The sequence below is a fragment of the Gobius niger genome, assembly GCF_951799975.1.
Source record: "Gobius niger genome assembly, chromosome: 20".
NCBI classification, from domain to species: Eukaryota; Metazoa; Chordata; class Actinopteri; order Gobiiformes; family Gobiidae; genus Gobius; species Gobius niger.
The window spans coordinates 14,066,094-14,187,989 of NC_136871.1; the positions used below are offsets into that span (position 1 = coordinate 14,066,094).

Genomic DNA, 121,896 nt, shown 5'->3' on the forward strand with positions numbered 1-121,896 from the left:
ATCTTGTGATCCAGCAGGCCACAGCCTATTTAAGGATGACTTCTCATTCATAAAAAAAAACATTTTGCCTGACAAAGGCCACTGGCCAAACGTTGCATTAAATAAAGGAACACTGGTGTTGCAAGTATACAGTGTGAGAGATTTTTCCTGTTCTACTCAAGTAGCTAATGAAATCAAGTACTTTGACCACCACGGGGTCTCACTCATGCAGTGTTGACCGCTGACCACTAAAGGTTTGTGATCAGCGGTCACAAACCGGAGTGATTCGTTTTAATGATGAGAGTCTACCAGAAGTAACTCGATCAATCTTCTGCTTGTCCAGGCTGGATCTTGAACTCATATTCCCATGAATACAATAAAAGTAGATTAGACTTTGCAGCCGTCCTGAGTGTGGTGGCACCTGGAATTGTGCTCTTATTTACCGGGGAGTTGCTTCATCTCCCCCCCCACCATGACAGCTGAGACATATTTGAGTGGAGGTGACGCCAGTGGTTTGTAAAGAGGCGTGATGAATGTGCACAGCAGCCCACACTGAGGAGCAGACAACCGAGTGTGACTGGCATTTAGACAGGGAAAACAACACAGCTAAGTTATCTGGCTTGTCACTCACTTTATAGAAAACACAAAGGAACCCCAGGGTTCATTTTGGGGACAGTGAGGAATCCATTAGAAAGAGGTCACTTGGTCTTTCTTGGGGAAGTGTGCTGAATGTGTCACACTCTGCTCACACAGGGAGGGAGTACTCTGTCTGCATTCTGATTTGAGCCCAGACTGGCCTGATCGGGCGTCTGAGAAACTAAACAGCCCCCCCTGTTGGACATCAAAGAGATAGTGTGATCTCAGGGAGTGGAGCTCTGAACTGTGAACTCCAGTTTACATAACAGTTAGAAAGGTTTAGATTTGTATTTTTTTATTTGACAAGTATACTTGAACTTAAAAAAAAAAAGCAAAACAAAAAAGTATCAGTAGTTCAGATTAAGCTAAAAACAATAATTATAGTTAGCTCTAAGCAAGACATATTTTATAGTAGAGGCAATTTCAGTGCCGAAATGATTAGAGCAAGCACATCAGAAAGTGGGAGGCACTGTTTCTGCACTCTTGAGAGAGAGAGCTGGACTGACTGACCGATTACTCATATGTTAATGAAACAAAACACAACTCTTGTTTTTGGAAAATATAGGTCAGGAGTCCAGGATCTTTCATTGCTGAGGAACTTCAGACCTCAGGTAAAGATACAGGCCCATTGTTTAGGCTTTGGAATCAGTGCTTTTTTCTAATATACTGTAAGTCACAAAAACAAAAGCAGTTCCAATTGTTGTTTTACAAGCCGGATTATTCACCTGTGGGATTATTCACCTTACTGAGCCTTAATGGGTAGATTCAGTAATGGTATGTAAATTATACAATATAATTGAGCATTTACATGAGTTTTTGATCAATCAATCAAGGATGTTGTCTGAGCCTTTAAAGCCTTTTCCTGAGGAGATCTGGACACTTCTGACACTTATGTCATCTTCCATATCATGAGTTGGCATGCAAAGGCTCACACAAAAAGATTACTCTCATTTGTGATGTAATGCTGCTGTCCAGTCACATCTCACATCCTGTCTCTAAAGGCTGCTGATGACGCCTGAAACTGTGTAGAAGACTGTAGTTAAATTGGTTTGACACACCTGCTTTAGCTTTCAATATTATTCCAGATATATACATTTTTTTTTTTTACAATACACGCTCAGATCGCATCCTGGTCTGTTTTGAGGCTCGGGCAAATTTAAAATTCAATTGGAGTCAAGCTTTGTAAAATCCTTTATACCCGCCTATTTCCTTCACAAGAAATGGCAGGTCAAAGCGTGTACTGCAATTGCATCAGCGTCTAACTTTTGGGTATGGGTGAATTTCTCAACATAACGAACAAGAGACTGACAGAAACGTGCCAGTGGGTGATATGGATTCAGGGGTGTAATGTTTACCTCACTGCAAGTAATCTATCTATCTATAAGTCTATCTATCTATCTATAAGTAGAGTTTAGATTTCTGTTGTTCAACTTACTGCAAAATATGTACTTGTCTGAGAGGTCCATTACAACTGGTTCTATCAAATCCAATATGTAACACAATGAACCCCGAGGTGGTGCCGTACGCTCTCAACACAAGGATTAAAGAGGGCTTACTTTGTGCATGACAGAAAATATAACGGTAAATGTAACACAACAAAACACCTGGTGTTACCAGTTGAAGTACGAATGCAAGGTGATTTGTGCCTAATAAACCTGTGTAGTTACGGACCTTAGAAATATTGTAATTAAACTTTATAGCTCATACTATATTGAAAAATGCCTCTTATAGTCACAATAGGGAAAATATGTCTATCAGTCTTGAGTTGAAGGCCCGTTGAAGTAATAACAGGCTTACCATAAAAAGTGTAAAAAGTCATGTGTCCAAAGTTTATAAACCAAATGCCACATGACATTTTTTGAAGTGTAAACATTGAAAAGCGCTTGAACACAAAACGTAACAAAGTGGTGCGTGTCTGTTACAAAGGAGTGCGGTTCCATCTGATATTTTGTCCCAGCTCTATTGTAAATGCAGAATTATGACTGAATTGACAGGAAATTTACATAATCTAAAATGGAAATAGGGACTGTAAAATAAAACGAGAAATTGCCATCATGCACAAGTCACATTTTTCAGCCAAAAGATCCAGGAGTAACAGAAGAGACAACTGTACGAGACGACAAAAAACCCAACACTACCACACATAAAAATGTTAACATTTATTGCTGTTCCTGAATACCGCATTTAAAGCAAAAGCATTCAGAGTATACACAGAAATTATACAATTATATATGGTTTCACAAAGGCAGTGAACACATACTGTATTACAATCTACAAAATTCTACTTTACAGAAATTTAAAATTCTAAATATCAAAAGGTACAGCTGCAAAAACAGGTGTCGAACTGGAACCAGAAACAGCTCTCAAATGTCTGTCAGTGAACAACATGGTGACATCACGATACAAAGAAAGCGAAAGTCATCTTTGTACTTACAGCTGGTTTTGAAAACTACAAGACAAAATAACCCAACAGAACGAATTGTTGAAATTATTGTATAAATTATTGTGGTTTTTCTGCATCCAAAATAGAGATTTTGTTTTTTTCTTTACAAAGGACGCCTCGACAAGACAGCAGTCATAGTATTGTTAACTGGGGTTGGTAGTGTATAAGCAGTGTGTTAAATCTACAGCACTGTTCTACTAATACTTGGGTTGAACAACTGAAATGTGTTAGCTCAAAAGTAGTTCATAAATAAAGAGCGGCTGGTGGCTGGGTTCCAAGAGTGGGACTAAAACCCAGGTCAAAACAAATAACCAGAGCACCACTGCATTCTTCCGTCCAAACCACACTATTTAAACAAAAGAGGGAAAACATGGCCATACACCTCTTGGGGGGGGGGGGGGGAAACATGAGTAAAAACACATGGTAAGATTAATAAAAAATAATTCCAGTTTAAAAAAGAAATAAAAATCAAACGTCAAATGATAATGGATTGGTACGCCCATGTCAATGCTAGGTAGCCATTTTTGGAGGAGTGTCCGAGAGTGGGAGGAGGCGTTGTGTTTCCAAGTGCAGTTGTCCTCTGATCAGAGACAGTCAGGCTGGACCGCAGGACAAGCTGGTTTAGGGTCACTCATGGCGGCAGGTGGCCTTCAGTCTAGTCCTGCTCCATGGGCTCTTCAGTTGTCCCAGTGTTGGAGGTGGCGCTCTCCATGGCCGTGTCTGTGGGGGCTTCAGTGGTGCTGCTGGAGGGGGTGAGGGTCACGTCTTCTTCCCGGGCTGCCTCTGTGCTTTCCTCTATGCTACAGCTGCTCGCGCTGCTACTGCTGCTGCTGCTGCTGCTGCTGCTAACTGGGTCACTGCAGCTCTCCTCGCTGTCGCGGCTCGTCTCGGGGCTCTCCAGGACACCGGCGGGGGCCTGCTGCTCCGTTTGGTCCATGTCGCTGCCCTCGTCCTGGGAGCCGCATGGGACCTCCCGCTCAGCCGCATCTGCATCCTGCTCTGGACCCACCGTGCACGTGTCCGACTGAGTGCTGCTGGAGGGTTCTGGAAAAGGGAAGAGCACAAAGAAAAGAACAGCTATGTCAAAAGATGAATACTGTATATTGAGGTTGTCTATCCACAATCTGCCTCTGATTACAGGTATCTTTATAAGAATTCATAAACACTGGTTAAGAGCACCAGGCTGTTGCGTCTTCGAAGACATGCCCTGTTGCATTTTAATATGGAAAGATTAACAGATCGTTCCAAAGTAGCAAGAAGCATACGGAGACCACCTGTTGTCAGAGCCATTCTGGCCAGGGCCCGCTGTGCTTGCACCTGCTCCAGGGAAGCGTCAGTTCAATATAAACCAACTTAATTGGTGTGAAACACAACGCAAACTGAACAGTTGTCAGTTTTTCTTTGATCTCTGGTGAGATTTCTTCAGTATCAAACCTCAGAAAGCTGTGAACAGTTCTGTGGAATGATTTTTAGCTCCAATTTCCCGTAAAACACATTCGCACACGATTTTGATTCATGCCACAGAACTATTTACCATTACCAACATTTCCAAATACATCACAGAAGTTATTTGACATCTTGCGAGTGGCAAAGTCTAGACTGTGCTCAATATTCTGCACACAAATACTAATTATTTGGAGTTCACCGGAAGTGTCAAAGAGCACCGTGTATCTCTATAAAACTACATCAACAAGAACTATCAACTTAAAACAAACAAAATAAACTTAAATACACCAGAAAGTAAATATACAGTATATTAAATTCAGTAAGAATGGTAGCCTGGCCAGCCAGCCTCTCCTGCTTGCTGCTCAATAGAGGAATGTCTGGGTCTGCTCTTGGCCAATCATTAGCCACTATGTTTTATATCACTGATGGAAATTTGTATCACAGCCCTCAAATGCAGAAGACTCTCAAACTGCGTTTCATTCAAAATAAACATTTTAACTTCTCCCTCTAATATCATAGTTAAGTAGTTTGCCTGGTGATTTGGCAGAAGGTGCCAATTTTCAGTGCGATATTTCTTACATTTTATGTTTTCGCACACGATAAGCCGCCATGTTGGCCGGACCATGCGTTTCTCTGATTGTGTACTTTGTCAATCACATCCTTCAGAACGAACGGAGACAACACTGACCACCAGAAAGAAGAATTTAAAAGCCTATAGTCTAGCTGGCCAGGCTCTGAGAATGGTACCTTGGTCCTCTGTGGTGGCACTTGAGGCTTCTTTGTCTTTGTTGTGGTCTTCCTTTTCCTCATCGTCTTGAACCACAGCTTCAGCTTCCTTAGAGAGACATGAGCCATGTGACGGTCGCAATGCATCCAACTCCTCCTCTTCATCCTCCTCGTCATCATCCTCCTCTTCATCTTTGCTGAATTTCAATCTCTTAACTTCCTGTTGCTCTGACTCCATGTCCTCATCTATGTGCGGGTGTTTGGTCTTTACGGAGCCCCCGGGAGGTCCTTCCGACCCTGAAACATCACTGCACACAAGCAACAAGACTGGATAAGGCCACAGTGCTCAACAAAAAGAAAACAAGGGTTCAGGGCAGAGATCACTAACCCGCTTTCTGTCTCTTCTCCTTGCTCTATGAGGTCTTTATTGTCTGTGCTGTCTGGCAGACCATTAGCTGCTAGTGAATTGGCAAGAGACACCTTTGGTCGATTCAGTGGTCGGGGGGTTCCTGGACCATTTACTTTCCTGCAAGAATTGAAAAGACATTATATTCTTGTTCAGTGTACAAAATGAAAAATAATTACTTTCAAATCTATCTTTAGATAGATAAGAAAGTTAGTGCTACAAAGAACTAGTTATTATGAGCAGAGGTCATTCAATATGTTTTTCTAAGGCCAATGCCAATTATTGAAGATTTTGATTTGATTGCCAATTTTCAATGTCTATAATCCAGTGTATGAGGCTTCTAAGATGTAACAGTGTTGAACTGTTATGGCAGAAACTGCTACACCAGGGGCATAGATCCGATTTATTCAGGACATGTTTAGTAGGCACTTCAAAGGGAAAGACATTTGAAAGACAAAAATCTCTCCATCTGTTTATGGTTCCAAAATTATAAGCAAAAGCGTGCAACATAAAATGTACAAAATACGATTCTAAGTATCCGAGGTGTACAAACTTGTGATTTTCACCTCAATGTCTCTCAGCTCCTATGAAGCCGAGCAAGTTGTGGGGGGCTCATTGTAAGGCTCTATTGTAAAATACCCATGTTTCGGCCCAATATATTGGTCAACCTCTAGTTATTAGTAATTATGCTAAAATAATAATCTAGAAAAATAACGAGGAAATGTTAGCTCTCAGACCAACTGAAAGGTTAAACATATTTACTAATAAATCACTCTGTATAACAAAGCAATAATAGAAGCTGAAAGATGGTAGGTTTAAACACAACTCAAAAGATTTGGAGTATTAGATGTGGAATGTTTCAGCATTCACTAAGAGTAATTTAAAGATGAACAGTTTGTTCCCAACCTCTCTGTAAAAGCAGATGTGTTCCCAGGAAGCATTACTCCGTTCATTCGATTGACCGTGCCACAGCCATTTTTCCTGTAGCAATAAATCACTGTTACACACGGCACTTTATGTCAACACAATAAAGGCAGAAATACATTAACATGTCAAAAATATTGACACACTTACTCGGACGTTGGATGAATACAGCTTACTACCATTACGTTCTAAATGGACACAGGATTTCAAAATTGTGAAATAGTGAAGGTGGCACTATATTTAACAACTCTAGAGAATCATCTGAGTGCTTTACCTTTTCAACACCTCGAAGAAACTTGTCTGTTCCTGTGTAGTTTCTTTTGGGTTCTGTAAGTAACTCACACAAACGCTGGATCGTAAATGGAATTCTGCAATGAAGAGTAACGGTACAATTATGCATTTCAGTTTCTCACTTATACTGCTTAATTGTGGAATCAAATTTCATAATCACTCCATAGTGAATTTAGAAAGTTTAAGAGCATGTTTTGAAAAACACTCACCCATTGTATCCTGTCACAATTTTTAAAATTCTCTCCTTCATGTCTTCAAATGGAATTGACTCCACATTTGCATTGGCAGGGAGTCTCTGCTCAGGCGCCGATTCTCTGAAGTCATCCATTACCTTCTCCAATTTAAATAGGAAATAATTCTTGAATTGAGGCCACTGGACCCTAAAAATAAAGAAATGAAGGCTTGTAAAGTGACACTCTCAGGAACATGGTAATTACAAACACATTTTCAGTTTGTATGTAATGAACTTGAGATTGACAAGTGACAAATACTATTTCGAAGATAAAGTACAGATAGTACATGGTTGAGTGCACTTACATGGTCTCCCCTGTCTTGGCGATGTGGCATAGAAATTGTTCTAGGACAGGACATGGTTCCTTTTTTGACTTTTTATCAAAGTCTGGGGAGAAAATACAAACAAAGATTAGTCTCCAAATTACTCTAGATAGATTCTGAATCTTTAAACAGCCTTCTATGACTTCATTGACCAATTTAGTTATTATTCTTGATGTACGGCTTTGCACATGCAAAACAGTATTACAAGGGCAGCACACCAACTTCCAAATAATCTCAGCCGCTGACAACACAACCGGACAATTCGTGCTTTGGCTTCATATGGGTACAGGCTAACTCTGGATAGCACAAGTGTAGCTTCATTGCTAAGCTAAGCATTTGGAAACATTGTATTTATATAACCCGGCATACTTGAATTAAGAGACAATCGGCGACACCTTGCAAACAATACCCCGAAACCCGTTGCTACTGAGAAATTGCTGTCAAGCTGCAAATACGCAGACTGCCGCTCGTATTTGTTTTTTGTCGGGGCTAATATGTTGATCAAATGGCTAAGCATTTCCGTGAGACAGCCGAGTACACTAGCCTGTCTTGGCTATCTCTTAGCAAATTAAGCTAGCAATTCATATACCCCTTTTCACAATCACATCAAAGTAGTGGAAGTGAAGACGCATCACGTGATATTGATATACATTAATATTTAGAATGAAAACAGTAATGACCTCTGAGCGCCTCTTGAAGCGAATCAATTTCCATCACGTCGTTTCCCGGTGTCAATGTACTGATGTGAAAGGCAGACTAGCGGCTAACTGTTGCTGCGGCTAATGCTACACTCGCTCACTCAGAGGAGAGGGGGAGGGGAGGTTTTATACGGCGTCATGACGTCACTGCACGTACGCCGGCCGGCCGGCAAAGTGCAGTGCAGATCTGTGGTGCAGAGGGTCTAGTTGTATGTGGTCTTCATAGATGTAGTGGTTGGTACTACGGTGCCATGCCATTGGTCCAACAACCCGTTAGTCCGACGTGTCATAATTCTGAAAATGTATCCTTGAGCAGAATTGCCATTAGTCCGACATCTCTAACCGAGTTGTGTTGTGGATTAGAGCCATATACAACCATTGGTCTTAACCTTAAGGTCTGTGGACTCTTGAATCTAATTTTATTTTTCAACCCCTACTCAATGGGACATTTTCGGAATATTGAGACGTCGGACTAATGGGCCGACCCCAGTAGGCTACCACTAGTCTATCCGATCCATTCATTGTCATTGTTAAAAATAATAATAACAATACAAGTAATACATTTCCTTAAAGCCACACCGCATAGACTTTTACTCAATAAATAAAATTGTAATACAAGCATTTATTTTATGACAGATATTTTGATCAAATACCGAATGTTTAAACAAACGTGTGTTTTTGCTGTGAGCAGCTCACCTCTCCTGAGACATGACTGTGACTTTACCGTACGTCTCCAGCTCGTCTCCATGGAGATGTTGACTAAAGTCAGCAGAATTTCAGATTCTGAGGCTCTGGGCCTGATAAAGGTAGAAAAGCGCTATATAAGTCTAGGTTGTCATCCAAATCTATTCTTTGATAACCCACTGCAGTAATAGTATTTTCTGTGTTGAACTGGTCATTAGGAGCACGTGTAATGGCAACAGTATAGTCCAAAATGTTAGGCAGTGTGCCTTTAATGACTTCAATGACTTTAAACTCTTAGCATAAGCAGATTGTGTGATGTTGGATGATGTGAACCATCCAATTTAGTATACATTTATTTTAATAAATAAAAATCAAAAAATGCAGATGACCCTTAGTGCCACCTGAAGAAACCCACAAGTACCACAAGTGGTTCACATACCACAGTTTGAGGACTGCGCTGACCTAGAGTGAATACAGTTTAAATCTAGAGGATGACACAAGACTGAACAATGTAAAAGAAAATGTTAAAAGTCAAGGCTCACAAACTTTACATTGTGCATTGTTTTATTCAAAAATGAATTCACTTCAGTTTCATTCCAGTTTAAAGGAAATTTGATAATTCCACAAACATTTCATTTCACAGACAGAACTACTTCCCTCCAGTTTACAAATAGTTTATTTTACATAACATTATGACAGAGAGAATGTTCATAGGACACACACTCATCTGCTTGCACTGTTGGTTTCGGTTCACTTAAAAAGGCCAAGGGATCTCCTGTGAAACATTTGTCCCGGTGCAATTCTAAAAGTGCATTTTAACATTCAGTATGTTACAGACAAAATTACTGTCTGTGATGAGTTTAATAATAACACGTGGCATCTCACTAAGAACTTTAGATTGGCTTAATTACAGGTCTTCATTTACGCGGTAATTTTAAAATATCTTCATTCTGTAAGTGTGGCTTATGGACAAAAATAACTTTTAGATAGCATAGTATTGTTTCTTGTGTCTACAAAAATATCTCAAACATCATCTTGTTCATGAACAAACCCAGCTACTGAAGATCTGATGGATAACTATGGATAGTTTGATAACAACAGAAACATATTGTAAAAAGTAAAAGTATGACAACCAAGTTGAGTAAAAAAACAGATCTGCTTAAAGGTTCCGGGTTTGATTCCCGGACCGCGTGGGCCTTTCTGTGTGGGTCGTAGATGAAGGTTCTTCTGGAGTCTTCTGTAGTTGAAGTGGCCATCGCCCGTCCTACACTTCAACTGCAGAGTACAGAAGATGACTCAAGAACCTTCATCTGCGATAAACAACTCCTGTACGATTGAGAGCCTACACAGACATCTTTCTGTGTGGAGTTTGCCTGTTTCTCTCCCCGTGTCTGGATGGGTTTCCTTCAGGTACTCTGGTTTCCCCCATCAACCAGGTGAAGCAGGTGACTGACCATCAGCCTGGTTCCACATCTGGAGATGGGTCCCCGGCCGTTTGCAAGGATGGGTCAAACACAGAGGACACATTACCCCACAGGGTAATATCATATTCAACAACATAGTTCATTGTGTGCTAAAGCGGAAGAAATTTGCAATTAATATGTAATGTTCATAAAAAGAGTCAGATGATTATGGTCCTCATTAGGATTTTGTTATAGTAATTTGATTGCATTTATATTTAAATGTATGTGAAGCAATAATAAAAAATAAAATAAAATAAAAAACTATGCACTGATATGCATATAAAAACAAGAACAACACCATTTTGCACAAACAGCCTCAAATGATATTTCCCGTGTACCCACAGACCAATGTGTGTCTTAAAATGCTATCACACTGAGAGATGATTTCATCGACTCAAGGCTTCTTTGTTATTGATGCTCAGTATGATTAAGGATGAGATGCTACAAACAGTGGAGCCGAGATGTGTCTTTGCACTGAACATGAGTAAACATTCACATTCACTTTACAATAATTTGTTCACATCTAGATTAAGAAAATTCAAGGTAAACCTACCAAGCAGCATCACTGACCTGCACTGTATGCTGCTTAAAGGTTCATTTATTCATTCATACAATGTCTTTATATTTTAAAACCATTCCATTCAAATTCTTGCATTATTTTGAAGGCTCAACCAGAGGGCGCTAGTAAAGGATTTGGAAATGTCAACCCACAAGACAATCGTTACTGTTTTGAGGTAAAACATGGAGTCTCAGTCTCCAGAGCAGGGCTACTTGCGGGGTCGGGCGTGTCGAATCACTTTCTTCTCAAACACTGTCCTCATAGTCTTTTCTATCTGCTTCAGGAAAACTTGAGGGATTCGACCGCACAAAGTGTTGACTGTGTCTAGGAACTTGGTCTGAATGGGGTAAAACAAGGACTGGAACATGTTGTCCTCAAACGGAAACTGCAATATGAAAAAACATCAAGGTAAATCAGTGTGCAACATTCTATAGCCTTTCATGCTGAAACAATGTGAGAATCTACAATAAGTAAGTAAGTAAGTAAGTAAGTAAGTAAGTAAGTAAGTAAGTAAGTAAGTAAGTGCTTTATTTGTCATTGTACAATTGCACAACGAAATTGCCTTCAGGTGTTGGGTTAGTCCTGAGCCGCTGCGACTGAGCACACCGCACTGTGGGCCAACCTGACCAGCACGTTTTTGGAGGTAGGGGAAACCGGAGTACTTCAGTACTCCTCTGAAACAGTGCACTGCTTCCTGTTTCAGAGTGTGGTGTCCCGTATAACGTACAGGTGAAACATGGAATATATGAATAATGTGAAAAAGTTCATTTATTTCTGTAATACAACTTAAAATGTGAAATTATTATATGATATAGACTCATGACATGCAAAGTGACATATGTCAAGCCTTTATTTGTTATAATTTTGATGATTTTGGCTAACCTGGCTAACGCCAGACTGCTGTGTGCGCTCGAATCATTTCGAACTGCACAGCAGCCTAGGGACCATGGCCGAAATTTTCGCATTGGATTTGGGAACCAATCACAGAGCGAGGAGGGACGGCAAGATGATGACGAGCTATTTGATGTACGGAAGCTTGTAGTTTATTTACGGATTTAAAATAGCGACGCTATTTTTCGATCAAGCTTTAGGCCGTGTTCTAAAGCTCGAAAGTTTACAGCGGGTACCTCATATGTCATCGGATACGATGATACAATTGGCTGTGGCTACGTGCAGACGCATGATAGACATTCGTAGCGCCCAATAAACGGCTATGGACGATCGTAAACCACACCTCTCCTATGAGAAAATGAATTGGTGGTCCCCAGACTAAATATCACTTGTGATTTTAGTCTGGCGTTAGCCAGGCTAGATTTTGGCTCACAGCGTGTAAAAATCCCCAAATCAAAATCTCAGAATATTGTGACTATATTGTAGGCTCAAAGTGTCACCCTTTAATCAGCTAATTAATCCAAAACACCGGCAAAGGGTCCCTGAGACTTTGAATGGTCTCTCAGTCTGGTTCAGTAGAATTCACCATCATTGGGAAGACTGCTGAGAGCAAATTTTGCATCTCATTTGGAAACCAACCTCCCAGAGTCTGCACACAATCCAGTCCAGTGTGAAGTTCCCCTTGTCTGTGATGTTTTGGGGAGCCAAAACATCTGCTGGTGTTGGCCCACTGTGTTTATTAAGTCCAGAGTCAGCGTAACCGTCTACCAGGAGATTTTAGAGCATTCATGCTTCCTTCAACAGACAAGCTTTATGGAGATGCAGACTTCATTTTCCAGCAGGACTTGGCACCTGCCCACACTGCCTAAAATACCAAAACCTGGTTGGCCAGCAAACTTGCCAGACCTTAACCCCATAGTGAATCTATGGGGCATTGCCAAAAGAAAGATGAGAGACATGAGACCGAACAATACAGAGGAGCTGAAGGAGCTAATGAAGCATCCTGGTCTTCCATAACACCTCAGCAGTGTCACATGCTGATAGAATCCATGCCACAACGCATTAAGGCGGTAATTCAAGTACAAGGGGCCCAAACCAAGTATTAAAGGGGGGGTATTATGCAAAATCGACTTTTTCAAGCTTTACATCCTGTTATTATGTCATTCCCTCATTAAAAACATGCCTCCTCCCCACTGATGCCACAGACAGCGTGTGGAGGGGGCGTGTCGGAAAGGGTCAGAGGTTCTTAAAGAGACAGAGGCCTATTTCAAGACATTCACTACAGCCATTTTGAGAGAGCAATTTTATACAAGGCAGTTATTCTAATTTACTGCATTTACAGACCAACAGAAGGTTTCGTCATCATTGTAGTGTGCTATAGACTGGTGCTATGTGATTGAAAAAAGCATAATACCCCTCTTTAAGTACATATGCATGATTACAGTTTTTTTTCTCTGTTTAGAATATTACATGAAATCAATAAAAAAATATTTTAATCTTCTGAGATTTTGAATAGGTGGCGTTCACGATTTAGAATGTGATGATGTCATAGGGCCCGATCTTGTGTCTCAAAACGCAGACGATAGCGTGACATTTTGCGCTCAGTAGGAGCGCATTTTGTGATCTTGCCACTCCAGACTTAGTGCATTTAAGTGGGTGGAAACACACATTTCCTCCAACAAGATCGACTCCGCGTCCAGGAGAGTGGTTGTGTGGGGTGAACATGTGCTTTTGTTTTGCTTCGCGTTCACGCCAAGCGCGGGCCGATCCGCGCCACAGCGGACGCTGTAGCTTAAAGGTCCTATATCATGCAAAATCGACTTTTTAGAGCTTTTAGCCATGTTGTTATGCTATTTCCTTATCAAAAACACCCCCAGAGTGGTTTGTGGCTTCATTCACGCAGCTCTCCGCAATCCTCCTGAATCCTGCTCTCTGAGCAGCTGCGCCTCCCTCTCCTGGTGAACGACTGAGTGTTCAGTTGTGTCGTAACAGCGGAACGGAAGTGCTCGACGTCTGTAATGTAATGTCTTAATTCTATGCTTACGGACGGATTTTAATTTGTAAAACAGCTTTTTAATTATTTCTGTTGTAAGAGAGAAACAAAGAGAAAAAAAAAAGTGAAGGAAAAAAAAAAAAAAAAAAAAAAAGTTTGTGCCCGAGAGGTGCTTCCAGGTCAGCTGAGGCCAAAACAAACACCCATGAGCGTCTGAACAGATCAGTCATGTTTGCGCTGCAGCTGTGAAGATGGAGCTCGTTGCAACTTATTCTGGACATCTGTTCTTTATTCTTACCTAACGATAATGTCACGGATGGAGAAAAAGAAGCGCGTTTGGCTACGAGGGCGGGAGTTTATTCAACCTTTTTCAAGAAGAGGCCACTCTCTCAGAAGCTGTTTTTTTTTATCCGGGATTCAGCGACTATCACCAAAATGGTGTTTTTCTGTGACTGTCTCTTGATGGATGTTTGGTGAACCTTCGCCAGAACCAAAGTGGATTAACTTTTATAACCAACGCGAGTCCCATAATGTAAACAGCGATGGACCAGAGCGGTGAGTCAATCCAAACGCGGGTTAGCTTGTGTGTTAGCATATTAGCATGTGTGTTAGCCATTTATGAAGCTGTGTTGCAGATGACAACTCCGTATAACTGCATCGTGAAGTGACTTCACTTATTGCTGTTTATTTATATTACGGTAAAGTATGTGCGGAGAGAGGGGGCGGAGTTAACTGAATCGAAGCGTTGTGTCTTCCGGGTTTGAAAAATACCTCCAGAAAACACTTATATTTATCACAAAAATGAGTGCTCCATAATGGTAGTACAAGGCACAATATATCATATACATGCCTATACTTAACTTTGGAATGGCTAAAATAGCATGATATAGATCAGGGGTGGCCAACCAGTCAGAGACCAAGAGCCGAAATTTTCAACCTTGATCCTGTGAAGAGCCACAAAGGCACCGACCATTAGCGAGATCCCGGGGCGGTAGTTTATTGTGATTAAATAGAATGCGACCGTTTTATTTATATCACAATAAACTATAACTTTATGCCTGGCCTTTTTCTTTTCTTTTTTTTAATAGTTGTGTTAGATTGAATGGTTTTACTCCTCAACAAGATTGAAATACATGTATATTAAATGACATTGTGTGTGTCCTGCTCTAACTGAGACAGAATTAGATTATTATTATTTATTTTATTTTTTTTAATGATGGGGTGTATTTGTATGTGGGGCCCTGCCCACTGAGCCCCCTTCTCTGATTCGCCCCTGGCCTGTGCGCTCAGTGCCTGCAGCTTCGTCCTGACTGGACTGTGCAGAGAGAAGGAACTCTAGGCTGCATAAAGTTCATGAACTTTAACCAGCAGCCTCTGGAGGACGTCTGAGAGCCTGTTTTAAGTTGCATCTGCTACAGTTATAGCATGTGTGAAAGAAAAGTCATGACTTTGCGTATTTCCGCGTTGCAATGTCGCGCGTCGCATCATACGCTTCAAAAGAGCACCGCTTTTTTCCATTTCCTAATTTTGATCTGTTTCTGTGAATATGAGGCCAAATTACATCAAATAAAAAGTAGCTGATCAGAAACCTGAAAAGCACAGAAGCTAATCCTAGTGCCACGATCTGCCTGCCTGTTGTTTAACCTACATCCCGCTTTGAGTGAGGCTGCACATGCACCTTTTACGCGCCGCCTCGAAAAGGAGGGAGATACAGACTCTCATTCGTGTGTAGAGATGGAAACAGGGTCTGTAGGACGATGATTGGATTTTTGGTCAAAGACTGTTACAGTTTATGGGAAATATTTACCAATTATTTTGCAAAGAGCCGCATTGTATTAAACATATCCAATCATGCAAAGAGCCGCACTCTGATTGGCCAAGAGCCGCATGCGGCTCGAGAGCCGCGGGTTGGCCACCCCTGATATAGATCCTTTAAGAACGCCGCCACAAGATCTGGCCCATAATGTCAGATGGAGGGCAGGGCCAATACACCTCAATGGGAGAAATGCAGTTTTTGTAAGAAATCTCCAAAACGAAAACTGATAAATGTTTTTCCTCTTCAGTATTTGATCGTGATTGGATTCACAAACCCGTGATATTATTTTTATGTCTGAAAGTCCTTTCTATTGGACAAGATCACGGTCATGTTTTCTCATATTGTCATCACTTTTTGACGTTTTTCAGAGAAAATAATTGGACATTAGTTCATATGTGCTGACAGAGGAGATAATGAACTTTGTGACAGTTTTTGTTTCATGTGGATTCCTCTAGTAATGACTGAGGTATGAGCCGAAATACAAAGACATAAAAATATGCATTTTGTCAGTTACCACAGTTACCATAGTGACTGTCAGTTGCCCTCCACCTCAATTTTAAACTATAGGCTCTTTAGATTGTTGTGATGTCATGTGAACGCAACCTTTGGGTTTTTTGATGCTGCAAGCCATAATCATCAAAATTACAACAAATAAAGGCTTGACATATGTCACTTTGCATGTCATGAGTCTATATCAAATATTAGTTTCACATTTTAAGTTGTATCACAGAAATACATTTTCACGATATTCTATTTTTCCAAGTTTCACCTGTATATTTATATTTTTATTACAATTAATACACATCACATTGCTATCACTAAAGATGTAAGGGAATTCTGCATTTTCATGAGTCCTACTCAGCTAGTGTTTAAGAGGCTTATCTCAGCCATGCAGCGCTCTCTGTGATTGGATAAAACACGTTCTAATTTTACAAATTGACCTAGATGGGTAATAGGATGCCCTTTTTTCAATCTAATACTTGGTGTGTGCTGGTCTCATTAGATATTAGTTATATTGGTGATTTGCAAAAAGATTTAATGGCCAGGTGACAGCAACATTTCTTTCCAAAAAAAAAAGAACGTACTCTTTATGTGCAGTATTTTTGCATTTAGTCTTTTTCATGGCCACAACATTGCCAGTGCATCATTGGATTAGGAGCAGGCCTTTTTGTTTTGTTAAGAATCGCTTTCTCAACCTCTGATTCCCATTTGCAACAATATAATGTTGTCATGAACTAAACAGAGTTATGCTGCATTCATACTCACATCACGGATTGCATCGTAAACAACTTTGAAGGCCGGCTGCTTGTCGTCATGATACACTCCGCGGTTTCCATGCAGGATGGACACACCCTCCTCTTCAGCACCTTTGCAGTTGCTCCCATACATGCAGTGGTCAGGCCTGTAATTCCACTGGCAGGGAAAGATGTACAGACACTCTACCAAGGGAAAGAAAAACAACACAAACATGAAAGAATCCAGATGCATTTAATTTTCATTCAGCTTAGTCAAGGCAGTGACAGGGTTTGGACTTTTAAAATCAATTAACTTCAGAAAACGCTTAGTGATGTTCGTAATTGTTTTGAAATTGAGGTGACAAAAGTTAATTTTGTTTCAAGCCCATTACTAAAAAAGCAGAAATGAAGACTGGTTTATGTTGGCTGTCTAAAATAGGTCAGAATGCCTAACATTTTCCTCTCGAGATGGAAGAAAGCTCTAAGCCCTGTCATCAAAAACAAACACTCCACTTGACTGTGCTTTCAAGCAAACAGTGATGCTGCCAGCCCTGCAGATAGTTCTAAGCACTTAATATGCACATCTGGCCTGTGCAGCTGGCTGCTTTTCCAGTCTGCTGTTCGCCTACAGTCACTTTCATTTACCGCATTTTTTCATTAAAAAATGCATATATTTTCATCCAATAGGAGTGAGATATTCAGAATTGAGCACATTCCGGTTATTTATTTCCGAGTGCTTAAGTGTGGTTTTTAACTGTTTAATTATGATGCATTTTAATGAATAGGTGTTTTCCAGGCAACTGGTACTGGTTCCTTCCTCTCACTTGGAAAAATGCCTTGGAACGACATTGAACGTTTCTTTTGGTCACAGCTTTCAACATAACGTTATGTCGCATGTTTTTAATTAGATCTGGTTTGGAGAAACGTTCATAACGTTAGCATCGTATGAGCTAACTGTTGTAGCATTAGTCGTGTTGTTTACATACGACTTTATTCACCTGGAACGCTCTGAGGTCGTAAGCCGTAATTTTCAAGTGGGAAAGATACCTCTTACCAGTTGCCTGGAACGCACCATATGTATTTTTCATATTTGATTGTCGGTTAAACAAAATTACTGGTACGCTACTATAAAACAAAAACACGACTATAAAACAAAAACACTTAACACATTGAGTGCCGTGCTGTTTTTAGTTGTAGAGTGCCAACAATCCAGACCATTTTCTACATTATTTGTAGCACCACAGCATAATCTATGTTATAGCTATGGACACATGCTATGGCTCGTTTGAAAGCCAAGCTCTCTAAGCTTTCTGTAGGTGACAACAGATTAATTCTATGTGCCTCGGTTCCTGAGAAATCCAAAGCTAAACAGAGGCCAGTTTTGATCAAAATCACAGATTTTTTTCTAGATTCGGAGTTTAAAGGGGGTTTTATGCAACACTCTCCTTTCTGATTAACTCCTCTCTCCTCCTCTCTCCTCCTCTCTCCTCCTCTATCCTCCTCTATCCTCATCTCTCCTCCTCTCTCCTCCTCTATCCTCATCTCTCCTCCTCTCTCCTCCTCTCTCCTCCTCTCTCCTCCTCTCTCCTCCTCTCTCCTCCTCTATCCTCCTCTCTCCTCCTCTCTCCTCCTCTCTCCTCCTCTCTCCTCCTCTCTCCTCCTCTCTCCTCCTCTCTCCTCTCTGGACGGACACTTTTCGCCTCTGGGAAGAGGCAAATGCCTAAATATTTCCGTTTCAAGTCAATTTCAACGACAACATTGTTGACACGTTGCTGCAGATTTGCATTTAAACAGCCTGGTTCTCGGATTGAAGATTTAACCTGGATGTTTCTCAGCTGCCCTCGGATCAATTTAAACTCAATTCAATCAACTTTAAAATCTCAACTGTTTCGATCTTTCCATGGGAAGCCGCTCTGCTTTGTAAAACGCACTCCAGACAGCAAGAGAGAAGTGTCGGATGTACAGCTACGGAACACCACAACCCCTCAGACTAATAAAATAATAATAAATAATAAAAAAGAAACGCAATAATATAAATGAAAACGTTTTTGATCGTCATTTATTTCACTTCTGTTCATCACAGTGCCACCAGAATCACACATAAGGTGTATTAGAGTGTAGTTTCCTAATTTAAAAAAACCCGCAAAAACAAGCTTTTCTGTTTTTGGCACTCAATGTGTTAAAACTCAAAGTGTGCTTTTGAATATATTTTTTCTGTCTTCTTTCTATTTTCACATTCCACCCTCGAACAGATGGCCTTATAGGATTAAATGAGGGTGTACCTAGGTTGTAATGGAAAATGATGTTGAGGAGGTCCTGGTCGCCCCAGGTGATGTGGTTCTTGTACTTCTGGTAGAGTGGATGCAGAAGGTCCTCCCACGACAAGCCGCTGGGAATCATACTGTTCTGAAATACAAATAAAAATAATCATGTTCACTCACAGACAGCTCCAGCAAAGCCTTCTTTTTTCATAAACACATCATCAAAGCAGACCCAATTTACATTTTGCTCTCCCAGTCGCAAACGGCTGGCAGCATTAAGAGAGCAGCTAAATTGAGTTCTGAGGGCAGAGGTCTGCGCTTGCCAGTGTGGTAATCAGAGCACTTCAATCACAGCCCACTCGTAGCACTCAGCCGGAGACTCCAGCTCAAAGAAAAACTTAAACGACTGCTACTGATCAGGGTGAAGAAATGTGACAGAATTTAAGGCTTCTTTCTACATGGCATAACAAGGTATGGGTTGGTTCCATTGTCAGTGCAAATTGAGGGCGACGTGTCTAGAAATACATGGGTAAAGCTTTGGTCTGTCTAAACCACAGAACAAACTGACTTCAAAAGCAATTTAATTGGAACACCAAACTTAAAACCACTCACTCACTTTGTCCTAGGTCGGCAACCATTAATTTGATTAACTACTGGTAATTTATTAATGAAAGAAGAAGAAACATAATGAATCACTTTAGAAACATTTTACTTCATTTTCATACAACTACACACAGAGTTTCAGCACGTCATGAGCTGGGAAGTGACTTTTTCTTGACACCAAAAGTCATTTACTCACTGGTGAAAAGCTTCTTTAGTCAAACACCACAGAAAACAGTCACGGCATAGACCTCGGTAAACATTTCACACAAATCTCTGAACGATAATGCAGTTATTGTCTTACTTTGAACAATGTGCTGCGGATGCGAGTGAGGTTCATGAGCATCACTCCGGAGTTGACCCCTGTGACCCCGTAGAAAGGGTGACGCGCAAAGCGGCTGTACCACCCGATCTTGGGGACCTCGTGCTCCGGGGCCATGGCTGCGAGTTGGGAGCTGTTGAAGGCTTTGAAGAAACTCCAGATGTCGTCCATGGGCCGGAGGAACAGCACATCTGTGTCAACGTACAGCAGCGAGTCCACATCTTTCAGAATGACCTACGTGTGGAAAGAATGAAGAGAACACACGGAAAACTGTTAGTGTGCGACAGACCAAGTACCATGTTTATTTAGACCGATACAAACTGATTTGGTTGGACTCAGTTCTACTGGAATGATATTTTGTACTTTACTTAATTGTTATTATTTCTTTACATTGGATTCATTTCCTTGTCGCACTTGCCACGTACATACTGTACGGACTTTTGACTGAAGCTGAAAAAGTGGGTGAAATGTCCTGCACAAGCACCAAAACAGACTTCATTTCATTTGTCCCAATTTACCAAAATAAAGGCAAGATAAAAAAACAAGAATGTGAAACAACCATGACATTTATTACAACATGCTTCGAATTCTGTGGAGGAAAAAAAGACAAAGGCTGTAGTAATGAACTACAAACTGTATGACAGGAGAGTGAAGATAAGAATGATCTGTGGAAGGACATCTTAAAGATTCCGTTCCAGCTGCGACTGAAAACACTGACTCAGCTAAGAACAAAAAGATAAGTTCAAGATGAGATCATTACTTTCAGAGCAGACTGCTGGGTCAAGCTGTCGTGGAATAGCAGAGGGAGGGGGAGATAAAGAATGAGTTTACTCTTTTCAGCTACTTCAAATCTGCTACAACACTGCAACCAACACTAATATTAAAACTAGGATCACAGGAGAAAAGTCACTAATATACAGTTTATTTTGTATATAATCACAAACATTAGCCAGGTGAGCCAGAATGATGTTTCCATTGTAGTAAGTAAAGAGAAAGACTGTCTGGTACAACTTCACAAAGGTTTCAATCACAGTGCGGGAGGCAGGGTTTGCACAGCAAATGCAGCAGCACAGAACATGAAAATCCTCACATTCAACAAAGCTGTTGCATTGGGTTTATGTTTTGCTGCTGAGATTTTGATTTTGAAGGACAAGAGCTCAGCAACTGGTGACTCTGGTGGCATTTACTCTGGACGGTTAGAGCCAATATATGATTTTAATCAGAATCAGAATAGTTTTTATTGACATTGTTTGTAAACAGGTTCACAAACTAGGATGTTTTTCTCGGTGAAGATGTGAAATATTAAACATAAAAACATATAACTCATATAGCTTTAGGGCATGCATGAGGAATATTAAAATAAATAGATTTAAAAAATAATAATAACACAAAAAAATAACACAAAAAGAAATAGGACTGGAGTTTCTTTACTATATTACCGTAAATGTTTGCAGATGATGATCAACATTTTCAACGCCGTACAAACTTCAAAATGCGGCCCTCGATGGGAAAAGTCTGGACACCCCTGATCTAGTGGAAGCCTCAGAGGAGCTTCTTGGAAAGGGCTGGAGGGCCACTCCTAGCTCCAGAACAACTGGATGATGATGCCTGCTCTAAAAGCCCTCACACTTTTTCCACCCAGTGAAGATACTTCCTCTCATGTTGAGTCGGCTGATTGCTCTGAAAGAGGTCCGACTAACCAGCAGGTGATGGGCATTCCGATACCGTAGATTTCTCTTCTGAAAGAGGAATGCACTCCTTGCAAAATCACATGTGCTCCAACTCTGTTTGGTTAAGGATCACAAAAGATCGATTAAAATGTCAGAGTTTATATTGCTATGACCCTCCACTGCCCTTTGCAGCAAACACAGCTCTCCTCGTTTGTAAATATGTGAAATGTGCCATTGGCTTTGTAGCATGTTTGTATTACTTAGAGCAGGAGAATGGCCGTCTCAGTTTATCAGTGCATTGCTTGTAAAGGGCTTGATAACAAATATTATGCTCCCATTTAAACAGCGTCTGTACTTTCACTTTATGTACTACCTAATAAAGCAATTGCAGAGAATGAATATTGATTTGGTTGCAGCAAAGAGGCACCATGGACCCTTCGAGCTGCACTATGCTGATTACATGGTCAGTGAGTTGGCTGATATTTCAATGAACAGCAGCTTTAAAAGAAAAAGAAAAAAAAAAATCAATAAGCAGGCACGGCCTTTTACTTAATAGAATTAGTGGATTCGATCTCTGGAGATTTGTTAACTAAGCACTGCAGAGAAGGTGTGAAATCGTCAATAATTGCCCGAGTAATTATAAGCAGTAAAACAATAGTGTGAATAAAGAGATGACAAGTGAATTAATTGCATTTTGCATGAGCGTTGATACTGCCAGTGATCATCTGTGGGCTCTTACCGGTAAGAAAAGCCTTTGTGCAGCACATGGCTTGAACAGCTTCTTCCACTCCTCTGCGTCACCCACTGAGAAGGTGATGGGGTAGATGGTGTATTGGAACTTTGCAGCAACAGAGCGAGGCCACTGCTTTAGCTGTGAATCCAAAGGCAAACGGGTTACAATCAAAGCTGAAGAAATGAGATCCAGATGAGACAAATATATTTATATTCAGTATCTGCACAAAAAGTGACAGCAAGCCAGTCTGTATTCAGATTATTGGTCTTTTAATTTGAATACAAAACTCTCTCAGGACTAAGGCGGAATCATGTCAAAATCTATAGTAGTACATGTACCACTGATGGTACTTGGGCTTCTTCAGCTGGTCAGGAGGGCCAGCTCTGTTCTGGGCTGCCCCCTGGACCGCACGAGGGTATAATCCAAGCTCTCATTCATCATGGACAACACCTCTCACACACTATTTATGTCTTGGATTCTGTTCTAATTTTATAGCTACGGTATTTATATTCTTTGTTCCTTTTCTTATATATTTTTTTAAATCCACTGTACAATTTAATTACACATTTCTTGACGGCTGATGTAAACAAGTACATTTCTCCTTTGTGAGATCAATAAAGTTCTATCTTATCTGATCTTATCTTATGTCCTCATTCATTTTAATCTGAGATCATTTTATTTGTGATTATATAATTCATATCATTTAGGTGTTTTTTCGGTTTTAAGTCTAGGTCAAGTTTACTTACAAAGCACATTTAAAACTACCATTGCTGCTCAAGTGTTTTACACCAAGTTCATGCATAATTTATCCCAATTTGGGTCCATTCTAGATCCATTTTAGTCGGCCTGGCTCTTGTCTTGTCTTTCTTAAATGTTAGAACTTGCTTAGGCTATAATAGTCACATTAAACCTATTTTTAGACAAATTACAATAATGACATAAGATTAGTTTACTCGAAAGGTAACAGTGCAATTTCACAATAGACAAAGCCAGAAAAAGCCAAAAGGCTCCATGCTATGATGCAAAAAAACCAAAAGAAAAAAAGGCACTAAAATGCAAATACCTATGGCAATGCAATGTCTTTCTCTTTTTTTTCAAGCATCACCACTACACTACTTGCTGATGCTGTATTTCCACAGAGGCATGGAGTTGTATCTTTGTAGACTATCTAATCTGCAAAACAATATTGTATTTTCAGTGCTGTATTTACAAATGACGGACTATTGCACAGCAGATGTTTTTTTGCTCAAACAAAATGTCTGGCAACAGATAAAGATAATCCGTCTAAGCTGTGCTAAGTGACGAATAAAAACACAGAAAAAACAATGAAGTCATACTGTACAGTGTCATTTGCACAGCTGTTCCTTTTAATACAACCTCCTATTAACCTATAGGCTCTATCAGTTTGACAGTTGATCCCAAAAAGTAGCAATATGATGCATGTTGGAAGATATTTTGTGTAAAGAATATAATAGAAGATCCAAATCACAGCTTCAGCATTAAGAGAACGTCTCCTTGAAATGTACACAGCAAACAGTACAGCATGTTCCAGAGCAGCTGGAGTTCCTGGCTGCCACATGGGATCTTTCCACATATGGGAATCATTCACTTGTAAATTAGTGGTTTAAAAAGCATTTTCATGCAATACTGCAATAGTTTTAAAATACACATGCATGAAGGTGCTCCAACTTACATGTAGTCTGCCGAACGCTTTTAGCCTAAAACAGAATGCTCATTCTTTCATTTTTTGTAGACATGCCTAATAAACTGTAATAGCTGACAAATAGAGGAAGGAGGTACCACTTCTGTTAAGAAATAGGCAAAGAAACTCAGATGAAATGCCATTTGTTGGAGGTGGTTGACATTTTATAATGGAAGTTACATTTTCAGATTCCAGATGAACTTTTGGCAAGCATGTTAACTCACAGTCACATTTTGGATACAGTAACAGTTTAGCTCAAGGTAATGAGTACAAACTCTTATTGCATTTTTTCATTTTCAACCTGGAGTTGCCATAATGACTCTGATGATAATAATCGACTGCAAGTTATAGGAGTGGTGTAACTAATCAGAATGATAGCAGGCGCTGCTGCAGAGGTGACTTTGAAGTGGGGAGCGGTGCTGGGGCAAAGCAGGGTGTCTGAGTGATATATTACGCCCTGCTTCCAGATAAAAGGGTTATGTGTCTGTACTACCGGGAGTCACGGGGGGAGTTAAAACTGCTCTGATCTTGTCATCTACTACACAGCAAGGCAGAGCTGTTTAACATGCACTACACAAAATCTGAAATCACAGGAACTGAAAAGAACAGGCATCAGCCACTTGGGAAAACACTGCACGCCTGACAGGGGGAATCACTCACTCCAAAGCTTTACCAACTGACGGGATCTTACCCTCTCTTCAAACTGCGGGGCCAAGGGGTCTTCTGCAAATATGTGAAACGTGATCTTCTTCAGGCTGAAAAGGATGGCTGATTTAACCATGGTGAGGGTCTCGTCCAGACGATTCCCACAGGCCACCACAGCCAGGTGCATGCCCCCCTCCACTCTGCCCCGCTTGGCCGCAGGTCGCCCCACATTGTTCTGTTGTTTGCTAGAAATACCACAGAGACATAGAGGAGCAATGAAATGACATGCATATGTGGAATCAACAGGGTTTCTTCACTTTAAAGGGGAACACACATAGAACTATGAAACGAAAAGGAAGTAAATGTATGAACATTTTTCCTGCATTAATCCACACAAAGCCATTTTAAATGAGTGTCAGGCACTGTTTACTGCACTTTGATAATGGGAAATGGGAAATGGACTCAGCTTATTTAGCGATTATGCACTTTAATCAGAATGTAATTCATGAATGATACAATGCATTGCCTGAAGTAAGACGGGACTGCACACGATTAATCTCTCTTTGAATGGCTGCAATGAACAAATCATGCAATTATTTAGAAAGTACAATACAATTTGCAAACTAAAACGGCATTTTAGACCTATATGTTCTATAATACTTATTTTTACTTAAAGGAACAGGCCACCGTTTTTCCATACTGGGATATGTTCTTACCTGAGCTTAGACGTGGATGCATACCTGGATGTCTGTTTTTTGTGCGTGCCCTCAGTCATGCAAAAAGACCAAAGATGTTGTGTTAGCATTTGGCCTCTCCCAGCATAGTCCTATGGACCCAAACGGGGTGAAGTTAGAAGCGACCAAGCTCTTCCACAGGCATGCACAAAGACCAAACAGGTACGTATCAACTCGTCTAAGCTCAAGTGACCTGTTCCTTTAAAATCCAGCAAAGTAATACTTTTACTATTCAAATATGTAGATAACTTCTAAAATCCAATACTGCACCCCCAATAATAAGCACATTAACTCTAGGTTTTAGCAAGGTACAGGAGTATTCCAGTAGTTTGTATTGCTTTTAATGGGTCAAGGCCACGTGGGGTACACTGGGGCCTGTTGATCCGACAGTCTCCTTCATAATTCATCACCAACAAATCAGATGAGATGAAATTATCTTGTTTTGAAAGAACAAATTACCAGTAACCTTGGCCTTATTTCTCAAGAACACAAAACAAATTAGGCCTATTCCATTTAACAGGAACAGCATACCAAACAAAAATAGCGCAATTTTCCAACCCATACCTATCATACTATATGTATACGTATAATAATAAGTTGCCTGTGAACACAGAATACATGTATACTCAATGTGTACTCACTACACCTGAAATCAATGATGCACTGGTGAATAAGCTGATCACAGTTTCAGGGTTCAATGACTTCAAATTGGATTATTGCCTACCTTTCATTGCAATTAAATCAATAACAAACATTTGGGACATTAAATAAATAATACGTGTAGCGAGTTCCAGCGCGTCAGACCTGTCTGAGATGGTTTCAAGACATTGTGGGAACCATGCAGAGAGCATGGCTGTGAGATGGCCCTGATGACAGTTCTGTAAGAGCTTGCATTAACAGACCAACAGCACCAGCTGCCACAGCTGCAAATCCCCCATGACTCATCTCAGCCAGGGCAAGGTGAATGCCTCTTAACCAACAGACGTTTGCCACAAAATTGATTCCACCTGTTGTAGTCGCCAAACAAAAGACTACATGGTTATTGTAGTCTCCAAACAAGCACATGCTAATTTCCCATGCATAGCAAATTATGAATTTGAATAGGAAGTATATACAGCAATAAAAGAAGAAGTGGAATAAATAGGAGGAGGAGGAATATGAGAAGGTGGTGGGAGAGCAGGAGGTGGAGGTGGAGGAGAGGGAAAAGGAGTTGAGATGTGGGTTGGACAACTCAATATTTGACTATTTTTCATTTTTTCTTCTACAAAAGTCAAAGTGCATGTTTTGCAAGTATGACATTGTATTACATCATACCAAACACTAAGATTGATAAATCACAATAGCTACATGTATCATGCCCCAAAACATTTATGTAATATTTAATACAATTCAGTATGTTCCATATTACACAAGTGAACATGGCATGCCATTCTGCCACTGGGAAAATCTTGTCCAGGAAACCCAATGTCTCAGGCGTGCACATTGATTAACAACACTGTGAAGGCGAGATGCATGATGTTTACCACACTCCCACCTGTGACCAAATGCATCAATTCTCAAAGGCCGGCAGAAATTGAAACCCTTTCTCACACCTGTCAACAACACGTACTGGCTTGTCACTTCATGCCTGCTCCACACAAAGCTATTTCAATTTCTCTGACAATCCCAGTGGTCACGAGCATTAATCCTTCTTTCACCTCCTAAAAGGACGGAAATGATAACTCACAAGTGCCGACGTCTGAATACGAATGGTTCTTTATTTTGTAGTCTGGTTTTGAAGATGCAACATCAATGTATGACATGATGTTTTGTCAATTCAAAGTCAATATTAATGTAAATCCATACGCATTTTTTTTCACTCCCCCTGGAGAATATTATTCCCTGGAATGCACTCTTTGTCTGGTGTGCAGAGCCATTGTTTGGTTAAAACCCTCAGTCGGGTAACATTTGCACAATGGCAGATTTTGAAACTAAGGCCAACACCATTTCTTTTTCTGACACACAGAGCTGCTTCTTAAGAACATGCTCAAACCAACCACTGGAACAAACTAATGGAGCAAGAGAAAAATAAGCAAAATGTGAACAGATAAACTTTTGTTCAGAGGAAAACAATCGCTTGCAAATGTCAAACTGTTTTCATCTCTAGATTCAGAAAGTGGTTTAAGTGGTTTAAGTGATGACAATGTCAAAATGTCAGAACTGGAAAATGCAAAGTATGTCGTTTTAATCCCTGCCATAATGTACTGATGTGTTTTTGCACAAATGCTAAAATGCTTTACAAACAGCAAATACAATAATAATACTTTTTTTTTAAATGCATACAACATTTGTCACTAAACAGCTGCCCTAAACAATACTGTCTTGAGTGGCTTTGTGAACAAGTCCACAGAGAGAGACGGGAGCAGATCATTCCAGAGTCTGGGGGGCAGCAGCTTGAATGGACAGGTCCCCCCAGGTTTTAAAATGAGTCTTTAGGACCTTCAGGAGAGTCTGGCCTGAAGACCAAAGTGTGTAAACTGAAACAGCAACATAGCATCAGTGTAGCCCAATGGCGTGAATATGTGGCTGTGATGATGAGAATGTGATTATATGTGAGGAGCAAGAAAATCTAATTCTTAATGACAGGGCGGGACAGTAAATTGCATTTTAATCAAATCAAAATCACATTATTGCAATTAGCAAACGTCTCAACAAATGCATGAAACAGGATGGATGCATATAGCATTTGTGAGTATTGAGCTCAAAGACATTTTTGCTACTACATCCACCTCTGAAAAATGTAATGTGACATACAGGAGAGAGAGGAGTGAAAATTGACAGGTGGGCTGCAGTAGTGCTGTCTCCGAGCCCGGCCGGCACCCTGTTTTTTCTGCATGGCTGAAGGACAATAATGAATCACAGATTAGGATGAATGAGAAGGTGCAGAGAAATCTTGGGGGCTACGCTCCAAAGCCTGATGTGCTGTTGATCAGACATTGTCCCAGAAACCTCCAAACCCCCTTGAGAAATCATATTACACTCCATCATGCAACATAATGGCATAGCAATTTGCAAAAAATGTGTATTGTTTTCCTTAGTAATATTGCCTTTTTTTTTTTTTTTTTTTGTAACTGTGCATTACACGAAAGTCTGTTTGATCAAGGAGTGACAGTGACTCAATATGAAAACACTGCTACACAAATACAAAGACAAAATCATAAGCATGTGTTAGCTTTTTAATAGCACCTTTTGTTTTTGTAATAGAACTCTTATTTCTCTGCATAATTAAAACAGAAATAGCTCTGTCTTGCAAAAAGTGCTTGGCGTGTGTGTGTTGAAACTTGGCGACAGACACAGCAATGTGTCGGCATCTGGAAGCAGTCACAAAGCAGACAGAGAGAGGTGCTCAGAGCGAAAGTCCCTGAATTGATTTGTGGCAGCCAGAAAGAGAAGAGTTTTTGACTACAAAGCGACCCAGTCGTTTTAAATTATGCAGAAAAGAAAAAGCACTTTTAGAGATAATGTCAAAGGAAAATGAACATGTAAAGGCAGGAGTAAAGCAAAGGAAATACTGTCATCTTGTCACGTGCTGGACAAAAAGGAGACTTTACTTTTTTCAACGCAGTATTTTGTACCAGTTTTTCTATCTGCGTACTTTCAAGTGTGCAGATCAGATATCTGGAGGAACATAGGCCACTGGATCATTCTTTTGAAAATGTTATTTAATAAGAGACAATTATTAAGCACAGGCACAGTTGGTTGTCGTTGCAACGGCTTTCTATTAGAAACATGCACAGAATTACACAACTATTTGACAGTGAAGCATTAAGTAATAATTCTGTCCATGTTGATGTTGGAAAACTTAATCCCCCCATGTCATTTTTAGATCAACAGCAGCACGCAAACAACACCATTTAAAAATATGCTTGTAGAAAAAAAGACATGTCCTTTGGCAAAATGTGATTGCAGCTCATAAAGGAAATACCAACCTCATTATTCAAGTAATACTATTTGCTCATAGCTCGAAACCATATCTTCTGTTCAGCTCCAGAACACTTTTGGCAGCTCTTCCCCTTTCTAATCTTTGGCTTGACACCTCCTGCTTGGTAATAAAAAATTTTTTAAAAAAAGGCCTTGTATTTGATCCCACCTCATGTCTATGATTTTCCCTCCACAGCTTGTATATGACTCATTATGGACATATTTAAAAGCATAAAGACAATCAGTCTGACATGGAACAGTCACTGACGGAATCTACTCAAGGCAGCACTTTTCACAGCCAAGTTAAACCTCAACTTACTGCTCACAGGGAGAGTATTCTGTCATGATGCAGGGGGACATTTTTATGGCAAGACATAATGTCGCAGCACAAAAGTGACGGCTTATGGTGAGAAACGCTGCTTAACTCTATCTGAAATGACACAGCAAGGATTCGTCTCCACAGCTCTGCACATGTTGGCTTCAATGCGGCAGAACAAAGGCGATACAACAAGTTATGCACATGGGCGTAAAATGCACATGAATAATATTCAAACACATTTGAATATTCATGTGTTGAGGCAAAAAATATCCCATTTTAAAAAGAGTTTAAATTCAAAGTTTTACAAAGGAAAAAATAAAGAAAAAATGCTAAGAAATCATTTATTGAACGATAAGTCGACATAGTAAGTATCGTGACACTTGAACACATTATTTAGGGCCTCAGCTGTGGATTAAAATCAGCAAGAATGTAGCTAATCAAAGGCTTCCACATTGCATGGATTCCTAACACTAGCAGGTGTAAAAAATCTGCATACGGCTCACCCGAGAAACTTTGTTATGCTACGCACTGTTTTACTGCCACGGTACTGCTGATTTAAACGTGTTCTCATTATGTCATTGCCTGATTTGTATGATGAATGATTTTGCGTTTGGTCTTGTTTGTGTTTAGCGGTTTTCACCCGGGGAACAATGATTCACCGCAGGCTAATCAGTGAGGTATTAATTATACAACGTAGGATTGTGTGCGAGATGGATGAGAGTATGAGAATAGCCTTGTTCAGTTTAAGATAGATGTGCCTCATCTTCCGGCTGGTGTCAATACGCAGTTGGTTTAATTCATCCTTCAAATCTCTAATCTATGATGTGATGAGGACGTGCACTGCTAAAACATAGACTTCACGGAAGACCCAAGGATAACTTTATCATATAATGTTTAACAGAGACAAAAAAGGCAACAGTAACACCACATTTATTAACCAACACAATGCAAAGATTATATTGCTCGAGGGCTCTCTGATGATGAGCTCCTTTAAGGGATAAACACTCTGCCCATTACATATACGTAATGTTTGTTTATTTGCTTTTTTTTTTTTAGCAATATTGTACGTGCAAATGTGGCAGTAATCATGCTCTGTGTATCTGTCTGCTGAGCATCGTGCTTTTGAAACAGGTGTCATGCCCCAACTGTTGCCTTTGCAAGCTATTGTATCTGCCTGGTTTGGGAGGACAACTGGAACTCTTCTATTTTCGGATGCAGGAAGTAGAGTGATGTGTTGGGGGAAATGATAACATTAGGACAAATAAAGCGCGTTTGTCTTTTTCACAAGAAGCCCAGGCTTCTGCTCTGATTTGCTCATTTAACCACAAAAGAAAAAGACCAAAAAATAGCAAACATTTGACTGTAATTAGGACTAAACTGGAGCAAACCATAACTAACTTTTAACTAAAACAGGACAGGCCAAAGCTACATGATAAAGCACTAGATAAGTATTTACTCAAGGTTAATTCAGGACTAAACTAATGCCACATTAGCGGTAAGCAATGCTGAAAAGGGGCTAAATGTATGAACCATAACTACACTGGATGTAACTAAAGTTAAACAACAATAAAACATCCAATGGTATGATTTTAAGGCTAAAACCCTAACTGCTTTGTCAGGCAATTGATGATGTGCAATAGAGCCAAAGACAGCATCCTCATAGCAGTCTGTCTCTAAAGCATTTCCAATCCTTTCTTTCAGCCTCCCGTGACCCGTTCCACCCCATCTGCCTTATCAGCAGCGAGCACATGCGCTGGAGTGTAGTTTCTGGGAGGACGCAAAGGTCCCTTCTCTCCACGTAACGCCTTGATGGCTTTTATCTACCAAACACTGTCCCTAGCCTTTGGTCTAGAGTCGCCATAGAATACTTATTATGGGCAGCAAAAAAAGAGAGTCCGTATCTCAGTAGCCACATTGTAAAGCATTATTGGCATCCACTGAGAGCAGAGACCAAAAGGGAGTGTAGACAGGAATAAGAAAGCGTAATGAAATGAGCTCATCCTGGAACAAAAATAGCAAGGATGAGGTGATGGATGACAATACATTTGAATGCTTTGAGGTTTAATATACAAAACTAAAGCTGTGTTAACTCATCATTATTTAAAAAGCAATTATTAGATTCCCCAATATATTACATGCCTTTGTTGCAACATATGGCATAATACAAGCCTATTAGATTTAACACACATAAACATTCCATTTAAGGAGATTTTAAGGTATTCAAAAAAAATACAGAGAAAATGTGCCTGCTTTTTTTAAACAGTTAATGAACCCTTTCTTTCAACCTACACACTGGTTTGACAGTGTCCTTCCTGTAATCTGTTTTGTGGAAAAAGCGTAGGCCTTTACCATTTATTACCATTTATGTCAAGGTGCCCTTTATAAAACAGCAAGGCGATGAAACCAGATCAATAAGCCTCTCAGGGTCAGATAACTAGACGTTTTAGCATGATTTATGACTGTGCCATGCCACGTCCCAGATGACCAATCTTTGCAAATACTAGCACCTCCTAATCATAATCCCCTCAGCCATGCTCGTTTCTCACATTTCACTGGCTTTTAAACAGCTCCTGCTATTCAGTGATCACAATTTGAAGAGACGGGAAGTAGTCAAACAGAGAGAAGATAAGTAACGGAAGCATTGGCAGTAAATGCAAAGGAATGTCCTTGTACAAAACGCACTAATGAATCTCAGCAACTTGTTCTTGTTGGTGCGTTCGTGTGCGCGAGGGTGAAGTGCAGAGGACCGACGGCTCTCACCTCTTTGCCTTGGCCACTTTTCTGATCGCTCTCTCCTGTTTCCGTGGCTTGAGCGCTGGTTTATTTGCCGCAAACTTGACTCCTGCAACATCACGTCCGAGCGCAGATGGCGACGGGGAAGAGTTGAGCTTCTCCTGCTTCACGACCACAACTTGTTTCAACAGCAGGGGCTCGTCTCCAGCGCTGCCCCCTAAAAAGTACAAAAGTAAGAAAACTCCGAGGCACACGGCGAGCACAAGTACCCTGCAGTAGATCCGCATGGCGACGCCGACTTGTTGCGGCGCTCACGTCCATGATCCAGTTGACATTTTGTTTGCGCTCCCCGCTCCCCGCCTCGCTGTGCAGATGATGATGAAAAGCGGAGACGATTCTCACCGTCCACCGAGGACTACACACACAGAGGGGCGGGGCGAGTGCATAGGCCGTAATGTCCGTAGAAGAGCCGACTACTATGTTGCTACTATGTAATAAACGCGAATTTGCCGTGACACTTAACTGTTTCTCAAAAACACAAACAGAAACCCTGAATTTAACTAAATTAGGAAAAAATTAAACGAAACTTTTACACTTTCTTTAAGTTCTGTTCATTGTTTGTTTTTGGCTGAGTTTGCAAAAAATGTGGCGATCTCAGTCAGATGAAGACTTGCAGTAGCCCATGCCCTACTACCAATGCAGTACAGTTGCCAGGTTGTCTTCGCATAGTGCAAAACATCATGTGTATTTTGATTCCAGTAAGTAAAACAATGATTTTCCCATGCAACTTCTACACTGTATGATGATGATCATCATCATAATTTTTTATTATGATCAGGACAAGACGTTAGCTGAATATAACCGATTACTGAGGTCATTGCATAGACTTATTATTTGCTATTGATGAATTTTAATAACCCCTTTTTTTTGCTGCGCACTTTGTCTGTGTTTTACGGTAATGAAACATGGACGCTGCCTCACAGAGCCATAAGCATGGAGTTTGCAGCTCCTCACCCTGTTTTTCTCCGTGACCAGTGTGCTTGGCGTAAATATGTCCTTCCTTTTAAGTTTATGAACGTTTCCGTTGTTTGATGACCACATTTATTGCCGCTTGTGGAGAAACATAAGGCGAGGAAGACGTGCTGTCAATACCGTTAGCAAAATGCTACTGTAGCTGTCAACAACACCACGAGGAGGAAAACTACTCCACACTCACAAACGCTGCTGTTTTTTCTCTTCATTGGACGTGAGTAAAAATATCTCATTCAAAATCTACGAGAGAAAGGTGAACAGCGGTATATTTGTCATTTTGATCAGGGATGTAGCCGACCAGTACATAACTTTTCTTTTAACTTATACAACCCCAAACATAACCTCGAACATGTTTTTGCCATTCTGCAGAAATATCCTCTTGATCTCTGTATCAGGACTTATCAGACGTTTACACTGTGCAGGTCTCTGGTTGTGTCTGGGAATAATTGATAAATAGTAACATTCACAGAGGCGCCCACAAGGTGGCATGCTGTAGTAAGCACTGCTTACTGAGCGGAAGGGGATTCATTCATGCAGCGACACTGTCGTTCTCAATCTTTTCTCTTCGAGTACCTGACCTTGACCTTCCAAATACCACCAGGAAAAGGGTCCTAAATTTCGACTAAATTAGGAAACTATTTCTAAACCAGAGAAACACTAGGCTTAAATGGATTACTAAAGCATTAGTAAAATTATCATTAATTTAAAATGAACAAATTATAAAATCACTGATAATTCTGAGTACCACTTGAAGAAGTCCAAGTACAATTACCACCAGGGGCACGCTTACAGTTACAGTTTGAGAACCACTGCATTACCATGAATGTCATTACGCATACAGGTCTGGGGAACTTCTGTGACAATGATTACCCCTGCGTTTGAGTTGATCCAAGATCCTGAATACCTCACCATCAGTATCCGTGTACCTTATACCAGGACAGCAGAGTTTGACCTCTACATAGATGGAAATGATTTTAAGTTCTTCGCCAAACCGTATTTTTTGAGGTGAGTTTGACATCATCTGCCAGTGCCACACTTGTTTGGCCAAATAACAATGGACACTTTTTTCTCGGCAGGCTGAATCTTCCTGGAAGAATAGTGGAGGATGGGCGAGAAAAGGCCACATTTGACATTGACAAGGGTAAAGTCTGGTTATTCAGGGGATTCAAATGATTGCTTTTGGACATTTCTTTTGAAATTTGACAAGATTGTGCTATGGATCTTTCCCAATAACGCACAATATTTACTGCAAATTAAAATAACGGCACCTCTTCCCTCTTTCGATTAGCTGCCAAAATGTACTGTTAAACATCTGATTGACTGTTGACATTTTTGTTTGTGATCTTGACCCTAATTATTTTCTATTTAAATCTAAAAACGTGATGTTGATATTTGTTTGTGCTTTAGGTGTATTAAAAAGTAACCTTGACATTGATTAAGTTAATATATTAATTCATAATTATGGTGGGATGAAGGCTAAGAGGTCTGATTACGTACTTTAATTCACAGCCATCGATTGATCCCTGGGGTTTTGTTCGTTTGAACTTGAGTCTATCATTCAAGCTAAATTAACCCTCTGATCATGTTATTTCATCCAATTTTATGGGCCATTGGAGCCATCTGGCTTGTAATAATGATTACAGCCTACTGCCTGTAATGTCTGCCTTCAGTGACACTGGCAGGAAGCTTCTGCAGACTCTTCTTTAAGTGTATGACAAGCAGATGATGAGCATGATAGTTATTATTGGCATAGCACTTAGTGGTGGCTCTGTCAGTGTGTCTTTGACATTCTGTTGTTCCTAATCCTAATCAGTCGTAATGAAGTTATCTTTATGAAGATGTCCGCCTTATGGACTGTGACATCTCATTGTCGCCTGTCAGCTTGGCCTCTGTCAACGCTCTCTTTCTAAATAAGCTTGTACCATCTGCTAATAAAGCGCTACTAATGAGTGTCCTTGTTTCAGCTTATAATGAGCAATCATTAAGATGCTTCTTTCAGGCTGTCCCTTTTTAGAGGCTACCATCTTAAGCAATTACTCAGCTTTCATTGTAAACCGCTTCTTAAACACTGCCACATTTATGTTTTCATGAAGTCTTAAGAAAATATACCGTCAAATTATCACTGCAACCTAATTAGTTAGATTAGATCCTGGGTGCTATGGTTTACCCTACTTTGAAAAACATGCTGGCCAGGTTGGCCCACAGTGGCGGCGCAGCTCAGGGCTAACACCGGAACACAATTTTGTTGTATGGTTGTGCAATGACAAATATAGCACGCACTTGCTTACATGTATTACATTATCTACCTTTTTCCTACACAATAGTAAACTATGTGTCGTTGGTTCTAGGTCTCTTCACTCTCCGTGTTGCCAAGGAGACAGCCGGAGAGCATTTTGAAGGTCTTCATTTGCTGACGAGTCTACTGGCCCCAAAAGGATCCCAAACAGCAAAGCCATTGGTGGAGGAAGTGACTGACGGTAAGGAAAATTGTATTTATTTATTTTTACTTACATATACATTTTTGCTATTGGTCAGCGCTAATAGCTGCATAGCAGAGTGTGCATTTTAAAAAAGCAGGCTATAGATTGTAAATGCTGTTTATATTATAGTTAAAGACAGCAAATGTCTTTAGGTCCGTACAAAGAACTTAATATTTAAAATAATCAACTCGCTTATGTTTGATATTTTTGTGAGAGGAAGGTAATTACTTAGTGGACGGACATAATTGACTATCAATATGCTATTCTAATTCTTTTAACTCCTGAAAGCACTGTTATAATGTTGGAATTTAATGGCCATTTAACCTTATTGATTGAGAATGTACTGTAGAAATCCAGTGTGCAATGCTACATACATCTATGTGGAAAGCCTCACTATCCTTTATTTTTATACATCCACCGTTCTATGATAATACTAAAAATGTAACTCTTTTGTCTGTTGACTAAAAGATGAAGGTTCCAGTGCAGATGCAGAAGACAATGAGGGTGATGATGAGGATGAGGATGAAGAAGAGTTTGACTGGCAAATTGAGCAGCAGGTTTACCAGGAAACGTCTGAAGAGCAGCTGGAGCAAATGCACTCATATGGTTTTGGCAATCAGAGAGCAGGGGTGTTCACACGGCTCCAAGTATGGACATCTTTATACTGTATTGAGATTACACAAAAGGAAAGATTGACAACAAATATTCTAATTTCATGTTCACAATCAGGAGGAACTTACAGATGTGATTGACCTTAAAAACCCAGAGGGCACCACAGCTGCGGAGAGGAGACAGGCCCGTGTGGAGGCAGAGATGTTGGCGTTCTCTCCAGACCATTACCTGTGAGATTAACAGTGAAATGTTTGTTCTGTAAACTTTGCATGCAGCTGTCCACTCACTGTCCACTCCCTTCCGCTTTTCATTTCAGAGCGGATTTATTTGAGAACGATGAAATAAAAGGACTGTTAAAGTACAAACCCTGGTGGACTAAGCTGAAGTGCTCAACAGTCCAAGAAGAGGCTGGTGAGTCGTTTTTAATTTAAAGACAACATTACAGTTTTGATTTACTGTGTAGCGCCTTATGTTAATTTTTTTTGGCCAGAATTGTTCAGTTGATAATACAGTTATAACATTTGGCACAGGTTTTCTCTGCATGTAACATTGTAAGAAAAACACTTGAAACTCAATTTTGTGGCGTGGAAGAGGAGTCCAGTGGCGACCTGTGAGCTCTGACCTCCATGGTCAAGTGGGTTTATGCAGATCTGAAAAATACTGGTGTTTAAGCCGAATATTAACACTTTGAGCCCAATTTGGACATAACACTGAAGGGTGTACTCACTTTTTGTAGCACCAGTTTTGACATTAATGGCTGATGTATTTTGAGTGGACATTTAAATCACGCCGTTACACAAGCGGCACACTTTTACATTGTAGCAAAGTGTAATTTCTTCAGTGTTGCCCATGAAAAATTTCATGAAATATTGGCCAAAATGCTAGGGGTGTACTTACTTTTTGTGAAATACTGTGTCTCATTGTCTTCATTACAAGTCTATTATATTTTGGTCCAATGACCCATAAACCTGTATTTTAGTACCTGCTTCAGAGTTCAGATGATGAGTTCATGCACATACATGTTGTGAAAAGATCATGAAATCTGGTACAAAATAGACTGACATGATGTTGATAATTATTAAAAAGCTTTCTGAACATTGAATATTTTACCTTTGATTTATATGCTTGTTGAAAGAACAATTTGTCACAATAATGTACCTATAAATGGTTCCAAATGTGTTTTTCTAGACTTTGTGTCTGGTAGCCATTGACTTTGTTGAAATATCAATTCCCAGTGGATGCATTAGTCCTTTGTCCAGCCTCTTCAGAGGAAGGTCAGAGCTCAAAGTGTTGGCTACAGAGCAGCCTGCAGGGTACATCAACAGGAAAGACTGCACATGTCCAATAGACAATGAACAAGGTCTGAGCGGGCTTTTTGCTTTTTATTTTTTTCAGTGCATGTCTTAATTATTTGGTTGGTCATAGTAACATCAGCCTCTTTCCCTCTTGAGTGGCTACTAATAGTGGACAAGACCTCAGCATTGTGCTAGTAATCTAATCCCTCTGTGTTATGTCTCTAACAGGCTGTAGATTCCTACACTTCCAGTGCTTAAGCAGATGCGAGGCTCATATCCACAGCTTATGTTCGCATGTGGCTGCGGCAGACTCGAGAGGGGATTTAGATTAAACAGATAGCATTATCACAGGAGGAGCACGGCTGGCGGTGTTACCACCAGCGCACTGGTCTGATCACAGATGAGTGGCCATCAGTCAGCCTCTCGAAGGCCATTAGAGCTGATCCTGGGCACAGCATTAGGATTCCCCTGTAGCCACGACAACTCGCGCTCCGCTCATTCTGTATTCTGAGAGAGTGAGTGCTGCGTTTAGCAGCCCCGGCGCAGATAAATGGCCTGAATTAAACTTAATGGCTTGATTGACAGCTTGAGTAGCATTAGCCTCAGCTCAGTGTGAACCCTTGTCGGTCAGGGGATTTTAGTGGTGTGCAGCCAAATTTATTAAAACCAATTTTTATTGTTACACATTTCCAAATGTTAATGCTCTTTTCTTTATTTTTCATGTTTACGTGATTTGCAATGAGCTGAAGGTCTGATTGGTCATGACCACAAGCAAAGAAGAAACTAACCCGCGCCAGTGCTGATGTCACACAGCTGTCCATGATCCTTGTTATCACGACCTGATGGGTGCTCTCCCTTTACCTGCAGCACTTTGTTTTGACTAACTCAAGACGACTTTAGTTTCTGTGTGGCCTAATGACCTTTCAGATTTCATTCCATGTTAAGTAAATAAATGTATAGATGGCAAGATTACTGCACACTAATTGTTTTCCAAGCTAAAGATCATATTTCACAGTCACCGTAGCAGTCATTTGACAGAGCATGTTTACTTCCTGCCATTCAGCCATCTGGACCAGCAGAGAGAAGTGATGAGTCTAGCTGCCGCTCCAACTGGTAGATTTGGGTCAGAAATTAATTTCCATCAATTGAAAACCTTGTATGTTGCTGGAGTGAATTGGTTCCAGGCTGAAACGCATGACAATGGCAGTTTAAGCTCTCCACTGTGTGTCATTTTACTGCACATTGCTAGTTTAGTGACATTAACTATATTGGTTTCATTGATTTGAATGGGGAAAAAAGATGGCTTGCCAGTGAATCAATTGTGTTTCTAATGATATATAAATCATATTTCATCCTCTATAAACTTTTAAAAATGCAATTCCACATTAGCAAGCTCAAGTGAAGCTATGATTTGGATGATCATATTCAGAACCTTCTATTGGTAGATACCCCGACTACTTTTTTTCATCATCCGTGCTGGGACTTCAGTTCCCTTTGGTAAACATAGTGGGAGTTGTTGCTCTGCTTTTGTAATACAGCTTTGAGATAGCGGGTGTATTGTGCACACCTGTCTCTGCTCTTGCCAGCTGAGGAGTCCTGCTGCACCTGCACGGCTGGAGCACTCCTGTAGAGCAGCGGGGAGCTGCAGGCTAACATCGTTCCTCAGGAATCTCTTCCTCAGCACACCTCTAGTACAGTGTGAGGTTCATATTCACCCCAGCCTGTACACTGATGATTCACTGCCCGTCAGAGGTTCAGCACTGGGACTCCCCTCACGCAGAGAAAGAGATTGCTTCGAGCTGTTTTCCAAGCTCCTGCGAGGGGAGGAAAATCAGTTGAGCTACAAGCTCTTCCTAAAAACCCTCAGCCCTCTTTTCAATACTGAATGATGCAGAGAGATTAAATGGGATTGCAGTCAGTTTGTGTCGCACCATTAGGTTTGCCACAGATCCCCATTAGGCAGATGTCTCTGTCTGAACAGTTGCTCAATTTACAGTTTTGAATTCAAGAGATTGGCAGGTGATTCCAGATATGGTAATATGATTTGACTCGATAATATGAAACAATTCATCAATGATTTATGCCAGACTGTAATTTATTTTCTATAATGAGGCTATAACCATTGATAAAAGCTTATATTTTGAGGGAGTGAACATTGTGTGTTCTCTTAAGTAGCAGCTCTTTTCATTTGTGGACAGAGGGAGAGGAGCACAACTAGAGTATAAAGGAAGATCCTTGTAGACGTTTTGACTCTAGTGTAGAAATTAACTTGTTGCAGCAGCTCCTAAAAAACTGCAATCAAAGAAAGATGGTTTAAAGATATCTTATTTAGAAAAATAGTTGCTTTAAGCAAAATAATCATATAAAATCATATAATCATATAAAAACTAAATTAACATTGCAAAGCACAGTAGGACCTAGAAACAGACTACACTTTCAGTAAGTGGTGATAAAGTGACAATAATGGGGGACTTTGCACATGTACAAATTCATTTTCTCTGCAAATTGACAATAAAAACAGTTTTTTATCTTTATGTAGATTTTATTTGTTTTTCATAATTAGATTAGATTGTTCATTGTCAGCATAGATTTGGGTTTTCTTTGTGAATGTAGTATTTCATGGTATCTGAGCATTCTGCAAAGCGTTAACATGCAGCAGTTTTAAATCTGAATATCTGTGATTAATATAAAGCAAACTCCTGTAAAATAAGTCAATAATCAGATGTTTTGAAGTTGAATGTAATATAATACCAAATAGATTCCACTCATTTATTTATATCCATGGTATTGAATGTGTGCTGCTGTTCTTTTGCAGGTGTTTCATTCACAGATGAAGAGAAGGAGCAGATGAGGAAATTCAACAACCGCTCGTACCTGCTTGACAAACCCGCCCGTCATCAAGTATGGCTGAGCCTAGTGGACATCCTGCTGGCTTACTCCTATGAAGTGCGCTCCACCGAAGGAGAGCACAATGTGAGTGGTATCAGTGAAGAGGCAAGCCTTCCTGCGCTGCACTTAGCCCCGGATGACAAAGCCCTCTATCCCCAAATCCTTTAGTCTCCCCTTCTATTCCATTCAGAGCCTTAAGAGATTACAACAGATCCCACTGCTCAGTCCAGGCCTTTTTGTGTCACTCTGATAAAGTAACTGAACTAAAATGGTTTCCACTTTTTGTGCTTGAGAGCGTCGACCTTTCTTTTGAGAATGCCCTTCAGAAAATTCTCTAATTGCAAAAGGACACAAAACCTTCGAGTTAATTTTTCATTGGGTCAGCAATAGTTTTTGTTTCAACTATTCTACCTCTTTTGTGTGTCAAATGTGTTATGGAGGGATTTGCAAGGTGAAGCTACTAATGTGAAATCTAGATGTTGCTTACGTTGGACTGTTTTGCTTGCACGTCCTTTCATTAGGCAGTACTGTATCAACTAACCAATACTGTACCAAACATTCTGCAGAAATTTAGTTTGAAATATTTGTTATCGGAACAGCACAAGATCAGAGGACCTTTTAAAAGCCGCACAGCGTACAATTTTACCCAATAAATAACATTACAAAACAAGTACAGACAAATATGTGCCTTTGCTGTGAGTGGCTCAGCTCTCCTAAGGCATGACTGTAAACTTTACCAGAAGTGGGTACGTCTCCATGGAGACGTTGACTAAAGGCAACAGAATCTGACATTTAAACAGGTTATGTCCTCATCCAAATCCGTTCTTTGATTCCCCACTGCAAAAATAGCATTTTCTGTGTCAAGCTGGTCATTGGGAGCATGTAGGGCAGCTCGGAAGCGCAACAGTTGGCGCCTCCGCTTCACAGCTAGAAGGTTCCCGGTTCGATTCCCACCAGTACTGGGCCTTTCTGTGTGGAGTTTGCATGTTTTCCCCGTGTCTGCGCAGGTTTCCTCCGGGTACTCCGGTTTCCCCTACCACTAAAAACATGTGCAAGAGGTGAATCCTCCAGCCAGGTGATTCTGGCCATCAGCCTGGCTCCACTTCATGGAGATGGGTCCCGGGGGGCGGAACTGCCATCGACCACTGCTCCTTACGAGTTGCCCCAGTGGCATCAAAGGATGGGTTAAATGCAAAGGACAAATTTTCCTATGGGGACAATAAACAATGAAGTATACAAACAAACAAGCTAAAATTTACTGATGCCAACAGTATTGTCCAAAATGTTACTCAGTGTGCCTTTAACTCATTATAATAATGATGATTTGGAGCCACTGAGACAACTTTTCTAATGCTTTTGAATGAAGCACTATTTCCTTTTGGGATCTGAACCTTCTTTTGCTGATACTGTACTTCGTTTTAATTTGGACTACGCTTCAACTACATCTACTTGATTATATCCCCTCTTTTTGTGCATCGTCAGTGACTGTGATCATAATTTAGGTACATGTGTTTCCGTCTCTACAGGTGGAGTCACCATGGACCACCCGAAAACTAAGTGGGACTCTGTGCTGGCTCGAGGTAGGTGAATTTACTTAGTTTTACATTAGATAATCTCTTCAATATAGCACAATGTCTTGTTTTGGACTAGATATATATATAAAGTAAAGTATCTAAAGTCTCAGTTCAGTTTGTATTATATTACAGCACCACGCGGGGTCTTGATACACACAAACCATCGCATTCCAAAAGCACAGCACCCTTTTGCCAGCGTAGGGAGGTTTCTTCAGAGCATGAAGCCAGTTGCTGCCTGAGAAGATTTTCCACAAAAGCTTACTGCATTTAAACTCCTCCAGCGTGCCAGCTCCTTGCAGTCCATCACTCAACCCAGACCACACTTCCCATCACACCCCTCATCTTTCACTTTCTGCACTACAATAACTTCCCCCTTTTTCAGACTGGCGGCCTGTCGGTGTGTCGGACAGAAAGTCAAGAACACATCTTCATACAAGTTTTTCAACATTATTATTATTAAAAATATATGGCCTTTTGTCCTCCATAAAATTACATTTATAACATATTTTTAACCACATCCATGTTTCTTTTCTGCTAAAACTTGTGTAGTGCTTGCAGTTGACTATCATTGTGCGCTTTAGGATCATACGTATCTTTCCTGCTCTACCTCTCCTCCTTCTCCAATTCTTCGCTTCCTCCTCCCGTCTGCTGACTGTTTACTTGTCCTCAGTCGACTGCGCCGGTGTGGCTGCCCCCCCCCCCCAAAAGCCCTGCAGCAGCAGACTGTATACTCACTGCTGCTAAATAAGCCCTGGGGAGAACATGATCCCCGATGACACGCACTCGCGAGCCTGCGACACATCCTTAACAAGGCGCTAAGAAAGAGAAAATCTGTGCATCTGTCTCCAGGCGCCGTGTCCGTTAGCGCGGAGAAAGCGTGAGGCAGTGATTAAAGAGAGGCACCAATTAACAGGGCAGGCCTGTAGAGGTGTTTAAGAGTTGTGAGGGTATGTTTGCCAGCTCTATAAATGAGGAGTTGTTAGGAGTAATTAGCAGCCGCAATGCACACCAGTCCACTCAGTCAGACGTCTTGGATACACAATGTTTCATTCTGAGTTGAACATGCAGTATTCGTATCATGGTCCTCTTTGGCACAACCCCTGTCAGTATGCTACTCACTCTCTGAGAACTATTAATTAACCTTTTAACCCTTTGTTTCTCCAGTTTGCCTTCACCCAAATATAAAAGTTTAAAAAAATGGATAAAAATAGCAATGAAACCAAGGCTGAAAATGCAACAAAAATGTAACGGAATGAAAAAGCAACAGAAAATGACAAAAACATGACAAACTAGAACTGCGGAATAGCGCTGCTGCAGAAGTTACCATAAAAATCCTTGAAATTCTTGGAAATGCCTTGAAAGTTTAAAAAAAAAATCCCCATTTAGTTGTATTATAGTACCTTTGTTATGAAAATCCTCACTTAGTCGTATTATGGTACTTTTATTGTGAAAATCCTTATTTAGTTGTATTATATAGGTTAATCACGCAGCAACAATGTGACAACTGGGTTCAGGTGTGGGTTAAGAGGTCAAGAAGCTTTAAGGCAGATTTTAATTGGCCTCTAGGTTGTCCATCTGATAACGTTGATTAAAGACTAATTGTGCTCGTTGTAGAACGCTGTAAAGAAAATATTGGAAAGTATATATGTTAGGCCTGTTTATCCTGGGGGACCTTGAACTCCTTTCACTAAGCTAGGTGATGCTTGGCTGAAAAAGGATGGCAATCACTTGTTTCGTTTGGTTTCTTTATTTAATACAAGTAAACAAACAGATGACTGTATTGAGTATTGCTGTCACTTTCCAAATGCACAAAACAGATGAGATCATGTTAAATTGGCTGAATAAATACATTTGGCTCGGCATAAATAAGAGCTTGAACAATTTGTCCTTGTTTTTTTCAGACCTACAGTTCTCTGCCGGATGTCCTGATCTCATTTGGCCGTAGGGTTCTGTGCTTCCCCCTCTACAGACACTTTCATATGGTCTCTGCTGCCATCCTTGACACAGCGAAGATTCTCCAGTTGGGTAAGTGCACAGCAGCTCATCATGACAGCTCTCAGGCAGACGGCGCAGCCACATGTCACATTATCACACTAACCTTTGACCTCGGCTGTCAGGTCATGACCCCTCAGCGTTTGCCCTGTGTTTTACACCGGAAATCTCTTTATCTGCACAGAATTAAAATGCCCATTTTCGTGTAAAGGAAGCCTCTTAGTGAAGATTAATTTCACTCTGCTGTGAGAACATGATAGCTGCTAATTAGTGTTAATTGATTTTGTCCACCCTGTGCTTTTTCAGAGCGCCGCTTTTATATGGAAATACGCCTCCTGTGAGCGCAATGGGAAGTATTCACTCTGCCGGAGTGGAAGTGCTGCAATCAGATTAGGATGAGCTGACAGGGTTGTTTGACAGATCCCATGTTCACAGTGTTGTTTAGCATTCTAAAATACGAGCAGTCATATTTCTGAGGCTGCTGAGCTAAGGAGAGGCCTTGCGTTTTAGCCATCAGGGAGTAAAAGTGGATTAGGCAGGAACGTACCGCTGCCTTGCCTTTGGCGTCTCAAAGCCCAAAGTAATCTTTAAATCAAAAGCCTCAGCAGTGTAAACAGACTCCGGACGTGTGAGGTCTGTGAGGATTTTAAAACTATAGTAGACAGACAATTAGAGAGGCTTTAAAGTAGAGATTAGTCTTCCATGTCGCATTAAGTCGACGATGAGCTGATCTACACTGTATAGCATGGCCGGGACGATACAGTTTTGTCACGATCCGATACTTATTGAGATACAATAAGTAATTATATTAAGTGATACATTTACCTTAAAGGGACACTGTGTAACATTTTGGACTATACTGTTGCCATTAGTAAAAAAAACATGCTCCTAATGGCCACAGAAAATGCTATTTCTGCAGTGGGTAATCAAAGAATGGATTTGGATGAGAATTTCAATCTCAAATTCTACTGACCTAAGTCACATCCCCATGGAGACGAGCTGCAGATGTACCCACTCCCGATAAAGTTAGTCGTGTCTTAAGGAGCCGAGATGCTCACAGCAAAAGCACTTTTTATTAATTGGGTAAAATTCTACGCTGTGTAGCTTTAGGTGTGAAGAAAAAACAGTCATGTGTCCAAACTTTATCAAACAAATGCCATTAGATATTTGTTGAAGTGTGAAGATTGAAAAGTGCATGAACAAAACATAACAAACTATATACTAGAAAACAAAGAAGTGCTCCAAACACTTGATGCTTCAGAAAGTGCCAATATTTCATATCGCTGCAAAAACTATTGCAATCTGATCTGATCTTTTCAACTCCATCCTTAACTTTTCAAGAACATATTACTTTGTATGTTTAGCCTTTTCAGCACAGGGGTTTTGCATCCAGGTTATGTCATTGCTTTACTTTTCTTTACCTTCCTTTAATCTTTATATAAGGGTTAGTGTACTGTGCTTTTAAGCCCTTAAAGAAATGTGCACCAGATTATGGCTAAATAGATGCTTCCATAGCTCGTGGTAAGATAGTTTGTTTTTAAATCAATTTCTCCACATTGATGAGATACTGATCTAAAGGGCTCAGTCTATCAATTACACATCGTCTGCTCTACTTTTTATTCAAAGTTTCAATTCCCTCTGGCAATCTGTGCAAAAGCAGTTATCAGATTGGTGAACAGATAAATATTTGTTTGACTGAGCATTAGTTGTAGATGCTCATAAAGAAGTTGGGCAGTTCCCAAAAATGTGTAATGAACTACCGTAAATACCCCTTGCAGTGTAGCTTCCCAGTTTCTTTAAATATTATTTTGTCAGCTGCTCCGTTTTTGGCTGTCAATTTAAGTGTCTGCAGTAGCAGTCATTCTCAGGTGTTAGGAAAATAAACCAAGTAATGGCTACGGCACACAGGTTACGGCTGAGGAGGAAAAGTTATCCAGAGGTAAATATTTGAGGAGCTCTCTGACATGTGGCTACTATTGCCAAGGAGCACTTCTACCTGCCTCAGAGTGGCTTTGTGAGAAGAGCCAGCGGGCAGGAGCCTGAGGGATCTGCAGGATCAAAGTGTCTAACAGCTCCTCTGGGTCATACTGCTGTCCTCATCATGTCACTGACAGAGTGATATTACAAAGACGTACAAGCTTCTGCAAATAGTTTGGCTAACTCTCTGAATATGGGCTTCTGTGGAAGTTTATCTTAATGCGCACATAACCAGCACTATTACAGATAGTACTCATGCGAAGTACCTTGGGTTTGTGTGTGAATCTTAGTAACCTCTGTAGAACTGCAGCATTACTGTGCGATTACGGTCCACAAACCAAGTCCTGCTGGAAGTCCCCAGAGGCAGACCATATAAACACTGGGGTGATCGGGTCCTCTCAGACTACAGAACAAACTGCCCACCCCGTCACTGGCTTTACTTTGGCCTTTTTAATCAAAAAGACCTGCATACTCAGACATGCGGTGACGTTTTATTATGGATTATCTGATTGATTGTTTATTGTTTCTATTTACACTGACAAAGACTCTTCCTGGGGTCTAAGGTGCACATTTGACATTAAAACATCATAATAACTCAGGCAAACACTGCACAAAGCACTGTCTTGTCCATTTATCACAGAGAATTCTCTTTTCATCTGTTGAAAACCAATAGTGATACAAAGTACACTTTTTTATATTGCTGTTTTTTTCTTGGCTGGACAGTTCTGTGTCACATTTACTCTGATGCAAATGGTAAGCCATCATGCACATTTTATATCCCTACCGTTTAGATTTACAATGCAATGAAAATAAGTTCTTTTTATTTTCATTGCATTGAAAATAAAAAGAACTGGTTTCCTATTGTTCTCCATAGGAATCAAAAACGATTTATTACATGTTCAGGATTTTAAAGTGAACAAATTACTCTAAAGCAGATTAAAAACTGCTAGTAACGTGTTTTTCAGTCATCGTTAGCACATACTTTCTTTATGGTTTGAAGGGGCATCAAAGCAGTGATGTCATACCCTTTTCCAAAGCTCCTCGCTGGGAGGAGAGGGTGTCGTTAAAAAGTTATATGAGGTTAATCAGAGCATGGTCATGGGGTGACTTTAAGATGCAGCCTGTATAAACCCACTGCAGTGATAATAAAGCACACCAATTAAAACTGAACTAGTTGGAATATCGTATTGAGTACATTTTATTCACTCTTGCACTTATTTCATGCACCTCCTGTGTCAAGATGGCAAGAATAACTGCCAGAACATCATGGGGTGTATTTTTCCAATCATTTATTCTAGTTCAAAGGCGTTGTGAAAAGAAAAAACTGAATTTTTGTAAAATGAGTGAAGTTCAGCATTAGTTTCCAGTGTTTCTCTCTTGTGGGCCTGCACTTAAATGAGAACCAAATGTTTGTCTAAGGTTTTCCTCTCTGCAAGTGCCCTGTTTATTTGGATTGGGGCTGGAATTTCTCTGGACAATGCCAACCAGCGCTGGCACGATGGGAGTTTTTGTTTCTTCAACGCTGAATGTTTGTAGCTATTTATATTGTATTGTACATTGGCGATGTGCTCTGCAGTATGTGAGGGGAAAGTCATTTGTCAAAAGTACAAATGCTCTGTGTGTGGCTCCACATGTGTGATGTATTTGCAGCGTTGAAAAGCCAGTTAAAACACATTTCATCACTTGTCGCCAAAGTGTGAACGTCAACCATAGAACATGTCAACCAATACCAGGAGCCAAACAATTCTGAAGTCTCACTACGATCTTTTCTCCACAATTGCTTTTACAAATACACCATTTTCTTATTTATTGGCCAAATCATGTTTTTTGTTTTGTTTCAACATTCTGGCATTGAAATGCTCGTGCTCTTGTTCTCGCAGATGACTTGTATTTAAACCTGCGCCTCTTCAAAAATGATATGGATCAAATTACCGTGCGCCTCACTGGGATTTGCCTCTGATCCTCCACCTTGGCTTTTATGTATGGAACAATGAGCTCAAGGCTTTGGATGCGTGCTGTGTATGCCAGCAGCTGGAGTACATTGTCATCCTTAATACTGCTGCTCCAGTAACACTGTTTTTCCATTTGTCTGTGTCCCGTGCCCAGGGAGAGGCTGTGTCCTCAAATGCCTGCTCGATATCCACAGAGTCTTCAGAGAGAATGACCCGGCCTACATACTGAATGATCTGTACATCACAGACTACTGCATCTGGATCCAGAGAGTCAAGTAAGTTCATGCACACATGCAGGGCACACGCACTTCAACAGGCTTCTCACAACCGTCTCCAGGTTGCATCTGGGCATTAGAGTGGATGGAACTGAAGGAATCATTTGGTTCTGGAGCCAGGTGATTTATAGAGCCAGTAAATGGCGAAGGCTGCATGAGTGTGTATCATATGTCAAGAGCGACCATCAGTGAGTTCACATGACATGAGCGCTGGTACTCATCATATCTCAGGTGGGTGGAATTACAACCCAAAGCCAAAAGTGCACATTCCTCTCCAAGGATATAGGTCGGATAGCTCCATTCACCCCACAATTCATATTTTACAATTACTTACACATTTCAAGTGTAAGCCTGCGAGCGCATTGCTCAGTAATGAGCTCTGTTTTACTCTTGGCCAGGGTTCAACCAAGTGGTGTGCTTGTCTGGAAAAAGCCCAGTTGAAAAATGTGCGCCTGATGTTGTAGGCTCAGCGCCCAGATGCAGACACGATAAAAGGTCCGGGGAGATTTCATCCTTCTTTTTTCTTTTTTTTCCCGATTTCAACATATTTGAAAGCAAAGTTGCAGTTGTTGAAAATGCGTGGGATGCCAGGATTCACGAGCCTGCTGAGCCAGCGCTCCTACGTGTTCTTTTCAAATGCAGGAGCGGCTGCCACAACTCATTTCTACCGTCCGATTTTAGGACGGTCGCTTCACAGCCGTACGCACCTCCTGCAAAGACACTTCCACTCAATTACCCCATAACATTCAGAGCTTGTTCTATTTCTGAATTTATTGCATTTAAGCATATGGCAGGGTCCTCTGTGTGATTTCCCTTCATTCTTTTTCATTTGTCCTAACTGGCATAAACCATTGTTTGTTTTGATAAGTTTCTCTGATTTGCTACATGTTCCTGTCACACACATTGATTAGAACTTGGGGAGAACTTGACTCAAGGTTCTAGACTCCTTTCTCTTTAGAATAGTGAGATCTGTGTAGATTTTCACACATCATCAACGGGAGGTTGTCTGTCCTTGTCTGATGAAAAGCAGTAACATTTTGTGTTCACTGCAGTCGCCTAACGCCTGTTTTTCTGCATGTGACCCTGTAGAGCTTTTGGACATATCCACAAATGATGCACTCATTCTTATTGGATCAAAATGTTATGACCTAGTAGTAAAGTTGCAAACAAAACAGTTTTGTATAACAGAACAAATACCCGACATGAAATGCTGGACGGGCGCTCTGTAAGGGCATGGAAGGTAAAGGTCTGTCAACTCAGTCTTTTAGCACTTGCTCTGCTCAGATTCACCCCTGCTTCATCTCCCATCAGCAGTGCAACTACATGTCAAGTTTGACCCAGCACGCTGACTCCAACTTGGCCTTCCATCGATCAGTAAATGGATTAGCCCTTGCTCCAGAAGCACTGACTTGATTTGAGTTTGAATTATTGCTTTCCTCCCTTTCAGACTTTTTTTTTTCACCCCCGTCAAGCGAGCTGTATTTTCCATCCCCTCCAAAGGTCATAAGCGCTCTCAAGACAGTGAATAAACCAGCTACTCGTATAGTAGCTTCTTCCATGACCACTTCAAACGGCAGCTGAGCGTGCTTTACTTGTTGAGGTGTGTTTGGGAAATGTTGCTGTTAGCGTTCGAGATTTGCAGTTTTCACAGTACAACCTCTGCTATCGAAAACACGGCTTGTTGTGGCAGCCTCTTTGTGTTGTCTGACAGGTTTGATGACAGATCGTAAAAGCCATGTTTTCTTCAGCGCCTGATATTCCCTTGTGTCAGATTTGTCATCCTCTGTTAAGTGAGTCGTCTCTGGAAGTGGCACGGTTAGATGAGATGTAATCTATACCCCCCTGGTGCAGTGCTGTGTCTTGTCACCGCTTGGCGCAGAAGAGCTGGATGGCTGGTTGCGGTCTGTCACATGTGACGCAAACCATTAATGGATGCTCATTTGTTTGATTTATTTAATCTTCAATGTTGCACATACATTTCTCCTCCAGAGGTTCAGAGTGGAAGCTGAGACAAGGGTCTATAATTTACAACCTCGCAAAGACTTGAGTGTGATTTAATCCATAGAGCAGCTCTTATTTCCAGCTTCCTTTTGACTGAAGTGTCTTTGCATTTACTCTACCTTCTAGGATATGCATTTATCAGGAAAGTCAACTCCTATTTCGTTACTATGTATGCACTGTTTTTTGTTTTGGTCTTGTTTTGTTGTTTTTTGTCTGGAAGGGAATCTGTTCAACCTCTTACCCTCTGCCTTAACTGAGTGCATTTTCTCCCAAATCTAAACGCTTCTCGACTGAGAAGAATTTACAACCTATAGTCCAGAGTAACGCCTCATTTGAAAATGCATGTCACATTTTCAAATTGCTGCGTTTTTTGTTGTTGTTGTTTTTTTTGTCTTTTGTCACTTATTTGTTGCATTTTTGTAGCTTTTTCCGGCACGTTTTTGCTGTGTGTTTTTTTAAATATTTTTAACCTTTTTTCAATACGCTTTTAGATTTGGCTTAAGCCAAACTGGACAAAATATGTTCGGTTCAGGTGGGGGTTCAGAGGTTAAACACACAAACAAACAAACAAACATGCAAATAAGCAGAACAACTTGAGTGGATTTGGATTTTCTGCACAAAGTATAATCCATTCACAATTAAAAGATACACATTAATGTCGTGTGGGCATAGTTGCAACGGGGTGTATTAGAAAATGTAATATCCAGATCCTAAAAATGTGTGCGTTGATAACACATGTGACCAACATGGAAGAAAAAGATGTGATTGAGACCTCAGACATTTGAAACATACATCTTTTTATCCACCTTTTCTTCGCTACCACAATGTAGATGTCTTTCTGTAATGGCATTCTCACATGAGGTCAGTTTTCAGCATGTGCAGCTTTTTGATTGATAGTTAACAGATTTTTTATTGTGTTAAGCTGATAACATTATAAATATTTGTTGAAAATTGATACTGTTTACTAGTATTACTATGCTATACTATACACTATTTCCCCGTTTTGTCAAAACTAAACACATGCTGCTTTTGTTGACTGTGTTGCACCCGGCCGGTCCTAATTATCTGCAAATTGCTGTGAGATTCTGGTGCCTCTGCAGTCCATTAGTTTCAATGTGTGCTCTGAGGACCTCAGATGCCAAGGCCCCCGTGGAGCTGCTGGACGCCAAAGAATAACCTACTGCCTACTGCTTTTCCTTCCCTTTGTCTCCTCCTTTACCCCTCGTCTGCAGGAAAACGCTTGGAGGGAGGCCAGTGTAGATTCACAGCCCTGGGACAGACAAAGCGCGTAAGCCTCGTGTTATGTTACAGTGCCTCGGTTAAATCAGACAGACTTCCTTTTTACAGTGTTGCTTCCCTCAAATCCACCCACTCACCCACCCTCATTTAATTGGGTCAATTAGATTCCAACAGAAGGAAAAAAAAAACATGTCAGCATACAAGAGAGGTGCTCCGGGGGTACGTGTAAGAGTCATGTTTCCAGATGAAGTCATTATCAGCTTGGTGAAACTGATCTATTAGGCCTCTCTCTTGTTTGTTTTGTAGGAATGATTTCCAACAAGAAGTGTAAATTACGCATAGAGGAAATTGACAGCTGTGAATTTAGAGAAGCAATGTTCTGCAACGGTTCAGTGGACACGCACAGATTATTGTCAATGGAAAGTGTGAAGTGAGCAGTCGCCAAAACTGGTTATTATTGAGCAGTTGGAGAGCAAGAAGAATCTTCTGAATAGAAATCAACAAAGAAGCTTTACAAAAACAAATTGTTGCCTTATCATTTCTGGAGCATGAAGAAACCCACTCAGGCCAGCAAGGGCTCTTATCTCCATCAGTTTACACAGTTCACATTTCAGTATCAATCGACAATAATATGAAAATGATAACCTCATTCCCTCAACTTTACATGGATAGGATCTGTTGTGATACACTGTGCTTCTTCAGTGCTTGGTGGACAGCCTTTGATATGGGGAATTGAACTTGTGACAACAGCATAAAAACCTTGTGATTGTGTTGTGGTTTCTTGGTAAAAAAAATAAAAAATAAATGTGCTTTATGCCCTTGCAGCATAGCTCTCTATAAATCCTTTTGGATGATGTGTGGTCACACAGATGTGGTGTTGCTGATTTCCTTAAAGATGTTTAAAGCTCTTGTTATAAGGCACTGTTTTTGTAGCAAAAGTTGGCAGCGTCATATTCCTGCTTCTCAGTCACCCATATGATGAGCGAGCCAGATGCCCAGTGGAAAGGCTGTCCCTAGAAACACCAGGCAGCATCGGCTCGACTGTCAAGTGTGCGTCCTGTGGGTTTGAGGGGGATAATAGAAGAGCTCTATCTGATGTTAGCCTCTGCACCAAAGGAGATCCTAGGAGCCCTGCTGGGGGGAACAAAGGCACCACTGTCTCCCGCTAACAGGGATAAGTAGTACAGATTTCCTCTCAGCATGATGCCTCTCCAGCCTTCACACAACTAAAACATCTCCGCGTGCATAATTTTTTTGTTGAAGGCCTCTCTTGAGTTATCAATTGATCCATGTTATGTGATTTGCATGTTAGATAAAAAGATGTTTTTGGGATGGGGGGGTGTGTGTTTGTTTTTTGTTTTTTGTGGGGGGGGCTCAGTATAGGTCTGTATGCAAGAGAAGCAAACATACAGCATTTGACATTCATGAAAGTTATCAGTATATTATTGCATCACTGCGTCCTGTGTGACCCTAACATCTTAAGACGGTTGTGACACTCATTCAATGAACAGGTCATTTTTGTGTTGGGCATTATGCCCCACACACATTATTTGTTTTTTGTTTTTTACACTGGGGTCATTAAGACACTTGTAACATGATCATTCACATTAGCCTAGATGAGATAAAATCACTTTAGTGGACACTGTGAGACGTCTGAATTTAAAGCCAGACCATGTGACATTTCACCTGATACTGTATATAGAATACAATACAAGCTTTTACAGATTTTTTTATTGTTGAAAAATACCCAAAAAATGCAACATGTGTTGCTTATAGCTAGTAGCTCACCTCTCCTAAAATCTGACTTGTCATTTACTGAGAGCAGAGACGTCTCCATGGAGATGTTGACAAAAGACAGCCAAATGTGAGATTTAAATGGGATCCTCATCCAAATCCATTCTTTGATTACCCACTGCAAAAACAGTGTTTTCTGTGCTGAGCTGGTCATTAGAAACATGTTTTTTTTTATTGCTGCCTAAAGTATAATACACCATGTGCCAAATTTTTCATGACTAAAAACATATTTATTACTGCGCTACTTTTACAAGTAGACTTAAAAAGTCTTTATCTTTGTTAAAACTATAGCATCATAGGCTTTTGCCTGATCCTGTGGCAGCCCAGTACTGAACCATCTCCTCCCCAAGGTTTGAAGTCTCCAGAGCCACACATAGGAACATCACCTGCTTGTTCTACATGGATTTATTCATCTAAGATTGAATCTATTCATCTTATCTCTGATTGTTGAAGCTGCTGAATGAGCCGTCTTTCATTGAACGCCATGTTTGATGAGATTGTAAATCTCAGATTGTAAATTAGCTCCACTCGCTCACACATGTACAGCCCAGTCATTCTCTTCCAAAGTCTTGGGCAGATGGAGGCGTCTTTGTCTCGCCAGAAGTTTTCCAACCCTTGTAAAAAGCCAGCACTCCTCAGTTTAATTAAAGCAAGCCACAACAGCGGTGCAGTAATGACTGGATTGTGTACAACATTATCCCACCGCCTCCTGGACAAGAGGCTTTGTATTCACCACAGGCTGAGCTTCTCCCACCACAGAGCAAGGGAGGGGAGAGAAAACAAGCAGGCTTCTCCAATGCTAACTCAATAATGACTTCCCTCGGGGGGGAAAGAGAATATGGGATAGCCTTTGAAGTGGCTCTGCAGCAGGAGCCTCCTCTGCCCCACTATTTCTACAGGGAGCTTTCACGTACTTTCAGTGGGAGAGATGAAACACTACCGGTACAAGAGAGCTCATGTTGGGTTTGATACAGAAAACGGTGTTCGACCTGTGCTGGAGGAGGAATTATTATGACTCACAAGCCAAATTAAATTAATAATACAGCTTTAAAACTGTGTGCAGCAAGCATCACTAGTGCAGCTTTTTAAAAGTCTTTCAGTCCAAAAACAAGTGGTGTTCTGAAATGTCCTTTACACAGACAAGCCACCTAACTGCTGGACTTCACGATCCAAGGAATGTGGTGGTTTGGAGAGCTCACACAACTCTTCTGTTTAGTTCAGCTCTGAATCACATGACATGGCTATTTGAGTGTGCGATTTCTGTCAGTTAGAACCTAATAATGCTTTTGACAGCTGTGATTTTCATTGTGCACTGCAGGTCCGTCAAAACGCATGGGTGAAAGGGGGTGTTGGGTGCAGTTTGATCCCAGCTCTGGAGTTCACACTGCTGTCAATTGGGCATTATTATTTTGAAGTTAGTGGATCATTTCTGAACATTTGAAGTTATTTTTAAAGCAGCATGTAAAAGTTGCAGTGTTACATCATTGTATTTTCAAGATTTTGCTAAATTTGTCCTGAAGATGATGTGATGAGGTGATTAACCGATGTACCACTTGTTTAGAACGCTCCTTTGTTATTCTTCTCTCCTTCAAATTAGCGAGGGCTCCGGACTATTACTGCCTCATGACAAAACAGAGGACCTGGGGGCATCTCTGCTAAATTGCTCTGGATCTGGAAGGAAGCTGACCTTGGCGGCTACAGTTTCACATGGGGAACATTGTGATGCAGAACAGCTTAAAACATTCAAGGGATTACACTGAATAGAATCTGTTGCACCCCCAGCCTCGCTTCAAACACTTTGTGTTTCAAAGATGGAAAGCATCCATACATTTCATTCCTGCTATAAGATCTGTTTACACGGTCTCTAAAGGGGATCTAAATGAATACACATCCCCCTACTCTCTGCGTGGAGAAACACTTGACTCACCAGAACAGCGAGCTCATTAGGACGAGTCTGTAATGAGAAGCCTTCTCGGTTCCCAGCAGTGGGTTAATTGGGCCAGAGAGGGCAGCCGACGCAGTGTGAAAATGAGAATAGTTTAACGGAGGAGTAAGCCTACCCCCCTTCACAAAAGACCCACCCATGTATGCGCACCCCAAATCTCAATGGTCTTGAATGACCCCAAGAGGTCAGCTCGTAATCACCATGGCAATTGGGGCTGCACACCCTCTCTGATCGCAATAGTTTTTGGCAGCACAGCAGCCATGAATAACGTGGGCCTCCTCTCCACAGTTTTCTGAAGGTTTTACACAAATAGAGCCTTGGAAGGAGGACATTCATCAGCAATGAAATGATTCCTCCTTCAGCCACGGTTGTGTCCTCTTTAGCACAACTGTAAAAGTGCGGCTACAAGGCGAGTTATTATTTAATGTGTCATTTTATAAGGCTGTTTCCTTTATCTTGTAGCGTCTGTCACTTCATTGCCTTTTACGCCTCTCTCTCTGCACACTGTTACATATTGCTACAATGGCTGCATCATTTGATGATCCTTCAGACCATGTTATTTTTATTTTAAGCTTTACATAGATCTTACAATTTATAGTTAACACCAATATACAATTGCTTATTACTGTGCAATGTTTTCTGAACTGCATCAAGTCCGTTAATGACAGTACTCTTTAAATAAGCTTCCATTGGAAAAAATGTTGTCCAAATTCAATGTTTTTAACAAACAATTTAATGGTACATTAAATACCAAGTAAAGTTCTTTACTAGTGGTCTGCAGCTCATTTCTCTTTATGTATTTATTGACAAGGACACACTAATGAACATTTCTGTAAGGTTTAATGCTGCTGAGGCGACCTGTAGTGAGCAGCCAGTGTTGGCCGGTCCATCTCCAATGGTCGGAAACACCTGGCTGGAGGATTAACCTATTGTTCATGTTTTTAGTGGTAGGTGAAACCGGAGTACCCCTTGACCTTCTGGCTGTGAAGCACGAGCGCTAACCGCTGTGCTCCTGTGCCGCCAAAAATGCGGCTACCCAAAAGGCTGAGGAGTCTGTCCACTGCACCGTATCCTCCCCAGTGTCTTATCAGCAGTTGTGGGGGAGGGGGCAGTGAGCAGCACGTATTGGACACGCTCATCTTCCTACATTATTAAATATTCATATTTCCATTTTCTATTGAGTTCCCCACACTCTGCAAATGGCTATCTATTTAACACTCCGATTTGGTTAATGAGTATGAGTTTCATGGATGGTTATCCTGCGGCGCAGTCTCTGCCAGGGAGTCATCAGTCCTAATGTTTTATTATACGTATTTATTACCCTATGTCAATTTTGCCCGTATGTTCACTACTATTTCACATTCAAGTTAATTAATAAGACGTGTAAGTGTTGAAAATGTAATAGCAGCCAAATATTCATGCCGTCTTGCAAAGGCGAGACTTCAATGGGACTTAGGCCGGAGCTACACATCCTTTTTTCCTGTGTTCAATAATTCATGTTCACATGTTGATTTTGCTTTGCAAAGGTGGGGATTAAAGCTGTCCAAATGTCCATTTGATTTGTTAACAAAAACTTGAATGCAATTATAACAGACTCCTTGTCTTTGCAGGTCTAAGAAGGTGACAGCTCTTGCCAATGCTTTACAAAACACGTCCTTAGCGAAAAAGGACTTGGCGCTCGAGCTTGAAGAGCTGGAGAAAGCAGCGACGCTGGTCCAAGAAGAGCAAGATTTGGCTGTGGCTTCCTCCGGGAACAGCAGCAGCAGCGCTTCCAGTGACAGCAGCGAGTCGTCCGAGAGCGAGGAGTCTGAATGCGAAGGGTTAGACTCTCCAAACACACATGAGGAGGGAGGAGGCGGCGGAGGGGGGTGGCTACGTCAGCGCAGCCCTCCCCATCCCAAATCCGGCAGCTGCACCATCCCCCCGGAGAGCTTCAACACTCCTCTGACAGCCAGCAAGGAAACCGGCGCCCAGCCCGCACTCACACACGGCTCCCGACCGCTAATTCAGGAGCTGGAGGAGCTGACAATCACAGACGAGGCGCATTCCAGTCACAGCGAACAGGATGCCGTTGCATATAAGGAGAGTGATGCTGGGAATGCTGGGAATAGCAGCACTCGGAATTTCCTTGAGTTCAGTCCACAGAAGAATCCTCTGCTCATCGTCCGTGAGAACAGTTAAGGGAATGACTGTCAATCATAGCCTCAAACATGGATTTTGAAATGACTTTATAATTGTTTTGAGGGCGGTTTCAGGACTTTTTTCCCTCTTTTACTTTCTGGGATCGCTGCATCGCCTGCCACCTTCTTCAAAGCGATATGCCTGCCATGGAATAATTTGTCTGTATGATTTCCCGGAGCCTTGCCCAGACTTGGCGACACCTTGGATGGATTAATGTTTTAATGACAAAAGTAGATACCGGAGTTGTATTGAAGTGAAGGCGTTTCACTTCATTCCAAGAAGCTATTTCTTCTTTTTTACACTATTATTGTCTTAATGAATATATTAAATCAGCTTGTAGAGCACTGTGTAAACGACTCATGCTGTTTCATTCTTTGAGCTCACAATTCATTTCTGCATAACTTCATCTGCATAAAATAGCATAGTTTCTCAGCTCACTGTTTGATGTGGTATAAATTATTTCTTGGTAGCCCATTATATCAGTTTCTGTCTAATCCTGTGCACACATTATTGGAGAGACACTGATTGTCTGAAACGAACAGTTGTAATCTTCCGATATCCTCGTGTTGGCTTCAGACAATCTCTGTTGAGATGGCTTTCCAAGGAACTGTCTAAACATTTGTCTTTGTCATTCATCTGAAGTGTCTGGCGGCGCTACTTGGAGAGCCCTTCCTTTCCAAATAAATAAAAGGAAAGTCAGCAACCTCTCTCTTAATGCCACCGTGCCGACTGAAGTGGAAAAGTCTAAAACGCACCGGGAGTGATTGATTTGTCTGACATGAAAGGAGGAGGAGCCGCCGACGCACAGCTCGATATCAGCTGTGACTAAGTAGGCAGGAGAGAGCAAACAGTGAGGCGCACGTCAGGCAGATGGATGAGGAGTGTGAGCGTGGGGCTGTTTGTTGGAGAGATAACGGCGCCCCGGGGCTGCAGACTGCAAACTTCACATCCAGTTCAGCTCGCGGCCATAGCAGACAAATCGTCTCTACAGCCCAGCCCTGCCTCCAAGATGTCCACTCTCGTCTTATCAGCACTGACCACCTTTTTGCACTCCTCCTTGTTCCTCTGTGAGATTTGTGATTTCATTTGCCCGTCTTGGGTTTCTTAGGTAGAGCTGCTGTTGTGAATTATGTATTAGAGTTTGAAGAAGCCTGTCAGCTGAGCCCTGAGCGGCTGTCTGAATGATGGCATGGCACTGTGAACATGGAGTTTAGAGTGAGTGCACCGACCAAAACTGTGTAAAACAAAATCGAGATAAACCTGTATAAATAAAGGACTAATACAAATAAATTTGAACCGATCTTGTGGACCTTATGTCTTACCTACTACATTTTGTGTACATGTTTTTATACTCAATCAACTTTCTATATTTCATATTATTTCTCTTTTTACATTTATATCTGCGTTTGGCAAATGTGTGCATATGATACCCGGATTCACAGACACAATCTCTGGAATGGAGTCATGTAGTACAAAGGTTTAGTCAAATACAGGCAAGTTCAGTCCAAGTTGTCTATAAAGAACAAATGCAAATGTGATGTTTGTCATGTCATGATAACCTTAGACTGTGTTCTGGAGGAACAAAGTAGAGTTGAGACGGATTTCCATGTGCAGACCCAGGTCCAGTTTATTTACAATATTTACATAATAGTTAAAACATGCCTGGCAACATGCCCGCAGTACCCACCCTTGACAGAGGGAATGAGGACCATATTTGGACCATACCAAAACGAACACGGATAAGTACAGGCACAGGTAAATTACAAAATGTCCAATTATTATATTGGAAATAATGTTATTATAACCATATGTAGTGGACACACATTATGACAAATAAGATGTCAGACCATATCCATTAGGGACCCTCAAAAGTGAATGAATGTGATATACAAGTCAAAGATTTAGACTTTCCAAGTGAAATGCTGAAATATTCATACCCCAATATGACACACGCCTAATGAACCCAACATTTGGGTGGTGAGGACACGAGTTTAGACCAAAGTGTGTTGGCTTCTTATTGTGGTGCATCAAGCACCTGCAGCAACTGTCCACAGATTTTTTTTCTCTGCAATTTCCGTTCTTCCTGGAGGCAAGCCTGCGATTCTCTGGTGATGATGATGGCCTCCCAGGATGGTATTGTTCATAGAACAGTGTTATGAAGATAGATGATGTTGTAAGTGCCACAAGCGGACACAGACTCCACACACAGCAGCCACCTGGGAGTTAGTGCCGTCATGCCATCACTGAGATGAGTTGCTCTGTGGAGGCTGTCCCATTTACAAGCCCCCTTTCCTCATCCTATGGACATGAGTCTAGGGACCAGACAGCCCCCTTCAAGCGCCGCTCTGTTCTGCCCGCTGGGGTTCCACATTGATTAAGTGACACTGTGTTATGTTGCCGTTTTTCATTTCCAAGTAGCTACCAAGCCCGAGCGCAGTACTAACCTCAGGACTTCACTTCTGCAATTATTACCACCATCCACACGAACATTTTTCAACTGTCCAGGTGGTGTAATGAATGTGGCTGATAAAATGTATGAGGCTGTGGTTAATGGGGATCCTATGTTCTGATTTGACTTAACTTTGATTAATCAGTGTTCCTGGTGTAGGTCATGCTCTGTGGCCCGGCGGGAGATAAAAAACTTCACTAATGCGCCCATGAATAATGTGAACCCAGACCGCATATGAAAGGTATGATCTCTGTATTAATTAGCATATAACATTAAAATTGATTCTAATGAAATCTTGCATAGTAATACAGGCTAGTTTTAGTCTATAACTGAATTTGCTCACACATTTCTTGTTCAGATGTTTCTTTCTCTTTTTTTAACCCCACTTGCAAGTTCTCATACTTTCTAACATGAATATCTATTGGGTGAAGGGTGAGATATTGAGAAAATCTTCCCTATTTGCCGCAACAGCCAGGTTTTCAGAAAGGCTGTAATGGTTTAGTCGCTGCTGATGTCCTGATGCTGCAAATCAATTGCTGGCACTGGGTTTCAAGTGGAAGCTTGTATGGTCACTAGTTGGTTATAGCTGCTTAGTTTTTAAACTCTTGAATTGACCAGCAACTAAACAAGCTCATCTTAATAATGACCCGTTGTTCTAGTTCCATGCTTTCGATGGGGACAGTATGGCTGCAGTCCCCTCGCACACAGTCCCTCTTTTTCTGCTTGATTGTAATAGAAAACTCAATCTCCTCTCCATCCCTGAGAGGCAAAGTGATTCTGCTGCTTGAAAAAGATTAATAGCCCTCAAGTAGAAATGAATCAGGCACTCTCCAGGGTCTTCGATGGCTGAAAAGAAATGTGTGTGTGTGTGTTTGTGTGTGCGTATGTGTATGTGTGTGTGATGCTGGAGGTCTTGCTGTTGGATGGTTGCAGGTGCAAAGGCCCCTCGTTTCAGCTCATTCATTTTGGCTTTGTTGTGCTTTCACTTGAAATGATTGGCATGACGTGTGCTAATGAGTCCATGTGACGCGTTATGGCAAGTTTCCTGCATTGGCAGATTGTCTAAACAACTCAAAATAATCACTTACTTAGCAGCAGAGTCAATTACGCTTTTTCTTTTTTTTCCTCTCAATGCAGCATTCTTTCATTTAGATGTCAGATTTGGGGACCTAAAATGTACAGTCTTTTTTTTTTTTTTTTAGATAGCAACTTGCCCACAAATGGCACCCGATGGCTTCCCTTTCCATTTTCCATTGTTGATGTTTTCAGCAACACTTGGTGTCGCCATCACTATCCCTGTAATTATGTCACCAGCTCATTTTGTGGCAGTTTATTGTTATTTTTTAGATCATCTTAGAATATTTCAATAATATTTGACTTTACCATGGAATACAGCTGTTTATATTACAGATTTGGAGTTTGTATATGATTAATCTCTGGGATTACTGGGCCAATCATTTACAAAAATTGTTACAAAGTTAAACGTCTTTGACAAAATATAATAAAGTTGGAGATTTCTTTCAAAACTCTAATTATGACAAGAAACTGAATGTTGCGAACACAACCTATTAACCTGGTTTAAGACCGTTTTAAACTCATTATCACTGTGATGGAGTGGAAACAAAACAAGCTGATAAATAATACTTTCTGTTACTTCTGTTATGACAGTTTCTTTGGATTTGCACCTCGTAGGTGCTTGCATATTAAATTACACAGACAAAGTGTCATCAGCAAATGTATGCACTGCAGGGGAGTAACAACGAGAACTTTCACAGGTTGAGTCTATCTGATGCTCATGTTTAATGTTAATGCTCATTAGAGTAGATTTGACATTTGTGTGTCATGGGAGACATTTGGAAACACAGAGGCACATGGGAGGTGACATACATTGTAGAGTTCTGGTTTTACACTGGTAAACACATTTTGATAAAGCTGCTTACACATAACAGTCTGAACTACCTAATACAGTATTAAGCACTTTCCAGAGCCATATTTGTTATTCCAGCAAAAACCTGTCAAACATAATTCATATTTGAATGGGAGACAGAGCAGGCGGGACCTTGTAAGTGTTTGGGGAGTAGCTATTTCCTCACTGCTGCAGAATTGAAGTGGAAAGAGCAGTCCAAATAAAGTGGATAAACCTCAATCCGGGCTGATGTCAACATGCGGTCAGAGTTATCACTTCCCCATCAAACTGTCAGCATTCATCTGTGATAAGTGCTTAACAGAGCCAAAGAGATCAGGGCTTTTAAAGAAGCACAGAAGTAGTATATCTCGGTGGTATTTCTGTTCAATAGATTCACCTTTCAGAGTCAAACTCACCATCAGTGTTCAAGTACTGTTCATGTTTGTGCATGTATTCATAAACTCTTTCTTCCTGAAACGAATGTTGCAACCAAGAATACATTTGAGTATAAAATAGTATAATATTTCTTACTTGGTGCATGGGGCATTTATCGTTCCTGCGTGAGGAAGTAATTGTAGGATTATTGCACACTGATCTGTTACAAAGTTTCTCTAACACCATCCCAAGACAACGCCTGGCTTTCGTATTGAATGCCAAGATGAAGGAAAATTCTTCTTTATTGTAACTTTGGCATATTCTTACACTGCTCAATAATTGTATGTATTTTACGATTCCCAGTGACTAAATATGATCTCTTTCACACTGTCAGCTGCTCCTCTCCTCCCCCTGCACACACTCTATCCTGTGCTATTCTCTGCCTCTGGGACGTGTGTAATCAGAGCTCCACATGTGTCTCAGCGCCGGCCCGTCAGCCTGACACAGATGGGCCACCCGCCGACTGTGGCCCTCCGCTCCACTCCGCGGCTCTGGAGGTGTCGATTACATGTGCGTGGTGCGGCGGCGTGCCTCCCGGCTGACACGCAGCATCAACACACGGCCACGCTGCAGGCTGGAGGTAACTGGAGACAATGGGAGACAGTGAGAAAGCCTTGAGGGGACCTAAATCACAGTCAGAAGACAGACAATGCATGCTTTTGCTTTCATGAGTCTTGTAGCACATCCTCTCAATGGAATAGGCAGGAGGCTAATGAAGCACATCAGAGGAGTAGATCATCTTGAGGGAAGAAGATGAGCTGAGTTTGTCACAATGCTTCTTTAAGTCAAGGCATAAACATGGTATGATTTTCAGTTTCAATGTGGGAAATTGTTTTCTTTAAACTTAATGCAGTTGTGACATGTGGTAGCCATGTAGTGAGAAGTTGGACCCTGACAATAGGATATATTCACAGCTCACTCTTTGACTTGGCTTGTCTACTGTAGCTATATGTAAAAAATATTGTTAAGTAAACCCTTTTCAGCCTTTAAGTATATCTCTATAACGCTTACAGGGCGATATAAGTGCAATGTCTATGCTGAATTGATTCGCTGAATTGCATACAAGCTTTCGGATTTATGAGAAGGAGCAATATATACCAGATTTATACGCACAGGTTTAAGTCAGAAAAACACCTCTGCAAAATGAAAGTCCCGGCGAGAATTCATATGGGAAAAATAGCCTTATCAGAGCCAAAAAAGAGGCACTGATATTGTTTGCGGAAGAGAAATTGCTCCTTCGGAGTAAGCTTTGCACTTTGGGAGATGAGCCGCTTGTGTAACTGTTGATAAGACGTGGAATCCATTTACCTGAACAAAAAGGCAGTTGACCCTGGACCTGTTTAAACACACTTATCTAGCACCAGCTCTCTGGTGCAGAATACATGTAGGCTGTGGACTTTACCCTGTTAGATCACAATACGGCAATTTCTCTCCCTTTCATTGTTTTGTTTTTAGTCATGCGCACGTGTGTGTACGATAGTATTGTAATGTCATACATATAGTGCATAGTGAGTTGTAAAATGAGCATATCCCATTGAAAAGATGACTTGAGAAAATCCCACTGAGATTTCATACTATCTTTTTTTAGAGTTATTCTGGCTCAATGTGGGAACCTATTGTATATGTTTTAGTGAGATTCAAGATTCAGTTTATTTTCCATTTGCAGTGTAAAACCACATTGGAAAATAAGTGCGAGTAGCTCAAGGTGCTCTGTCAAACATTCACACATACAACAATTACAACAGTGACCAAAAACATAGTACAATAGGCCAAGCTGAATGAGAGTGTGTTTGAGAGTGCGCATGGGGGACGATGGATGGAAACTGGAACTGGAAGTTTTTTAACTTTAACACAAAAGCAAAAATCTAAAATATTCAACTGCAATAAAAGAACAGTGCAAACAGATGATATATTAACAATTGCAATGAAAGGGCAGGTGGTGGATTTCACACACAAAACTAAGCGTTAACAACCTGGAATTTCATGAAGAACATTTTTTACAGATGGTTAAAACCCCCGAAGACTGTCCCCTCCCCCGCCACGTGATCCTATCCCGCTCTGATCTGTCCAGCTCAAAATCAATGAAGCGCCCACCCAGCTTATGGTGGTGTGTGCGCCCGTCAGGAGGCTCCAGCCGGCGCACATCTGTGGGCTGTTAGCGTCAATGGTGGATTTACTAGTGTTGGAAAAAAACCACAAACGCTCACTCACGCTCACACTAGCACGAGCAGAGGGGTGAGATGAGGACAAGCGCGTCAGTCCGCCCCCGAGTCTTATCTGGTCCCAACTCAAAGTACACAAGAGGTGATTATGCTCTGGTACAGTCAAACGGAGAGATTGTGATGGCATTTTTATGTCATTATTAATGAAGCCTAAACATGCACTGTGGGTTAATCGGCCAGACCATGAGCCTAAAGCTGAAGATCTGGAGATGGGTCTCAGGTGTGCACTATAAAGTCGCACACTCCTTCTTTACAGGTTGCTGAAGCACCACCAAAGGATAGGTTAAAGTGAACACATTTCTCATTTGGGAGCAATGGGAGTAAAATGTGTGGTAATCTTTGCTACTGTGAGTAAATCTAGTCTATTTTTATTGTTTTTAATAAGAAAAGTCTAATTATTTAACTTTTTACATGTAGGTCATTCTTTGGCTACTCTTTTGAGCCTGCTTAGTTCTAAACAATCATTGCTTTGTCTCTAAAATCTTGTGCCAAATCATCCTTGTGCTGGAGAGGCTCTGACTGACGGCACACAGCTCAACTAAACAGGAGCTGAGCGGTGAGCTCTGCCAGACATGACGGCTCTCGGCAGGGGTGAGGAGACAGACGAGAGAGTAGACGAGTGTGGAGCATGGAGACATGGACAGCAACATACAGAACAGCCATAAGTGCCAACAAGCAACGTCATTTCACAGACAGGCAGCCTGGCAGCCTGCCCGTCTGGACCATACTGGGAGAATGTGAGTCTAATAGAAAACAGGCACGCAGATCACAACTTCCACACGAAACCAGCGGCTTCCCCTCACCTTTGAACTCAAACGCTGGGTTTTGGTTGGTAATTACGTTCACGCTTCACTTTGAAAACAAACTCTGGTCCAGTAAGGTGTTTTTACAAGGTTTTTCCCACCTCGAACCACCGCAGTGGACGGGTTTGAGGAGCTACTGTGTCCCCATGGTTAGGTCTTCCATGACAAACAGGCCCAAAGAGACAGGTCAGACAAAGAGCGGTTCAGACGCACTGAGAAAGGACAACAAGGCCTTTTTACATTTTTACAGATTGGGGATCAGCCTAGTGCTAAGCCTGAAGGACCTCCCATGGTGTCGACAGTGTTTGAGGAAAGACACGCACATCCACAGCTCTAAACCAATGTGCTGGATGATAATTTTAAAAAACAGTTCAGTGAAAAAACAATAGCTCGGTGCAAAATTGGTGAGACCATACCACCTGCAGAAGGAGCTATAAGAGTCTGATGCATAACACATCCATGGGGCTGGTGAAGTGTGACCCAGGCGAAGAACATGGTTCATGCCAGGTTGTCACTTTGATTTCTGAATAAATCTTTCAGTTGCTTTTTGTCATAGAGGTAAGCACTAAAAAAGCATTAAAAAGTTCAAAAGACGTAATTGCCTCAGTTTTTCATCAGCCTCTCATTGTTTTTCCATATTGAGAATTTTCTTTCACTCTCCCCTCCAAACTGTGCTCATCTCTCCAGGGACGGATCTAGAGGGATGGCACAGGGTGGCAGCTGCCCCCCCCAGTAAAGGTCTTGCCACCCCCGCTGCCACCCCATTTTCATGTGCTGTCTCACATCTGCTCTAGAAGCTATTTAGGTGCTTACGCAATTGCCTTGCGATCAAGCAAAACTTGCAAACCCTCGCTATAAACATTCGACATTGTAAAATGCGTTGCCACCCCAGAAATGATCCCTGACCCTCCTTGCCACCCTGTGATATTTTTTCTAGATCCGGCCCCTGCATCTCTCTGAGAATTTCAAGTGTTCCAACTTCCCCCAACCTTAAAATATGACATAGTCCCTCAAAGATAAACTGGGTTCTGCTCGGGCACTTTTCAACCAGGTAGTAACTGGCCTAACCTTGTGTGACTGGACACTTCTTCTACTTCATATCATATTATCATCACTATTTTTCTCTGTTATATTACATTGTATAAACCTGGTTAAGATTCATGTGATAGAGTAGAGTATTGATGTTTGGCCTTTGCCCACCCTTCTGCCGGCTATAATGTCCTCGTTTAGCGGAGGTCATACTCTGCATCACCCTCCTCCTCCTCCTCCTCCTCCTCATCCGCTCCTACATGCAAGGATCATTTGCGGTCATAACATTGTGAGAGGCGCTGTCATGTGAGCCCACAGCGCACCATTAGGAGTCAAGCAGCTGTAGCAGATCAACCCCTTACACACAGCCCACTGCTCTGTGCGCTGGAGCCGGTGTTTGCGCAGTGGAAGCCGGCCTGCGGGAGCCTTTTCATGTGCATCCATGTAACTGGAACTGCACAACAAACAAAGCAGACAACAAAACAGGGTGAATTCTGCTCAGTTTGCCATCTATAAAGGGTTTTGTTGTGTCAAAGCAAGCCAGGTTCAACAGCGCTTCGCCATATGAGAATGAAATCTGAGTCAATGTCCAGGTGATGGGAGAGTGGTGTCTATATGAGATAAAGCGCACACAAGCCTTTTGGTAAACCCATATTTAACTCGTATCAATGAAGAGCTGGAATAAGGGCATTTGAGGAGACAGTGCAGAGGTCAGGTCACGTGAAAGGTCAGTCGGTCTTCTAAACTTGTCTGGATGAGAACTTGTACAGTCCACTACACACTCACTCATCACAGGAGACAATCCTTTTTCACAAGAGCGACAAGTTTGAGGTATGCAAACTCTCCCATGAATGATGAATCATCTTGACGAAAAGGGAGTAGCTCTAAGTTGGTTTCATTGTCAGGTGTGAAGGAGCCTGTAATTACATATGTACCAACCATTGTGTCATGTCTCCTCCCATTACGCGTGAGCGTGATGTTATTTTTTCCAGAACTGAAAAAGAACTTGAAACTAGTCACAACACAGACTCCTCTCATTCTAACTTTGTATTCCTGCAATCATGTTTTATGATGAATAATGGACAGTGTTGGTGGTAACGTCAGTAACTAAGTAATATATTACTTACACCAAATACAGCAAAAAGTCATGGGTGCGAATCCCAGTAGTGTCGTGTCCTTGGGCAAGATGCTTCACCCTACTTGCCTCCAGTTTCTGCATATATTGGTGTATGAATGAGAGTGTGATTGGGTGAGTGGTTCCTTACTGTAAAGCGCTTCGGGCCTGATAAAGGTAGAAAAGTGCTATATAGACCCTTTAATTGTAGATTTAAAGCTAGATTCCTGCAGCTGTCATAATAACGATAAACATATGTCTAACTGCTGTTGGAAGTATCAGATGTACCTTATTTTATTATCTTAAATTTTATTCCTCTTGTTCTTGCACCTTAAGCCACAACAGGACCACATTTTTAGTTGTAGTTTTACACTTGTGCTAGTTTTAGTTTAATCTTATCACTTTTGATCACTTCCTGCCTCCAGCTGATGTCACTGATGATGGACGCAGCGAAAGGGTTTATAAGTTGAGTCCATTTGCCATTTCAAGTAACTATGAACTAAAAAAAAAGGCAAACTCTCCCAAAATAACACTAGTGTATGAGATGTACAGTTGCATGTAGCCCGTCAAAACAAAACAGAAACAATGGGGGAAAGACAAGGAAAAGAAAATCTTTGGCTGCACTGCTCTGTGGCATTCTTCCTATTTTTCGGTTTATATTTTGCCAAAAGTTACTCAAAGTAGTGTAACTTAGCTACATTTTTGAAACAGTAACGTGTAAAACAAACATATTTCATTTTTATAGCTGTATCTACTAACACAGAATAGATTAACTTGCCCAACACTGATAATGAGCATATAATGTAATTTCCCAGACTTTTCATACGTAAGTGTTTCTTTCTCGTACACCAAACTCTAAAGCATCATTTCCCCCTTTCTGTTCTGCATTTACCAATTTGGCAGCACCATTTGAGGTCGAATATTAGTGGGCTTTTGAAATCCATAAACAGTTTTTACGCACTGTGAGGCTTAGCAAAATATTGTCATTGTGTTGAATCCAGCTCATAAAACCCTGATATTATCGCAGCACATAAGCACCATGCATCTTCCCCCCAAATTCTTCTATTCCATAAGGACAGATAAGAACAAGCTGCCTTGCGAGAGAGAGAGTGAGAGATTAGTGCGGAGAAACCCACAGCGCTCGGAACATCCTGTATTGATTTGTGTTGCCGCTCGCTTGGTTAATGATGTTGCTTTTATTTACATGCTTGTTTAACTATGTGTGAAGTGCCATCAGCAGCCTCTTAATTAAATCAAATGTGCGAAGCCCTCATGGCACGCTCTCATCTCCCTCTCCTCCCTCCGGCAGACAGCAAAGGGCAAACCACCACCCCCGGGCCAAAGGGAAGCAGGTATATTAACAAGTCAATGAGAGGTGCATGTGTGTATCATTTCACCGTGAGCACATGTGACCTTTGCTAATGATGCCACTCAAAGCTGCAGGTGCTGGTTCTCAAATGTGCTCCCCGGGGGGGCGGCAACAGCGCGCACTGAAAAGGAGATTTGTAGAAATAAACAGAGGGCAGTACATGGCTGATTGTTATTGGCATGACTTGGAAACCATAGAATAAAAATGGTTATTGAAATGTTAAATGAACAATCACCGGTAAGTGTGAGAGGTGATTATAGTTAATGGGGCTTCAGTTACTCCTTTATAGGAGAAAGCATGCTGGGTCAAACAGCTTTGATCAGGAAGATTAATCTTAGAACCTACTGTCAACTACTGAGGTCTACCACTATAATTTTACAACCAATTATAGTGTTTTGATGGAGATGTAAGATGCAACTAAATGGCCTTTTTCAGTGGTTCTCAAACTGTGGGCTTCTTCAGGTGGTACCCACCAGTGTCATCTGCTTTTTTAGACTTCATTCATTTTAGTAATGCATTTTAGTTGTTTTAGACTTGGTTTGCACTCGGGTCATGCTGTCATTTAATTTAGGTCTGTCTTTTACCCTTGAAGACCCAATTTGATTCTTGATTTGATCTTGGCCTGGTGGTATTGGAAGGTCAAATATTTTCTGATGAAGACCTGAACAAGGTCAAAATGTGTTGGGGCCTGTTACAGTTACAGTTATCAATGAAGGACTTTTAATAAGATGTCTGTGTAGACTCTCAGTCTTACATTTTCAGTGAAGGTTCTTGAGTCATCTTCTGTACTCTGTTGTTGAAGTGTCAGTTCAGCCCGCATTCCAGATAAAGACCATGGGGAGGAGTTTCACTTGACAAAGTCTCTCCCCTCTATTAACAGCTACTCTCGCCTGTGTGTAAACATCTTTATGGTTTCAAAAACTCTTAAACCACATGGTCTTTATCTGGACTGCGGGCCCAAATGAAACTTTAGTGTGCTCGATGAGAGGTGAAACGTTCAACACTTCATCTACTGAGTACATAAGATGACTCAAGAACCTTCATTGAAGACTTTTAATAAGTGCCTCGGACCTCCCTTGCTCGTTTTTTTGTTTTTGTTTTTGTGGACAAGCATTTTTTAATGGGCCCTTAAACAGAACCCGACTTCTCTTAGTTATATCTGCCCATATTCGCTCACTTTCCTTTTAAATTTCATGAGATGGTAGCCTGTATGTTACATGCAGGCTACTAGGTAATCCAAACCAAGATCCTAACTTGAACACTTGGAGATGGTCCCTGAGCACTGCACACAGTGGTCAGACTCTGTGCTTCTCACAGGTTGCCCTGGAGCTATGCACATTTGTGTCTGTAAAACATTAAACACAATTATTTTTGGAGGCTCATCTGATGCTTTGTCACCGCGTTGTTTGTTGTCAGTATACACAAACATGTTTTGATTTGCGGGCTCTTGTGTGTGCTCAGATGTTTTCTGTCTCTCTCTCTCTCTCTCTCTCTCTCCCACCAGCCGGCCAACTCCAGAGCTCACTCAGCGGTGCAAGAGGGAGAGCGGGGGAGGGGCAGTACTTACACAGTGAGGGAGAGAAGCGAGTGTGCCTGACTCGTGATAGATCACTCTCCAGCTCCCCCCCCCCCCCTTACTGCCCCCCCCCCCCCCCTTACTGCTCTGCCTGAAAATTACCCTCATTGTGTCTATAGACCTCGAGCTGGAGTCCTGTTGGTTTTTAGAGTTGTGCATGGCTCTGTGGTTGGCAGTAGGAATCCTAACTGTGAAAGAAAAGTCATTGGAAAGCAATTTATTCCCCTCCCATTCCATCACGGTGGCTTCTACCGTCGTCTGAAGTCTCCTATTGATGGCTGTTTGAGAGCATCATCTCACATCCGCGTCTCCCATACTTCATCTTCATTTTCAGGTCCGTGGGCTTTCATCCACCTGCTGATTCATCCCTGTACTTTAAGTAAGAGTAAAATATAGCATCCAAGCGTCGTTTCTGTATATTGCATCACATGTCAGGTAGTCAAAAAGTCGTAACCCGACGGCCGCCCATGTAATCGTTGCTTAAATTCCCCCCTCATTGGGAGCCAAGGGTATCTGAAATTGAGTGTGAAGACTGCATCAAGGTCATTTGCTCCACCCCACAGGATAGTGATGGATGTCTTGTGTGATTGCTCCATTAAGTTGCCCTAGTTGTAAAGAGGACGGCCTCAAGTTGTGTGACGCATTGTTGCTTTATGAACGAATGTCTGCAGTGAATTTCTCCTTTTTTTGTTCTCAGTCATACAGGGGTTCTCCATCATAGGCTGCCATTTGTACATAGTTGATTAGTGGGGACAAGAGTCACAACATCAGCACATGTACTTGACTAACTTTTTGAAGAAGAGAGTGTTTTTTTTTTTCATACTTCTTACGTCTGAGTAATGAAGCTTCAGTGCAAATTCCACCTTTGAATCAGCTCATCCTGCTTCAGCCATTCATCACCCAGGATCCCCTTCTTAAGCTGCTCAATCACTCGGCCGTTTCCCAACCGTGCTGTGCCCCTCCTCCGCCCCTCCCCTGTCTGGCCTCTCCTTAGCTCGGCTCTGTCTCTTCCTACCCTCACCAATATCCAGTTTCCGGGCGTATTCCGTATTGTCAATGCAATCTTCCACCGGGATCTGAGCCCCAATCATGATTCACGTTCAATAAAACTTCCTAACACATCCTGTCTCTGACTTTATAGGTTGAAATATTATAATGAAGTATCTGTATTCTTGCTTGAGTAAAAATAATGTTACTTTTTCCACTGTGAGTAAATACTTAAGCTGCAAATGCTTCATTTTGATCGATGAATAATTTTGTTTTTTCTGTGTTTTCTGCCATTTTCTTCTAATTTTCTATGGAATATTCACAATTTCCACATTGTTTTATGTTTTGTTTCACTCAATTTATGGTGTAATTGAAAATAAATCAGACTTTTTCGCTCAAATAGTAACATTTTTACACTTTTACTTGAGTAATTGTTTTGGTCATTACTTTTTACTTGTATTTGAGTAAAATCATTTCAAAGCAACCTCACTCTTACTTGAGTAAATATATTACTCCACCCACGGATGATGAATGACTTAAAAACTTTTGTTTTGGGTGGAGAGCTTACCCCTGTGCTGCAAGGACAGATTCACATTACTGCAGATATTTGTTCATGTTCTCTACGGCATCACATTTGTCTTTGCAACAAAAGAAAAAGTATTTGCTACATAATGATAGAGTAAGTAATGTTTCTACAACCTAGAGAGCACTAGCAACAAAGATGTAGCATTGTTTGGTTATGAGTAAGTTGGTAATTATACACAACAGTTGCAGTAAAGAATCAAGCATTTCTTCTGAGGAGGTCTTCGGTTAGAATCCTGCTCGACTTTCCATTGGTTCAGGAAAGTCTGCCAATTCACTGACGGTCAATGTGCTCCAATAAACGCAAGAATAAATACATCGTTTTGGACGGACAAGAAAAAACTGAAAAAGAGTTTTAGTAACAGAAAAAGCAGAGGTGATGCTCAAACCAAAGTGCAGAGTTTACGAGGAAGCAGAGTAACAGCATAGCGGAGATACTGTACAAGTGAGAGAGGAATCTTGATCCAGTTTTTGCACAAACAGAGGGACTGAACACTAAAACATATCGATCGCTGTATGGGCGGGAGACCATCTGTCGATACACTAATCTGCCAAATTGACTTGCATCTCACAGGCTCTAAACAGCTGGATTCAGTCACACAAAGCCATAAACATGCTCCGCTCAGCTCAGACCATGCCCCTGCGCTGGTGATTTATCCTCCTGTATTGCATGTGTGCACTTGTGGGAATTACTCCACACTGGCGTCAGACATGGAGAGACCGACCACTTGTACCGTATAGTGTGTCATGGAGCAATTTCATACATTTTCAGGCTTCAGTTGAGTAGATTTTTTTTTTTTTTTTTTTTTTTGGGCTTTGACATTTAGGCTATAGAATGAGAAGTAAAAGTGTGAAAACAAATGAGTTATCTTGTAGCCTAATTGAGGCCTTTGCATTGCAGAGATAAGTGGAAGCATAACTTTAGCCATTTGAATTTACAGTCATCAATTTGTGAAAAGTTCCGTAACGATCCATTAATTTAGATGGTTAGTTCCACTGCCAAACCCAAATGAGAGTGAATGAGATTTGCCTTAAGTGATACATTACATATAACTTTAGAGGGTATAAACAAAATAGTGTTCAGGTGTTAGTCCTGAGCCACTGCGACTGAGCCGCACTGTCACTGTCGGTCAACCTGACCAGCATGTTTTTGGAGGTCAAACCATAGCACTCGGAGGACACCTGGCTGGCTGCCTTCAGTCTCCTCTGATCCTCTGAAATGGTGCACCACCTCCTGGGTTTGTCCCTGTTTCAGAGCGTGGTGTCCTGCACTGGTCAGCTCCACCTCCTCCTTCCTCCTGCGCAGCTCCCTCCGCTCCCCAATAGTCTTTCACAATCTTCTGGGAACAGCTTAGCAGTTTTATTCTCTAGTGAACGTCCATTAGCCAGAACAATAAAGGCATGTGTGGCTTAGCTGTGTGTCTCGCCTGGATACCTCCTTGTTTGTCCCTTCCTTGTTGTAGCTCCTCTTGTGATGCCTCCACTGTGCTGCAGGTGTACGGGGCTCTTAGTGCCTCTTCAGTGTCTCAGAAGAAGAAATGTTGAGGTCTCAAATGGGTTTAGCTGATCAGCAAGCTGTTTACTTTTAAAAAAGCTGCTTTCTTCAGGACCGTTATGGACTATCTGCCTCCCTCTGTCCTGACTTTGCTGAGATGGAGGTAATGCATTTAAAACATAACAAACATAACAAACATAGCCAACAACAATAACAGTTATCTCGATATAATCTACTAATAATTTACATATGGAGTCAATTGTTTCCCTCCATCTCATTAGCCCCCCTCTCATTGCCTGCAAACTTCTCTCTTACTAAACTCATCTGTCGCAGCCTGGAGCTCAGAGAAAACTCGTGTTATATTCTTCCCCAGTCGTGTCCATCTGCGTCAGTCAGGGGTGTAGCTGTCACGTTTTTAATCAACTGCCATGTCGCCGACAACTTCGGCGCTATGTTGGGGAGTTAACAAAGCGTGAGATTGGGCTGTGCCGCTTTGCGCTGCACATTCTCAGCTTGCACGGCCTTTTGTTGCGCTGCCCTTTGCCGCGGCTGCCCCAGATCCATTGAAACCCTCCACGGTTGCTGAGTGAGCCGAAAGATTTTGGTCTCAAAGGCTGGAGCTTGTGGGATAATCTACCTTTGCTTGTGCAGCCCACCACCCCTCCCTCCGGGCCTTTCTGCACGTCTGCCCCGTCAAAAACTCCACTTCACTGCCTCTCAAGCGCTGAAACCCAAATAGAGCATACTTACTAAATTTACACACTGGATATAATCTCAATTATACTCTAAGATCTTTTAACCGCCAGAATGTAGGTAAAAATAATTGAATTTAGCATTGCAGGATCATATTAGAGTATTTTGAGCAATACATTAAAAAGAGTGCCTAAAAATGGGTGACATAAAATCCTATAACCCATTTACATTGAATAAACTTTAGAGTCAACTTTTTACATCGCAGCTTATCAGCTCAGTGGAGGCAGCGTGTGGTTTCCGGGCAACTCGTGGGAGCTGTGTGCAGCCTCTGCAAACAGGAACATGCATGAAGACATTCCATTCGCCCAAGGAAACGCTGTCCTCAACCCTCTCTCTCCCACCACTACTCCCCCTCGTCTTTTCCCAAATCCCCATGAGTGGCATCCCCACTTCCCTCACACAAACCGCAGACCTCCGCTGGGGCCTGACCACTAAGCATTAACTGCCCAGTGGCAAACATAGTGGACAGAGAAGAGAAGAATACACAGTGGTTTGATACAGTATCATAACCTCATCTTTTATTGAGTTGTTTCTGTCCTTTCTTTAGTTTAGTCTTTAAAGTGGTTTTGGTGGAATAAAAGGTGCAAAGTGGTTCAATTTGAGCATCATGGGAACCAGGAGAGTGACAAAAGTCAAAGTTTATGAAAGCACATATAGAATAGAATGGATGTATTGTACCAGTGCAGTATGCAATGCGGTGTGCAATGCTGTGGCTCAAACAATACCTCTATGTGTGGGGAGAGCGAGAGAAAGTAGAACAACATTGAATGAGTTATGTATGAGACAGGAGTGTGGACAGTTTATTCATGAGCTGCTGCCGGTTAACTTATTCAATCCATGAAACAGACCAAAGATTAACTGGCTCAAGAAATCCATTCTCCAAATCCTGCCTTGGTTTTGAAGGGGATTTTTCACCGCATTAAATTATTATGGCAAAGCGTCGCCGATGTGTGCCTCTGGGGAAGTTGGTTTCATCAGTTTGCATTTATTCAATACAAACCGGCAAAATTGATTCATCTACAAACCTTCTTCTTAGGGAATTTTGTTCTAGGGAATGTTATGTAAAATATTGAATGTAGCCGTATGTATTTATATTATTTTATACTTCAATACTCATTCATTTTTTTATTTTTTTATTTAGAGAACAGCCCGTGGAGCATGCTCTTGGATCATCACACACACATGCTGCACCCTGAATACCCTGAATACCAGTTACAGTTTAAATGTTCTTCTGCCCCTGTTTAAGTGAGGCTGGACCAGAAGTGATGACCTGGAGTGTGGGGTGCATGTGTGTCCATGTGGGAGTGGAGAGGGATCAAAGACAGCAGAAGAAATTGGCACAGCGCAAACACACAGTGAAATCCTGTATGTGCACTTCATCTTCTTTTTACTGTAAAGTCAAGTCAAGACCCGGCTCTCGCGATTATGATTGCAATTTGTAAACGCATACAATCATAATTGTAACATACAAATAGAGCCCAATGTAGCGTCTTCTTTTTTGGCACCGACTCCACTGTGACACTACAATCTGCTCTGGGGAAATAATGGAGGAAAGCAGAGGTTCAATATGAAGACAAGTATAAAAGAAACAAACAACGAGGCTGCCTATTTTTGCTTTGCTATAAACAAAGCAATGCCGGAGAAAAATGTTTCCTATGCATTTGATAGTTCTGTTGGAACCCAAAACATGACGCATGAATACAGAACTCAAGCCACTTAACAAGCAAACACATCAAAATGCAGAGACCAAACAGCCTCAAGAGACGAGGCGACAGCGAGGAGTGCGGAGAGATTTGTCTGGTAAAAAAGGCAATAGAGACAGCCTGGCAGACACGCAATCTGGAACCCATCCACCTGCACAAAAGTGACTTATGATTAATCATCTCTCACTCAAGTCCCCCGCTGCAATCCCCAATCAATATGCCAGCGCTTATGAATGAGGTTGTCAAGCATTACCAGGCATCATTTGGGAGTCTTGCTCTCCAAAGTGGATTTCTTTGAGTCCATGCTTGCGCTCTGCTTCCCTCCCGCGCCTACTAATTACACCGGTTATTTTTGCCCCCACAGTGACGCTGCTGTCTTTGTCATCACGGACACGAAACGCTCCTGCTCCTCCACATGAAGTTAGTCGTGACCACACACCCCCATTACACATGGAGCTGGTCCTCACTGTTCCTACTATTCAGCTTCCACCACACAGCATCCAAAAGATATGAGCCCTTTATTTTACTCTTTCTCCAAATAGACGCACAGTATCCCTTCGAGCACTCTCTCCTGTTTGCTTTTCAACTGGAGTGCTTTCATTGGATTTCCAATGCGAGTACAGTAGAGGAAGCTCTTGAACAACTTACAACAAGTGGAGAGGTTTGAATGTTTCGATAGCCTTGGTTGTAAGAGTGCTTTAGTTGGATAATCCATGACAACAGCAATTCTTTTGAGAGCTGGCCTCATTCATTAATGTGAGCCTTGTGTCAGCCTGGAGGTCATCATAAATACAGTACGTCTGTGGGTTTGAAGGCCAGTGTTTGTCTAAAACAGGGGTAGGCAAGTGTTCTTAGTGGAGGGACGATTTTCATCATCGAAAAGAATGAGGGCAAAACCAACTATCGCAGTTGTGCAACACATGACTTAAGTGGGTGTTCTGCTAAGAAATGTAAAGGAACTGGCTGCATGTTTCACATTTTTGAGCACTTTAACCTCTTACTCCCCTCCTTAACTGAGTGCATTTTCTCCAGTTCGGCTTTACCCAAATCTAAAAGCTTCTCGACTGGAGCCTACAAGTCAGCCTCATTTGAAAGCGAAGACCTACAAAACTGATCGTAACTTTTTGGACGCGTTTATCACCCTTGTTTTCGTTGATATATCGACATCTTTTTCAAGTTTTCAGATTTGGGTAAAGGCAAACTGGAGAAAATGTGCTCGGTTCAAGCGGGGGTTAAGAGGTTAACAGACATTTGATCTCTAATTAAAAGTTATTTCTCAAAGTCATCTTGAGGGCCGGAGCTTCTATGCTGGAGGGCTGGATTTGGCCCCCAGGCCTGATGTTGCCTACCCCTGGTCTAAAACGCCATGTTATATATCTACTAATCAGACAGCACTGCTCAGCTCACTACTGAAGTCGATGTACTGTATGTGTCCCAGCTCACAGCCGTGCATGTTGTTTTTGAGCAAGACACTTCACCTTGCTTTACCTCTATAGGTGTTATATGGTTTAAGGATTCCTTGATGTAAAGCACTCCGAAGGGAAGATATAAGCACTATATAATGTGACCACCGAATAAGGGTTTTGTCATTCAGGCCAAAATATTGATCCTGAATGTGAATTTGAGACCAAAGGGATTGGTTGTTTGCAGTGTGTGTTTATTGCATGTTCTCCCTTCACCCACCAACCCCCAAAAGCTGCATTTGCTGATGATCTCAAGATAAATTCCTGGATAACAAGCAACAAACCCAGAACCTTCTTTACAAAAGGCATTTTCCACCTTTTTTTTTTCTTGTTACAATTAAGATGTTTTCTCCTCACACTCAATATACTAATGTTTTCATTCAGATCAACCTCCACTTGGCTTCAGTGTAATAATCATCTCTCCAAACTCTTCCTGTGTTATTTCTCCAAACATCACACTCTGTATTCATGCCATGTCACTGCACTCCCTTCCCTGTCTACAATCTAGCACTCAGCAGCCTCAACCTACTGGCATTCTGAGCTGCTATCACTTCAGACGTGTTGCTTGGAATGATGGCAGCAGTCAGCTTTAGTCTGAGCAGCTTTAACGTGATTTGCACTTCCTTTTAGTCTGCCAGAATGAACAGAACCGATCATGTTTCCCCATGATGCAACTTTTTGAATCCTCACACCTCCAATGAATTATGAATGAGGACGAGCTGTTTATTTTACAAACCTTTAGGAATAAGTTTAGCGCCTTGCTCAGGAGTGTAGATGAGTAATCTGAAAGCAAATGTGGTTTTGTGGGTTTGAATACAGCCCCACAAAAGGTTTAACTAGCTGAATACATTTTTGCACTCTTTTTGCACCGATCGATGAATACTAATGAGCCTGCCTTGCTTTACACTGGATATTCAACACCCTAAAGTAAAAAAGAACACATTTCCTCAAGAAATGATTAGGCAATAAGGCGAGGCATGATGCTGATTTGACATGAGACACATTTATCGGGATAGGCCATCACGATCAGGCTCAATTAGAGTCTCTTGCTGTGACCTAAGCAGAGGTAATGGCTTTGGAGGCACGGATTATCACGCTAAACAGACTGGGATTCACAATGGGGACCTGAGAGGAGGGGAGCTCCTAATGAGCCAGCATAATTCAAGCTCGGTCCCCCCCACAGACCGCGGGGTGCCGGGTATGTGAGCCACACGGATGGTCATCGCTCAAACAGACAGTACACAGCTTGTTTGTGTCACCAAAAGTTGATATGTTCAGTTCAATTTGGTTTCAATTCAGTCAGCTTTATTGTCAATTCTACAACACAAACACAGATAACCAAAATGTTGTTTCTCTAACCAGACAATATCAGATATGTATGCACAAACTAGAGGGCCTGCAGAGGGAAGGGGAGAGTTCAGCTTTGCCACTGTCTGGTGGATGAAGCTGTCAGTCAGTTGGACCTGTCACTAGATCCAGACTCTTATGTGATGCAAAATCTTTCCGAAATTGCATCTTTTTCTTTCTTCATTTGATCAGCAATGCCACCATAATTAAGTGATAGGTCAATTAAAGTATAAAATCCTATTATGCCAATCAAATGTTTTGGCTTTAAATGATGGAAATGGCATGGGGACTCCCAGAAATCTTTTTTTTTGTTTACACAACATTGTTTTGTGGTTTAGAAAGAGCAACACATTACATCAATAGGCTGAGATCTCCCAAGTGTAGGCTATCCTTAACAGGTGCAACAGTTGCTCAAGTTCATTATCAGCCCCCCTTTCATCTTTTCTAAACTTAAGCCAGCAAATACGAAGACAAGTCTTAATTAATAACTTGATCAGACTATATAGTTATAACACAGCAATCCTGTAAAATTATTTTTGATCCCCAAATAATTAACCCAGACTAAAGTCAACTGATGCTGCTTTAGTCTTGGCTTCATTTTAACAACTTAGAATATTGCAACAATGTACTCTTTCGTCGGGTGATATGAGGTCTGTCAAACACTTCTTGCAGTTATTAAAATAGCAACCAAATATCCTTCTAGACTTTTAAACCGACACGCGCTGTGATTGGCGAGCGCGTGGCACGTGGGGTAGTGCAGTCAGTCGCTGTGCCTGAAGCCAGCGCTGAGTGGAGCCTGTCTGCCAACAGCTTCAGCAGCGGCTCGATCTGGATCCTACTATATTCACTGACAATTAAAGGAGGGCCCCTTTTCTCCGTATTCCTGTGGACTAGTCTTCACCATGGGCGACAAAAAGAGCCCTACCAGGTAAAGGGACCGTTTGTCGTCGTTCATCGTGTGTTTTGGCTGTTATTGAGTCGGTATATGGATACGCTCCGCTCACATAGCGCTTTTCATTCGCTCTACCACAGCTAAGCTAGAATAGTGCAGTCACTATGGCGGCTTCTCGCTCCCCACAGCCAGTCACTTCACAGACAAAGGGAAATGTTTCCGAGGATACGCCTGGCATTCTCTGAAACGCTCTTCCGTCTCCGTGAAGCCTTTGGGAGAACCATTGTCGAATTGGACACCGTTGGATATTGGTTTAGTTAGCCGACATGCTAAGCTTCGATGCCGAAAATTTTAGCACCGCTCTGCCTGGCTAGCCTTAGCAGGCGATACAATCGGACGGTGTGGACTGTCGCCCGCTTCTCCGCTGTGCGTGAGGATTTATTGACCAAGGAACTGTACTTTCCCGGACACATTTCTTTTCAATAGACCAGTGACAACACCGATGCACACTGTAGCAAAGCAACTGGTCTTCATTTACACATCGGCTCCTGTATCAATCTAATCCTTGTTAATTGATGGTGAGTGGTATTGAAAACTTGACCTTAACATCTGTCTCATTTCTTCAGGCCAAAACGACAAGCCAAACAGGCGATGGATGACGGATACTGGGACTGTAGCGTGTGCACCTTCAGAAACACAGCCGAGGCTTTTAAATGCAGCATCTGCGATGTGAGGAAGGGCACATCCACAAGGTAACTGCCTCTCTCCCTCCATCTATCCTCTGCCTCCCCCGTCTCTCCTCTGAGCGTCTCCTCTGTCTCCTCTCCCCTGACTGAATGACTGACTGGACCGACTTGGCAAGGGTTGTTGTTGCAGCAGCGTCGCATCCCAATTTATGACAACTTTGATCGACAGCCTGTTTGTTTTGGGGGGCTGAGTGAAAAGGGACTTGTTGATGAACGCTCCAGCCTCTCCTGCTGTTGTGTGGGTTCGCCTGAGTTTGCCATCTTACGCGACTGGCATTTTGTTTGCTCTTATGCTTTCGTCAAGGTGGGCTGGCTGCCTCACTATCCAGAGGAGAAGAGAAGAGTGGGGAGGGAGGGGGTGGGGTAGAGGGACTGCACTTTATATGTCTGCACAGCTCCAGTGCATCAGCAGAGCAACAGTTTTATTGTGTTCCCATGAAGTCAGCCCGGGTGAAGGCGTACGTCACCTGTAGGAATGCACTGCCTCACTGCTCAAAGCAGAGGGAGAGACGTGAGCTAAGTGTGTCGCGTGCACTTGAAGTTACAGTAACTTAAATACTTGGAATATACTGGCTTTTTAGTTGCTCAGTCTGCTGGGGGCTGGGTGACAGAGGCAGCAGTCTGAGCAGCTCTGTACAACTTTTCACGTCGGGTCATAACACTGCACATCTGTTTAATGTTCATGATCTAGTTCTGTGTTTTATGAACGCCATTCCTCTTATTTGTTAATAATCAACCATCTGACAAGCTCACCTGGCTCCCTGTTCTGTTTACAAGTGTAAAGTGTTCACTTTGGAAATTCCTCTACACCACTGGTTCTCAAACTTTGCACACCAAGTAACACCTCATAAAATATTTGACCTTCCGAGTTCCAACGGCCCAGGTCTAGTTCAAGATCAAATCAGAACAGAAAGGGGTCTGAAATAGATCTCTATTGGACTAAATGAAACCATGTGTATGCCAGATAAACACCTTTCGTGCATTACTAAGGCATAAAAGAAATGAGGAGCCAGAGATTTACTTGAAGAAGCCCAAGTACCACACTTTTGAGAACCACCGCTCTGCACTAAACCCACATTTATTGGAAGCGGCTCCCTGTGTCTCAAAACACAGTCCGTTAGTCAGCAGAAAGCCGCCTCTTATGGGAAACCGATGAAGTGGCTGTTAATATCGCGGCGGGATTCCCTTTCGTTCTGTCTGTAGCCGCCCCCTCCTCGCTCTCCTGTCTTCTGTTCTGGGGAATGTTTGTGCTGATAAAGTCGCGCTGCGTCTGTATGTCATCTGCTGCGTGACGAGATGGAGAGATGAATGAGTCACTTGTGGCTTCGGCGTGGAGTCCCCTCGCACTCTAACCTTTCCCCGCTGAGATTCTCTTCACAGTGCGTCGCGCCGACACCTTCGATACACCACAGGGGAGACTGTACTCTGCCAGTGCGTTGTTTACATGTTGTGTACGGCGCAGTCGAAGCCGTGCCTTTGAGTGATGCTCTTTTGATGTGGCCTTGGTGAGAGCAAACAGAGAGCGAGAGAGAGAATAAAACTTGATAGCGGTTTATAATAAGGATACCAAGATGATGTTCAAGCATAGCAACAGCATAGCAACAGAAGCTTAATGAGTGTCAGAGAAGTTATTTGCTTTGACACATGCGCATACTTTCTATAGAGCATTTACAAGGTAATAATTAACCAATAATGAACTAATAATGGACTGATAATGACCTGGATCTTTACAAGCTCGACAGTTCATGGTTTACCTTTTTAGTCCAGTATATGTTCATGACTAACTTGGGTTTGTAAATCCTCAGTATGCTTTATGAAAGATTGCCTAAATCAGGAGTAAGTTTACATGAGTAGCAATAGACCACCAAAGTCGGCTCTCAAGACCTTTTTATTTCATTGTCGTTGTCAAGATAACATTTTAAACTCTCACTCTTTAGCAATAGGCATAGAAAGGCATATAGTACAAGTTACAGTGCACTTCAAAGTAAAGTAAAATAAAAGGCAGAGGTTTTACTGATAAAAACCCAAATGTGTACTTTATTACATTGATGAAAATCAGATTAGAAGTTTTCATATTGTTACTCTCATGATCTTTTCCCTCTGGCCAACAGACTATAGTAGAAATTGTGTATTATTTGCGCGAAGCCTGGCTATGACTGGCTCTTTTAACGTTGAATCTTCATGCTTTATATCAGCGGAAATCAAAGAAAACACATTGCCAATAACATTCCCCGTTTGCGATTGCGCTGACAGTTGAGCGCCCGAACAAGTGGGAGCGATCGTAATTGTCAGGCTCCCCTCCCCCCCCTCCGCGAGCCGCTCCTCTCGCAGGAGCAGAGCAGCGGGGGAAAGCGTGGTGCGGCACATGCGTCCGACCACGTAGCTTTGGCGACCGCCCAGCCGCCTCTGTTTTGGTGAAGCGCAGCGCCGAGGCTGTCACGTGGTTCTGTTTGATCCGAGTAGTTAACCTTTGATTAATGTGATTGTTTAGTCGGGGACTGCCTCTTATTCTAATGAGTGCTAATTAGCTGTCTGTGCCGCGCCGTTTGATGTATTTCATTTAGGAGTAAGGGACGCGGCGACATCCTCTCAGCTAAATGAATCACACTTAGAGCACCGTGTAGCGGGTTCGTCTCCCGTCTTTCATCTCGTCCTGTAGTTTCAATGGGCACAGGCTCCGAGACATGTGCGTTCACTAATTACTCCTTTTCAGACCACACTTTGAAGTTCGATTTGGATCACTCTTGTTGTGGAGTTTTTGACGGTCGCTCGGTTCTCGATTGCGGCGCTCTATAAACTCCTTTAACAAACTTTCTCAATGTTCAGGGCCTAGCTTCAGCGTTTGCAGGTGACTCCGGACAAAGGGCAACTTGTGCATCTCGTAATCACCTCTGATAATGTCAATGACCCTCAGCGTAGGATTTACTGTGTTCATGTCTTTCACAACCTGTCATGGGATCACCTTTGAAGCTCTTTGTAAAGATAGCTCCACAAAACCTTTATTTCTGCTACTTTTATTTAAAGACTGCTTCGTTTTGTTTCACTAAATGCAACGAAATTGAATTAAGAGAGTAATTGGTCTTTTTGTCCAGCACAATCATTACTGAATAAGCCACAACCTCATCATGTTGTGCACTGTTGTAGAGAAAAGTTATTTCATATGTATTTGTAGCAAGATTTCAAGTAGGGCCGCACATTTTACCTTTTTTTGAGTATAGTGATTATATTCTTAATTAATGAGAAACCTATGCACATGAAACACATAATATCTGCTTAACTAAGCCAAATCTACAGGTGTCCACCGTGACCACATCCTCGCACTTTCTTTTGCATAAAATACAAAAGCCACAGTCAACTTCCTCTGGCTAGGTGATATGAAAAAAACAAAATAAAAAAAAGTTGTTTCCATTCTTTTGACTGATCTTTTTCAATATTAAAACCAATTGATAATAGGTTCATAAGGTGGTAATGGTTAGAAGTTTACGGTGGTAACTGGCCTGTTTTTGGGTGATATTTTTGTATTTACTGGGCTTATCCACGTGAAGCCAAAAACTGGCACAAAAATCAGCGTGTTTTAATGATATTCAGCCAAAGGTGTCCTAGAACATGTGGTTGATACTGTCCAGTTGAATAGACTTTCAGCCAAGAGTTGAATAAGGCAGGTTTGTCAATCCAGTCACTACTAAATTATTATCCGGTTCAACATTTGTGTCTGTTTTGAGATTTCCTCCAAAAGCTGTGTCTCTCTCACAGAGAACTGGCACCTGCCATCCATCTGAGATTAGCACGTCATCAAAAGCTAGAATGTGAACGCAAACCCGTTCCTGCTCTGCATGATTAAAACCTCTGGTGCACTTGGCACGGTGCCTGCGTATTCCAGTAAATGATTGTATTGCCAAACCAGTTGACCATTATTTCAGTAAGTCATCATTTGGCGAAAGGAGGATTTCCACTCCAGCTTTTGCTCCTCCAAACACATGCTGGTGCTGCCACAGAATTGCCTGGTCGACCTGACAATTAAAAAGCATCATGTCGATAAATAACATTTGAGATTGTCATTGATTGTAATTGCACAGCCCTGTTTTCTTACCATGGTATGCGCCAATGTTAGCACTTGTGTCGCCGTGAAGTGAACTCAACATGCTAATAACAAGCTCGCAAGACGCTTCTTCACCATCCAATTAAGTGTCAAGCAGCAGTGTATGTGGATGCCCTGAGGACGCCGTGCTAAATCATATTCCCTGCGTTGGAATGCCGTATCATTTTCATCATCTCTCCTGCGGCTGGGGCTGTATTAATCTTGCATGTAAACCGTCCTCTCAAACAACAATCAAAGACTACTGGTGTGAAACCGCCGCACTCTTTCTGAGAAGACATCAGGTCTTGGCAGTGGAGGCTGTTGAAAATCACAGCTTATAGACTGTGGTGGTGCTTTTACGCCTGAAAGCTCCATAAGGAAGTCATTTTTGGACAGCTTTACAGCTATTCATTCCAACCTCCGCCGTCTCCAGCTGCACAAGTGGCAATCAGCCGCTATAGTTCAGTAATGTGGTCCCATCGCGCTTATTGGCTTTACTCTTCCCGCACTGATTATTTCAATTTCTACAGGTGGTTGCGTAAGTCCCATGTGCATGATGTGATGCTAGGGATTCATTGTGCGGCTCTTGCGTGAAGTGCGGGTAGGGACATTCACCAAATTGTGGAAATCAGGAGACGAGATCATGTTACTGCAGCCCAGCAAAGTTCCTTGCATATGTCTTGCAGCCTTAACTACTAGGCTATGGTTAAGCATTTGTTCAGTCAGTGGCCGGAGCTCTAGGTGAGTGTCTGACATAGCTGCGATTTGTGCAAATGAAGGTGAGAATGTTTTTAATGAGGTTGAGCCCCAGCCATGCCATCAGCATGCAGAGAGGCCCCCCGTCCGCCCCTGCAGTCCAATGAACCGCGTGACCCATTCTGTAGCTCGCTGAGGTAACACGATACCCACGGAGGCTAAATCGAGACTGGGGGTTGCTCCGACTCTTGAGCAAGAAAATATGCTGCTTTTTGCACCTGACCTTGGAGATAATCTTCATTTACATGTCCAAGCCTTCAGCAGAGGCGGTATTCAGAACCTGCTTCTGTGGTAATTGGAGCAGGCTATTAGACTTTAGCATCTCCCGGGCGTCAGTGATCATATTTAAATGTTTATGGCCTCTGAACCTGATGCCAGTGTGAGCATAACAGTGTGAATTTGCTTTGTGGCGGCCGTTCAGGGCTCTGGAAAAGAAAATTGGAGAAAAAAAACATTAGCGGCACACTAAAGGTGATTGATGAAGAGGGTCAAAGGAAGTCCTGAGGTACCTCTGTCTTATCTGCTCTGTGTCTCTGCTGTCAACCATAGATAGAAGAGTGCCCATCTGTTCTTTATAAAACATGAGGATCAATTTCAGTGGTTCATTGGTCAGAATAAAATCTTCTGCACATTGGCAGCACAGCAGCACATTATTCTGATGTCACATACATCCTACAGTGCTTTATATAAATTCAACTTTTTTGTTGAGTCGGACTCATGGTCCATTATAAATAAGTACATTAAAAAGGCATTTGGGGCGATGGTGGCGCAGAGAGCAGAGCGGGTCGTCTTGTGATTGAAGGATTGCCGGTTTGAATCCCGCAGGTGCACACTGTCGTTTTGTTCTTGGGCAATACACTGGTTGCATGTCATTCCATTTTATATTCGTGACGGACACTATTATTTCAGACTTGTTCAGTCGACATATAAAGCTGTGCATCAAAGTTTGTTGTACGGCTTGTAAAATATTCACTCTGGCATTGACAAACATTTCTGTGGCACTTGACCATCTTGGCTTTTTCATAAGAATGCGCAAAGCATCATTATAGGTTGCATGTATACTGGCTTTGTTAGAGGTGTGTTGTGTACAAGTATGCTTTAAATAAAGTCAGCTTTACATTCTGTACTACAGCCAAACATCCAAGTATGAGCCTTAGCTCAGAACACTCTGCATTGTCTATGATGTCCTCATCATCTGTGAAGATGTGGCCAATGTGCTTGATTTTGTCAAAACGTGCAGTACATTATTTTACAGACAAATCATGTCTTTATCTTCCTTGGCTTTACATATCATAACCATACTCTTAGTATAACTTTCAGGGTTCATACTCTTAGTAGTATTGTTATTGTACTTGATGCCATGCTCCAGACCAGAGGCTGAACAGATATTGAGTAGCTGCTGACAGCTGTACCTGCCGTACAGGGTGTAAACACGACTGAATCATCTGAATGCAAATGATGATTTAGAGTATTACCTCCAGCGACACAGCCAGTGTTACAGTGTTGTCGTTTAATCGATAGTTCATCTAAATACAGGTTTAAACACTGGGGGTACCCCCCTGTCTGACCCCATTTGTAACTTAAAAGAAGGCAGATACACTGTTCCCCTATTTCATCTGCACTGTTTGCTGCCGTACCAGTATGCTAAAAAACAGAACATAGTAGTACAAAGCAACTTCACCTATACTTCTTTAGGGCCGTGGTAAAAATAGAAACTGGAGCAATCATCCTGTTTCTGCCTCATGGCTCTTTCACATATTGCTTTCAGTTTAAATGAATAAGAAGATCAATAGATGATTATAGTAATTATGTTAACAAAACTCAAAGATATGTGAACATTTTTGGCACATAGCTGATACTGTTATTCTTCACTTGACAGTGAGCCTATAATTTGATACAAAAGGCCTCTGTCGTGTCAAGTCCCTTCATGCAGAGGACTTTAAGACTTCAGTCCGATGCTAATGATGCCCAGAGAGCTTGATACATGAACTGATGTGGTCAGTGTGTATAGTCAAATAAACTGTTCTATGTTGTGCAAATAAACACAATAATTAATCATCATCTAGTCATACATGAATATGGATCCTGTAGATCCAGCACAGTCTGTCGTTGTCTTCATTGATCCAGTTGGCACGAGTCAAGCCCAAGTCGTCAAGTCCAAACTTTGAATGTTCAAGTCCAAGTCCAGTTATCTATTATTTTCGAGGTAGTGTGCACTTAGAGGATCCGCCTACAAGTTCTGGTAACATTTAACTACTTATTAATTTTAAAGCTTGTGGTTGTTGACTCAGAGATCAGTGAGTACCAAGGACTTGTTAGTCGGAGTCTAGGACTAGAGTACTACATCTCTGGTGTGGTCCCAAATGTAGCATCAATGTTCTTCCGAAAAACGACACGGAAGTACTGTTTCTTTTTAAACCCATCATAACTTGCCAGTGTGGGTGTCTTTTGACATAGCATCATTATAATCTGCATTTGTTGTAAGGAAAATGGGATAATCAAGGCATTACACAACTGGGACATGTCGGCTCTCACTTTGTCTGCCCTCCACAGCCGATCCCCTTCTTCTTGTTCTTCTGCTTATCCAGCATTATCTGCATCTGCTTGAACACACGGAGCGCCAACAGCCAGCCCTAATCTCTACATGTTAATTGTCGGATTAAAAAGTTCTTAATAACTTCATGGGATTTGCCAGGGTGTGAATGATTTCATACAGCAGCGTGTTTGGCAATGTGACAGAATGCTGGAACGCGGAGAGCCAGTTAAGCAATTCCCCTCCCACTAAACGTGCGACAGTGAGCAAGCAAAAGGAGGAGAAGTCATCTGAGGACAAGTTGTGAAGTGCGCTGGCTGTTGCAGAGACTGAAAGGGCAAAAGAGGACACAGACTGGAGCTGCGGCGGGACAGAGAGGCATAGACTTTAGCTGCGATGGAGGCCGTGAGGGAGTCGTGCTCACTCAGCCACGAGTCTCCTGGGGCAGAGCGCGTTATTACCCGGCGAAGAGACAACCGGCACGGACCCACAAGCACCGTCACCCGTGCATTGCAAAAAGAAAAACACGCTCATGTGACGTGTTTGGGACTGGGACGACCCAAAATGAAACATTTAGTTGGTATCCCCCAAAGTGCCAATGCTTTTGATCCTGTGTAAAGTAAAGCAAATTGAGGTGTTTAAAAGCTGTATTTTTGGCACACTTGAGAGATCCAGAGTGTTACCAAATCACTTTGTCCTGCTCGTTTCAGGTTTTTCACTTTGAGTTTGTTTGCCTACTGTTCACTTTGTCGAACACAATAGCCCGCTGTGCAGGAGTGTATTTTATTTGGAAGCGAGGGCAGGTGATTTGTAAAGCAAATTGGAAGTTTTGTTTGGGTACCCTTAAGCAAGCAGGAAAGATGAAAGGATAGAAAAGAATAAGGTGTACGTGCATCTGGGATAACCTGTTTGGAAGACGATGTTGTTATGGCACTGCGTCTTCACAATATGAGAGCAGATGTCACTTTGTCACAGTAAAAGCTGACGCACAAAACAGATTTGCTTGTTCTTTCTGCAGGTAATTTGAGCTATTACTGATGGATTGGAGCTGGACGGAGTTAGCTGCACTGATTTTACTAAGACGTTCTTGCATAGATAATAGTAGGCTTTACCTGACAGGAAACACTATTGTTCGGCGTCCACAGGCGGTAGAGTGAAAAGTTATTAGAGGCATGGTTCTGTTGGTAATGACCTGCAGTGAACCTTTAATCAGTCTTGACATGTAAAGTCTCTTGATGCTCCCTCAGCTCATTGTCGCTGAAGGGTTAAAGTGGAGGGTAATGACGGCACCATTAAGTCCTTAAGATGATGGGAAGAGTGCCTCAGGTGACAGCTTCAATGAACCGACAAGCGCTGCTTCCGGCCACGCTCTGGGTTCTATCACACAGAGCTGGCTTTGCACACTAAACAAACTCATTTGACTTCTAAATCACTGATTGTGATTTCTTTATTGAAGTGTTTGGTGAAAATGCTACAGTGTCTGGCAGATCGTGCAGTCTTCTCATATTGCAGAGCGTAGGGAATGGCAGAAGCAGAGATTGTCCGCCGCTCTCGGCAGTGAGCCCAGTGCCTCAGAGCGGGACTGAGAGGCCATCACATGTCGGATCTCTCATCATGCCCGTGTCAACACATGTCATACATCAACACTGGAGCCACAGCGGAGGGACGAGGACAAGCTCAAGCCCCATGGCAATCTCACATGTTGCATCTAAGAGGAGCGCGAAGCTGCGAAAGTCCCACACTGCGTTTCTCAATAGCGCTGTTCTGCTGAGCTTCTATAATCGATATCACAGAGCACAAAGGGCCTGTCTTTACAACATGTGGACCAGAGCCCCGTGCTGTTAACCGCTCCAGACTGTTGATGTGGAATAATACACTCCTCAGCTGTGCGCCGCTGCATTCGCTCCCTCCTCCCGGCAGGAAATAATGGCTTGTCCTCTTCGCGGCACTTCAAATAAAAGAGCTGTGTTAATGAGGGCTTTCCTGAGTCTCCCTCTCTCTATCATGCACTCCATCACCGCCTCTTCATTACTCTGTGTCCACACAAAGTGCTCAGGCTCTGTTTTTTTGGGCTCGTCTCTGTTTGTGCTCGCTGCTGTCAGTCCAGAGGCCGACAGTACTCCGGAGCAGACTGCAGCAGGTGGTGTGTCTCCAGCGCCAGTGCACCACTTTAACTGCGGGTGTCAACCTCCGTGAATTAGACACAATGATAGTCATTTGAAGGCTTCCTGCGGAGGGAAAACTCTGCCCCCCTCCTCCCCTTCCCCGGGCGGCCTACTCGAGGGCAGCTGTCAGTCATGGTCTATTGTAGTGCAGAGGGGGCTAATACGGCATACGCCCCCCTCGCTGTGGGGAAACAAGCTCGACAGCGCTCTTCTACACACAGCATTTTCAATCCCCAGGAATTTATTGGCAGCAGTGGGAGGCGGAGACAATTAGGGCTTCACTCCTGATAAGACTCCCCCGACGGTTTCAACTCGCTGTGGGTGCACGTCAGAGACAATGTGTGATTTGGATGTTTGCCAGCTCATTTTGGCAAGTTCCATTCTTCTAACCAAAGAGGAATTTCATGATTACAATGTGATGTTATTTTGCATGGTTTAGTTTCTTTTCAAAATGAACATGTTTTATTCACAATTTAACTCCATAAACAGCACCACTGTTTTACTACTTTTTTGTTTTGTTTGAATGTTTCATATTGTTTTATGTGTTTGTTTTCTTGGCAGCTGTATGATTTGCTTGTTTGCTTAATATGATTTGCATTGGCGAGATAAAATCATAGTATTTCCACTGGCAAAAACCGAGAATCCCATTTTTTGGCAGCTCAATTTGGCTGAAGCTAAAAGTGTCACCTGAAAGCATGAATTTGCAATCCTACTCTGACCTTTAATTACCTTTACTCTAGAACAAGCACAGTTGGGTGATAACTTTCTTTTAATAGGTGAATATCACTTCACAGTTTGAATGTTATTGGTTCAGAGTTTTATTTTTGTCTGGTGAGTGGTCGGTCTCGGTATTAAAAGAACGATAAAAGTGGTAGAGTCCTGTATTATGTGCAGCCCTGACTGACAGCCCCTGACCGCCCTGTCATATTGTGTGGCCAGTGGATAAGTAATGGGGCATGGAGAGACGTGTCCGTGTCATGCCAGCAGCTCGTGGCTGACTTACAGCTGGCACTGAATCACTTCTAAACTACACGGGACACTACAGAGGCCAGAGCGTCTGCCAACACCGATTTGACTCTAACTGGGCTGCAGCTCCGCTTCTGGCATCACGGAGCGCAGCATATATCAATCAATCCATCAAGCATCAGCGCTGTACGGCCTAATGGTTCCCACTGCCAAACAGAATGATTACTGCTCCTGCGGAGGGTGTCCTCTCACACACTGTTGGCCATAGATCTAAGTAATTCTGACAAATGTGTTTTCAGGACACAGGTCTGATATGCTGCACTATTGGCACGGCTAATGGCCTTATAACACGGATAAGGTATCTGTCTTGTCACAACTGATGCTCTCTCTTAATCAATATGAATTTATGCAGGGCCATCCATTCCCCCCCGGCTGACAGTAACAGCAGAGCCACCACTACCTCATGTTACAGGCTGTGCCAGTGTCCACCTCTTATCATTTCTGAACATTTCCACTCGATTAGGCCTGCCACAGAAAGTGGTTTTGTGTCTTCTTGCCAAAGGAAAATAAACTCCCAACCGCCTTGTCCTCAGGTTCTGTGCTGCTGAATGATAAACACGCACTTTAAAGTGGACAAATCGTGCATAATAGAGGCTTAAAGTGATGGATTATGGATATGTGGACTACTTCAACAAACGAACAACCAAAGTTTGCATTCTGGAATTAAGTGACATGCTACTCCTGGTATGTTTTTGATGAGGGAACTTGGGCTCAAATATAGACAATTTTGCATGTTATGGTTCTTTTAAAGTGACTCTTTTGATTTTACTCAGGGTTGTCATCTTCAGTTGATTGTGAACAGGGCCCTTCACTTTTGTACAGACCGCTGCTGCTCTCAGGTTAAATGTTAAGGAGGATTTCCCACCAGACGTCACATGAGATCAGAGACTTTGCTACTGCACTCTAGGGACTGGCTGCGCTGTGTTTAAAATTAAATCTGCATCACAGCTCACTCTTTTATTTATGAGCTCCTGCCGCAGATTCGGTCGACACCGGGGTGACTTCTGCATCAATTCAAGTCTGGGCGATAAGATTGAGTCTTTAACTTTGGCTGCTCTCCCTCCACATGCCACCGCAAAGTTTCTCAGCAGCCCCTTTATAAATTCCAGCACAGCTCCAGCTCATCAGCATTCAGCTCAGCAGTGGTATTGATTTATGTGTAGCACGACCATTACGACATGATGCTCCATTGATTGGCTTCTGATCGTCTGAAAGCGCTCACCAAAGTCCCCCACAGCCCGCCACATCCTCTCCCTCTCAAACCACAGAATATGACTCTGTCAATTTCTGACGTAAAGGAGCAAAAAGCAGAAGTGAGCGTCTGCGCTGAATATAAATCGCCTCTGTTACTGTAAAACACGCTCAAAGACAATAAAATGTTGTCGTAGGGCAGCGTGGTGGTGCCATATTAAATCCTTGAGGTTAACCACTCAGATGTGTCTCAAAACCACTTCCCGAAGTAAACCGCCTCGCCGTCCCAACTGCCCGGTCGAGTTCTACCTGTATGCTCTTCTAGGAAAGGATCTGCAAATAAACCCACTGGTGCGCCACTGTTAGTCACATGAATATTTGGAAAGCAAAGCAGTATTACATATCTCTTTGGCAGAGTCATATCTGCACAAGTTCCAAAAGCTACATTAGTAAAAGTAGTTGTGGACTGAAGGTGTTTACTCGATGTAGTCAGTCAAGTTTCCAAGCACCGCCTTGACTCTAACCTTTAGTCTTGACATTCTTTACCAGTAGGTCAAGTTCACTCGTAAACTTTGCTGACACAGCCCTCGTGAGTCACTGCAGGGAATTCTGTTTGTGTTGGCTCTGTGTTATCTGAGAGCCAGCTGATACCCTCTGCATTCCACTCCCGCTGCTGAAGTGAGTTAAGTCTGCAACGCGATGAACGAGCGAGAAGCACACCTTTCTCTAACGTGAACTTTGATTTGATGTTTATTGGACATTTTTAAGAAAACCACCCTCTTGAAGCCTCATCAATACCTCAAGAGTTTTTAATTTCCCTCCAGGATTATCATTTTATTAGCTTCTTTTTCTTAAGCTTCTAATGTCTGTAGCAGAAAAGGCCTCTGCACAACAACAATAAAGATAAATGTTTAATGTTTTGTTTTTTTATAGATTTATATGGTGGGAATATTCTCTGACCCTATTAGACACTTTATTTAAGCAGGATTCATGAGGGTTAATGTGTGCCAGCCCTGTATTATAATGAAACGCCTCCCTCTCTGCAGCACTGACTCTTGGCTCTGTTGTTGTCGGACACTCACAGGAAACCGCTCTCTGGCAGCGCTGACTTTGGGAGGTTTTTTTCTCTGCACGCGGCCCTGTTTTCCTCATGTTCCTGTAGAAAGCCCTGGTGAGCGAGCTCGCGTGGAGCTCTGCCAGGCTGTTTGTCTGCTCTGGCCTCTTCCCTGCTGCTGTGTTTGTGCCGGCTCACTCCGTGCTGCCCAGCGCTGGCCTGTGATTACGCTGGAGCTCGATGCACTGTGGCTTCGTCGAGTTGGATTGTTGGAATACCCTGTTCCCCTGAGCTGTGGGGCCTTTCCACACTCTCCGCCAGCTGCTCTCTGTGACGCAGCATCTGTTTGTGCCCGACTGGAGTAGACCTTAAATAAGAAACCAGCGGAGGTTCACCTGTTACTGTCTGTGAACATGTGCTTCAAAACCTTTGAGACATTACAATGGGGAGGAAACTAAAAGTAAAATAAATGCATTATAATATATATACTTTAAGTGCACATAGATTTATGAAAATGCTGCTATGATCATGTTTTATTGATGTTTTTCAATCTTGCTTATTCTGCGTAGCACTTTTGAATTACTGATGTACTCCATCTATTATGGCTGTTCAATTAATCGAAATTCAATTACGATTTCGATTATTACACTACACGACCACACAAATGGCATAATCGAGAACATTTTTTTAAGGATTCTCTCCCGATTGTCCTTCTAAAGTGCAAAAAGACCATCCTGCGCGGTTTGTGTGAGTGCGGCTGATCGGCTGAACTACCAACGCAGCGTGATGGAACTGTTAACAATGTCATACTAATATTTTGATACCGAGCTCTTGAGATAACGCCACTGATAAGTGCTCACCTAGTGCTGAAAGGAGAACAGCCGTTTAGAAGCCTCGATGACCTTTGCCCAGGCACTGGTTAGGGCTGAACGATGGGGACAAAATTTCATATCTCGATATTCATGCCAGATATCCCAATATCGATTTGATATAACTATGGGTTAGGTGAAAGCTAAGCATTTCTCAGAAAAAAGGAAATCATAATACAGAAGAGTGCAGTTTTATTGATGAAAATCCTTATCGTTTATAGCTTGCTTTTTTATTTTAATATCTGTTCATATCTCGGTATCCATACGATAACAATGTTATATATCTTTCAGCCCTAGCACTGGTTTTATGTAGTAGAAGAGTCTAAAACTCGTTTTCAGGAGCAGATCTCAACGGAGCTCAAAGCAAACTCTTCGTGCCGCTGTGACGACGGTTTCTGTTCCCTTTACATTTTACATATTAAAGGCTCATGCTTTGGTCCAACATAAAAGCATTAGCGCTGTGTTATGTTATCAGGCCGCGCAGCTCTGTTTGTTTGAACAGGTGTGAGGGCTGGCCAGCAGGGGGCAGGGATCTCTCAATTAGTGTAGAAACATGAGCATATATATATATATATATATATATATATATATATATATATTTAATTTTGTCCAAAAAGATGAATAAATAAAACATTTTTTAAAGGTAACATACAATCGTTTGAATAATTGTGATTTCAATTATTAGTAAAATTATCATGATTACTATTTTTCTATAATCGAGCAGCCCTACCATCTATTGATTTAAAGCTAACACTTTTTCCACAATTAACTGGAATCTGTTGCTGGTAGGGCAATATGATATAACTACGGGTTTGGTTAAAAACAAGCATTTTTCCGAAAAATAAAAACATAATACAATGAGTGCAATTTTATTAATGACAATGCCAGCCCTAGTTGCTGGCACAAAGAACACATTTCCCTGTTACACAGAGTACCTGCACACAATGTTCTTTTTTTTTTTTTAGCACCAAATTATCAAAGCACTGACTGTACCTTCTGGTCAAAAGTGGTCTTCTTCGTTATAAAAAGTGTGAACATTTTATTATTACTTTATACTTACCTTAGTATTATGATTATTATTATTACTTCTTAGTCTTACAGATCTGCACGCTTAACATAGTTCAGCCCTGATATGTGACATATGAAATTACTATTGAAACTAAATGAAAGATGTGTGTGAATGATTGACATTTTCTAAAGGGCGAGGAAATGCCCCCTGCTTTGACAGAGAACTGTGAGCATGTCATGGATCGTGTAAAATCCTGAGGACAGAATGAGAAGAGTTTGAGTTCTTCCCAAGCCACTTTCAAATATCCATTAGAAATGTTGGAGCTTCGGTCTGTTGAAATATTTTGAAAGGTTTGAAAGATTCTGGAAAAAAAATGTTCAGGTGAATTTGCTCTTGTGAAACCGGAATAAAGCCAATGCAAAAATGCGGCTCATTTGTTTGCAGATTGTGTTGCCGGAGTACATGGTGCCATTGCGATTATTCAAATAGAGATTTTGATAGTGATCACTCTTCTGTTGCATTCGTAGCTCTTGGTGCTGGTTTTCGCTTGTCTAACGGCGCCTCTGTGTTTGACAAACGCACCCAGCCTGGCCATAATCAGATTAGAAAACACCTAAGTGGCATGTTACAAACGTCCTACCTTGTGATCCCGCACATTCATTTCATTACGGCCCCTAATGAGATTACGGCTGCCAGAAGTCACCCACCGCAGCCTGCAGGTCCCCTCACCTCTTGTAAACCCGCCACGCTAATCCGTGCTCCGTTCCCCTACAGGAAACCGCGGATCAACTCGCAATTGGTGGCTCAGCAGGTGGCCCAGCAGTTCCCCATGCCCCCGCCGGCCAAGAAGGAGCGGAGGGAACGGGGCGAGCGCTTTGACAAGGAGCGGCCCGAGGGCGAAGGAGAGCGGCGTCCCGAGCTGGAGCGTCCCGAGCTGGAGCGTCCCGAGCTGGAGCGTCCCGAGGCGGTGAGGGCTGAGACGGACTCCACCACCGACAAAGAGAGCAGTGACAAGGAGCAGCCCCTCCAAGAGAAACCCGACAGAGAGAAGGAAATTATCCCGGCGATTACCAAGAAGCCCAGCAGTAAAAAGACCAGGTTAGTGAGTGCTGCTCATACTCAAGATTGGAGCGAATATTAAGGAAAAACTATACCATTGGAGGCCATTTCTGTAACACAAACACTGTGGCTGTCAACTGGTTTCACTTTTTGACCCAGCTCCAAGCTATCATGACCCTATTTCAGCTTTTTATAATGTCAAAACCAGTGTTGAATTGGTGTCAACAGTCATTCTTGGCAAAAGAACCACAGCCCTAAAACAAAATAAAAAGTTGTCCTTAATATATCGTAAACATTTGAGCAGCAGTCTAAAAGCTCACATTATTATAATAAGGTTTTTTTCTTGAAGTAGTTACTTATTTGTAAAGGTATTGATGCTTTTTCTGTCTTATATAAATTGGACTTGATCTTTAACAGAAATAGTATAGTAAATGGCCGATTTCAAACACTTCTCATTACTTGTGATGCACATGGTAAAGGATGTAGGACTATTATGTGACTGTGTCTTTAAAACAATGTATTGAGTTCAGTCTTGTGTGCTTGCCCCCCCACAGGCCCAAAACAGACAACCACCAGAGCCCGCCCAGCGACAAACAGAGTATACAGTCCGGGAAGTCCGTGACCAAGACCAACAAGAACTCACACATCTGCAGGTAAACAAAACCCAAACAAAAACAAAGCCTGATGGAAGGCCAACGGACGTTTTGTTGAAATTTGCATGCACGGCTTGTCTCTACTACTACGTCGAAATATGGTCGGTAAAAGCAAGATTATGTTTATAGTCATATGATTTTCTCATCAAACTGCGCTGTGGGCCGCAGAAGTGCAGGTTAATGGGGTTAACAGTCCAGAGCTATAGCAAGCACAAAGAGGCAGAAGAGAGAGCCCACGGCCAAGGTGAGGTGTGATGAAACAATATGATGTGGACAGTGTAGAGAGCCGAGTGAAGAGGATGCTGATCATTTACTGTGCTGATGTGAAAAGACTCGCCTTCTTGTTATTCAATAGACTCCTCTAATGAATGTTATGGAGTGTATTAAAGCACAGTCTTGTTTCACACTGCGCCTCTCTGTTGCCATGTGGTGTGTGGGCTCCTTTCAATAAAGAGCCGCCTCCTTAGTGCTTCTGAAATGTGTTAGGTTTAAGTTCAGCTTCATCGCTTATACGTGTAGTGCTCTCGTGTTCACAAAGCACCTGTTTGAAATAACATATTCATCTCGTTGTTTGGATTAATGAGAGCTTTTGTTGTTAATGTTGTTAATAATACCTGAATGAAGAGCTCAGAAATTAAGAAAATGGTTGCTTTGGGAAAACAAACATGGATAAGTGGAGTGGGTGGGGGAAGTTGTCGGTGTAATGTGTGATTAAAGATCCATTTAGTGCCAAACAAACCAATCGCAATGGGCTTCAGGAGCAGTGGGGTAAGTAAGGACTGCGTCAGGAATATCAGTAACAGCGCCTATTCAAATCTTAATTTGCACCGACTGAAACTCCAGTGTGATTTCACTTTGTCTCACCTAGTTTCACTGTGTCTGTTCCGCGAGTGACTTCTGAGTAACTCATTTGGGGCTGGTGGGAAACCTCAAACGATTCCACAAATGCTCTTTTACACTGAACTCCCACTCTCACTTTGTAACCACTTGATGTGTCAGTGAGCCAGCCGTTTAGAGTAAGCGCCCCCACAGAGCTGGCAGCCTCCTGCTTGTTGTTACTGAGAAGCACATATTGCGCTTGACATCACCACTCAATACGTTCTCACCAAATCTGGGAAAAAAAAGGTCGCGAGACGAGTGCAGTGCACTGTCGAAATAAGTGAAAACATCCTGTTATGGGCTGAGCTTGTGCAAACACGCTGTACATTTTTGGCAAGTGTATATTCTCGAAATGCAATGTTAAGCCAGTACGTTTCTATAGGCTCAGGATCTTTCCATCGTAGTAGAGATTTAAATATTGTTGACATGACTGGGTTGATCTGGTTTAGGATGTTTTGCTCTTTAGTCAAAATCACCTCACATTTTGACTACAAGACTGGGAAGCTTCTGAAGATGGAAGTGAGACTTAAATCAACCCAGTCCAGTCGACAATGTTTGAATCTACATCTATTTGTAACTGGAGTTTTAGAGCTTTCCCATAAGAATATGAACTTCTATTGCCTTCATTGTGAGCTGTGGAGTATATCTAACAATGTGTGCTCTTGCGTCTGTTGCGTCAGGCCTAAGCTGAAGAACATCGACCGGAGCACGGCGCAGCAGCTGGCCATCACCGTGGGCAACGTCACAGTCATCATCACAGACTTTAAGGAGAAGACGCGCTCCTCCTCCACTTCCTCCTCCACCATCACGTCCAGCGCCGCCTCCGAACAGCAGCACCCGAGCTCCGGCTCCGAGAGCATGGACAAGGGCTCGTCACGCGCCTCCACGCCCAAAGGCGAGCTGTCAGTGGGGCACGACGAATCCTTCTGAAGTGCCCCTTCCCCTCCCTTAGACCCCGCCCACTCCTCCCTTGTTTCTTTGCATTTCTGGACAGTAACGGATCCCACTGGGGGGGGAGCACATTCACCTGCCTCTACTCCACCACTTCCTGTCTGGACGCAGCGAGGAATTGTGGTTTAAGGAGAGACAAACGCAAAAAGGATTACCCCCCGTTTTCTCCCCACTCCCCGCAGTAGCACCCAGACATTTGTACGTCTTGTTTTATATTTGTATGTGGATGTCAGGCCAAGTTTTTTTTTGTTTTGTTTGTTTTTGTAAAGAATTCTCCGCTGGGCACAATAACAACCCTCATTATAAACTCTTATAATTTCCTTATTTATTACCTGTTGCACCTGTATACTTTGATATTCTCCTTTTCTTGACGCTTTGCCGTGTAGCGCTGCCAAAACCGACCGTCCTTCAGTGTTTTTGCGATGGTGAAAAGGGACACGTCCACATTGGTGCTAGATAACACTGTGAAGAGGCTTTTGGAGACCTATTGGAGTCACAGCTTTCAACGAAACGCAACGGGGGTGGACTCGCTCCCCGAACAGCAGGGACTAGAGCTGTTTGCGCGTGCGGAAAGTCACCGGACCTTTTCAACTCTAGCAGCCGTCATACACGCTCTCCTGTCTTTTAACTGTACAGTGTCGGCTGTTGTGAATAACACTAAAGCTGCCCCATGTTTTCTGCATTCCCCACGATCTCACCTTCCCCATTCCCCCCCCCCCTTCTCCCGGCGCTCGGCGTTTGTGTTCTGATCGAAGAATGGTTCCATGCAGTTCCACTCTGGTGCAAACCTGAACTGTAAAATAGACCCGTCGTGTCCAAACTCGTGTGGATTACTTTTTCTTTTCTTTTTCTTTTTTATTCTTTTTTTTTTTTTTGTGGTCCTTGAGAATCCGCTCTCAGCATCCTTCGATACAAGTGCAGACCGACGAAATCGATGGACTTTTCGTTTTCTGTGTTTTGCTTAATTTAAGACTCCTGTCATTGAAGGCAAAAACATTGTCGTAGATAGCGTGCGATTTTTTAGGGCAGCAAGACTTATTTAAGGATTTTAATTCACTTGTCATCTTAGCTGATCCCAAACTAATTTCCTTTTACTGTATGAAATTGTATAAAGAATAAATGTGTATATGATATCTTTTATTTATTGAAGGACCAAAGGTATTTCGTAATGACATGATGCATAGACAGATGAATAACAATTTGAAATGCAATTATCTGTGAGATGAATATCCATTTAATAAAGACTAATATAATCCATGTAAACGGTGTTCTTCTTGTCCTCTCATCGCTGTAGAAGACCCATCTTGATACAAGCCCTGGCCATACCGAGACCATAAGAATGCATTCCCAAAAGACTTGTATGCATCTGGCCCAGAGACACAACTTTCTCGCTCTAAAAACTATATGTAATTAAATGTTATTATGTAAGAGAATCGATGTTCGAAGTGAAGAAAGGCAATGTGAAGCATTTTGGAATTTCTACTGAAAATCCTTACCCCCCCCCCTTTCTAATGCAATCTGTGCGTGGCCCGAGGAGCCGCCGTTCTCTACTCCTGCCTTATCACTTGTCGAAGTACTCCAACACTTAACGGCTCTTTTATTATTATTATTACTGACAAAATGGTCATTTGCTGAGTATATGAATTATTGCTTGTAAATAGAATTTTAAAAATGGTGCAAACACTATGAAAAAATGGCATTTGGAGCTGAACTCTCTTTTTTGTTTTCCTTTTCCCACGCAAGCAGTTCTGTTCTTGTGTGCGACCAGTAACCTTAATTTACTGTGTAAAGATGGTTACATTTTTTTAGCTTTGTTTGTCAGAGACCCAAATATAGAATGCTTGTTTACTGACTGTATAATCTTTACTGTGAATTTCCAACTAAGTGTATTATACAAACTCATTTCTTCCTATAACACTGTCTTGTACGATGCTTTTGAAGTTATTACTCGGTTTAAAAGAAAACACAAAAAAAAGTTGTAGGGAAGGTTAAAAATAAACCCATCTTTTGTTTTAATCAAAGTTTTCATTTGATTTGTTCTTTTTAATGACTACCTGATGTGTCTTGGTTTCCTGTGTGAAATGGTCACATTCTGTTTCTGGTGTGGGAAATGTGTGCAACATTTTCAGCAGACCACCGCTTCTTTGTCCTGCTTCTGATGTTAAAATACAACATGTTTTTTGAGCATGTGCACGACTTTGCGCTTATAGGCTATCCTGATCATTTTCCTTCGCTTCAACTAGAAATGTCTATTTATGAATTTTGCTTGTAGTTTTTCACAAATAAATCTGTCAAAGTTATGTATACCCCTGCTGCATCGTGTCTTCTCTTCATGGTCTAAACTCGCAAGATACTTAAGTACTTGAAACACTGAAACTATCTGGCATCCAGTGTCTGTGTACTAGCAGGACGAAATGTTCTACTTGTAGTTGTAAAACCGGGGCAGGTCACACTGATCGCAAAAGAAAGAAATGGTATAGTGCAGTGGTTCTCAGACGGTGGAAACTTTCATTTCTGTTTGTAATAATGCATTTAATGTAGGTTTTTTTCTGGTTTAGACATGGTTTACAGTTCAGGCATAATGTAGTCCAATGTAAAGGACATATACATGAGGAAGCCACTGAATTAAAATGGTACTTTCCTAACATATTGGTAGCATCCAAATTCATCACAGGGACCAGTTCATTTCACAATGTGCAGAGTCACTTTTCAGGGTCACCTTCACAATAAAGCGAGAAAAATAGCCTGACAGTTGATGATATTGATACGAATGTTTTAGAATTAGATGCACAGGAGCACTAAAGGAGGACAAAATAAATTTCACTCCATTTCTTGGAATGAAAATCAGGTATAGTGCCTTTAGATCAAATCAGAGGCATGCAGCTAAAAAAAAATTGAAAGAAACGACAGTAATCCAAAAAAATACTAGGCTATTTCCATTTGTACGAGGAAAGTCTGGAAAGGTTGTGCACTTCCTGTTGGGTTTAGGTCTACAGTAATAGTAGAAAAAAGAGGTTGTTTGTAGTAACAATTATAGATTTGTAGTACTTCCTCCAGTTGTGTATTTACAGACATGTCCGGGCAGTTCTCAGATGACAGGATGTGGCGTGGAATGGTCCGGTTATTGATCGAGGCATGTGTGCAGTGGGTTCGGAGCAGGAGGGGAGCGTGCACGGTGCAGCGGTGCATGACACGAGCTCGGCCTGCTATCGACAACAGCTTTCAATCATGTGTTCCTCCTGAGGGCGCTTACTGAGCTGCTGATGCCCAGCTGACCACCAGGGCCAATAGCAGAGGGCCCTCTGTTTCCTCTGTAGTCTGTACTCCTGCAGAAGTATTCAGTGTTGTACTAAATCGCAAATACAAAATCATACTTCCTTCAAACCACAGAGTCTTCACCCGATGCGGATGTGCCGCTTCCTGTCACACTTTCACTTCACCCTTGCCTATTTTTAACCATTACGCTGCAGTAAGAGATGAACAGAAAGCAAAACAACTGTTCAACCAGAATATGACTCTCCTGGTGTCATTTTACTGAGAATAGTTTGCCAAATAGAGAAATGGCCACACACATACTATTCGGGGATAGATACAGACAGCATCTCTGGAATCGCCCATATATGGTCATTTTCAAAAACAGTTAAGGGGGAAAACAATTTTGAAAAAAAAAATACATTTTCTCTAATTATTCAAAAACTACTGTAACAAATGCTGAAATATGAATATAGTTTTCTACTAAATAATGATACAAAGACATGGGGAGGAGCAAAGTGGTTCAACAAGCCCATAAATACATGAATAACGGAGAATGCTAACTTGATGCTACATGTTAGCATCGGGCTAGTGCTAACGGTTAGCTATCGCTTGCTACAACTGCCGTTTTTTCACTTCTACTGAACAATCTGTTGTGACAAAATATCCATATGGGCCCGATTTACACTTGACTTTATTTATGTGTGATAAATAAGTTGATATTCCACCAGAAAATGGCAAAAAAGAGTGGAAAATTGTGTTTCTCTAAAGATTCTATTTTCCCCCTCGGCGAAGCCACGCCCCCTTCTATGATGAGATGCCTTCTGTATCTATGTGGGATCCGGCTAGAAGGACCAATATTCGGGATTGTAGGACTGTATGAAATTTTCTGGATTTTTCATCCACCCAACACTCTTTTAAAGGAACGAAGTCGGACACATGAAGGGCAGTTCAGAAGTTTTAATGACATTTCAATCTGTTACAAAGTCTGGTGTTCTGAAAAGTAACATGGAATAACTGATTACTGTGAGTAACTTGCTGTTACACACATAACTTAAATTAACTTAGCAGAGATAACAATAAATAGAGCCAAAAATTAAAAACTGGCTAATTATCATCCGAAACTATACCAAAAATATGAATTAGCTGTCAAATATATCATTTTAATCCACCTCTGTCACATTTGCAAATGCCCAACTGACTGTTTAACTGACTGCCCAACAATTTATCTGCTGCTCCGTTACCAAGCAACCATAAACTCTTCCCACCTGGTCAACTATAATAGAGAATTTATGACACATACAAACACAGTTATGTTCAATTCTCAATCTTTTCTTTCAAAGGCTTAAATACGTGGACCGAACCGATGCCAGCCAAACGTAACCGAGTGCATCACTGGGCCACAGCCATAAAAAAATAATTAAAAAAACTTGATAGCTGCAAAATGAAGGGACATTTTTGTAAGGCTGACGCTTAAAGGTTTATGTGACAGCATTTGTTGTGAAGGTTTTTGACTGTGGCTCTTAGAGGGAGCATAGACCACGAGTGCCGCCGTGTTCCCAAATGCTCTTAAATTATGTAATTGCTTTCAACCCGAGGTCTGACTGCTCTTAAGATTCTACAGTTCAACACTGCAGAAACATGTTGTGGCACAGAGCCTGAGCAGTTATACTGACTATTGTTACTTCTACTTTATTATTACATTTGGCTTGAGGGTTCAAGACAAATGACAATGACCGCAGATAACAAACATAAGGGTTTTACTGTTAACGTATATCTTAACATGTTTTGCAGGTACATTTTAATTATGACCTGAGATCTTGTTGATATTTAGGTTATTCCTAAAAAAGCCCAGTCATTTTTTTAAAATTACTTACTTACTTTAAGCATTGTAAAGCATTGTTAAAGACTATTTCTGACACATTTACAAAACATTCCTAAGAATTTATCAGCGCATCGAAAGCATCAACAAAAGAAGAAGATAAAAATGAAGAGGGAAATTTTAAATAAACATTAATTTATATTTATTCATGGATAACAAGGAACGATTTGTAAATCTTTAATGAATACATTATTTACAATGGCCTGACAACTGCTTTGCTAATGCTTGTGGTTTCTATAAAGTGAAACCAGACGTTCAACAAAACAGTGAGGCACAAGATCAACACATCTTGCATTTGATAAAAGAAAAAAAATAATCCCGACTGTGCTGAATTAACAGCAGTGACTACTGTGAACTGATTTATGTGCTCTGACTCCACTATAAATCTTTCTTGTGTAATTATCTATCACACTAAGCTGAGTGTTTGTGTGGTCGTTGCTGAGAGTCATTCCAGAGCGGAGCAGGTGGCACACATGGTTATGAATATGATAAAGTCGTGTCAGTGCGGCCCACAGACAGCGGCGAGGCGCTCCAGCGTGAGTTATCATTACTCACCACACGAGAAAAGAACTGTGATCAATAAACCCCGTCTGCTTTCCTCTTCTGTCTACTGCAGAGAGGGATTTTCAGCCCAGCACGCCAGCATCACATCTCCCAATAAACTCGCTGTGATAAAGGCTTTATGTGGTAGCGGAGGAAGGCGCACAGCTCCCCAAGAGAAGCAGTCGATCTTTGTGGAAGAACCCGGACCACTTTACTCTAGTCTGACTGCAAGGGTTTAATTACAGCTGCCGCCTAAAACCGCAATGTTACATAAACAAATTCATCTCCCGGTATTACTAAATCTCATTAATCACCACAGGGTCCTAATGATATGACTCTGCTACATGACTTCATTAATCACAAGTGTTCTCACAGACTCTCCAGCCGGACCTCCATGGAAATGTGAAGGAGAAGCAGCTCTACCCTAAGCTTTTTGTGTAAGAGAGTCTTCCCCCCGGAGTCTGGGCACTGGTGGTCGTAGAGGATGAGGTCTGAGGAGCCTCGTGGACCACGAGTCTTGAGGAGTGGAGTAGAGATGAGGCCAGGTGGAGGAGGGGCGGAGGAGGGGCGGAGGAGGGTCGCAGCACGCTGTGAAAAAGACGAGGCAGTGAACAAGGGGGCTTAAGAGGGGAATCCTGGGTGATGGTTGAGGCAGGAACGTGATAGGCTTGTCACAGAGGTGTGGCTTGTGATGAAGTGATGATTAGATATTGGTGAGGTGTAGTTGGAGATGAGGCGATGAATGGAGTGCTGCAGGTCTTTCAGATTGAATTTAGGCTTAAAGGAACAGGCCAAACTGAGATATATTCTTACCTGAGCTTAGATGAGTTGATGCGTACCTGTCTGGTCTTTGTGCGTGCGCTCAGTCACACAAAGCGACCAAAGATGTTGTTAGCATTTGGCCTCTCCCAATGTATTCCTATAGCTCCAAACGGGGGTAAAGTTGGAAGCTACCACGCTCTTCCACGGGTGCGCACAAAGACCAGACAGGTACGTATCAATTCATCTAAACTCAGGTAAGAACATATCACAGTATGGAAGAACTGTGTGCCCTCAGTCACACAAAGCGACCAAAGATGGTGTTAGCATTTGGCCTCTCCCAGCATATTCCTATAGCTCCAAACGGAGTGAAGTTAGAAGCGACCAAGCTCTACAACGGGCACACACAAAGACCAGGTCAGGTCGGTATCAACTCATCTGAGCTCAGGTATACTGTATGTCAGTATGGAAAAACGGTGGCCTATACCTTTAAGCTTCATTTAAGTTTTAGAATTGATCAGATTTTTGCTTTTCTGCTCTGGATGCCCTGCCTGATCTGCAACATACTCAGGCTGAAAGGCAGTTTAGTATATCCTAGTCCAGTGGTTCTCGACTGGTGTGGCTTCGGGACCCACCATTACATAAGGATGACAAGCACATTGCTCAGGATCCCCCCCTTCGCTGCCTCGCCTTTATCACAGCGTGCTGTGACCCTCCTCCACCCCTCCTCCACCTGGCCTCATCTCTACTCCTCGAGGCTTGTGATCCATGGGGTGTCTCAGACCTCATTCTCTACCAGTCATGACGCCCATGTATTTCATACCATTGATTCGCTGGGATCTGAGTACCATGATTCATGTTCAATAAAATTCCTCTAATGCTGCTTTCTTTCGAGTCTTTTCAGGCTGAATTACTAATTAATAAAGCACTAATTGATAAAGCACCCAAATAAGAAAAAGAGTCTGCTATGTATTAAACACAATACTGTATTTCCCCACACATCCTGATTGAACAACTATCAGAAAAGCCTCTCAAGCTGAAAATACAATAAAAACAACTCAATTGTTTAGTTTCTACACTATTTCTAGCAGAGGCTTGTGACCCACTGAAAATGGTACCCCGAACCCACCAGTTGAGAACCACTGCTCTATCAAAAACATCACAGTACAGCATGGGCAGTCCTTCTCAGTATTACAGAATATGACTTCCTCATACATAGGACATAATCTTAGTGTATCTTTAATGACTCCGCCTCGTCTCATGCACAGTATCTCCTGCCCTGTGCATCTGGTCCTATTAGCTCTCACACATGTGCACACGAGAGCCGAGCGCATGTATTTCAGAGTGATGACTTGCTTCAGTATGCGAGCTCGGGGCCTTGATAATGAGCATGCTTAAGGATAGTGTTAACATGAGCAGCGCTGCACTAAATTATTGATGATGCCCGCTGGGAGCCGGGAGAGACTTGTAAAGCAGCTCCCCACTCCGGTCAAAGGGCCTGATGCTGTGTGCAGTGTGTCACTGCTTACCCTCAGGGCCTAGAGGCTCTTTGACGCCTCTTACATCATATTTACTCCCATTCAGCGGGACTGCTCAGGGCTATGTTTAGAGTCATCACGAGCCACACATGAATCAGTGCTGTAAACAGAATTTAGATTGTCGGGATAAAAGAAAGTTTTCTGACTTGTTTAAACATAAGATTTAACTATTTCATACATATAACCTATTTCAGGCCCTAGATTTAACCTCTTGACACCCAAGTGCATTTTCTTCAGTTGAGCATTACAGCGTAACGGCTGATTTGAAAGCTAAGACCTCCAAAACAAAGCTTATCACTCGTTATGATTGTCATGTTATTTATTTTTTTTAAATACGTTTTGGTGACATTATTGTGGCTGGATCACAGTGACAACAACACAGTTAAAACATGACAAAATGTGACAAAAAAAGCAACAAAGATGTGATAAAAAAGGTGACAAAAAGGTGACAGAACTGTGGCAAAAATGCGAAAACAAAGCAATGAAAAAACAACTAAAACATGAAAACAAAAACAAGGCTTAGATGAGTTTTGCAGCTCTTAGCTTTGAATTGAAGCATTTTACGGGCTTATTAGGCTGGAAGCTCTAGTCGAGAAGCTTTCAGATTTGGGTAAGCCTCTCAATAAAACTCTTCTAATGATTAGCCGTCATGGAGACGTGTAAACAGGCAGCAATCTCCAGCTACAGCTGCATGTTTTGCCTTTTTTGCCTTTTTCTGTGTTTTTTATTTATTTTGTGGTTTCTGTGTTCCACATTGTTTTACTGGATACTTTTCTACGTCTTTGCAGTGTTTTTGTGGGGTTTGGTGGATTTTTTGCTGCAAAGAGTCCATAATGGTCCTGAAGAAAGCAGCTTTTTAAAAGTAAACACACAGCTATCTTATCAGCTAAACCCATTTGAGACCTACAAATTTCTTCTTCTGAGACACCAAAGAGGCCCCAAGAGCCCCCTTCACCTGCAGCACAGTGGAGGCTTCAGGAAAAACAAAAGGGACAAATAAGGAGGTATCTGGGCGAGACTCACAGCTCCGCCACACATGCCTTCTATTGTTCTGGCTAATGCACGTTCACTTGCGAATAAAACAGATTAACTGCTAAGCTCTTCTCAGAGGAAGGTGAAAGACATTTGTGGAGCGGATGCAGCCTCACCGGAGGAAGAGGAAGGAGGAGGTGGAGCTGACCAGTGCAGGACACCACGCTCTGAAACAGGGACAAACCCTGGAGACGTTGCACCATTTCAGAGGATCAGAGGAGTACTGAAGGCAGCCAGCCAGGTTTCCTCCGGGTGCTATGGTTTCCCCGACCAGTTGCAGCGACTCAGAGTGAACACCTGAACGCACGCTTGAGTGTGTGCGGTGTGCTTGTGTGGTGTGTCTCTGGGGAGGTGGGTGGGGAGGGTGTGAATGCGACAATGTGTTTGTAAGTGTGGGAGGAGGTGGGTGTGAGAAAATGTTTTTAAATCTGTAAAGCACTTTGTGTTACATGAAATGTATGAAAAGCACTATATATATAAATAAAGATTGATTGATTGTACAATGACAAATAAAGCACTTACTTACTTACTTACGGTAAACATGTTAAAATTAAATCTTGGTTTTACTGATAGCCATTGTAATTGTTGGTGTATTCACAAAACATTTGAAATGATGAAAAAGTTGACTATGTTTCCAATTATTATTATTTCTTTTTTATGATTATAAAATCATGAGCAGAAACAGTCCTTCACTTTGGGTCTGATAATACAACTAATATGGAAATACTGATTTTTCTGATAAAAGGAACTCTCTCCTTACTCTTTTTCATTAAATCTGAGACACAAAAGCCTTGTCAAAGAAGAAACACATTAAACTTCTTTTAGTAGGTTATCAGTTGTCATCATTGAAATAAAAGACTAAAAAAAGTAGTAGAGTACTGAATCTACTATAGGTCCGTTGCATGCCACACATGAATCAACGGCGCAAATAGAATAGAGATTATACCAGGCCTTATCCCCTCAGCCCCGTGTAATACGCTAATGCTGTTGTGTGTGTATTTTTTTCATTGCTTTCCAAATGCGCTCTCTCCTCTCAGTTAATGGGGCCGTATTACTTTATCATTTAGGCTAATTACTGCAGAACAAATGGCGTCTTGCTGCCTGTCAGCCGACTCCACGGTGTAATCACTCCTGACCTACTTGCTGAACTCCCTGTTTTAACTGTGAATTGTATATTGCCAGCTCTTTTAATTATTAATAGGACCAAACTGTGTGGGATGCACAGTGCATTTAATCTGGGCCTCTAATAACCAGTCTGCAGCAGTGTGTGCAGTGGGGCATGGGGTTAAGTAGAGGCGCCGCGGAAAGTTGAAGTCATTACATGTTGAGTTCAAAAGGTAAGATTAGTAACATAACAAATACTAAGTGCATAGTCCGATTATCATTAACCTGCAAGGGCACTGAGTGAACACACACACACAGCATACTCAGCTCTCAGAATCTGGATAATTTCAATAGAAGTTAATAAAAGAAAAGAACAGCTTCATTCAAGACACTGCAATGAGTGCATTTTGTTTAACTTTATTTAGTCCAAAGTCTGGGGTCTATGTTCTTTTTTGTTTTGTTGAGTCAACTCAAAGTTTGTGTCTCGGGCTGCGTCCGAAACGAGCAGATTGGTAAGAGCTCTTACGCCAAACCGGATGTGCGTCAGCGTGCGCCATGACAAGATGCTTCCGAATTGTGCTGTCAGTTAGGAAGTAGTTAGGAAAAGGAGCCTCGATGCTAACTATCATAGCCACTTTAGCATAGGGACCTCTGATGCTAACTAACCGGTGATAAGGAGCTATGTGCCATCCCATAAGCCACTGCGCCAAATCCCCCCACCCCCCTCGCCCCCACCCTCGAGTGATTCATGCGCAACCACTGTTGATTGACAGGAGCACATTTAATAATAAAATTAATAATAATACAAAAATAAGATTCTGCACAAGCCAAACTTTAGAAAAGTGATAAATCCATGTTGTTGTCCCCACAGCTCAGTCACATGTCAGTGTTAAAGAGTAAACTCAGGAAACGGATTAAATGCTTTTGTTTTCATTTAGTAGAAACCTAAGCCACATGGATCATTTGCTACTGTAGCTTTATGAAACAGCTGTTGAAATAAAATAACACTAAAGGGAAATGTATGGATCATTTGGATTTATTTTTCTCCTTAAATGTCTTTGTTTGGACACTATGTTGTTGTTGGACACTGTACAGTAGGGGGCGACATGCACTTTTGTTTGACCTGCACTCCACCAATAACTTTAAAGAAGAAGAAAAACAGCTGTTGGTGATGTCACTTCCCTTTCCCCTGTTTAAGGACGGACGGATTGTGCAAATTCTGCTGAAGGTCTAGTTCACTAACTGCATAGAGGTCTAACAGTTGACCCCATGAAAGGTTAAGGAGCTAGTTGCTAGTGTTAGTGCTTAGAGGCTATAATCTGATGGTTTCAGACGCAGCCTCAAGTTCAGTAACTGCATAGAATTCTAACAGTTGACCCCATGAAAGGTTAAGGAGTTAGTTGCTAGTGTTAGTGCTTAGAGGCTATAATCTGATGGTTTCAGACGCAGCCATGGTCCTGTTTTGCCACTCCTCCCCCTCCCTCTTGTTTTTGTGTTTGTCTGTTTCCTCACCTGGGCGGAGCCAGCAGATCTGCAACCTGTTACGCACCTGCATCCAATCCACAGCTTGTTACCTGCACCTTGTGACCTGTACAAGAAGCCTGGCTCTTCCTCCACACGCTGCCAGTTCGTCAGTGAAACTACCACAGTTAGTTTGGCTTTAGCTTCTGTGAGTTTGGTGAAGATTTTTGTACCTTGAGTCATTTTTGTCTTTTTGTCCAGGACCTGTTTGTCTGCCTGCCCTCCTGTCTACCTGCATGTTCGTCCACCTACTGGCCTGCCTGATGTCTACTTACCAGCCACCAATTCCCCTACGCAATAAATGTCCTTTTGTGCACTTGCCAATTTGTGGTCTGCTTTTGGGTCCTAAATCAAACCAGGACAGTTTGAGCCCAAAAAATAACAAATAAATATTAAAAGCAAACCAATGGCCTTGAATAACGCTTCAAGCTTTCCTCACCAGGTATCACAGCATAAATACTTTCCATGACCCACCAGGACAATAGCGGGAAAGTCACACTCACCCAAGTCTAAAAATTAGACTGAAATAGGCCCTGTCCCAATACTGCGCCCTACACCCCTCTATGAAGTGTGCACTTTTTTGAAGTGCATGCAAGGGTTCGAGTGCGCAGGTTACAAGTGTGCAAAATGGCAGAATTGGGACAGTGCGGCATACGTCATTTTCAGACCTAAACTTAATAAAGTTGAATGTAATTTCCTCCGGAGTAAATGAGTTGACATTAAACACGTTAAGGTCAAGGTCAAGGTCAAATTTATTTATAGAGCACATTTACAAACAGCAGCCACTGCCCCAAAGTGCTGTACAGATACATAACATAAAACAATCAACATTTAATACAAATAGAATAATAAAATCAACATGAGAAAAATGCTCAGCTCTGCTCGTGCCGAAGGCCAGTGCAAAAAAGTGAGTCTTCAGCGAGCGCTTGAAGCTCTCCAAAGATGTTGCAGTTCTAATGTGTAAAGGGAGAGAATTCCACAATTTAGGGCCGGCTACAGCAAAGGCTCGGTTAAAATAAATTAAAAATTAAAATAAATGTATATTGGATATTAGTAATTTATTCAAGCTTGCTGTATAAATTCTATTTTAAATGTAGAGTGTGCAACCAACTGTTATCTGGTAAGTTTTATGTTTTCATACATCCTACATTTTGTTGAAGTTAAAAGTTGAAATTGAATTTTATATGAATGACAGCACAAAACAAGTAATGAAATTGTTAGCATGCTGTTCGTAAATACCGGTGCGCGAATCATCGTAGTTCAATTCAGTTCAATTCATCTTTTTTATTTGAGCATCTGAGTTCCACAAAGTTCTTCATAGGAACAGAGTTCAGCACAGTAATCAAAACCAAAGAAAGATACATGTGTAGGTGAATAGATAAATAAATAACGTGGATATGATGCTCAATAATAATAGTAATACTTCATCAGATCATTTTATGCTTCTTTCCAAGTAACATAGCAAAACTTGAAAGTATTTTCATATATACAGCATAAGAAGAGTTGAAATATTTCATTAAAAGTACATTTTTTTTTCAGCACAAGATCCATGGATGCAGCCATTTTTCTGTCTCTTTGGTCTGTACCGCAAAGAATTATGGGCAATATGCAATAAGTGTGGATCAGGGGCGCAAAGGGGGCGGGGCGAAAAACCCCTCTGGAGGATTGGGACACCCTACGCACTCGCACTCATCATCGGGAACGCGCTCAGGAGGGGCGCGAGGGTGGATGTGCGAGTATTGGGACAGGGCCATAGTCCTAAAATATGACAAAACGACATGAGCACCACTAGAAGAAGCTTAGCCCAAGAAGTGGAACGCTTATCGTAACAATTTGCCAAACATCCATGCTTCTTCACACATTTCAAGCTTGTTAGGAAAGAGCAAACAGCAGTGTGAAAAACATCTCCTTTCACATACAGGATGTCATGGGAGCACATCAGCAGTCTCTAAGCAAAGCTGTCATGATGCAACTTTAAAATGACAATCTTAATGATAAAATCCTCCCACCATCTTGTATGTGATTATTGCATGACTCATTTTGGCCCTAATGTACTCCTGGCCTGATTGATTGTTTTCCCTGAGCACCCAATTGCCGCTCGCACTCTAAATGCGCAACTTTGACTGAACAGATTGGCCCTAATCCAGCTCACAGTTTGGGAGCTTTCCAAACGAAACCTGCAGCTCTCAGCCAAACACCTAATGAGCAAACCAGGGAGCAGGAGGTGGCCTGATGTCAACTCGTTCATTCACACAACCTTCATTCATGCCTTTGCCAAATTGTGTAAGATTGTCTACCAGCCATTCACCACCTCAACCTTCCTCTGGCTGACTTTGTTTTATCATAGCGTTTTATCATAGTCTTTTATGTCCATACACTGATGGTTGTTTTTCAAGGAACAGGCCTGTTTCTTTAACAGCATTTAAGAAATCTGTTATTATCAGTCATTGTTCTCTTTGCCTTATCTTTAACTTTTTGAGATGCAATACTGCAAAAAATAATAATAATTGCCTCCAGCTCCTGCGGATCCCAAGTCATTACCATGTGTCATGGCAGAACACCTCTCAATCAGAATCAGAATAGTTTTTATTGCCATTGTTTGAGAACAGGTTCACAAACTAGGAATTTTTCTCAGTGCAGATGTGCAACATAAAACATATAACACAGAAGTTAGATAAAAATAAGCTATAATATAGTTATATCACATCATATCATCAGTTATATTACATCATGATATGATGTAATATAACTTTAAACTAAAAGGCTTAAGGGAGCATCCATAAAGAATATTAAAATAAATAAGATAAAAAAATAAAAAGTAAAATATGGTAAGACGACAACAATGCTGGTCATCATTAAAGATTTGGAGCAGCAGCTCTATCCAGAGTGCCTTACTCCATTTATAAGAGAGCACCACCACAAAGTCACCCTACGGATGAAGAAAATTCACAATGACATCGTATCTCTCTTACGTCCTCTCAGGCATAAAGCTCACAACGATAGGTTTGACTATTGAACAGTAAATTGAGTGCTTCCTTAACCACTTTTCAAACATCTTTTAGCTATTAATGTTCCAAATAGTACATTTACATTACATGTACATTTCCTCAATTTCAACTTTAATCAGTGGATTGTATCAAATACTACATGATTCAAACCTAAATTCCTTCTTCGTTATGACACGTTTTTGTGGGGCTAGGAGGTGGTAGACAAAGTGACAATTTCAAAATGACAATTTCATCCCTTCAGCCTTGCTGACTGAGATGAGTAAAGTCTTCATTGTGTGGAGATGGAATTGCACAAATTGTACACTTCATGCACCAGATGTTAAAGAGGCTTTGAAGGAGTAGCTTTACAAGATGAACACGAGCTGATTTGATCAAACAGTCGATCTCTGGAGAAGCCCATCACAGCTTCACCTCCACATAAACAGACTCTGAACACTGCTCTTTGACATAATCTTCACCTGTCATAAAACAAGACAGTGATATGTATGCAGCCGAAGTGAAAGTAGCTTTGCAGAACTGTGCTTTTCTTTTCTTATTATATTTTACTTTTTGCACTGAATGATCATGAAGAACATTGCATGTGGAGGTGCAAATATGACTATGGAGCTGGTGAGATTACTTTAGTCAAACTAATAAGCGCCTATTGCTCCATATTTAATACCTGATAGAAGTTTGAACTTTATGAGTTGGAGTCAATAATATATAAATATATATGATTATAAAGTTGGAGTGTATAGCCTTGACAATAGAAAGACACACACACACACACACACACAGGTTTTGGACCTGGTGTGGGTTAAACCCATAGGTGCCACTAATAATTGTGGGACTCCATGCAGCAGGCAGACAGCCTTGTGTGCAGGGTGCATAATGAGACAGTGAGGCAGTATTCGGAGAGCACTTGTCTGGATTCGAAGGCGTGGGTGGTGAGAATGGGGCGTACGGGATCATATAACCAGCCTGTTGAAGATGTCATTACCTACACAAGGCCAATGAGTGGTGCCAAACGGAGAGTGCCCTGCTGCCAACTGGCGCTGCCTCCTGCTCCTCTCCTGCCCATGGAGCACTGCTGCAGACACAGAGTCAAGAGCCCAGGAACCCTTTATCTCCTCTGCATAACACGGCAGCATGCTGACACTTCTGTAGGAGAAACAATGAGACCTTGAATTAATCTAATAATTCCATAAAATGTGAATATTCCTGCTTCACTTTGTGTGTGGCACCAGTGACTCATAGGTCGGCATTAGTAAATAATCCCTGGTTAACTCTGTACAAAAGTGTATTAGCCTTTACTGATTCAAATGTCATTTTTGGTTCATATTTAAAGTAATCTGTCACCTGCAGGAGGTATGCTACACTGTAAACATTTCATGTCTGAACTGAGTCTGTTTTTGTTTGTTTCATAGTCACATTTTCTCTATTGAACAAAGCTAACCTGCACACCAGTGCATACAAGTCCCTGTCACACCAGTATTTTGACATTTAGATAGTGAGGGACAAAAATAGCCCTCACCTGAACACACCTCCCCAGTCTGCAGTGGGACGACTGTGATGGAGCTGCCTGTTGACTTAAAGATAGAAATTGCTTCATAAATTTCATCAGCAGTGGGACTCACCTCCATAATGACTGTAGGATTTCTATGAATGTGAAAACAGGCTGCTCCCCCACCACAAGCGATGGGCTCCCAGAGTCAGGCAGGACCATCACAAAGGAGTCTTTATTATTGACCGTATTCATTATGTATTGATCCTAAACATGTAGTGTGAAATTAAGCAATATTGACAATTCAATTATGAATCCATGAAGTCCATAAACAAAGGGTATTCGTATCATCAACCTTCAAGACGACTGCACTCGGAGATATTTCAGATAGCAGTATGAACCTTGTTTATGAGGGAACTAATATGTTGAACCATCGCTTGACCTTCATAGAGTCTCAATATTCAAAATGTATAATTTTGCCCTCAAGGCTGTATTGTCTCTGTGGTGCTCAGGTAACTGGACTGTAAAAAGTCTACATTGGGGTCCAACTTTCCAACTATATGACTTTTACCTCAGAGGTTTTTTAGATTGACTGATGTATTTGTCGCTAAGATAAGATATTGTTGAGATATGCAGTCGAAACTTGCAAACATTGCTTTGTTTAGTTAGCATGTGTCAAAAGGTGATCAGGCATTTCAGGTGAAGCTCTAACCTCTTATCCTTCGCCTTAACCATGTGCATTTTCTCCAGTTCAGCTTTACCCAAATCTAAAAGCTGCTCGGTTAAGGCGGGGGATAAGAGGTTAAAAGACTTCGCAACACACATGTTTTGGATCAGTGTTAATTTTGACAACATATTTTAATTTAGTTTTAGTCTTAGTCTTTTGACGAAAATGTAATTCGATTTGAGTCTAGTTTTAGTTTAAAAAAAAATCTCTTCCATTTTAGTCTAATTTTAGTCGACTAAAATTGCAGGTAAATTTAGTCGACTAGATTTAAGACGAATTTAGTCGACTTTGCATTGATAATATTCATTATAATCATATTTAATCTTGTTCCTCTGCTTCATGGAGCTGCTCCACATGAATAAAGCTCAGACCTGCTCCTTTATTGGCAGAGAATTTACATGATCTGAGGCTCTTTCAGACGCTCAATAGAAGTTTGGATGATTTTAGTCTCTTCTTTTCATTTTTATTTAGTCTTATTTTAGTCGACTAAAAATATCTGGACATTTTAGTCATAGTTTTAGTCTCATGAGAAACTTTTAATTTAGTTTTAGTCCAATTTTAATCGTCAAAAATATCACTTTGACTAAAATTAAGACTAAATATTTTAGTCGACGAAATTAACACTGTTTTGGATAAACCATTCTAGAAAGATGTGAATGTTCAAAGTCGGACTGCACGTTTTTTTTTTTTTTTTTTTTGTATTTGGCCATAAACCTGGGGGGGAAACAAAACAAAACAAAACAAAACAAAAAAAGTAGATAATCAGATCAGGAGAACGCCAGAGAGAGCGTGTTCTTTGGTGGGCCTACGACGCCATCTTGTGGTCAGTCCTCACCTCCAAACGTATCATTTCCACTCTTTTCCCTCAGTACGCATTTGTGAGAGGGGCTGCGGTGTGACTGGCCCCTGTGTGTTGGCCCCTGTCTGAATGTCAGAAGCCTGTTTTGACAGCGGCCCCGTCCCCGGTCCATTAGAGCACTGATGGAGTTGTCAGCGGTCGGGGTGTGAGTGATGATATGATGTGATCAGCGCTGACACCCAGTGGTAATGTCTGCCACATCCTGAAGCCCGTTCATCCTCCGCATCTTCTCCCCGTTTAATCTGATATGACAAGCTCCTGGGGCTGACTACCTCTCTATAGCACTTACACTCCCTTTGCTTTGGAGACAATTACAATTACTATAACTGCAGTGGGAGCCATGAGATGAGACGTAGCCCTAGAGACTTTTGTTTGAGAAGAAATTCCGTTTTTGGTGCTGCGTGTTTTGTTTCCTTTTATACGATGACCATTTTTTTTATTATATGGTTTCTTTTCTTCTTTTCTCAGTTGCAGCCACTAAAGGGCATGACCAGGTGCCTCTGCAGTCTGCTGTGTGCTTCTTGTGCTCGTGCAGACACTCTCGGATACAGAGCAGATGTCTAATTGCTGTGTTAATTATCAAGATGAGGTTCTTGTGAATGTGTCGACAGCTCTCTGGCACTAAACCGAGTCTGCCTCAGATGGAGCCACACTTTTGAATGTCTCCAAATGGGCCGGCTGTACTTATTAGCCATCCGCAATCCGTTATTTGGTCCCTGCTTGCCAGACTGTGGGTAAACAATGGATTTTTTTTCTTCCTAAATATTGCAATCTGATTATTAAGTTGACTTCAGTTTTGTTTTGTCAACCCCGCAGCCCAAAAGAAGAGGCATGTGGCAGGAAGGACTTACACATGTGGTAGGGCTGATGATGATATTTGATATTACGCTCAGTTGTGCAAATCCCTTAAAGTGCATGTAATACTAAAACAAAATATGCCTTTTAACCTCAAGGTTTTTTCTTACAGTGAATTTGTTTGACATTTCGGATGCTTTGAAGGACCTTTTTTTATTATTATTATTTCAGGACCACATTATTCCACGTTCACAGTGTCAAATTTTACATGAATGCCTTTAAATAAATTCTCTTTGATCATGAGACAAAGGAGAGGTCTAAATTTAGCTCTCGCGGCTCTCGGCAGTTGCTCAAACGGGTGTCTCCTTCTTTGAGCGCGGGGATATTTATAGGAGAGCCATGTGAATAATTGATTTGGAAGTTCAAGCGAGTGCGTTGCATCACAGCAGCACAAAGGAAGGCCCTGATGGAGTTATTGGAGCGTATGTTTTTTTTTTGACAAAGACCCAGGCGAGAGTGCACAGCTGTTTGCGGCACGTGGCGGTTCCTTTCATTCCTCATTCTCCTCCTTATGTATAAGAGCTAACCATCAAAGTCACTGTACAGAAGGGTGTGTAAATTTGACCACATTATTACACACGCTTGAACTCCGCCACATGCTCTTTGAGCTATAGCACGCATAATTATAGGAGGTGGGAATACATATAATATGAATTATAAGATTCCCATCATCTGCTACTTGAGAACAGATCGTGGTCTGTTGATGACCTGCCTCTTACCAGCAAATCTAGCACTGAGCTTGAGGTTATTGTGTAGTAGTTTATAGATCTCTGGCAGCCATTCCCAAAGTCTGAGACATCACAGCCCCCTTATCAATCCAAAATCTGTTATTATTTCACAGGTAAAATTACATAAAAAGCAGAATTATGTCATGTTATTTTCTTTGTAAAATTGCCACTTTGTCCCCTTAAAATAATAAGTTCTGAGACATAATTCAGGTTTAAATGTTTGCAGAATAAACTGGAAGTGGGTATTAAGCTTTTGCTCATAAAAACCTCAAACATGCATCAGAATCTTCAAAACTTTCATATAGTGAACTGAATGGGTTCAGGAACCAGAATGTGAGAATAACTCAATGTCGACAACAATGTCAGATAGAATGTTATAATTCTAAGAAGACAACTTGTTTAAAACTATGACTAATATTTATCCTATAAGAATTATCCAACTAACTAATAATTTGAAGAAAAAAAGAAAACTTAACACAAGCACTGTATAGTTAATGTTACTACTGTACAACTGCCGTAATTGTAGCTGCAAATTTAAGATGCCCAATAAAAATGTGGACTGAAAAAGTCAAAATCATAAAAATGTCAAATGAATATTCAGCCACTGGATGTGGTCTGGGATGGACCACAGCAGCTGTGCCCCTGTGTCTTCATACTCATCCATTCACATCATTCTAATGAAGAGGATATGGTAATGAAGCATCTGCTGCCTGAAGGCAAGCACACCCTCTCTCTCTCCCTCTCTCACTCTCTCATTCTCCACACTCTAACCGGGTGAACTGCCCTCAAGGTGAAATCAGCTCTCTTTCCATGCATGCACAACTACCAGCACACAGAAATGATATCCACAGTATGCTCCCCGACGCCGCATCAAGCATTCACATGTGAGGATTTTTCATGCCAAAGTGGCAACAAAACAGGCACAATTTGGAGTTTTAAAAATGAATGTAGGGAAACATAAGTGTTATATTTTTGACACTATGAAAAACTGTCAGCCAGACACATGAGTGAGCTGTCATGCATAGTTAGTTAGTTAGTTAGTTAGATAGATGGAGAGGAAATATCAGATACGGGAGAGCCAGAGGGAAAGGGAATTACAAATATCAAATACAAGATATATATTTGGTATAACATTTGACTCCTGATTTGTTGCATACATACATACATACATACATACATACATACATACATACATACATACATACATACATACATACATACATACATACATACATACATACATACATACATACATACATACATACATACATACATACATACATACATACATACATACATACATACATACACTGCATTCCAAATGATTATGTTAATTGTATTTCAGTGTCAAAAAGGTAAAAAAGGTTAAAAAAAAACTGTTCTTCAATTAAATCTTATGGATGGTATTGTGTCTCAGGGCTCTTTGAATTACTGACATCAATCTCAGATGTCTGGGAGGAGTAGTTTTCAGGTTAAGCCCAGTTAAGGGAGAAACTACTGAAAAAGGACGTTCCACATAATAAAGCAGATCATCATTTTCAAGCAATATGGGGAAGAAAAAGGATCTCTCTGCTGATGAAATAGTTGAGTGCCTTGGACTGAAAACCTTCAATATTTCATGAAAGATTAAGCGTAATCATCGTACTGATAATAGATTTGTGAATGATTCAGAGCACGCACAGGTTTGTGCAGATAAAGGCTCAATAAGGACGGTTTCTTTCAGACAAATACATCAGATGAATGGAACAGCTGCTACAAAGCAGCAAACAGGTATTTGAAGCTGCTGGTGCCTCTGGAGAACATCAAGGTGTAGGACCCTCCTGAGGCTGCAGTTGTGCATAAACCATCTACAGTGGGGAAAAAAAGTATTTGGTCAGTTTCACATAAATTCTATTGGATTACAGTGGGGAATCCCAATATACAATGGGGAAAAATACTTTTTTTCCCCACTGTATCCCCCTACACTGTTAATTTAATGCTCATGAACAGAAATGGCTGCAGTGGCTCAAAAATACATGAAGACTCATTTTCTTGTTCACTGATGAGGCCGTGTAACCCTGGATGGTCAGATCGATGGAGTAGTGGATGGTTGATGAATGGCCACCATGTCCCACCAAGGCAAGGAGGGGGCGGAGTCATGTTTTGGGCCAGAAACTCTCTAAAAACTCTTAAGTTTAATGGATTTAAGAAGTTTGATGCTGCTATCAAATAAGGGCTCCTATGTAAAAATATAACTTGACCTCTTGAAGATGTTTTTGATTGAAATAGCTTTTGATTTCAGTAAATATGACCTCCTAATGCTGCAAATTCAACAAATGACCATTTTCAGTTAAATACAACCTTTAAAGTGTATTGAAACGATGAGTTGCATAATAATTTGGAACAGTAGATTTTGAGGTTTTTTTTTATTACCACTTTTATTTAAAAAAAAAAAAAATACTGTTATCACTGGGAGGTTTTTTCCAACCACATTCAAATGATCCTCTAACAGTTTAAGACTTAATTAAATTAAGCTAAATTATGCTGACTCTCATTTGAGTTGACAATTTAGAAAATGTCATTTGCATAATAATTTGGAACACGGTGTATATACATATATACATACATACATACATACACGTTATGTGACAGATGTGATGTACAAACAAAAACTGTCAACAATTTTGACAACAAATATCAAGGAAACAATATCCGGTTCCATTCATGTATACGTCATGGATCCTATATATGTAGATAGTGAATAGGCCTGGGAGCTATTTTCCTTTTTCTATATTAAGTTCATGTACTCCAGCCACAAAACCTCAAAACAAGAATGAATGTGAAAATATGAAAAAGAACAAAAAAGGTTGTGGCTTGTAAAGCATTAGTTCTTTTAACATCAATCCACAATATTAACAAGGTGCACAAATCATTAACATAACATTTGCATACCGTGAGGATTATGTCCCTTTTTAAACATAATCAGGACACTGGGGGGTGGGTGAACCTCACTTGTGACGTTCTTGTTAATGTCATTAGCATTCTTTCACTATTCATCCTGGGTTCAATTAGCCATGTTGATGTTTCCAGAACACACCTCCGGCAGGTGAAGTGCTTCTATTAGGAGTGACGCACCACGCTAGCTCATTGCCCACACTAAGTTGCTCTAAAAGTGGAGACATCGTGGCACTTTCATGAAAGAAAGTCCTTCGACAGAACCTTGAAGAAACAGCAGCGAATGGAATCACATTGTGTTTTCAATATGCATTTATAAGATAAAGGTCATTCTGTTGGCAAATGTGAGGTTTTCATACCTTTTTCTACTTTCAATAAATAAAAACATAAAACGAATGTCTGCTAAATTACCAACAAATACAACTGCTGAGATATTTTAAGAATTAGGGAGCCATGTGCACAGATAAAAAGGAAACATAAAAAAAATATCAATTCGTCATAACTGCAATTTTATGAAAGCAAGGCTGACTTCCAGAAAAAAAAATCCACAAGGACGTCAGATGTTGCAGCCTGGTTTGCAACACCAATTTACAATTTGAAAGAAACTGGACAACCAATGTAACAATAGCTTTCTAGCATTCATGTTTGTGACCTTCGCACACAGCATGAAGGTCTTGGGATTAATCTCTGGGTATGTACAGTGTGTGGTTTCTTTATGATACTTTCCCTCATTAACATAATAGACAAGGTATAGTGCTGATCTGGAAATGGGCCAGCTGCTCCTGACAGGCTGCCCCAGTGGCACTGATGGGTCACATTCACAGGACAATAAATGCTTACCAGGACACATAAAGTGTAGATCATGTGTTTAACAATTCCATTAAAAACTTTAAGCAGCAGCAACATAATGAAGTA

The 121,896-nt window shown here is 41.6% G+C and overlaps 4 protein-coding genes across 5 annotated transcripts; 2 read left to right on the top strand and 2 right to left on the bottom strand.

Annotated features, from left to right (window-relative positions):
• Positions 1–2,792: 2,792 nt before the first annotated feature.
• Positions 2,793–8,225, bottom strand: ppp4r2b (protein phosphatase 4, regulatory subunit 2b). The gene is made up of 9 exons (XM_079578579.1): positions 8,087–8,225; positions 7,389–7,470; positions 7,061–7,231; positions 6,835–6,928; positions 6,711–6,748; positions 6,543–6,617; positions 5,619–5,756; positions 5,252–5,538; positions 2,793–4,102 (listed from the first exon to the last, which is right to left on the bottom strand). The coding sequence occupies exons 1-9, from the start codon at positions 8,118–8,120 to the stop codon at positions 3,714–3,716; spliced, it is 1,308 nt and encodes a 435-aa protein (XP_079434705.1). The 5' UTR covers positions 8,121–8,225; the 3' UTR covers positions 2,793–3,713.
• Positions 8,226–10,408: 2,183 nt separating this feature from the next.
• On the bottom strand, positions 10,409–32,830 carry gxylt2 (glucoside xylosyltransferase 2). The gene is made up of 7 exons (XM_079578578.1): positions 32,452–32,830; positions 24,725–24,923; positions 22,338–22,469; positions 19,911–20,162; positions 19,028–19,151; positions 16,777–16,949; positions 10,409–11,195 (listed from the first exon to the last, which is right to left on the bottom strand). Exons 1-7 carry the CDS (start codon positions 32,709–32,711, stop codon positions 11,019–11,021), a joined length of 1,317 nt encoding a protein of 438 aa, XP_079434704.1. The 5' UTR covers positions 32,712–32,830; the 3' UTR covers positions 10,409–11,018.
• A 555-nt stretch (positions 32,831–33,385) lies between these two features.
• Positions 33,386–58,956, top strand: shq1 (SHQ1, H/ACA ribonucleoprotein assembly factor). 2 transcript variants are annotated; one of them, XM_079578786.1, is made up of 12 exons: positions 33,386–33,670; positions 34,298–34,461; positions 34,533–34,597; positions 35,805–35,933; positions 36,411–36,583; positions 36,666–36,778; positions 36,865–36,959; positions 40,659–40,816; positions 42,259–42,312; positions 44,208–44,331; positions 48,382–48,502; positions 57,092–58,956. In XM_079578786.1, exons 2-12 carry the CDS (start codon positions 34,319–34,321, stop codon positions 57,660–57,662), a joined length of 1,746 nt encoding a protein of 581 aa, XP_079434912.1. In that variant the 5' UTR covers positions 33,386–33,670; positions 34,298–34,318; the 3' UTR covers positions 57,663–58,956. The 2 variants fall into 2 exon arrangements, with proteins under 2 accessions (XP_079434912.1, XP_079434913.1); XM_079578787.1 differs by having other exon boundaries at positions 36,429–36,583.
• A 20,708-nt stretch (positions 58,957–79,664) lies between these two features.
• On the top strand, positions 79,665–99,011 carry rybpb (RING1 and YY1 binding protein b). The gene is made up of 5 exons (XM_079578593.1): positions 79,665–79,823; positions 80,414–80,539; positions 95,989–96,312; positions 96,828–96,926; positions 98,486–99,011. Exons 1-5 carry the CDS (start codon positions 79,798–79,800, stop codon positions 98,733–98,735), a joined length of 825 nt encoding a protein of 274 aa, XP_079434719.1. The 5' UTR covers positions 79,665–79,797; the 3' UTR covers positions 98,736–99,011.
• Positions 99,012–121,896: the final 22,885 nt, after the last annotated feature.

Excerpts from the sequence above, each read along its gene's own strand:
- ppp4r2b (XM_079578579.1), bottom strand. The coding sequence starts at position 8,120 with ATGGAAATTGATTCGCTTCAAGAGGCGCTCAGAG. Across the intron at positions 6,929-7,060 it reads ATTGTGACAGGATACAATGG|AATTCCATTTACGATCCAGC; the intron begins GTGAGTGTTTTT and ends TCTTCATTGCAG. Across the intron at positions 5,757-6,542 it reads ACATCTGCTTTTACAGAGAG|GAAAGTAAATGGTCCAGGAA; the intron begins GTTGGGAACAAA and ends CAATTCTTGCAG.
- gxylt2 (XM_079578578.1), bottom strand. The coding sequence starts at position 32,711 with ATGCGGATCTACTGCAGGGTACTTGTGCTCGCCGTGTGCCTCGGAGTT. Across the intron at positions 20,163-22,337 it reads CACAAAGGCTTTTCTTACCG|GTCATTCTGAAAGATGTGGA; the intron begins GTAAGAGCCCAC and ends TTCCACACGTAG. Across the intron at positions 19,152-19,910 it reads TCCGCAGCACATTGTTCAAA|AACAGTATGATTCCCAGCGG; the intron begins GTAAGACAATAA and ends TTTGTATTTCAG.
- shq1 (XM_079578786.1), top strand. The coding sequence starts at position 34,319 with ATGATTACCCCTGCGTTTGAGTTGATCCAAGATCCTGAATACCTCACC. Across the intron at positions 40,817-42,258 it reads CCACCGAAGGAGAGCACAAT|GTGGAGTCACCATGGACCAC; the intron begins GTGAGTGGTATC and ends CCGTCTCTACAG. Across the intron at positions 42,313-44,207 it reads GGACTCTGTGCTGGCTCGAG|ACCTACAGTTCTCTGCCGGA; the intron begins GTAGGTGAATTT and ends TGTTTTTTTCAG.
- rybpb (XM_079578593.1), top strand. The coding sequence starts at position 79,798 with ATGGGCGACAAAAAGAGCCCTACCAG. Across the intron at positions 79,824-80,413 it reads GACAAAAAGAGCCCTACCAG|GCCAAAACGACAAGCCAAAC; the intron begins GTAAAGGGACCG and ends TCATTTCTTCAG. Across the intron at positions 96,313-96,827 it reads CCCAGCAGTAAAAAGACCAG|GCCCAAAACAGACAACCACC; the intron begins GTTAGTGAGTGC and ends GCCCCCCCACAG.